The 121896-nt window shown below is 37.9% G+C and overlaps 3 protein-coding genes across 5 annotated transcripts in view; 1 reads left to right on the top strand and 2 right to left on the bottom strand.

Annotated features, from left to right (window-relative positions):
• The first annotated feature begins 1297 nt into the window (after positions 1-1297).
• Positions 1298-33836, top strand: EZH2 (enhancer of zeste 2 polycomb repressive complex 2 subunit). Of its 2 annotated transcripts, none has more exons than XM_072412259.1 (20): positions 1298-1541; positions 12759-12882; positions 14085-14213; positions 14930-15046; positions 15943-16063; positions 18572-18718; positions 19364-19466; positions 22325-22488; positions 22686-22777; positions 24167-24407; positions 24509-24675; positions 25622-25716; positions 26413-26453; positions 26990-27115; positions 27239-27417; positions 29678-29773; positions 30932-31013; positions 31350-31430; positions 31779-31863; positions 33510-33836. In XM_072412259.1, the coding sequence occupies exons 2-20, from the start codon at positions 12766-12768 to the stop codon at positions 33568-33570; spliced, it is 2244 nt and encodes a 747-aa protein (XP_072268360.1). In that variant the 5' UTR covers positions 1298-1541; positions 12759-12765; the 3' UTR covers positions 33571-33836. The 2 variants fall into 2 exon arrangements, with proteins under 2 accessions (XP_072268360.1, XP_072268358.1); XM_072412257.1 differs by lacking the exon at positions 1298-1541 and adding an exon at positions 1710-1922.
• A 3998-nt stretch (positions 33837-37834) lies between these two features.
• Positions 37835-82190, bottom strand: CUL1 (cullin 1). 2 transcript variants are annotated; one of them, XM_072412255.1, is made up of 22 exons: positions 81985-82190; positions 55826-56135; positions 53380-53554; positions 52701-52868; positions 52220-52270; positions 51529-51619; positions 50104-50267; positions 48717-48879; positions 48305-48435; positions 47230-47337; positions 47031-47137; positions 46859-46907; positions 46485-46616; positions 44839-44956; positions 43678-43754; positions 42476-42607; positions 41261-41353; positions 41091-41138; positions 40727-40809; positions 40021-40126; positions 39448-39561; positions 37835-38415 (listed from the first exon to the last, which is right to left on the bottom strand). In XM_072412255.1, exons 2-22 carry the CDS (start codon positions 55963-55965, stop codon positions 38335-38337), a joined length of 2331 nt encoding a protein of 776 aa, XP_072268356.1. In that variant the 5' UTR covers positions 55966-56135; positions 81985-82190; the 3' UTR covers positions 37835-38334. The 2 variants fall into 2 exon arrangements, with proteins under 2 accessions (XP_072268356.1, XP_072268357.1); XM_072412256.1 differs by lacking the exon at positions 81985-82190 and adding an exon at positions 66667-66818.
• Positions 82191-102840: 20650 nt separating this feature from the next.
• The window catches only part of CNTNAP2 (contactin associated protein 2), a 902024-nt gene continuing 882968 nt past the window's right edge, over positions 102841-121896 (bottom strand). The window contains exons 22-24 of the mRNA XM_072412254.1: positions 112979-113206; positions 104655-104726; positions 102841-103883 (exon numbers count right to left, since the gene is read on the bottom strand). Of these exons, the coding sequence (XP_072268355.1) occupies positions 103684-103883; positions 104655-104726; positions 112979-113206 (500 nt within the window). The 3' untranslated portion in view covers positions 102841-103683. The remainder of the gene's footprint in view (positions 103884-104654; positions 104727-112978; positions 113207-121896) is intronic.

Below are 121896 nucleotides of genomic sequence, written 5' to 3'. Positions count from 1 at the left end.
TTTTACACATACAGTAAGTTAAGATTGTGGTTTTTCAACACAAAAAGAGCTTGTCTCCAGATATTTTACAGGAGTTTGATAGACTTTACATCCCAGGAGGTAATTAAAGGACTTAATTCATGTGTATTTTTTTTAAGAGGAATAAATCACTGGAGAGCTTTGTGGCTCCAACCAAAGTGTTTTTCTCAAATATATCTCTGTACTAGTTTGACAAAAATCAGGATAAATGTGTCAAAAAATACTCTGCCTTTTAATGTCTTGTTTGCTTTCAAAAATATTGAACCGGTAAACTGGTGAGTGCTGGCAAGTAGTCAAATGAGAAGGAAAATAAAATTCTGAATGACCTACTTACCATGGCAATAACAAGAACGTTGACTGGCAGTTCTAAAAAAAGTTCCAACCAATTTTCTAAAGTACAGGAAATTTGAAGAGAAAAGGTGCATGGAACACTTTGTCAAATTCTTATTATAAGGCCAGGAATATTCTTCAGAGGCAAAAATGTTCAAAAAAACCTTTCAAACATAAAACTAGTTGTTTGTTTACTTGTCTTTGTGCATTTAAATATGTGTATATATTTTATATCTATTATCTGTTTATACTACAGGTCACATTGTCTTGGGAAAGGTGCTGGTGGTTTGACTTATTTAAAAAAGAATGCATTTATGTATAGCCCGGCAGCCATGGGAGTCTAATACCGGTAGCACTTTTTTGGTTTTGCGTGTTTAGAATCTCTGTTGGCTTTTAATTGCTGTCTGGGTATCTTTTAGAAAGATTTCTTTTTTTTATCGTCTCCCAATTAAAAATTAAGGAAAACTCTGTGCAGTAGGATTGGGGGTGACAGGGGTCACATGGGGTAATAGAGGATTGGGGTGATAAAGGATTGGGTGACAGGGATCACATGGGGTAATAGAGGATTGGGGTGATAAAGGATTGGGTGATAGGGGTCACATAGGGTGATAGAGGATTGGGGTGAGAGCTGGAACAAACATGGGGAGACTGTGGGGAACTTAGGGTGATAGAGGATTGGGGTGACAGGGGTCACATGGGATGAGAGGGGAACACGTGGTGACAGGGGGATCACTTCCCACGAGGACACCTCTGCTCTGTAGGACTTGTGAATGAAGCCGCACACACCAGCAGGAGTCCCCCCGCCTACTCCATTGGCCGGCAGAAGCGAGGACACGTCACAGCGGCGTGCAGGGTCATGTGACCGGGCACAAGCCCGCCCACCTTACTACACATACCGACCGTTAACGCGGCCATCGTCCAGTTACAACTAAATTCAAAATAAAACCGCCCATTCCTCTCCTCCCGCCATAATACGGGGCCGCGCCAAACAGCGTCCACACAGCTGGCATTGACGTTACAGACAACACTTCTAAGACAATATTAGGCGCTCGGAGCTTCAGACCCGGTTACCGGCCGTTCACCTCAGCTTACTGATTCCTATCGTTAACTTTAGAGTTCGGTCCCACAGCTCCGTTCCTAATACTTGGCAGTGCCACGTGAAGCACAATTAGTTACTCATCCTTTTCAGACAGGTAAGACAAGTGAATGGCAGAGAATGCCGGGCGGAGAGGAGGCAATGCGCGCTCCCGACGCACCCGAGACAGGAAAAGCAGAACAAAGAAGCCGGAGTGCGCGGCTACATGAGGGGGGAACTCTGGCGCCGGCTTCATTTCCCTCTCTGCTTTCCTATTGGGTGCCGAGTCTTCGGGCGCTGCGGGAACCACCAATGAAATGGCAGAGCCGAGGCGCCGGTGTGGGCGTGGCTGTAGCCTGGGAGAGGAGGATCAGGGAGGTTAGTTTGGCGCCCGGGACCGGTGTTAGTGAGAGAGCTCGGCCGGCTTATACACACGCTGGGCGGAAGGTGGCGAGCCGGGGGAAGCGGAGCACCGGAGGAGGCGGGGACTGTACATACGGTAATTATGGACTGTCCCTCTGTGTTGTAGTTGGTGCTGTGCGGGCCCTGGGTGAGTGCAGGCGAGGACAAAGGGCCGCCCCCAGCCAGGGAGAGGGAGGGGCTCCGGCACGGTACAGGGGGCTAGAGGGTCAGCCTGGGGACAGGTGCCGCACTCACACCCGCCGCTCCGTGCAAACTTTACCACTATACTATACCACTATCTATACCGGCACCGACCTATAGGAGGGGGGCGAATGTTGAGAAGTTTCGCTGCTAATAATCCCTTCATATATGGGTGTGCGGGAGGCTGCGGGTCCTCTGTGTCACCGATCACACTTTACCCTCAGGGGCTGCACAGGCAGGACAACTTTCACACTTCATTCACCAAACTTACCAAGCATATGGCAGGATCTGAGGGAATGACCTTCATTGTCACTACAATGATCCCAACATCCAGACATCACCCTGATCCCTATATCTGTATAGTCACCATCCCCCAAATATCAGGGGGCCAAATCATCAATATCATTGTCTGTGTGCCTATTGTATTCCGGTGACAACGCTGTGCTTGGCTCACAATGTGGCCCCTGTGTTGTCACACAGACTTCTTTATTTTTTAATTAGGTGCTGGGTTGATGAAGCTTTTATTTATTATTATTAAACAGGATTTATATAGCGCCAACATATTATGCAGCGCTGTACATTAAATAGGGGTTGCAAATGACAGACTAATACAGACAGTGACACAGGAGGAGAGAACCCTGCCCCGAAGAACTTACGATCTAGGAGGTGGGGGATTGAAATCTTGTCCTTCTTCCTATCAGAGATCACCTGCTGGTCACATAGGTGATGTTAGATTGATAGAAGACGAAGTTCAGACACTTTCAGGTGAACTTGAGTTTAAAAAAAAAACAGAAGTGTGAAAAGTTAGGAAACTCTGTACTTTAGTCCAGTTGCATCATTGTGAAATGCAGTTCTGTTCTATCAGATTGTTTTGTGTGTTTATACACAAAATTTAATAGACTTTTTTATCTTGCAAATGTTTCATTTGCTTTGTGATTGTCTAATGATAATCTTAAAGTGGACACAAACACCCATTGGTGGGGTTGAGCTTTTGCCATAAACTGTGCTGCATAATATGTTGGTGTTATATAAATACTGTTTAATAAAGTGTCCTGAAGCAATATTAGGTCCAGGAATCGGTCATGGCTGTGTCCTTGAATCTGCTATCTTTACTGCTGACTTGACTAGTCCACCATGATCCTCTATGGCTATATTCCTGGGCATGCAACCCTACTGGGAGTGCCAAGAATAAAGCCAGGCTCTACCCTTCAATATGTTAAACAGTGTTCTCCCCAGCCCCTTTTATCTGGGTGCACCACCTGGCACTTTTTGGTGACCACCCAGCTATCTTTGGATGGTTACTGAAGAGTTGGGTCACAATACAGGGACTGCCACCACCTACAATGTTTTCACACCCAGCCTAAAAAGAAAATCTGAGGTGTACACTGGGGAAATGGGCCAATAAGTGTGAGCAAAAAGCCACCAGGAGCCAGGGGAAAAGTATTTGTTGTTGAGACTTGGCATATCTATGCTATCTAAAAATCTCCACTTCCCAGTGGCTTTCTGTATATTTGAGTTTAGTTCCACTGTAGGTACAATTTTGTGCACATTAATAGATGTGTAATCATGAGTTGGTGATGAGTGGGATTAGGTGGTCATTTTGAAGGTTTGATTTGTATCTTATGAATAATTGTATATTTGTGTAGCTTTACCTGAAAGAAACTCATATCTTCACTTTTCATGTTTGTATAAAACCTATTTTTAATTTAGGATAACACTAGGTAGCACACATTGTAAACTGTACAAAGAGTGGAGATTTCTCTTTGGGACACACACACACTCGGGTGATTTTTAATCACAAAGTAGGTCACCTTCTCTTTCAGCACCAATTATGATGAAAAAACACTAAAACTCTAATGAAAAATTAAGGTAGCTTAAGAAGGATTGTAGTTTTTCCTCGGATAAGTTCTGAAATTCCTCCAAATGATTTACCTAAGTTAGGTGAGGACAGTTTGTTTGTAAAGAGTAAACTGCAGTGTCAGATCCATGCATATCAACATGAACATAGTGGTCTGGGTAGTGAGTGCGTTCAGGATTTGGAAAGGACCATTCTGGACAATTTTATCTCCCAGTAAACAGAACAATCCTGTGACCATTATCAAAGCCAAGTATTTTATTGTGTTCCATGAGCTTAAGTTTGTAAATGTTTGTCTATCCTATATTATTCAATGTAATGGTATTATAAAGATATTGAATGGAAGGAAAGTAGGCTTAATTGATACGGGCTTTCTACACTTCACACTGCCTTAGCAGTCAGTCATTTAATTTATATTCATTATTATTTTTTAGCAGTTTCTGAGGCTTGGTAGGTACTGTAGATGCAAGATTAGCTTTAAGTGTATCTAAATCCTGAAGCCTCACGCGGACATGGCTGGAAACCTCTGTTGCTTTGTATCTGATATCCACCTATTGAGGCTTATTTTTGTAGAACTACTCTCAAGAGTCAGCCCACTGCTCATGTGAGGATTTTTTATAGTGTCCCAATATCTACAGGAAGAGATGTGCAGAATCCTGGCTGGTCCCTCTTTAATCCATGATCCTTCTGTATCCATGCTGTTTCTAGACAGGGAAGACAAATACAAGAAAACTTCATGTTTATATATACGTGTGTGTGTATGTATACGTGTGTATATATGTGTGTGTGTGTGTGTATATATATATATATATATATATATATATATATATATATATATATATGTATGTATGTATAAATTAGTTATGTGCAGTTTACAATGAGAAAGCCTTTTTAGTCATTGTATGTTAAGGTACTGCTTTTCAGAGCAGATCAAAAGGTAATTTTGTACTTTTTTAAAAAAAGAAGCTACCACATCTAAGAGCTGGTAAGGTGTGATATTACATTTTTGTTCCTGGCTTGGGTTATGCTTTGAATTAATTATATCTTCAGGTTGTATGTGACCTGATGTATATGTACAATTCCTTTGTTTTTTTTTTCTAGCTAACATTTTTTGGCTTTAACAGTCTGGCCAGGCCAGGTCCATGAACCTGCCGTGAGATAGAAGTGTTGTAGCACTAAGCAGGAAGTGCTGCAAATATGGCAGCTCCCATGTACAAACTTCACCAAAACAAGGTTTATATAAACTATCGTTTATTAGTAGTCTTTTTTTTTTTTTTTTTTTTTTTTTTACTTTTAACTGTAAATTTTGTGAGTTTATTTTCTTTTGGGTAGAGCGGTTGACAGGATAAGAACTTTGTGAGGTTCTCTTGTGACCTGTATCTACTGGGGACACTTACCCCTCCCTGGAGACAAATGCCACCAGATCAGATGTTCCCATCTACTCTTGTTTTGTTCTACTTGTGAATTTTAGGTAACTTCTTCCTTTCTGTCACAGTGACAAGGGGATACCAGAATAGATATGGAGAAACAATTGTTCAAGTGACATGGTTTAGAAGGAACAGACAATGAAACTACCTTTCTGTTTTAAAATGTGCCACACGGTTCCCTGGCTGGTGACTTTAGGTGTGTTCTGTATCTGCTCCCCCTTGGTTCTTCTGATGCCCTGCATAACCTCTACTCATGACAGACTTGCAAGGAAGAACAACATGCAAGGGGGGAGAGGACAGGTGTTCTGCATACCCAGGAGTGTGCAATATCAATTCAGCCAGGGAATATTCAAAGCAGTGCATTTTCAACACTGAGGCCATTGGAAAGGTATTTATATTACCTTTTAAAATGGTTTTCCTTCTTTACCAGTGACTTTGTATATAGACAGGTTCACTGGGACTGGCTGACCAATTTACTTTGTGTTAGAGTGGGACTAAGATAGTTGTATCACACATGTGGTTGCTATGAAATGTTAACTTTTTTCCTGTTCCCAATTCACTAACTCATAAACTTCATATTCATAAACTTTCACAAATTCATAAACTTTCAGCAGAAGGTTTCAAAAGCTGAAAAGTAATTTGCAACCTTTCATGTGTATAATATCATAAGAAAAATAGCTTTTTAAATTGGTGTCCAATACAATAGGTTTGTTTTTTGACTATCCATACTAATGGAGCCGTAAATATATGTTCGATGAACATTAAAGTCCAAGATTAGAAGCTTGTTTTAGCAAAAATGCAACCATAATGGGTCTTGCCTACACTTTAACCCACACTCAATTTCTATAACCTGTGCCCTATATTTCATCCCCTTAATTTCTGTTTCCTTCCATGGGACAGTCCCTTTATCATTGTCTGGAAACTGAGTTTTTTTTTCTTTTACCGTATAGTTCTTCAGATCTGCAATAGCATGAAGTATAGTATTGTAACCTTTACCACAACCTTTGCACATTCATTAGAATTGCTTTTATCTGCAGTACATAATTCTCAAGTGTAAATGTGTTGCTAAGCAGTAGTACTATTGTGTGCAGTTATTACTGATTTCTAAATTCAGTTGTATTTTAGTCTTTTACTAGTTTTGCTATTTTGTTCAAAACTGATATTAAATAGGAGAGAAAGCACTACTTTGTAATATTCAATATTGCATTTCCCTTTACATTTGTTTCTAGCTATAGTTTTCCAAATCAGATAGAAGATTAATATTTCTCAACAAGATAACCCCTCTTTTAGTTTGTAGCTTGAAATTACATTGTATACTCCCAAGTCACATCCTGTGAAACATAATTTTCTTTAAAAGCTGAGACTTGCTTGAAAATGTTGCCCGTCTACATTTTTCATCCCCGTTGAGAGGTGACATTTTTATTGTCTTGTATTCCCTTGGGGCCCCTTCAGACACTTGCCTTTTTGTGGTTCCACTCCACTTAGAGATAAACATGCGCACACACACTTTTTACCATTTACCCCACATATCCAGGACTGTTTTGCTTTTATGTCTTTGTATTTGCCTTCCTATTATAAGTATTGATTAGTGTGTGTCTGGAGTTGTTGGTAATGTTTTTGTTCTTCGTATGTTCAACCCTACTGGATTTTTAGCTCCCCATATCCTGAATTTGTGGTTGTGGAAGTGCTATTCCATTGTTGCATAATAAATGTCTTCTAGAGGAAAGTGGCTGAGCTATATGTCATGCGATTACCATCCTCCTCTCAATTACCATTGTTACTTCGGGGGATACAAACTGCTGACAAAAGCAAAATCTCATCAAATGTTTGGTCTTTGCTCTTGGCAGACGGAAAGAGAGGAGAGCATTCTTGTCACTAAATAATGTTATATGCTTGATTATCTATTTACTCAGTGTAATACCTCATATGCAATACATGCCATAGACTTGTAGCTGCTTCATTGTTATACATGATCTGGCCAAAGCTGCTTTTGATAGACTTTTTAATTTTGTTATAAAAACTGGTTCCACATCCACTTACAATTTACCAGAGAAAGAAAAAGACAAAAAATAATGGATTTGTTGCATGCCTATAGGCAGCAGAGGGGGCTTTTTCCTGAATTACACTTTTATTATCGGTAGGTGTGGTCTTTGGATTTATATATATATATATATATATATATATATATATATATATATATATATATATAACAATTCTCCAAACCAGTTTGTTACCATGACAAGGAAGTGTCTGCAAAAGTGATCCCAGCATAAGAGATCCTTGGAGTGCCAAATGTTGTGTGATTGAAATTCAAATAGAAATAGAAATTCAACCCTAAACATGTTTACATTGTGTAACTTGTATGAAGCAAATTAAACACAATATTTCTGTTTTGGAACTGTAGCTCAGATGAATTTATTTTTAATATTAAAAAAAGACCTGGTTTGGTACAAATGTACACGGTCCCTCTGGCTTCTTCTAATGAATTGCTCTATTGGTTTGGACAGTCACCTATGTGCTGTCACATGGGGCAGCCTAGTTTGGGAAGCTGTGGTAGGTAGATTGGCGAGTGGGGCTTGCTGTACTGCCTACTGTACCTATTAGCTTTGGTTTAAAATTGATACAGGAAAATAACATGGTTGAATACTATTAAGGTTTGATAACTCGACCATTTAAGATGGAATGGTTTTTTTTTTTTTTTGCCCTCAGGTTCTGGTCCCTGCTGCCTAAGCAAAACCAATTTTTAGGTTTTCTTGCATATATATTTTAAATCTTCACAAATATATCCCTGTCTCTAGAGAGGCTGTAGAGTGAAGTACCAATTCTATAGTGAATACTAAATGGGAGGCAGGTGATTGTTACAGGGGCTTTGGGTAGATACACATACATGCACCACTAATTGGTCTGCTGTTGGACCCATACCCCCGAGGAATGATTACAAAAATATCTCCACTAGACAGTGCTGCTTATATGCTTTTAAGATGTTAATACTTGCTGTAAACATATTTGTTGTAGTTTGATGTGCAAAAATTGTAAAAATTATTTGTATTACTTCTAATTGTTGGCAACTGATTTTTTTTTTTTTTGGTTTTATTTGCTTTTTGTATTTCAGTCTGGCTTTTTTTTTCCCTTTAGGTTTTGAACTTAAAACCTTCAATTCTTTGATAGTCATACCTGCACTTTGTTCAGCAATTAGATTTTGCTAGATGTTTATCTAATTAAGGGGTATATTTACTCCTGTTGTGCTTATTGAATTGAATCCCTATTAGTTATTTTTTCTTGTGTCATAGACTTCACAGATGTTATATAATATAACTAAAGACAGAGCTTTTGTTAGAGTGGTAAAGGTTAAAATAGATTTTCCTTCCCATCTTTTCCAGTGTACCATAAACCCTTCTTAGAAATTGTTCCCTTTGGAAGGTAGGTTGATCTCCTTCATCCTCTTTAGGCAAAGATAGTTCTTAACCCTTGTAGTAGGCAGGGAAACCCACTGCAAGGGTAAGTTTATTTCCCTCTGGAGTTCAGCTTTATTAAAAATGACATAAAAAACAAAGCACAGGGTGTTCTACTGCAAATGTACACATAATACATGTGAAAGGACATTGAGATAATAAAAAAGGAAAATACATTATCATGGAATTTCAAGGCTGATGGTGTGGGAAAAGAGAAAAGATGTATTGTTATTGTAAGCATTACCTTGATTTTATCTGCAAAGCTCTTGGTAGTGGTTTGGAGCAGATATCCGAATATACATGTTTATAGCTAGAGCTCGCCCCTGCATACACTTCTATTTTTGAATTTCAGTTTGTGTGAATGGTGAACTGTTTGATGCACAAATACTTTATTTTACAAATTTCTTGTTCAGTAACTGTGCCATTTACTTAAATAATGTAGTGAATTAATTGATTTTTATTTAGAAATGCATTGAAATACTCCCTTCTGTTTCTCTCACTTGTATTGCCAGGGAATACAGGGATTTCCAATTTGGTCTGGTTACAGGGCAGTGAATTCAGACCTTTTTTGCTTATTGTTATAAACCTTTTTATTTTTGTACCCTGCACTTTTTGAAATGGGAGAAAAAAAGTTCTTAAAAACGCTGATATAATATTTCCATGACTTCTGTTTAGCTTGAAGGTGTACATAAACTGGGGGAAACGACAAGATCCCAGGATTCATATAAGTCTCCAGAGGCTTGTCCTCATTGACCTTCTGTATCTTGTTCTTTACTGTCTCACTGTGTGCAGGTGGCCATCTTGATGCAGGACTTTGCTTCCTAAATTTAGACCTGTCCTCTTGATGACTGTGTTTTGAGACCCTTTCAGTGCCCGTTTACTGGTATAGCTTCCTCTCCTGTAACAATTCAGTGCTGTAGCTCCAGGCAAGCTTGTGAGAATAGCTTAGGGCACATAGAATGCACTGCATGTGTTAACAAAAACTAAAAATGGATTAGCCTTTTAGAGAACTGCTCTCACACAATTAACATTTCTTTAATTCCATATTCAAATGTTTTCGTTTTTCACTTTTAAAAGTAAAGGGTAATCTGAAATATCCCTGGTAAATGCTTCTAAAATAGAACATCAAGAACCTAAAATTATCGTAATGCCAGGGAATGTGTGCAGGGACAGAATTCCAAAAATATCAGTGACACGCTTCTTGAGTGAGAAAACAAGACCTATTTGTACACTGTCTTATTGATTAAAGTAAGATTTATGAAATGTTGAAAGTTATACATGTTCTTGTTTTCTTACCTGGTAATTCATAATTTAAGTACAGCTTAACCCCTTGGTGATGGCAATTTGCCTTCTGTCCATATTTTAAACTCTCCTTGATATGAGACTATTCATTCTCCTTGTGGACTAGGGGGCCAATATCTGAAGAACTAGTTGTAGTTTTTTTGTCAAGAGATCTGATACATTTATGTTGCTGAACCTGGTGTGGGGGCCTAATCACTTCATTTCAAATAGTATTTTTAAAGTGATAATTCTGGTTGGAGTGTCGTTCTGTCTGGGAGATGAACCAGGTGAAGATGTAAATTGCTTTTCCATGCCTAAAACTTGTTACTGCATGTTTGGGTGTTACAGCGCTAAGACAAATGTAAATTTCAGTGTACACTTCCATGCCCTAGAAGTATTATCTGATACTATCTATACCACCTTTTCTCATGCTAAAAATGGAAGTTTTTATGTAATATTCCTCCAATGCTGTCACTAAAACCAGAAATGTAATGTATATGTAAACTATAAATATACCAGTTTATAGTTGTGGTATTTGCATTGACTACAAATTTCCAAGCTTTTTCCTTTTATTTTTACTTGGTTATTCAGCGACTAACACACTTCCTATCTTTGGATGAGTATATTCTTTCCTCTGTCTTTATGAAGTAACCTTGGTTGTTACTAGGCTGCTCGTCTGATGGTTTGATTGCTAACCTCCTGCTCATTTAAGCTGCGTACACACCTGCAATTTTTCTCGTTGGAAAGGATCTTTCACGATCCTTTCCAACGAGAAAAGACTGCACGATGCATGAACGATGCTGTACATACAGCACCGTTCATGCTCTATGGAGAGGGGAGGGGGAGAGCGACGGAGCGGCACCCTGCTGCGCGCTCTCCCCTTCCCTTTCATTAGGATCGGTCGTCGTCCATGGATCCGCCAGGACGGTCGTCGGACGATGGACGACGACCGACTGTACACACGGCAGATTTTCGCCCGATAATTGGCCGATACCGATTATCGGGCGAGAAAAATTTGCCGTGTGTACGCAGCTTTACTCTGTTTCATAGGGAGGCCTTCTTAGTAGGTAGCAGAAAGAACAGATACTTTTTACTTTTTTTTTTTTTTTTTTATACCAGTTCCGTGCTCATGAACTTAAATTTATAAAAATTTCAATTTTCCATACTATGTGGATATGTAATGGGGGTTTAAATAAAAGCTTCATGTGGGCACCACATCTAAGATCTAGATGTTTGTAATCAAGAATTAGGATGGTACACCCGTGCCTTTGATAATGGCTTAAAATTGATAGCAGAATATTACCCCAATGTCCATAACATGGCACCACCCTGCTTCTGGTAACCTGGGACAATTATTTGATGTAAGGATGGACCATCACATATATTTTAAAAGGGTACAAACCTTTACCACAGTGTATTTTTTATAGTGAATGGTCTGACTATATTTGCAAAAATAGTGGTCTTTATTTCTCTTTAATGATAGATAACATGTAATTATGTAGCAGTTGGGAAAAAAAAGTACACTTCACAGTTGCTTGACAACAGCAAATCTTCCTGGTAGCTGACCTAGAGTGTTCCTTGTCTGAACATGATTTTTTTCATTCTCATTTACTGTGTGAAACATTGTAGTGATTTTTGCTGAAGGTCACATGCATTAAGTTTTTGACTTTTCTCTGCACATAATTTAATAAAAGAAACTGCAGAAAGAAGCAATGTCAAAAATGAATTATATTGCAAAGACTTATTCTAAGCAGTTTTGCTGCTCTTTTTACTGGGTTGATACTTTTCTCATCTTGGAGGTCAGTCAATCTTAAAGCAAAACTCAAAAATGATGTAACGAATAAAGTATAACTCTTAATTTACATTTTCACCTAGAGTGTGTGTGCCGTGTGCGCATGTATCAAACCAACGAAGCCACCTTGTGTTAAAGCGGCCTTAAATAATATTCTGTTTAGGTGCCACACTTTGAGCCTTCCTTTCTACCTCCAATTCTCAGTTCCTTTCCCCCTTCAAGTCGCACTTTCTCATGCACGCTCTCACAGTTAATCATCCTCACCTCCTTCTTGGTGCATAGCATTTGAGTGCCTGAGAGCAGTTAAGCACATATTTGCCAACCAACCTTTTAGCCTTTAGCCTTTGAATTTAGCCTTACTTCCTGGGATGCAAAATAGTGATAGGAAATCTGCAAGTAAGTACCGTAGTTTGTAGTTGGCCCTCAACAAAGTGTTACTGTTAGAATTTTTCCACTCACCTGTTCTGGAAACCACTCTAAAATTCTGAACTTACATTATTTACGAATCATGAACACCAGTACGAATAGAGGGATGTTCCTCCCCAATGTGGACCCAAGCTAATCCTTACCCTCCATATCCAAAACTTTAGGTAATAGTTTGTACCCAAGAATGTAATCTCTCTGTTGATTGAGGCTGCAGCTGTCCACTCCAAATGATGTTACAATCTAGCAAAGTGATTCTGCAGTTTGGGCCTAGACTACTGGATTTCCTCTTCATATGGTTTTATGGATAAGATGCTCTAAATCACAAGTACATCTGATATTGCTACTAATGTTACATGGTCAGCATGTGTAGTTTACTATTCTTATGTAACAATTAAATTTATAACATTGGAAATCTGATGTCCTAAATGTGTTGTCTTAGGTGTTTAACCTAACAAACTATATGTAAGTCAAGAATGTTTTCCTTTTTTTTAATCTGTAGGATAATCATGGGCCAGACGGGTAAGAAATCTGAGAAAGGACCAGTATGCTGGAGAAAGCGGGTGAAGTCAGAGTACATGCGCTTGCGGCAGCTCAAGCGGTTCAGACGTGCTGATGAAGTAAAGGTACATAGATAAACGTGTATAAATAGATGCAATACCGAGAGACTGTATAAAGTTACACTGGGACATATGTTACAGTAACTAGGTCAAAAAACACTATTTCAGATTGGTAATTTTGCACAGCTCATTAATGATGTAGACTAAATGTGAACAATCAATATAGTTACATAAGAATATGAGCTGGTTTATACTTTTAAGCGCCAGTAGGTTAAATTCCCATCAGGCTTTGCCTGTGTATTAGATCTACTTCAAAATGTATAAAAAACCTGTTCTCCCTTGTGGGTATCTTCTGTTCCTTTTCTGGCTCCGGGATCTTTGGCCATCTTAATATGATTGCATGTGTGCACGAGTTCATTTCCCAGCAGCTGGCCATGCCAAGTATGCTGGGTACATACTTTGAGCTGTATACAATATAGAAAGAAGTTCTGAAAAGGCAGTTTTATTTTAGTGCAGAAGGTGCATAGTCTGTCCCTTCTGTGATAAACAACCTGCTCACAATTTTGTATTATTCTGTAAAGTTCCCTTTATATGTAGTCTTCTCGGATGTACTTTCAGACCAATAAAAGCACCAAAACGGCTATTTTATTTCCCTCTTTTGTGTTTTATCTTTGATATTTTAACATGTAAAACCCTTAACTTTGAATGACATTGAGAACGTTTATTGATGGTGGTAAAGTGAATTTACATACTGTTGGCATGCATCTAAACGTAAACCTTTTGGAAGGGTTTCTTTTGACTTTTAAAAAAGTATCAAATTAAAAGCGCACATATGTGAATATCCATCCTAAGGTTGAGTTTAGAATGCATGATGTGTTCTGTTCTGTGATAGGTGTTTTTAATACAACTGTATGTGCCTTTTAATAAAAGAGAACACAGAGCTTGAACTAATGTTACAGATAGCACCTACAATAGGAGCTGAGTTTTCAGCGGATATCCTCAAAACCTATTGCACATGTAAACGAAAGTTAGGCCTGCTGCCTTATTTATTAAGATACTGTAGAATCCTCAATTTTTTTTTTTCCCAGAGACTTTTTCTGGAAAACTGGTCACTCTTTCACACTTGCTCTTCACCTTGGTTCTGTTCATTGTTAAAAAAAAAAAAAAGTAAAGATTTTTTTTTTTCTGTCTGTAATCCTCACAAAATAGGAACGATGATCTTTACTAATTATTTTACACTGCATATTTATTTTTAATCACCTTTGCAGAGTATGTTTAATTCAAATCGGCAGAAAATTCTGGAGCGAACTGAAATCTTAAACCAAGAATGGAAGCAAAGAAGAATTCAACCTGTGCACATTATGACCTCAGTCAGCTCTCTTCGAGGAACAAGAGAGGTTTGTGTTTAGATCTCCTAGTAGCATTTTTTATTTGTGATAATGGTGGTTTTGACGTTTTTAAGTAATTTGTGGCATGTACCAACCTGTCACAATAGGGGTGATTGTTGTGAAGGAGAATGTTGGGTGCTGAATGATTTACTGTTAACATGGAATCAAGAGTTTTACTATGCAGTTTCTAACAATATAAATGTATCGCAAAAATCTGATACCAGATTCAGGTGTGATAATGGCAGCTTTTTATCAGTTGTTGCCTGCCCCTAAAATTTGACTGCTTTTTGTACATTCCAAATAAAATGTCCTTTGACCCTTTTGCACAATCTTACTGTAAAACCCTTTTTCTTGGAGTCCTATATCTCTGTTTTTACTTTTGGCAGTGCTTCCTATATACTGAGATATGCTGTGGCAGTAGGAGGGTTTTACTTGAGCTGGCCTACAAGTTTTTTGCAGTGTCCAACTTTCCTTGTAGTCAACAGTATAACTTGGACTCCAATTTGATACTTAGTTTGATAATAAGATTACAAAAATATCCTTTTATTGCATTTCGTTTTCATCTTCAAGGCATACTGGAATTGAGGAAACATTGATTTTAGGGGTCACTGCATTAAATGTTAGGGTACTAATCCTTACCAGCATTATCCAAAACTAAGTAGAAAGGTTGTGTCTTGACTTGAATAACATTCTCATGGTCATATTATTTTCTCTCTTCATTTTAGTGCTCTGTAACTAGTGATTTTGATTTCCCTAAACAAGTTATTCCACTGAAAACCCTCAACGCTGTAGCCTCTGTGCCTATTATGTACTCCTGGTCTCCCCTTCAACAGAATTTTATGGTAAGTAATTCTGGATTGCCAACAATCCCAAATATATATTTATCGGGTATAAGTATACCAGCAAATATAAATGTTCGGCAGTAGCTGAATTTGAGCGACGCTGTACTTGAATAAACAGTTCATTAAACAAACATTGTTTAGACAAATGTTTTTTTTCCAAGTCTTTGGAAATAGTATGGGAATGTGAAATATGTTTATAAGCAACTCCAAAACTTATTGTTCGACATGCATTAGACGTGCTGCTTGCTCATTTGCAGCCAGGTATTTTATGATAATTTTATGAGTTCTAAAAAAACAACTATTGATGTATCTATCTTTAAATGAGCTGTCTTATGTACCTTGGTTACAGTATGCATGCTGGTAATCACCTTTTGACATATTTTAGACTTTTTGCAAAAAATTGAAATAGTATTTGCCTTTTCATAAGTTTTTTTTTTTTTCTTTTTTTTTTATAAAACTGGCAAAAAACCATAAGGACATCAAGTTAGTTTTTTTTTTTTTTTTTTCTGTCCTGATTTCCCTCCTTACTTTAGTTAGATTCTAATGCTTTTCTACTGCCATATGTCGGTAGTGGATTAGAGTAGAAAATGAAAGAGCAGCCTTTTGGTGGTTTGGAATTTTGTCACAAGTCCAGCACATTTCCTTACACTTTCCTTGCACTCTAGGTACAATAAAGAAATTTCCCTTACTCCGAATGTATAAACATATTCTCTCTTAAAACACAATATTGCATGATTATTGCGCTTTGACACGCACACTGTCAGACCAGTTTAGCATTGACTGGTTCTTAGCCCTGAGGCATTCTGTGAACTTCCTTCAAATCTGAGATTGAGAGTTAATTGTTTGTGTAGTGTTCAGTTGTATGTTTTTTTTTTTTTTTTTTTTTTCTATTCTAGGTAGAGGATGAGACTGTACTGCATAACATTCCTTACATGGGAGATGAGGTGCTGGACCAAGATGGGACTTTTATAGAAGAACTGATCAAAAACTATGATGGAAAGGTCCATGGAGACAGGGGTATGATGCGTCACTCATTGATTTTATTTGACCACCCTTACTTACTTTCTATTTAAGGGTGCATTGCTGGTATCATTTTCCCTGTCTACACACATGCAAGAATTGTTGCTGGAAAGGATCTTTCACAATCCTTTTCAACGACAAACAACTGCACGATACATGAATGAATGCTGTACATACATCACCGTTCTGCTTTATGAAGAGGGGAGGTTGAGAAGGACGGTGCAGCACCCTGCTGCGCTCTCTTCCCCTTCACTTCCATTACGATTCTTCGAGGTTCATCGTCCGTGGAATCCACCAGGCTGGTCGTTAAGACGATGGACGACATCAGCCCTGAGTCGATTATCAGACGAGGACCATTGCACGTGTGTACCCAGCCTTGGGTGTTTAGGCTTGGTGTATGACTTATTTGTATCTTTCCTAACAACCTTTTCAGCTTCTTTTATGCTTTAGCATTTATAATTTATTCTTTCTGTGAATCTACCATTTCTGAAAATATTTATTTCCAGCTGCTTTTGTAACGGTTTTATTTTTTTGCTGCTATTTTAGTTCATAGCTAATCAGGTCTGAACTAGGAGAAATGACTTCTATTTGAAAATAAAGGTTTACCCTAATCTGTATTTACTGTATGAGTGCCTACTAGTTTTGGTCTATAACAGTAAGTGTTCTAACTTTTGCAGTCAGCAATGAATGGTAGCCTATAGCGCACAAATGGTCAATTTTTTTAGTCCATATTTTTCTTAATATGTATGAGTAAACAATACATGACAATAGATTGTCAGAACAATATATATCTATACCCAGTGGAAGTGCAGTTGTACAACAGTAACAACCTTTCTTGCCTTAACTTTGCCTTCCCATTCTCTCAGGAATGCCACAGGACATAACCTTTAAAAAAATCCTTCTTTCTTTGCATCCTGTTCTCAGGTGGCGACACTTTCTCCTTATCCCTGAATTGATATTTTGTATCTATCTATCATTTTGAGTCTTGCTAATAACCTAGTCACATCCTATCAAAAAGAACTCGCCTTTACCTCCACTTTCTCTAAGCTGAGTGTATTATGGAAGAATGCATTTCTTTGAATGTTCATTCTTTTATTCCTGTATGTTGAGGAGTAGTTTGTTTTCTTACATAGAAAACTGAAAGGTGTCAGAAGTGCTTTCCCTCACATAGGTCTTCACACAGGTCTACCATACCCTTTAGATGCCAAAACACTTACTCTGAACAATCCTGAGCAGTTGTGTATTTAGATCTAATTTTTTAGACCTCTAGACCTTTGGCTGTAAAGATTGCCTACTGGAAACTATGTTAATAGGAGACACCAGCTTCACCTGCTGGCTGTATAGATGACGGTAGTTGAATGTAAAACACACCATATGGCCAAAAGGATGTGTGGATACCTGGCCATTGCACATACATTGAGACCAAAAAGTTTTTTTTTTTGGAAAAAAGTTTATTTACAATCCAAGTCGCAAAAGTTTGGGAAAGGCCCTTTTTGAGCCTTAAACCTTGGCCTTATTGAACACCTTTGGGATGAGCTAATATCCCATTTTCATGCCATATTGTCTTATCCAATTTCATTTCCTAGACCTTAGAAGTGTTTGGACACGATCCAGCTCAAAAAAGGTACCAGCTCTGTATGTCCATGGTTTTGATAATGGGATGCCTAACACGCTTGTATAGGATTTATTGTTTGGTTTCCGGTTTCCTTGGACTTTTGCCACTAGTAAACATATTCTTTTTTTCAGTCCTGACCACAGGCAATGTAATGAATTGTTCCTAAATCATTTTCAGACTGATCATTAGTTCATTATGGACTCATGTAAAATTCTTTAACATGTTAAATGTCCCACCAAACTATTTTTTTTTTTTGGAACCGTTCTTGCATTCTTTGGTAAAGAGAGGGTAAATATTTTGTCTTACATGTTGGTGGCCTTGGTTGAAGCCTTTTTCTCTAGCTGGCTGATAATTGCAGCTGTTGGTTAATGTTTTTTTTTTTTTTTTTGTTTTTCCTCCAGCCAAATCTCTTGGCAGCTATGTAAAGCTCTTGTTCTATAACAATCATGGGTCAGGCTGCGCTGGTGGGAACACTAGCAATGTAAAATGCTGAAATTCCTCTGTTGTTTTTGTGAAATACACACATGGGTATGTTACAATTTCAGATGATCCTGGGAAAAGGAAAGATCCCAGCACATAATTTGTCTGTTCTGTTTTTGTTTTGTTTTTTTTTTGTTAATTCTTTAAACATGAGCTGTCTAAAGTTAAAATGCAGTGTAATTTTTGGAACACGAGGGAGATAAAGCCTGTTACAAGAAACCAGCATTCAATATTAAACATATTTCTGTACAATGTACTGCTTTTGACTTTAAAAGTACTGACATAATCATACCTCCAGGGAGGTGTAGGCTTCCTATGCTTGGCCTAATAAACATGGCTTTTAATGTATTCTGTACTTGTGCTGGGTAACTCTGTAATGCAAGTGATACGCTTTTTTTTTTTTGTTTTAGAGTGCGGTTTTATTAACGACGAGATATTTGTGGAGCTTGTTAATGCCCTAAGCCAGTACAGTGATTATGAAGATGATGAGGATGGGGATGACAATCATGATGATGACATAGATGACAAAGAAAAGGATCAAGATGATGGCATGGATGGTGAGCAATCATAACTGTTTTTCTTTTCAACAAAAGAGCATGGCTTCTAAAAAAAAAAAAAAGTACAGCCTGAGGAAATGTAAAAAAGTTAGGAGACATTTTTGCAAATTTTATGTCCTCCTATTGTTCTCATTGTTCTCCTATTTGTACTTATGGTCAACAGTAGAAATGTACATGACTTGTCATTTTAAAGTCCTAATGGGTAACCTTTAATACTGTGGTGCAGTCAGGCTGTTTAGACCTTAATAAAATATCTTCTATTCTTTGCTGCATCAATAGTTTAAAAAAAAAAAAAAAAAACCTGTACTACTAGCAGACCCCAGTACCCTAGAATAAAATTTCTGGCACGGCCCGGTATTTGTACAGCTCTGCCATTCTCAGCAGCTCCTGTGTAAGCAGTGTGAAGAAAGCGTCCCGCGCTCCCGCTTGTTGCGCTCCTGCTGTCACTAGCTTTAGAGCAGTGTGAGGATACCCTTCTGCTCAGGGTAATTATACAATCAATTGTTAACAGGTACAGGGGGGCGTATCATCATTTTATGTATTCTTGTCTCCTCAAACAGAAAAGAGGTATGAGGAAATCTGTTCTCTTTATCCTGGTAATCTCTGAATGTGTGTAATAAAAACATACTTTACATTTCCTTCCAGACAAGGTGACCCAACTGCCACGGAAGTTTCCTTCTGATAAAATCTTTGAGGCAATATCTTCCATGTTTCCTGACAAAGGAACAACAGAAGAGCTGAAAGAGAAGTAAGACACGTTATGACCTTGTGTGTATGACTTTATAGTTGTCTGTGTACAGAGTGAATATTCCACCGTTTATTATAGATCAGTTTTGTATTATAAATAATAAATGTTCCCTTTTAGTTAGGTAAACCAATGCAGAGGTAAGTAAGTTGCTGTAGTAGTTTGGGCACATGCATGTTGAATTTAGAATCTTGTTAGGAAACTGGCAGTCCCTTTCTAAGGGCAAATAAAACTTGTGCTCCAAATGTAGAGCATTACACAAAAAAGTGGCTGTTTCCACATCTTGGTGACTCTCCGGCTTCTATGTTAATTGACAATTTCACGATCCATAAACATTGTCCCCGAGCACAGACAAATGGGTAAGCCTTTTGGTGCTGTTGACCTTGGTGATGGGTCTGACAAGTAGAAGAAACAAGCAATATGAGTAGTAGAGATTCAGACTCCTGACTAATCTTTGACTGGGATCTCATCATGATTGGTACCGTATGATGCCCTCATTTAGGTATGTAGTTGACTCATCATAATTCTTAGTTCCACCCAACTGCTAGGAGTCCTTGAGAAGACTGAGCCAGTCTGAAATCTGTTTAGATGGTTTTCTTGCTGATTTATTGTGATCTGGTCTGTTGACACTTCTTTGGAAAAGATGAGCCATGTTGACAACTCTTAAGGATTGTGTGTGCACTACTAATGATCATCCAATGTATTTATTCTGAAGATTGTACTGCATCATGCATTTTATTTATTCTTTATTGTGGACTTAACAAAATGACTAAAAAGGAAACCATGCAGTTTTAAAAATAGCATGTCTTCATCTTGCCAAGACTGCTGATATTGGCACAAAAATTATTTCACTGATCAGCAAATTCCAGTCCAATTGTACAGTAACTGACACACTTTAAACTTGCAGGTAGCTGTAATCTATTTACACCATTCAGACAACAATGGAGCCATAGAAAGCTGGTGCTGCACAAATAGTTTGCATGTGCCTTAAAAAAACCAGTACAGCCTGAGGAAATGTAAAAAAGTTAGGAGACATTTCTGCACCTGTTATGCCCTCTATTTGTCCTCCTATTTGTACTAGTGGTCCACAGTAGAAATGTACATGGCTTTTGTCATTTTAAAGTCCAAATGGATCACCTTTATTACTATATTGCAGTCTTGCTGTTTAATATATATGAAATATGCCTTCTATTGTTTGCTGCATTAATAGTTAAAAGAAAAACCTGTGCTAGTTGCATGTGGGAGCATGTCTAATGTAATGGCTTAGTATAGTGGTCACCAACCTTTCTGACTGCAGACACCAGTAACATAGAATGAAATGTTTGCCATGGCCTGGTATATGTACAGCTCTGAAATTCTCAGCAGCTCCTGTGTAAGCAGTGTGAGGAGAGCCTCCCGCTGGTTGCGCTCCTGCTGTCACTAGCTTTAGAGCAGTGTGAGGAGGGCCTCTGCCTCCTGCCATTTGTGGCCCCCGAACTGGCCACAGACTAAACCCACATTGCAACAACATTGGTCAGGTGGGAGAGCTATGTACCTCTGAACAATGCCCAGCAGGGAGTGCTGGACTGCACAGGACACAGGGTTGTTGTCCCTTGGTCCTACATGACTATGCTCCTTTTTTTTTTTTTTTTAATCTTTGATATACAATTTTGTATATTACTGTACTTTTAGTTTTATATGCCATCTAAACACCGTAATATTAAAAAAAAAAAATAAAAGCAACAAATTATGCAGCTCTGTACATTAAAAACTTAAGATGGCATACTCGACCTAGCCAAAAATTTGTTAAATGTCCTTTTGATAAAAGGGTAAATATACAATCAATTGTTAACAGGTACAGGGGGCGTATCATCATTTTATGTATTCTTGTCTCATCAAACAGAACAAGAGGTATGGGGAAATCTGTTCCAGTGACAGTTGTCTAAGAAGGAAATTCCCCTTGCTTTGGGAGATTTCCTCTCACTTGTATTCCTTCGTCTGGTAGTAAAGGAAAATCTCCTGCACTGTACATAGATAGCAAAGATGAACCTGTACAGTTTTAAGCTTCCACTATGATTTTCAGCTGCCCGAGGACAACAAACCCACCTAAGTAAAACATGCAAACTCTGTACTGTTTCCATGATGGAAATCTAACGTCTAATCGTTGCAGTAAGTCGACTGCTAACCCTTTCCAATATGCATTTCACATTTAATGGATTGTCATGTGTGTACCCTTTCCTAAATGTGCAACATATTTTTTTTTCTGTTTTTTAAAAACAAACAAAAAGTAATATATACTGCAGTTTACCAGTGCATTAATTTTCCTTTGTTCTTTATTTTTTTTTTGCAAGTACATACAAAAACCTGCACATCTTGTCAGAAATCTTGTGTCCTTTCTGTTCACGCTGTTCTGTTCACGTGCACAATAGATGCCTCTGTAGCAAATATACTTAAAACAACTCTCCCTGAAGTATGTAAATGCATACTTGTTTTACTGCCTGTGCTGCTAAATGCTACCATTGTAAAGAGAAATCCTCCCATTAAGTCCGTTTGGAAACAGACATTTCTGGGAGTTCCGATCCCCTGTGTGTCTCAATGTATTCAGTGGTTTTTCATACCAACCCCACATCACTATTGTGTCCTTAGGAGGTGCAGGGGTTTGAGGGATATCAACATTTTCAAAGTTGACTATTTTTAACAGTCTTTTAGGAAAGTTTTCTTTTCATTGCATCAACACCATAGGCAGCAGGAGACATAAGTATTTACAGCTGTCTTTCCAAGATAATCTTCTGTTGGGTGTCTTTGTGTTTTTTTTTTTTTTTTTTTTGTAGCATTCGATAAACATTCCTATTTTAGATTAACTATGCATCTACACTTTTCAGGTACAAGGAACTGACTGAGCAGCAACTACCTGGAGCTCTTCCTCCAGAATGCACCCCGAACATAGATGGACCAAATGCAAAATCTGTGCAAAGGGAGCAGAGTCTTCATTCATTCCACACTCTATTTTGTAGAAGATGTTTCAAGTATGATTGCTTCTTGCATCGTAAGTATACTCTTGATTTACATATATTTTAAAGAGCATGAAATTATATTAGCCCTTAGCTTTTGCTATCATGATTTACACTGTTGTACTGCAGTGCAGCAAGTCCAACACTGTTTATTTTAAGAAGGCCATTTGTTGCTTATGTGTATTTGTAAGACTACTTGAAGCAATTCATTGACAATAGTTTTGTTTTTCAGCTTTTCATGCTACTCCAAACACCTACAAAAGAAAAAATAATGAAGCTGCAAATGATGGAAAGCCATGTGGACCCAACTGTTACCAGCTTTTGGTAAGCTATGTGCAGTATGTTTTCTCCCAAAAAAAAAAAGGATGCAAAATATATGTCCTCCCTTAAACAGTGTGCATGCTGCTGGGCCTGCCACAATCATGGTATTGTATGCATTTTGCATTACACACTAGTGCTTTGCATGTTTTTCTCCATAGAGAAGAAATAATTGGCTGTTCACAAATATTGTTTTGTTGTGGAAAGTGCTTGTCCCCGTATGGCCCCGTTTTGTGGCAAGTGATGTTTGGCATGATTGCTTTGCTTGCTTTTAATAGGCTGTGAATGACTTTCATAACGTGTGCTGCTGCCATGTCATTCATCCTGGAAGGAATAGACATAGTTCCACAATGATGGATGAACAGAATCTGACAATAGCACACACATTATTTTTAATATACCATTCATTAATGACCTATAATTTCCATGTGTCCAGAATAAGGCTCTGTGCTGGCAGATTTTTGTTTTATTCAGGTTTTACATTTACATACGTAGTTTTGCTTTAAGGTGATAAAATGCAGTTCAAATGATAATTGGCTGCAGGTCAAATGCCACTGTTAATGATTCGTAGCATCTCAAGCTGATTCTGTCCATACAATCCTGCAGATACCATTCTTCCAGTCTGTGGGTGGCTAGGCTCTCTCCTCCGCTGTGTGTATGAAGGTAGTCATAGTTACTACCCAGGCTTGACTTCTAATGTCTATCGGGGGAAAGTAGGGAGGGGATTGGTAGTGTACAGAGAAAAGATGTGCTTGTCAATGCAGCTTCCATATATTGACAAGGACAATGCTTTTCTGGCAAGATCAACAGGTATTTTCAATGCTTGCTAAAAAATGTTCCTGGTCCAAAAAGTAAAAATAAATGCAGTCAATGCATCTAAAGACTGATAAGTTGCAGTATAAATAGCCTTTTGTTTCTTACCCTTGTTCGGGTTAAAAAGCAGCAGTGGTGAGGTACAGATGGAACTGGATACATTAAGGCAGTGTTCACAATTGATTTATAAAGAGGGTTACCTTTTTAGACTGCAATTTCTCATAAAGCATTAACTTGAGTGTGACTTAAAGCATTATCAAAGTAATAATTCTTTTTGCTTTTTTAATTGCAACACCCTAATAAAAAAGGGTGCAGCACCGTCCCCTAATTCTCGTTCACCTAGGTGATCGAGAATGAACGGGTGCCAGATCCTTCTGGGACACCAACATCGCGCATCCCGGAAGGCTCTTGGGTGCTCCTTCTGTGCATGCCCTGGCATCTCGGGCATGTGCAGGAGGAGTCTTCGTTAAAAGGGGGAAAAGTTGCTGATCTCACGCATGCGCAGATTGAGGGTTTTTCAATTTACTTCCTCTTCAATTTTTGTCAATTACCTACACCTCATAGCAGGCCTTTGTTTTCTAGGAAGGTGCAAAGGAATATGCTGCAGCACTAACTGCAGAGAGGATAAAGACCCCACCAAAGCGCCCAGGTGGCCGCCGACGAGGCAGACTTCCAAATAGCACTAGCAGACCTAGTACGCCAACTGTCAACGTGTCAGAAGCCAAAGACACCGATAGTGATAGAGAAGCCGGCACAGAGACTGGTGGCGAAAGCAATGATAAGGAAGAGGAGGAAAAGAAAGACGAAACTTCTAGTTCTTCTGGTAAGTTGACTGGTAATGAGCTGCTTGTTTTAGGCAACTTTAAACATCTGTTATTAAGTGTACATACTCACTTGTTCCCACAATGCATTATTTTTTTCTAGAAGCAAATTCTCGTTGCCAAACACCTGTCAAGATGAAGCCAAATGAGCTCCCGGAAAATGTTGACTGGAGTGGCGCAGAAGCATCTCTGTTTAGAGTCCTCATTGGCACCTATTATGACAATTTCTGTGCTATTGCCAGATTGATTGGCACAAAAACATGCCGACAGGTATTTTTTTGTTTTCTTCTATGTGTTGCCACTTTTGCTTCCCCATAAAGCCATAAGCAAAATGGCCTATTCCTAAAGAAGAAATAACAGATTACAATTCTTTCTTTATTTTCTCAAACATGATCCTTAAATATATTAAAAAGCGTTTAGATATTCTACAGCAATATATGGTTCTGGTATTGTAATTAACTCAATGTGGCCATCAGTGGGAAATAGGGGAGGTGGGGGGACGTGCCACTAAGCTCTATTGTTATGTATGTTGGTCAGTGATATCAATGTGGCAAATGGTATTTGGTGATCATGCTGGCTGGCACTAATAAAAGTGCTATTGCATTGGGGGGGGACATTAGTTTACAAACTTAATTATATTAAACCTCACTGGATCCAAAGCTTTTTAGATTAAAAATAAGTTTTGTGACTTAAACTCTATATATACTATATAAACTTCGGGCTTTTTCAGCAAAATAATTAAGGCTTGGTAGGTAAACTTGGTAGGAAAAATTAGGCCTAAATCCCCAAGTAATAAATTATAAATTCAAACTGAAATTTTATTTGCCTATGAAAAAAGAAACTTTTTTTATTCTTGATATGTATGCAAAGTAATAAATTACTATGCATTCCTTGCATAAGCTATACAGACATTTATCATTGGTTTATTAAAATGTGCTGTTATTAAGAATAACCTGTACATTACTTGTTTCTCATCATTTATTTTTGAGCCGCTTGGTAATAATTTTGTAATTTTAGTGACTGGTTAAACTAATTTCTGTTTTTCAGTCTGTAGTTAGGTTTCTTTTTTAGGAACTGCCAATTTTCCATGATGTGTTGTGATTTATGTTCATGTTTAATACTTAGGATGTTTAGAGAGGCGTTATAAAATTCTTGTGAATGTGTCAGTGCTTTACTTGTGGGTTTCTCCTCTAGTTACACATTTTAATGTTTACAGGTATATGAGTTTAGAGTAAAAGAGTCAAGTATCATCGCTCCAGTCCTTGCTGAGGATGTGGACACTCCACCAAGGAAGAAGAAGCGGAAACACAGGTACGTTTTTGCACAGAAATTGCTTCAAAGATGTGCCAACAAAAAAAAGTTGCAATCATCCTCATTTCTGCTCATTAAGCTTTTGACTAGAATGAAGTGTTAGGGCACTTCACCAGCCTCTCTTGTATTCCTAGTTGATAAAGTAAATTAAATTCTTTCACCATCAAAAACATCCCAGCATTGGCATCTTTCATTATCTTCTTTTAAAACTGGACCTTAAAATCTGCTGCTTTCCCCACCTGGGGTCAAATAGCAAAAATAAAACCTATGGGCCAAAAAAAAGAGAAAGCATGTTAGTTCATTAAATATAATTGAATAAGGTGGGATTGTTAATTGTAGTTGGGTGTGTTCGTGGATAGGGTGAAGAGAAAGAATAAAGACAGACAAGTATATCATTTATTGTTTGCTAGATGATTATATATCTGATCTAGGAATTAAATGTCCCAGCAACCAACGTTCACATTTTAAAAAAAAAAGAATAGTTAATAGAGTGCACTGTTTATAATTACTGCATAAGCCGTGGTGTTTATATATTTACATTTAATTTCAGTTTGCTCAAAATCATTGTTGTGATGTGGAGCAAACAAATCCACCCCCTATACAAATTCTTTCTCCCTATTTATCTGTAGTTTCTGTAGCTTTTGTAATTGGAGTCCTTAATAATCTAAACTGGTTGTTCTATTTTAAATTTAATAGATTGTGGGCTGCGCACTGCCGAAAAATACAACTGAAAAAAGGTATGTATACAGTACAACCTATGTTGGTGTAATCAATCCTACAAAATTCTGTAAAACTTGGCATTCGGTTGACTGAAAAGTTGATTTGAAACGGCTTAAACATCCTGAAATGAATTGTCTGCAAAGTTGCTGAGTGTGTGTTCATGAATTTCGGAGTCAACAAATAGTCGGCAATCAGTATATAAAAATGTATTGTGTATGTATGAGAGAACAATAGGGCTGCCATTTTCAGAAGTATTTAAGTTAAAAGTACAGCCAAAGAGCTACCTTAAAATAAAAGAAATGTGTTTGGCAATGTCAGCCTCATGATCCTGTCTCTTGAGGTAGCACTGTCTGATCTACCTCTTTACTTTCATAATATGATTCCACCATGTTGGAGCAGCAGTCATTCCAAACTGACTACAGCTTTCATGCATGCTCTTCTGCCTTATTTGGCAGAACATCACTTGATTGTGACATATAAAGTGATGTAGCTATGATTTATTACAGCTTATGTGCCCTTCAGATCTCTAAGGTCTGTTTTTATGTTTTTCCAGATGGCTCCTCAAACCATGTTTACAATTACCAGCCTTGTGATCACCCTCGCCAGCCTTGTGATGGTTCCTGTCCCTGTGTGATTGCACAGAATTTCTGTGAGAAATTCTGTCAGTGCAGCTCTGAATGTAAGTAACAAATAAAAGGATACTATTGAAGAAATGCAACAGTGATATATTTTTCTTAATATGGGTTGTAGTTTTGTATCTTTTTTTCACATTTAATCACACTAATATGCTTTATTCATAAAGGCCAAAACAGGTTCCCTGGATGTCGCTGTAAGGCCCAATGCAACACCAAACAGTGTCCATGTTACCTTGCTGTGCGGGAGTGTGACCCAGACTTGTGTCTCACCTGTGGGGCTGCTGATCACTGGGATAGCAAAAATGTTTCATGCAAGAACTGCAGCATTCAGCGGGGATCCAAAAAGGTCAGTAAAACAGACAAACAACCACATTAAACATTCCTCAGATTTCTCCAATGGTAGGCCACAAGACAGATCAGCTAGTACACACATCCAGTGTAATCTTCACTTTACCCCTCTTTAACTTTACCACTTTAGATACTGCTTAAAAGTATATTGCCTGTCCGTTCATACTCTAAAACCCCTTTAAATTTATATTTCAGCTAATTAAGCCATGTTTAGGTCTTTGTGATAATCATCCCTGGAAGCTCTACTAAATCTTCACTTTTTTGGCATGTTTGCGTTCTCTAGTCAATACCTGTCAGTCGCTTTTCATGCAGCCATCTGGGTGTACCAGGTCCTAGCTGACATCCGGTTTGCATATATTGGACTAATTTAAAGAGTATGCATTCACAGTAATGCACAGTTATTCTTTGCCCCTCACCTTTGCTTGGTTTACCTTTTTCTTGTTTGGGGTGTGCCATCAGGTTGGTACAACTACATAGCCCACTGTTCATCTTTCAGTGGAATCTCCTGAGCTAGAGTGTGAATACATACACCCTAGCTCAAAAGAAGACCATGCTTTTTATTCTGTGGGATCTGGTTCTACTTTTGAGTCAGAGTGATCTTGGTAGCACACCTCTTGAGTGTTTACATGGGAGCAGCAGGTATCCACTTTAAAGGTCCATGATGCAAAACTGCTGAGAGAAATCGGTAGGATTCCTTTTCTGTCGTCTTACTGAAAATGTTTGCCTGGCTGGGATGTTGATTCTGTAGATTTAGGAGTCATTGCTCCAGAAAAGGTATGCAGCTGGTGAAATCAGAACTCGTCAATATTTTATTACTACTACCATTAACTTCACTGCCAGGCAACTTACACTTTAAAAAGGTGTAATCAACAGTGTCTGCTCTTCTAAGAAATGTTTTTTATGAAACAATTACCATGCAATATTTACTATTTGGTGCAAATGCTACCAATTGTTACTGCATCCAAATATTTATCACCCCTCCTTTTTTTTTTTTACTAGACAATATGAAATACTGTAAGGTAATTAAAGTACCCATATTATGAGAAGCATGGGGGCTGCCACTGCTTTCTTCTGTAATTGGCAGTTGGCTGGTATGTGTTAAGATTCCTTTTCAGAAAGTAAGCATCAGGGTGCTGTGCAAATGAATGTAAGACAGGTAAAAATCTGATCTGTTCACAACTGAACCTTTTATAGATATTGGCACAATATTGCCTATGGTGTAAGATCTTCAGACATTAGTAGCTTGTTTGGCTATGACAGAGCAATATAACTGAGCAGATATTCGGCAAGTGCACATGTGGACGGATTCACATTGGTGCATTGCTGTTATTTTCATGTCAAAATGAAGAACAAATATAACAAATGCATCACACTGTGTTTGCTATGTTACCATACATTAGTTACAGGAGATACTGCAGCTCACTGGTGCAAATGGTCCCTAAAGAGAATCTGTCAGCATAGAAATTTGAGCCTCAGCTGCTTTGTTCTGGATTTAAATGGTTATTCTTGCCGCGCATTTCAGTAAAGTTTGCGTGGTCTGCAATCTTCTTTTTGGCCACCCATTTTCCAAACGATAAAGAATAAGGTGCACCTTTTAAAAATGTCTGGGGACAACTTGCACATTTCTGTCCTGACAGGTCCCCTTTTGCAGCTTATAGGAGTGGCTCCTGATTGTCCATGATTTGGTCATGTTGACTGTATAGAAGATTGATATTAATATTGCCTTTTTTGTGGGTTAGAGGCATGTAACCTATACCCTGTCTGTGTTTGCCTTCCCTCTTCCAATAACACATGGTCCTGCAGCCTGATTTCATCCATTTTTGGCAGAGGCCCATTGGTAGGTAAGGCCTCTTGAATTCTTGTAGTAGATGCACGTATTGGGCAGTACGGGCTGCACTGACATACAGAACATGCAGAAACTGAGCTGACCATTTCAGAACATTTTTTTTTTTTCCGTAGCAACCAATGGTAAACAGCCTTGTGAGAGCAAGTGTCATTAACTTTGTATTCATGTACTCCATTATTTTTGTGGCTTATAAAAATAAAAGTGCCATTGAATGTGTGCATTGCAACAGGTGCAGTTTTTTGTGGTTCTGTTGCTTACGCTTGCCATTTTCATATATTTGATTTCTGTCTTGTGAGCTTCTTTCCTTTATGGCAATGACATTGACATGTCTGTAATAGATCCCCCTATTCTGTGCATTCATGTACGGATATTTAAATGTAAACACCAACCTGTTTAATATCTGTTTTCTCAGCATCTACTACTGGCTCCTTCTGATGTAGCTGGCTGGGGAATCTTCATTAAAGACCCCGTACAGAAGAATGAGTTCATCTCTGAATACTGTGGAGAGGTAAGAATAGTCAGCAATATTGTATTTTCACACGTGGGGTTAAAGTGTAGGCTCCCTGGACTGACCTGATATAAAATCCTTTGTTTCCCTTAGCAGTCAATTGAATGTTTTTTTTCTGTTTTATAATCTACGCTGGAAAAACAACTGATTTGGCTGCTTTTAGCATCTAAAAGTTAAAATCAAGTAGCCTAATGCAAAACTGTAATTTTTATCACTTTTAGCAATAAATGTTTACAAATGTGTACACTGAACATTTTCATTACATGTATAAAATGTTCATCACACACATGTTAAAACCATGATATTGGGCATTGTGTTGCTCTGAATTCTCCTGTCATCTGACACAATAGGGCTAACAAGACTACATGCTGAGCTTTCTAATCATGAAAATGCTTATGGTTTTACCTTTTTTGTTGCCTCTTCAGTGCTGTATGACCAAGCAGGAAAATGTGTCTACCTCTGACCTTTTTCCGCTTTGGGTTTGTAAAAAGAGCAGAATGGCTCATCAAGTTATCTTTAGACGTGAATTTTCAGAAAATCTCCATAAACATGTTACATATACTGCAGCAACCTAGTGGTCTGTAAAAGGACAAGGAATATAATATGGGTTCAGGAACATGCTCACCTTAACATGGTGCTTATGCAATTTTATTCATATGACATTTTTGATCTATAGTAATGTGAAAAGAATGTACTGCTTAGAGTTCTTCCTTGGCAACCACTGGCATGTTTCCCAACGCTTTTTGCTACAGAAGGTGAAAGAGAGCTCAATGGTTGCTAGGAGGTAAAGCTACTTATTCTTGGGCCCCTATATAAATGCCATCACGCCTGTGCACTGCATTCACTAAGTAGACAAAGAGCAAAATGTAAAGCTAGCTGAGTAACATTGAATGGTTGTTGGTATGCAATACTTTGTATAGCATTATTAACATGACTTGAAAATAAAGCAAATATTAGGTAGAATACAGAGGGAAAAGTGTGGAAGGGATCGGTGATCTGGATGTGCAGGCTTTACTGATAATATATAAATCCCCCTAATATTTACTTTGTAAATTACTCTAAGATCTTGGTATAATCTTCCAGCAGGCAATAGATTAATGTCAATATATAGATGTGCTGCATATTTCAGTGTTCAGACCTATATGCTGTATTCAACAGATCATATCTCAGGATGAAGCAGACCGAAGAGGCAAAGTGTATGACAAATACATGTGTAGCTTTCTCTTCAACTTGAATAATGGTAAGCTTGTCTTCTAAATTGCCAGGGTATGAAACAATGCTTGCCATTTCAGATTTTTTTTTCTCTCTCTCCACATTCTAGGTTCTATTTCAGCTAGTTGTGACTGGAGTCCACAAAACATCCGTATAGAATTCTGTATATTTCTATGCTGTAATTATATTGAAATAATCTGCTTACACACTTTTTCTGGTTTTAACAACCCTACTGCAGATGCTGTATTATCTTGGCCAGTGGGTCACAAAGCAACCTCTGTTTTATGTCCTAATGCTATTTTAGAATCAAGACAAATGTCTGTAAATTTTCTGCATTCTTTCATATGTTTTATTTCTCTTTTAGATTTTGTAGTTGATGCAACCCGCAAAGGAAACAAAATTCGCTTTGCGAACCATTCTGTGAATCCGAACTGCTATGCAAAAGGTATGCGGTATAGTACGTTGCTCAGTGTGTAGATTTGTTTCCTTTACCAGTGACATTAAGGACATTATGACTCCAGCAAATCTTTGTACATATGCAGGAAATTTTGACAGCAGCCTTAAAGGGATTTTTTTTTAATGTTGATAAACATAATTTTTTTTTTTTTTATAGTAGTATTATATCCATATAATGAAATGCCACATTCAATTATTTTTAAGTAATACCTCAAAATTAGTGTGAATTTGTTGGGAATACACATGGACTCTTCAGTTCCACAGTGTGTTAATGAAATGTATGATAACTGTAGGTGATTTGTCTGATTTGAAATTTTTTTTTGTTTTCCTGTTTCAGTAATGATGGTTAATGGTGACCACAGGATAGGAATTTTTGCAAAAAGAGCCATCCAGACAGGTGAAGAACTCTTCTTTGACTATAGGTACGTATGGCATCAGACGATTAGTAAATACTGTTAATCCTTTTTTTTTTTTTTTTTTTTGCAAACAAGATGATCTGTTACTATTGATATTTTAATGTACAGTAAGGGCCTGTGTTCTTGGACTTAAACTACGTACACACTTGGTTCTCGCCTGATAATCTGGATATTCTCGGACGAGAATCTGAAGTGTGTACAGCACGCGTTTGTTCATCGCCCGAATGACCGTCCTGGCGGATCCACGGATGATGAACGACAAACAATTGTAATATGTAATACAATGTAAGTGAAAGGGGAGAGTGTGCAGCGGGGTGCTGCTCTGTCGCTCTCCCCCCTCCGCATTGCATAGAGCAGAACGGTGCTGTATATATAGTGTCGTTGGAAAGGATTGTGAAAGATCCTTTCCAATGACTATAATTGCAAGTGTGTATGTGGCTTTAGAAGCTTGTCAAACTGATGCAAGCCCTGAAATTATTCCAAATTCACTGATCGATAAATTGACTTCTCTGGACTGTTTAAAGAGGGTTTTGCATTCCCATAGTACTTATCTGTAAACAACAAAAGCCTGATAATACAGGCCCTAAATGGAATGAGTGGATGTTTTGCTAAGAAAAAACTCATCACCAAATGAATGTTCATTGTTAATCTGTCTTTATTGCCCTTTTTGAATTGAATGTGCAGGGCAACACAACCAGTTCACCTGAAAGCTGATCTTTCCAAATGTATATAGTTGCCTTTCCTTTGCTCCCCCATGCTGCATGGACCCATACACACCTGATGTTGCCAAACCCTTAAATTATTCACAGGTCTGGCCTAGCCAAGACCCACAGCTTGTCTCCTCTCATGAAAAGTGTGATCTCCTTAGACTACATTGTCTATATGCCTTTTGTGGTGCTCTATGCCAATAAAATAAAACTGAATAGTTACAGTCCCTATATATTCTAGGTCTCTTAACCTCCCTGGTGGTCTGAAGAATGAGTATTTTTAATGTGGTACATTTAAAAATACTCATTTTAAATTTCCTGCCTATGAGCCCCACGGTCCCTGCCCTCTAGCCTGAGGCTCGTTAGCAGATGCCTGGCTGGCATCTGCGTCTCTGGCGTGTGTACATTAGGTGGGCGCCGCTGGAATGTGGGAACCAGGTAGGACTTTAAAACTCCCTGGCAATTCCACCCCGAGTGTGGCTGTACTTCTTTTGGCACTGACAATTAACACCGAGCCACACTTGGCAATACCGCCAGGGAGGTTAAGTATTAGTTCTATTGGAAACATTTACTCAGCTTTTATTTGATAACTAAATACTGAAGTACAAAGATTTCAATGATAAATAGGTTTGTTTAGATGTTTTAACACTCAACATTAGTTAATTTAGGAGCTGCATGCCGGTAGTTCTGGGAAATATATAAATGATTTCCGTACTAGCCATTCCCTGAGTAATCTTGAACTCTGTAGCGTTCTTGTCTCTGTGGGAGAAATTCCTTGAATTACCTGAAACATGCAACATTCTTGGCTCTGTGATGGGGATTTTGTAGCATTCTTGGCTCTGAAGTGGGGACTCCCTAAATTACTTTGTAGGTTTCATTCACAAAGTTATATTACGCCTGTTTGTTAGGCTTTTACATACAATTTGCATTTTATTTTTGTTTCAGATATAGCCAAGCGGATGCTCTGAAATATGTGGGTATTGAGAGAGAAATGGAAATCCCTTGATTCACCAGCTACCTCCTCTTACAACCCATGCCTTACCTTCTTCAGGAATTTCTAATACTGGCTCAGATTTAGCTACAAGAAAAATAAGTTGAAGTTCTGAATTTACTGAGTACTGTACAAGTAATTTATAGTGATGTCAAAAGAAGATTTGTTATGCTTTTACTTTTTTTTGCCAACTACAAAATGTTTTTGTACTGATGAACTTTTGGCAATAAGGTATTGTGGTACATCTCCCACCTCAAATAAAATATACTTGAACTTCTTTACCTTCTGTGTGCCTAAATTTATCTGTTTGGTGAAATGTATTCATTTTCTGATTTTTTTTTTTTTTTTTTTTTTTTTTTTTTTTAAATGTTTCCTGTTTTTCTTCTTTAAAAACATTTTGTACAAGGAGCACTCCTTCCACACATGGAATGAAATAAATCTGCATTTAGTGATCACTGTATTCAAGTAACTTTATGTTGTACTTGGTGAATCATCTCACTTGAACTGATTTGAGGGATTTGTGTAAAGCTCGTCCTAGCCAAAACTGTCAGGGTTAGCTCTGTCAATATAAAGTTCTTGTACAGAAGTTATTAAAACTAAAACCTTTAATTAGTGACTCTCTGTCCTTTTTCTGGGTCAGTGGGATAGTATTTAATGCTGATACGGCTAGGAAACTAGCATTTTTTTTTTTTTTTTTTTTTTTTTTTAGAAGGCTGTCAGGGAAAGTAGATGGTCCAAGTGAGACCAAGAGGATGGAATTTGTCTATACTGCATCAGAATGCTGGCTGCCCTACATATGCTGCTTGATGGTTGATTGCCATATAACATTGTGATAACAGGTTTTTGTTACAGGAAATTAATACAGGTCTCAGGCTAAGTAAAAGCAAATACTCAGAGTTCATCACAGGAGGCAGGCCCATCATTTACAATGATTTGGTATAATTTCTTGTATTGGTTTTGACTGTTTTTATTCCCATGGAACTGCTGGTGCTATTTTGATATCAGTTGTTGACTTTGTGGGCTTTTTTGTTACTATTATCTTTTAATAAAATTTTAACTGAATTACATTGCCACAGGTCTCCCTACTTTGGCCTTAAGTTGGCCAATCTTGAAATAGCATATGGCACGCCATGCACTCTTGGCAATACAGAAATACAGTTTTTCAGTCTTCTCCACTCTTACCATAACCAGGCCTATTGAAAACCAAACCTTTTTTTCCCCCTGGAAATCCTCTTTCATAATGAACAGTGACAAATGATCAAGCGCTGTACACACACAATGCTGCTCTCTTCTTTAGGGAGGATGGTAGTGAATAGTGGTTGTTTATTTATTCAGTGGGTGATATTCATTTATCGGCCAGAATTGATCATTGAATGACATCAGGAAACCACTGTTCAACTCCAATCCTCAAACAAGACCAGCATACCCATTCCTCTTTGGAGACAATGATTTGATTAAGGACCCCTGTGTGTTATCAAAACACAAGCTGTGGCTGTGTTTGTACATGTATTTGGATGTCATACAATGTTATATCCTACAGTTGTGGGTAAAACAAACCAACTAAACAATGCATAACCTGTGTGGGATGAAGGTTCTGGATACATTACAGACTAGGTGATTATAATCTACACAATTCATGATTATCACTTTATTTCTGTTGAGGGTAAATAGTTCTGAATATTAATAAAATGTTACGGTCTTACAAATTCACCATTCTGTACTCTGCAGCCAAGGAATGGGAACAACTACTAATTCCTATATTATCAGGCTAACAATATTAACTTTACTAGGGAGTAGGCAGAAGACCCAGGCAACTGAATAGTTGGTAAAATGACTATGATTAAATAATTTAGGAAACTACTCCAAAAAAAAAAAAATGCTAAATATTGCATTTTGGTTGTCAGAACTTAAACTTTTTTTTTTTTTTTTTGTATTTAATGTAACTTTGTGAGAACAAAATGATGGAAATCAATAGGGCTTGGCAATCAATGATGCCAAGACCTGCCTGAGGGGAGGGATGAATAACAGTGTTAGGAATATTTGGAATTTGAAATCCTCACTCTCATTGTCTGCTTTTTCTCTTTGGCAGAATGGGTATAGGCAGTTCCTGGATGGTGAGGGCATTGACGGTGCAGTCCAATCCACAGTGCCCAAGAATACAGGATGCCTTGATCCAGGTCTGGGAGGAAATCCCTAAGGCAGCATCCCCCATGATTTCATCACACACATGCCCAGTTCTGGTCAGGAGTGCAGTTATATAGGGACTACACTACCGAGTTATTACATTATGAGTTGCTGTGATGAAGTTCACCCTAGTTTAATCCTGCTGCAATTTCATGTTCACTTAGATTTTCAGTGTAATTAAAATCTACTCTCTGGATCCCAGTTTTTTTTTTAATCAAATTAGATCAAAGAATTGGATCTTACATAGAAGGTGTTTCTTAGTGGTTATGAACCTCTAAAACTTAGCGTAGACTCATTTGTTGTGGTCTTTAAATATGAATTAATTTACAATACAAGCAGCTAGAAAGAGGCCATACAATGTACACCTTTCCTAGCTCACCCAAACTGATTTACCTAACCCATCTCCCCCTCTACGGATCGGAAGAAGACTTACAGTGGAAAACTTATAGAACGTGGAACCACAGCTCAGCAAGTAAGCTACTTTTAAAGGGCAATATTGGGCAAAGTACACACATGTGCAATGTGGGAAATAGCAATGTCAGCTTCCATGGCCCCCTCAGTTCTCTTTTTATGCTTCTCGGTGGTCACGTTATTGATTTTTAAAAGTTGAAGCTGGTAACGATGTTACAAGGCCCACACAAAGGGTTCTCAATGCACATATGGGAAAATATGAAGGTGGTCATTGCTAGCTTTATTTTCTAAATTGCCAATACACTGATCTGCATACCTGTCCAAGGTTAGTGAATAAGAATGTGATACACAGTATATTAGCTAGGCAACAAGTATCGGTTATGGCATACTTTGTCATATGTACTGTACATATCACCAGTATGGCACTTTGAGCCACACCCCATGCGTCTGGTACACTCGTTTCATAATTATCTCCAGTAGGTGGCGTCATTGCACTGAAAAGAAGAGAAATCAACTAGTAACATCTCTTAACACAGACATCATATAATATAAGGAGAAGTTTGTGAATCACCTTCCCAATTATTCAAGTGAAAATTTGCCAGCAGGCAGGTTGTTTATTGCAGAAGGCACAGCGTACCTGATTTTTCTGAAATGCATATGCACAACTGTGTGTGCTAGGCATCTCTCAGCATACACCTGGACTCTGGGAATGAATTAACTCTTGTGCAAATGCATGAGCATTTCATCATTATGGTTAGTCAAGATGGCCTAAGACCCAAATCTGAAGGAAGACCAGGTGAAGACTACAGTGTGTACTAAAAGTCCTTCTGCAATAGGCAACCTACCTAGTCAAATTTTTTTTTTTATGTTTAATTCAGCTTTAAGGCATTTCTATTGAAATGGACTGTTAACATTACAGCACAATTGTGTTAACTTTATTCAGTTTTTTGGGAAAGCCCAAACCCCATGCTGCAAGATGACATGGTGTAGGGCAGAAGTCAGCAAACTTTTTTGGCTACTAGGCCATTTTAGGCGGTCAAGAAAGCACACTAGGACAGACTTGCTCTCTGGAGTCCCGTGCTGATGGCTCCAGCCCCCACCAGGAATGCCCCTAAAGAGAAACCCCTCTCCTCCGCAATGTGCACGGAGGAGAGGGAAGGCCCCTAAAAAGGAAATCCCTCTCCTCCGCAATGCATATGGAGGAGAGGGCTATATCTGTCCTAAGGGCTAGAGTTTGCCGACCCCTGCTGTAGAGGGATCTGCACATATCTGTCATAATCCATTGGGTACAAATTGGAAAGCTGACTGTGTGCCAGGTTGTCTTGTCCAACATCAGTATCTGACCTCACAAATGCTTTACTTGAATGAATGGGCACACATTTCCACAGACAAAATCTTGTGGAAAGCTATTTACAGACTAGGCTGCTATAGCCACAGAAGGAAAAGTTCCCCATATCGATACCCACAGTTGTGGAATGGGATGTCCAACATGCTGCAAGGCCACAACATTCGGGTATAAAGTACATCTCCTCCCATTGTAGAACTCACACCTGGGTTCAAACATCCCACTATCGGCCAATGTAACAACTTAATTTTTTCCTTACCAAAAAGAGCTTTGTACAATAAATTTTCTCAAATCACATTTCAGAGGGGTTAACACCTGAACACAATTTGTACAGAAATGTTTGATTTTTTTCAGTTTTATTTTCACACATTAAAAAAAATGAAACACACTATACAAATGGGATTTCAGAGCAGATTACATTAGGTCCATTTCATACTCTATGTCATTGTGCTGCCAATATAATTATGAACTAGCTTCATTGACATCTGGTGCCCATACAGCAAAAATCGCACTGATTTTAAAGGAGGGAGGTGGTGGCATGCAAACATCAGTTTGGGTACAGGCTCCCCTCAGTTCTTAAATTAAAAGGGCTTAGGTGTCCATATATCCATATTTACATGCTTGAATGGTGGCAGTCCCCGGGCTGGCGATTGGGAGTCCTGTTTCTTTCTGGGTTGTTAAAAAGAGTCAGACCAAGTGGCAGCAATTCAGCTCCTATAAAGTTCCTTTGGGTCACCATTCTTTCCATCATATCACTTTCACTATCTGCTGAGTCACACAAATGACATTTATCCAATCAGGCAATTTCTAAATATGTATAAAATTTTCTTGTTTCTTATTCAAGCCAGATAACTGTACGTGTCCTTTTCTCCATCCACACGCTCCAGATACTCTTTTTCTATAAGGATGTCGATACATTTCTGGGGGGAAATGAAAAATTAAGAGGTTATTTCACAACAAAACAATTCTAAATTTATTTTCTAGGGCAATATAAAGGGGTAACAGTATGCAAAGTATAAATAGATTAAATTACAACTTAAATGAACCTGTCACATGAAATACTTCCACCCTATTAAACCATAACCAATTAAAGAATCTGCTGTGTCCACTCTTCACATTCACAGCATTGTGTATACTATTGAACCTCACAGGGGGAATAAAGTGACACTGCAGCACTGTTAAACAACCAGCAGATGGCACCATTGTAATTGATGAAAATAGTAACATACTCTGATAAAAAGCTTGTCAGTCTGGTATATTTTGGACTACTTGCTGGAAAGAAATATTTTCAGTTACATTCCTACTACTTAGTTACCATTCTTTCTCAAAGTGTTGTGTAACCGTCACATATATATGAACACCTTACACATTTATCCCACTTAAAAAAAAAAAAAAATTGACATGCAAAGCCTATGTAGAAATGGTTTATTGCATTTTACAGACAGTGTCCTAAATATTGTTTCTAAGAAAACTCCAGGGAAACTGATGACAGATGAAATACATATATGGAAAGCATTTTAACCTGCCAAAGAAATTGTAATTGCAGAGCTATGTATGGGTACAGACAAGCCCTGTCTGACAAAGGGAGTCCTTGTCAATGCTACAAGTAACAGAACGTGTCCTATTCCCCACCTTTTGACAGGAAAATAAAAGCCGTAAAACTAAAAAAATTCAACTTTCTGCTCTTACCTATTAGCAGGGTGCTTGTTAGCACATGAGCACAACAGAACCAAGAAATTCAGGGACTTACACTGAGTGCATATATTTGATAATGAATAGAAAGCCCATGTGTATTATAAGTGAGGCATCAGCAGTGTTCTCCCCAGCCCCTTTAAGCGAAGAGTTGGGTCACAATACAGGGAACTCCCATCTTAAAAATATTTCTGGGTTGAACACTAACAAGTACATGGTATGAGTAGGTAACATGACATTCCACTAAAATCTGTACAAACCTTAATAACGGGAACACGTGGCTTGAATCTTGATGATAGCTGGGTTAAGACTTCTCCAAGAAGTTGCTGGTGTTTCAAGACCTTTCTCATTTTCATGATTCTTACAATGGCAGCCTAAACCACAACAAAATACATCTAATGTTAATCTTATACTTCAACAATGCCCAACAATAACCATAAACCTAGAAAAATAAGTACAAAGCCATTTACTCATCATGTAATCACTTTTAACACAAAGTTAAGAGATTTCTCTCTGCCAGATATTACAATAAGTCTGAATAGGAAGCAGGTAGCGTTACAATATCCAAGATGTCTCTTGACTGCAGGGGTACTGCTCTGATCAATACCAAAATGGCGAAATGTCTCAAATAAGGGCCAGCAGACTTTAAAATTTACATTAATTCCTACCTGCACCCGATCCTCTGGCCACTTACAGAATCCTATACTTTGCGTATGTATTCCGCATTTACTTTACAGGGTCTTGATGTAAAGGCAGAGAGGTGACTGTCCCAGCAAGGCTCTAAATTTTGCAGTTACAAAGATTTATCCTAGACTCGACAGTCAGGTGATTACCTGAATGAGAAGTTTTCGATCTTCCTCTATGTTTTTGTGCGTCGTCTCCTGTTCTTGTTTCTGCTCCGTTTTCATGGGAACATTAATGTTCACTCTAAGCTTCTTGCTGCAAAAACAAAGATAGAATGACCTTAATATGGAGCCATTGTTCATTCTGTCCAAACTTCACCCCAGGTGCACCACTGTAAAACTGCATTTTACTCTTTTCACACTATTTTCTTTACACTCACAATTCTTGTCCATCAATTTGCTCATACTAACCAATTAGGAACTTTATCCCCTTATTCAGGGATAAAACCTGTCACTAGAATCTACAAATCTGTACATAAAAACAAAAGAAGTGAAACAAAGAACATCAACAATATTCACAAAAAGTATATTAGCTGACCATGGATTGTAGTTTCCCTGCAAAAAAATATGGGAGTTGACACTACTTCTCTTGAAATATTTAGGTTCTGGTACAGTCATGCTGATCCCTTGCTGGAACATCTAATACCTATCCCTAGTTACAATCACAGTTAAGATCAGCATGACAGCCCTTGAGCTTACATCTTTTAAAACAAGTTAACAATGGCAGGTTCCTCATGTCAGTAATCAAAGAACCTATTTACAGGATAGCTATATCATAAAATCACACACTACAGAAAAGCACCAACATAGAAATGATCAAATAATTCAAATCTGTAAAGAATTTACATGAACATACTTTTTATAGCCCAAATACAGCTTTATTAGGATATCCGGCCTAAGCTCAACTTCATCCACATTAGCATTTTCATCTTCTAATACCTGTAGAAAAGAAAAAAAGTAAAAGACAAACTGTATTATTCAGTATTAATGCCTGAAGCATAACATTTTAGAGAAAATATATCTCAAATTTTCAATTATATATATAACTAAACTCGTGGATGACAGGGCTGTGTAAATCCCAGGACTAGATGGTGGGACATGCAAATTTATTTAGTATTTATTTATTCCATATATATCTGTATTTCAACTGCGTATGTACCTTTTCACCTGGTAATCAGTTTTTATCATAATAAAAACTCAAAAGATGCCAAAACACTCACCAATAACTTTGATTTCAGCAAAATTTGTAGAACTTGCACCAGGATATCCTGTAAGAAAAAAAATACATACAATTATTGCCTTGTTTGTCAGTACTACAGTATATGTCGTATACATTTATAAGAGAACACTTTATGGACTTTGCCGTCTGTGACATAATAGAACCATGTACCATTTTAATCTGTGTACTATCTGTCAGTTGCTGTACTGTGTAAGCATCTTCTGTGTTGTACTGGAGCAGGATTGCCATCTGGAATGTGGACGCCTAAAAGACAAATTGTGAGACTTTTTGTAAAATTAGCACTTCTGCAATATATGAACAGAAAACACTAAATTATATACCAATTGTTCTCCCAAACCCAACAAAACCTGTGTGTCCCTACACAATCTCATGCTTATTAGTTCAGCAGAGGCTAAATCTAGCAATGTGTTCTTGACTAAAGAAAGAATGAAGCACCTATGTAAATCCCAAACACACACAGGGATCGTGCACAAGGTATAAATAATCTGTGAAGGTAAAAGATCCTGGGATCCTAGCTAATGCAAGCGTGTAATGTAACCACCGAGTCAATGTGCTGCCGAACTCCTCCCTACCCATCATATCAATTATCTGCAATGATGACACTGATTCGTCTGGGCTGAATTTAAACAGAAGAAAAATAAAATCAAACAGACCACTGAATAAAACATATAGGAAAGATAATGGAATCAGAAAGCTTTAGACCTAAAATCTATTCTCCCTATTCTGGGGCGCTACAACAGAAACTCAAGATCATTCCTATTGTAATGGGGGGGTCAAACAAGCAACCTCAAGAAGAAAGGATTAAAACTAAAATGAGACAAGGAAAGGATTCCAGACAGAACCCAAAGTCAGCATGGGATACCAAGTGATCAACTGAAGACAACACTGCCTGAAGAAGTCCGATCTTAATGGCCTGGTAAAACCAGCAGCCGGAACATCTTGGCAGCTAATAAGCTGCCCCACCACTGCTCAAGTTTGAACATTTTAGAGTGGGCATTAATAAGGAATACAAATAATTCTAACCTCCTCCTTTTTAGGTGCCTTTTACCCTTACTTCTAGGAGGAGATGGGAAAAGGAGCTCACAGGTCTTATATTTTAGTCAAAGTCCAATCAATAGCAAACCGTTAACTTACCCATACCCTGCCATTATCCTAACACACTGCAATGGAAGGGTGAGAAATGACCCAAAAATACTTTTTGCTTCTTCTCTGAAGCCACTGAATAGATAAATGCAACTGAACAATCAACTCCCCAAGAAAGCCTATTAACAGCAAATAAATTCTCCTATTTTTATTCACTACTAGCTCAAAGCTCAAGTTTTAAAATTAACAAATCCTTCAGCACAAGCTTCCAATGTTACTTACCTGCAAGGTATATCTGTTTTTAAAGCAATTAGTAACCAATTCTCCTTTAGAGAGCTGATATAACCAAGTTAACTTTCTTCCACTGTGGCGACTGGCATAAAAAGCTGTAAATCTCTGGTAACTGCGCTCCAACTGCAAGGGGAAAGAAAAAGAAAGAGGCCTCAAAATTAATATAGTGAGAATGACAAAAAACAACTTTACTTCCTGTAATAGGCAGCCTAACCTAAATACTGTAACTGGAAGGAAAAAATAAGTCCATGCCATCCTGCTCCCGATGTGGTTTTAAAAGTATAACATAGTAAAATGTGCTTTTACTAAGAATCATACATTTTTGTGTGTCCCTGCTGTAAATAGGATACCCGATACCACTACTGGTGGATGCCCGATTTATCTTCAGGAAATAAATGTTTATTGTATACCCCAAGTGCAGATATACTTCAACCTGACAGACAACAATCAGCAAACAGAAAATTCAGTTACAGCCAATCACAAAGCACTAAGAATGTTTAAATCTGAACCATACCTTTTTCTGCCTGTGCCTATACTAGGGAGAGTAACTCATTATTTGTCAGCTTGGACTTTTGGGCAATCCAAAATTCAATTATCAGAAGAAAAATAAAAGGCTAAGGTACCGAAAGGGGAAACCTTTTGTAGTGACAACTGTTAAGTGCTTCTTGAACATTGGAGATTTTTTTTCTTTTCTTTTATGGTCTAGGGCAAGAATGGGAGGGAAAGACAAAGGGAGACAGGGGTTTTAACACTTCCCTACTCTATCCAAAAGCGTTTTGTTAGTTAGGTCACTTTCTACTTGCTACCCACCAAACCTAAATCTTTCAGGTTTTTCGTGATTTAAAGTAAGAAATTATTACCTATTGAATAAAAGCTTGACATAAAATCAGCCCCAGAATTGTATTACAAAAACTTGAAAGTGGTTTGGTATGCAAGAAAATTGATATTTTGTGGTCTTCGTGTCCAAAAATGACTCCATAGTACTGAATGCCATTCATTCCACTTTAAAACATACATATACTACAAGTATAAAATAACTCCTACCTTTATACTTTCACATCTGTCAGACAATACATTTAGCAGATCATCTGCCAAACATATGGAAACTTATCTACCAAATATTGAAAAAGGAAAAGCAAAGCTCTCCAAAGGCTAGGATCTGTACAGAAAATGAGCAAGGCCATATATCATACCTCAGAGGGTAATGCAAACGTGCAGAATTGTTGGAAAGGCCAGGATCCAGAGCTGAGGACTTGTATGCTAAAATCCACTGCAGGATAAAAATATCAGAAATTTGAAATATTTGTTAAATATAAAACAAAATGTGATTATTTAGTAGCAGTAAACACTCAGAAATGACAATATGGTGTGATAAACTGTAGCTCCTTCCAAAAAGAAAATCTGTACCAAGATGAGAAGATCACAAATTCCTAGTATTATCCTATGAGCCACCAAAGGTAAAAGAATCTGGGAACTCATGGAACATAGTACAAGGAGAGAATTAGTAGTTTGAAAACAAACAAACAAAAACAACTGCTCTACAAATGTGGCTCCTATTTCATTTATGGAAGTTTGACATATTTATGATAATGATATCAAGTAGCAGGAGGAGATCTCTCTGTGCTTTCTGCTAAAAGTGAAAGTCATGTTATGTCTAAGTAGCACCATCATTGACAAGTTGAGCAGGGGAAGTGGCCATATACAGCATTTCTCTAAATTTTAGTCACATCTATATGACTATTAGAGGTTTGGGGGCCACATTAACAGAAATAAATTAAAGGATTAGCAGACAGAAATAAATTAAAGGATTAGTAGAGTTCTACTTTAAAGACAAAGGAAAGTTCCTTCAATTAGCTAGCATGTTAGAAATTAATATAATTGTAACCAGAATAAGGACACAAAGTCCCCCATCTAGATATATGATGAACAGAGAAATGCTATTTATATTATTGTGAATGCTTTGTAAACATGGATTGATTGGAAAAGTGTTGGAACTGTTTGGTCTACAAGTACATCCTAACTGACATGTCATGATAACTGCCAAGCAGAAATGAATAAAATACTAAATAAATCAACTGTCACCTAAACAGCCAATAAGCACACTTCTTTCATTACAAGAGATTTCCATGGTCGTTCAATGGGAAGTCGGACTTGGAAAAAGTTCAAATGAACTATCAGGTCTTACTTTCTAAGACTAAAAGACATTTTTGCTCAAAGTTTGGCATTAGCACATTGACATTTCTACAATGTTAACAAATTTCTTTTACCCTTAACCATGCTGAAGCTTAGATTTAAAAAAAAAAAAAAAAAAAGAAAAAAAAAGTGTTAACTAAATCTTAGTATTAGGTACTCACAGTCAAGAGGTTCTGAATTGGTTAGGTGCTTTTTAAATTGCTCATTTAAGTCTTTGCTGACACCAATGTCTTGGAACATCCTTTGCAGCTTTGAGGTATATTCAAAACCACAGGCTTGCTGTAAAGAAAAAAAGTGCAATTAGCTCTCCATTTACCTCCTAATACCAAGAGTACATGTAAATATGACATTTTGTTATGAGTCAGTAAAAAGGTATATAAAGCATATACTGTTTTCTGTAAACTAGTTTCAATAAAACTTGCTATACCTATTCCATACACAACCAAGATTCTTCAGTAAAAGCGCTCCAGTAGCTCTTATGTGTCAGGTCAGGGGCCAACACAACTAAACTCAGGAGCTGGAGCATAGGACACATGAATAAAATCTAACACTATAGTAGTATAAAAAAATATCAGCAACCTTTTGCTACAATTTTTAGATGCTTAGGACACCCAGACCAAATGCAGCCAATATGCATCAAATAACCTTAAAATACAGATTATTTTTTATTTTATTTTTTGACAGCGTTCCCGAGAACTAGGAACAGTGGTTGCACATTTCTGAGCTAAGCTTACCCTATTTACTGCTCCCACAAAAGCTGCTCCTCTCCTTCGAAGTCAATAGTCTCATGCAGCCATGGCAGAAGCCCTGCTGTCCTGCCCTTCTGACCTCATCCCCTTCAGTGCAAATTTTTAAGCCTTCCACTATATAGAATCATGTTAGGGCCTAGCTCACAATACAGTTGCAAGAATGAGGCAAATCTTTCTGAAAGCATTATCACCAAGACAAAATAAGCAATTAATGTTCTTTACTGGCATTTTGGTTTTTAACCGATAGGGGGCTCCAATTATAAAAGTTTCTACCTTAGACTCACAGATTTTTCAGACTGCATTCAGTGGAAAAAATGTGTGACAATGCAGTCTGCAAAATCTGTGGGATTTTCTAATAAAAACTTTAGAGTTGTACTGTAATCACAAAAAAAGAAAGAAAAAGTAACATTGAAAAAAGTAACAGAAAGAAAGAGCATTATTTTTTTACAAGTGTCTGTAAAAAGATCATTCTGTATTAAAAACAGGAAACCAATCACATTTTTGAAAGGTATGCACAACAGGAACAAATATTGATCTTTTACTGGACAAAACATACTTAAATATGATAGGACCACGCTACTTAAATATATGATAGGAGTGTTCTCCCCCAGCCCCTTTTAGTCAAGCACACCACCTGGCACTTTTTAGTAACCACCCGGCTGTTTTTGGGTGGTCACTGATAAGTTGGGTCACAATACAGGGGCTTCCACAGCTTCTTCCCAGCCAACTTAAAAAAATATTCCAGGCAAAACCCTGATGTTCATTTATTACAATTAGAAACAAGACTGAAAATTCGGCCAAAAAGTTTAAAAACCCGACTGTACAGCAAAGATAACATCTAAAAAGTTATTTTAGATTTTTGTCAGCAAGAACATGTAGATGTGAATTAACTTAATAGCATTAAACATACCATACCGCCAATATACTACAGAGTGAAGAATCTTCCATGAAATAAAATATATACTCATATCACACGACTATTGACTTTGTACAGCGCTGCGTAATATGATGGCGCTATATAAATACTGTGTAATAATAATAATAATAATATCACTAACCTTAAGTTTGGATATCATACTCGCTTCTGCATCATCACTGGCACTGTTCTGGTGCACTAAACGTTTTGCAAGCATTTTTGCATAGAATTTCTGAAATACATCCTTATCTTCTATGTATTTAAACACTACCATCTGCAGAAGAACATTGTCAAAGTTAGTAACAACACTTTTGCCTTCACAAATTGAAAGCGTTTTAAAAAAATAAACACAAACTGCCATCCAAAACTGAGCAATAGCTGTCAGTTCTGGTATTAAGTGGTACAAGTGTTTTTTTTTTTGCCAGATGAGCTACATACAGCAATGTTCTAAATGCAGTATTAACTTGTAATAGATCTTTTTAACACAAACAAATGATAAAAGTTCTTGACTCTTACAACTTGATTGAGTGTATCTTCCAATTCTGCCTCTTCTGGATTTTTAGAGCTATGAATAAATAGAACAGAGTATAAATATTTAGAGTATACAGGCCAAAAACACATTTACATATATCCACAGATGGAGGAAGGGTGGGAGTGTACATTGGTTCTTATAATAAAAGATGACTACCTCTTTTTCAGTAAAGAATCACAATAGCGGGCAAGCAGTTCTGGAGATTTGCTGGAAGACTGGGCCATTTTTGTCACCGCATTGTTATTTATAAATCGACCACAAGCCTGAAATAGGAAAAAGAGACTTGTATGTGGAAATTGTTCTGAATTAGTGGGTAGAATAAAGATTAGAAAAAGCAAAATGAATATACACATACCTTGTCTAAAGCAGCCACAAACCCGGCATCGTTGTTGAATGCCGACATAACTAGTGCATTATATTTCTTGTGAACATCCAAGACTGTCTGTACATACATTTTGGGATCCTGGGAAAGAATCAACACACTTTGCTTAGCCATATATCATATACACCAGTGGTAGGCAAACTTTTTGACTCAGGGGCCACAATGGGTTCTTAAATTTGACAGAGGGGCCAGACCTGATTTTGACCCTTAACATGTAGCAAAACATGAATGAATATATATATATATGTGTGTGTGTGTGTGTATTATATATCACACACACGAGTATGATATAATTCTTAGGCATAACTTGCTGAAATGTCCAATATTTAATAAATGTAATAAACTTAAAAAAAAAAAATACTTAAAACAAGCCTGCATAAAAATACTAAAACCTGTGATATAAATGTACAGTAGAAAAAAAAAATATATATATATTACAAAGAATACAAAGAAATCTTGTATTGGACTATATTCCACTGTTTTAGTGAATAAGGCTCATTTCCTGCTGCCAGCTCCATACACAAGTATAATCCTCAAGTGCTGCAATCTGTATTGATGAGGGACCTCTACTCACATACACTGTTTTCTGTGTAAAAAAAAAATTAACTTTGGCTGCAGCTTCATTAGCAATTCTCAGCCTCCTAATTAGAAAATTGTTTTGTCCTGTCATTTTCTGACATCATTTACCTTTATTAATCATTTGGAAATTAATAATGTTTTAATAAAAAAATATATATAATTATTAGTAATATTATTAATAGTTCAGCTGTAAATTTGTCTCCCCACCACTGAATATTGTAAATGCGTTATGAATATAGAGCTAAAGAAACAAAAGAAGCTTAATCACCATCAGCAGGTTAACTGATACAACCATAAATTGCATTAATGTGTTTTAAAACATAATACCCCTATACTTAGGTGTGAAGCCTGCCTAAATGTCTACCCAAATTACAAGCCAAAAAAAAGGAAGTTCATGTTGTAGCCAAGGCTTCTTAGCCACATGTATAAGCATTAGCTAAAATGCTAAGCAGCGGAAAGGAAAACTTACATTTTGTGCTGCTTCTCCACATTTTTCTATAGCAGCAAGTCCCTGGTTGTGGATATGAGTTTCTAAAAGTTTTTTCAGCTCTCCCAGACCATCCTGTATTCGTGATACTAGATTGTACATTCGTCCTAAATCTGAAAAAAAAAACACAAACACAATCAGTGAGCAGAGTTTCTCTACACCACTAGTGTATAGCAATACTTGGACAGAACTAGAGCCTAGATATGTTACTAGCAGATGTGTCCCCCAGGCATACACATATAAGCTGTATATAAGCATATAAGCACAGAAAAATAGGTTTTTAAACATGAAAAAAACAAATAAAAAACAATAAGAGGAGAGAAACATTTTAGATAACATTTCCTAAATGATTAAATGCCAATAAACACATTAAAACCAAGAACTACAAATGCACCTTCATTCTTGTCTGCATCAAGTAAATTCTGGAACTCTGTATGGAAAATCTCCAAGTGCTTTTCAATGAGGACCTGCTCGCATTTCCTTGCTAGCTCATCCTGAGTGCTCTCATGAAGGTATACCTGTACTCGTCTCTGTTCTTCCAAAAGGCGAGCCTCAGCCTAAAAAGGAACAAAAAAAACACTTATACAATGAATGTAATATAACAAAATCACCTAAAGCTTTATTTAGGAAGAAAACATGGTTGGACTAATAGTTTGTTTATCCAAAGGCATCCAAGGTCAAGAATCAGTACATCATTCTCTGAATGTTTGAAATGTGAACTTCTTTTTTTTATCCCAATTGCAGGGGAGGCATTTTCAGATCCAACCAGGTTAATGGTCGGACTGTTGCCATTTATACCCTAAGGATCAAGAATCACTGCCCAGCATTTTTTTCTCCTTTAAGAATCCTATTGTGACTTGAGAAACATCATGTAAAAACTATTTTGTGTACTCAGTAAGGCTGTAACATTGCAGTTAAAACCATTTATGGAATGCTTCATTTCAATGTTTAGTTATCATTTGTTTCTTGAAGTTGATAACACTTAGCTCTAAGACATCTCATACATACATTAAAATCAATATTTTCCAATCCAGCACCCTGCCAACTTGGACTGCATTGCATCTCTAACATACTTCTAAAGCCTGATTCAGAGCGCGTTTGTTTTCATCAGAACCGCTTCTCTCCCTACACAGTTCAAAGGAGATGTAAAAGAAGCAGCTCAAGAGGTCAAAAGCAGGAAAGGAGGAAGGTCTACTACAAGCTAAATTCACTTGGAAATACAATTGCCATTATATACATTTATTATTGGCATTATTTAAGAAGCATAATAACCTATTTCTTGAGGAATGCACCTAAAATAAAGCTAATTTATTCAACACAAGCCGTAGCACATCTAAGCAGGCCATAAGTCTTTACATATGAAAGATATAGCATGGCACTATTACCATATTTATTAGACATATCTGCCAGATAGGGGAGCCTGGAAATACCGGTCAAAAAATAAAATAAATAATCACTCACAGGCCTTAAGAACATACACTAGATGCCTACATCTACATAGAGGCTCCTACAGAACAGAACCATAACAGCAAACTCCTGCACAGATCTTATACATAATGCCCACTTAAAAAATATAGAATAGGAGAATTTGTTTGATATTAGGTAGATGGAAATCTTTTGCTTTAACATACACTAAAGCCTCAAATACAAACAATTGTTCCATAAAGCAAAACTACAATTTTCCCCCAGCTATATGTAGTAATTCAGAAGATTTTGCTTCAAATTTAAACTTTACATATGAAAAAAAAAGACAAGGCTTCATTGGCAAGCACTGAAATCACCTTCTTCATGTATTCTGTGACAGGGTTCTGCTGTAAAAACTCTGTGCTCTCTCTTGTGTAGAACCTCTCTGTGTCAGCCAAAAACTGGGATTCAAAAGATTCTTTGTACACGGTCAACGTGGGGCCTTTGGCAAATGCATCATCTTCATTCAAGCCCAGCTCGACTGCAGACAGAAAAGAACACGGTCAGGCTAGGGTTTTAAGAGAGCATTGTTAGCAATCTTCAGATCCAATGTTCCCATTCTCCAATGACTGTAAATAGTGCACACATGTCAAATTTCATTTTTACATTATGCTGATTTGGTTTAAATGATGTTTTCTTTTAATTATCAGAAAGCCCTGATTACATAAGTCTGAGAATCAGTGGCAATTCAAGTTCTTACATTTTCTTAGTAACTTTTGCAAAATAAGATATATATGTGTCCAAGCTACCAGGGAGTAAAAAAAACAGCAACTATTCTATGAGTGAAGATTAATGCTAGGCACATAAATAGATGTGCATCGGACTGTAAACAGTTACGCTCTTACCTGAACCAAAAGAAAGTTCAGCAATACTATAATTTATACCTTGACTTAGAAACATTTCACATCAACCACCAACCAATCTACCTATGCAACCTAGTTACTGCTTTCTCCTCATAACAAGAGCATGCACTTTAGGCAACCAAAAGTAGGGCTATTTTATTATATTAGTAATGTAAAAAAGGAAATCTGGCTGCTAAAGGGTTTAAAAATTTCGATGGCCTCTTTCTTGAAGCTCCACTACTAAGCCGCTCCTAGGTTGATCCAAGTATTTTACACTTTCGGATGTGTGAATTCCTGATACTTTTATATCACTGTACATCACTACAGGAAAGAAAGAAAACTCAATTTAATCAAATGGTCAAATAATTGTGGTGCAAGGTAAGCAGCTCCGTGGCAGCGTTATAATACAACATGGGCTGTCAAAAAGGTAAGACTATATCTCTTCTTTCTGCAGGAAATGCCTTTTTCTGTTTTTGCCTTTTTGTGACAAGGGTCACTTTAAAAAGAGACCACCATCAGTATTTTTTTTTTTTTAAAGTAATAAACTAGAGAGAGACAGAGAATAAAATTAACTGAATGACAGCTAAGGGCTTGATGTCACACCCAAGAAGGTGGCCATCCAGCAGAAGACATGAGGATGTTAGGTGTCTACATATGGGAAGTTTTTACAGGCAAAAAACAAAAATATGTCTATATGCGCTTAGCATAAGAACAGCCACAAACCACTAAGAATAGCAACAAACACTTTCACTACAGTTGTGGTGTAAATAAACCCAATTTTAATATCTTATTTAAAACGGCACCATCTAGTAAAATATATACACATACTATGTGTAGGAGTAGTAATATAATACATAGGCTCCTTTGAAATTAAGCGTCAATATGACAATGAGATCTTACCATAAGACTGCACAACTCCACTGATGAGCCTTGTGTTTATGGTTTCTCCATTTCGCTCCTTTTCAATCAGTTTAAGTACTGCATTTGTCACCTAAGAAAGGGGACACATATGAATGTTCATGTTTTATTTCTGTCTGGAGAACTGACCAATATATGAAAAAGAACTTCACAAAGACCAATCATTTTGACTGTACTTAGGCAATGAAGTGGAACAGGAACACTTGCAGCATTACAAACCTCTGGATACATTTCTTCAGTAATGACATTTAAGCACCTTATGACTTCAAGAGAAAAAGACCTTGTATATATACATCAAGTTTTGCTAAAACAGTTACTATAGTGCTTACTGATGGGGGGAACTCAAAGAATCATTTATATATTTATTCATGTTTTTAGCATGCATGGTGATCAGTAAATAAAAAGCATATAATATCAAATAGCATTTTAAGTAGGACTAAAGTCCTACCTTAAATAATATTTGGGGATGAATGAATGAACTCAAATATTGTTTCTGTAAATATACAAATGTAATTTTGGGGGTTTTCAGATGCAGATTCTGACATTCATTCTCAATGCCATATTTCAAACCAAATACATATATGACTGTTCTCATCAGGACAATACATTGCTGATTCTCACAGAATAGGTTTTATATTAGCAGAAAATAATACACTATGCTTGCAGCTTTTACCTGTTTGTTTAGAGGCCGAAAAAGGCAATCCCTCCAAGTGACTAAGGCTAGCTGTATAAGAAAAAACAAAAAAAAAAATCAAAAAACACAGCAATGATTACCGGGCATCCTTTTGCCAGGAGCACATTGAATAAGAATACCAAACAAAGCCCAGACTCAATTCAGTACAGGAAGCTTAATATCCCATATGGAGAAAAAAAAAAAAAACACTCTTAAAAGAAAAAAAAAAAAAAATCTATAATTGTTTCACATAGATATTAGCTACTAATGTTGGTCTCCTAAGACCACAGATCCTTGGTCCCCAGTGACTTCAGAATCTTCTAGCTGGGCAAGATGTCATGCAAGTATTAGCTAGCTCACAATAGCTGCCCTCCCCCAAATGTGCTTGAAATTAAGTTATATTCACCCATTCACCCGCAATTATTAAGGTTTTTCTATACTTTCCTATACATAAACAGGTTGAAGAATAAAGAAGGCCTACCGAGTAAATTTCATATATTCCTTTGCGCCCTTCATCACATTCACGTCGAACCCAGTGGCGGTTGAGATATGCGCAGATGCCATTTAGTACTTTACTTGAAAACCGATAGTCTTCCCACTGCTGTGTGTAAAATTTTAGTACACTTTCATCCATAAGATCTTCTCCATCCTGCATAGTACATAAAAGGAAATCATACAAAGATCACACAGTCTTGTTTTTGGAATATCTATGTTTAGCAAAATTTTAAGGCAGAAATTTATTCTATTTTACTTATCTTCCTGTCAAACATTGTGAAGGAATAAAAAAAGAAAATAAAAAGTGGATTGATCATTAAAATTTACACAAATAAGCAAGGCAAATCACATCATTGCTCGAGTAAATAGAAAAGTACCTTTTTTGCCATGAATAAAAAAATGCAGCTCCCGAGCTCCCTCATGTGACTCAGGGCCTAGATCACATGGTTTCATGGCCAATAGGAGCACGGAGGGTGGTTTACATCATTAGAAACGGCAATAAGACTATCAACAGACAGAAGTGAGATAAAAGGGAGCAAGGTACAACTATTATATAGTAGAACGATGCAGTAAGCAGGCCTGAATTAAATTGGTCAAATGACAAAACTTTAGACCTGTAATAACTTTATTGCGCGGGTGGGGAGGGGGGGGGTGGGGGTACTTACCTTTAGCAGGTTTGTCAAATAACTTTTCAAGAATTCCTTTAATCTTTTATAAAGTTCAAGCCCAACAAACTGAGCCCCACCAGGGGTCTGGCCTTTTTTGGATTTTGATGGCGGCACTCCAGCGCCTCGTGCTTGGTTAGACTGATGTACACTAGTACAGTAGTTATAAACATGACTTAGAGCATAAATTAAGGAAAAACATTACCAGAATATGGAAAAAAAATTAAAATAAAACAACACACAAAACAGTTCATTATAACAAAGACATCAGCAACAACACAAAACTTTAAAACTAATATATATATATATCCTTTCCCTTACATGACAGACTGCTGAGCCAGTCAAACAAATACAGAGCTGAAGAATTCAGGATCTGTCTTAGCTGCCAAAATATTTGACATTCTGTTCTGTCACTTTTCGGAGTAACAGAAGCAATGTTGTCACTACCAGGCTTCAGCAATCTTCAGCTCCAAGATATCAGTGCCATTACTTTTCAGCAGAGTCTGAGTCGGTAGCTTTTCTTGAATATCTGAACTCAAAGTCAGCAAAAAAAAATAAAAATAAAATAAAAACATTGAAACGGAGTCTTCAAGATATTTTTAGATGGGATGGTGATCAGGCAGGTAAGAAAACTTACTGCAAGAGGGATATGGCCTGTCCCTTTCTGCAATTGAGTCCTGCCAAATGCCACAACTTTACAAACAAAACGAGAAAGGTAGAGCCTATTAATATTTTGAAGTTTAGGGATATAAATAGTAGCCCAATTCATGTTGCCAGTACCTGGCAAATATGGTTGAACAACTGGTGCTTCTCTTTCTAGTCAAGAGAGTTTCGTTTGTTCCCAGGTTGTCATTCCAAGGACTTAAAGAAAAAAAAATGGTACTCCCTTCCTTATACACCAACCTTGCAGAGTTTGCTCCATTATGTCCATTTCATGGGAGGTAATGAAAATGTTATTGTCTGAGGAAGTTATGTAATTACCGCCTCACAGGAAGTTCTCTGAAAAAAATGTTTATACTGCTCCTGGAAAACCAACAACCTTAACATTTTAAAGTCCCTTTGGTGTGGAAGTCCTTTATAATCACTTTATGATTTGTGGCACATTTTTGTTTTTCTCCAGTGCTCTATGTTGGCATAGCTAAGTAACGGTTACACCCCTCTGCCTTATACCTGACCAGACCCCTGATGATATAATTTTAAATGTCATGATACAAAACACTCTGTAAATACAGTGACTCAACGTAGTAAAACTGACACATAGCTCTTAAAGCCCAATCATCAATAATGAATACAGTCCTGTCCAACAGATTATTACCATTAAAAAAAAAAAAAAAAAAAATACTATGCCTAGTAACACCCGTCCTACATGGTCTGGACCTCAATAACTAGTGCGGCCAGAATAAAGACAAGAGTCAAAATGTCAACAGCCTTACAATGGCTGCTACTGGTTTTTAAAACTGCACAGATTTCCTTAAAAATGAATGCAGCAGTTAGTGATGTGTGGCTGCTGAGCTGCATGCCACAAAGGTCTGAGATTGGCCCTCCCTTCCAAACCATTAGCCCACTACAGGGTGCTTTATTCTTAGTTTAGCTATGATCACAGGGGAGAAGTCAACCTGGCACCGCACTTTATGTGCCAGGTATGCAGGATGTTATTTTTTTTTTTCTTGGTACATATGCATTGCAGCATCAGCCCTTGTATTTCATTGGCCATGGCAGCCCCGATCATACTTTGGGTTCTATTTTTGTGAATATGGGGAATAATCTTTTAGGGGCTTTCAAAGTCTTATCAGGGAATAAGAAGGGTTTAAATTCAGAAGGGCAAGTGTCGCAAGAACGAATGGTTAAAAATTATCAGGGATTTTTTTTTGCCTCCTGCGTAGCATTAGGGGGAGATTTACAGCTAGTTCCTGACCCATAAATATATATATTTATATGTAAAAACTCCTTTACAAACACGTTTAAGGCAGTTTTACTTAAAGAAGGCATCTGGCACCAAGAGAATTTATTTTTAGAATGGTGTTACTAAGCAAAGAACACAGTGGTTTTTGCTTCTACATTTTGCCAAGAATGATTGCTGCCATCTTTTAGCACTACAAAAATTTTCTTGTACAAAGAAAAAAAATAAATAAAAAAGGAGGATCCATTGGTTAGAACACAAAAAGTAACCAATTCCAAAAGATCTAAAGAATTTCCCTTGAACTACCAGAAGTCTAAGTTCCAGAAACAAATTCCCTTGTATTTAAACCATTATTTGTTAAATTCTCAAACTACCAACATGAGATTTGTGAACCACATAGCCATTTTTGGCAACATTCCTTAAAGTGATTTTACAAAGCAACATCCAGAAGAACGGGGGTTTTCAGAGTTTCACGATTTCACGTTCCAGAAATCCCTCAAGATTTACCAGCGAGTAACAATGCTCTGAAAGCAGATGTAAGGATACGTATAGAGTTCCATGTATCTGGACTTTGCCATGCTCTGTCTGGTGTAAACCTGTTGGATGCCAGCCCGCAGGTCATCCCAAATCTGGTCCAAGCCAATCTGTTTAAGTCCATGAGGATTTTGACCCCTGTTTGATGACATTTTTTTTTTGCTTTCTGCTCCGATTTCCTTGTGCTTGTTATAAGTCCTTCTGTGCAGAATCTCCCTAAAACAGCACTAATTAATTCTCCATAAGATGGCACATTCCAAGCTGTGGTTAGGCTTGAGAATATTTAGAAGGGGTGGGGTTAACAAAGCGGTCTTCAGAAAACCTGAAAGACAAAGATTGCAGGCGTTACAGAAGTAATACAAAGGAATCTAAGACATCTTATACTAAAGGTTCACTTCACTCAGCTAACACATCAGTACAAAAGGGACAGTTTTCAAACATGTCTCAGGTTCCCCGGGACATGGAAAATATTTCAAGGGTTCCTCCATGTGTAAAAAAAAAATAAATAAAACCATTAGCATTGTAGCAACTGAATGGATCAGTGCCTTTGTCATCCTATCAATATCTTGGAAGTTCCCAACAAAGTTAAGTTCTGAAAAACCACCTCCAAAATAGCATGCTGCAACAAGGTTAATACAATTTCACATGTTGAAGACACACAAACATAAGTGTGTTTTTATAGAAACCTATTCTAGTATAACAGTGAAGCACCAGATGATGATCAAATGCAAATAGTTGTCTGGCTGTCGCTGGTTTTACCCTATATCAGAACTGGATTGTTAAATTTCTTTGCTGAAACCAAATGGTCAGCATGGCAGGCAACCAATCAACATTTTGTAACATCAACTTTGACAATGTGCAGTCTCTTGAAAAGTTTCTTTTAAATATCCTTGATTGAGACATAATCCTGCCCCTGTACAAAGCAGAAGTTTTGGGCACCAGTTCACAAAAAGGATATTGTGGAATCGGAGAATGGAGGAGCTCAGCTATGAGGAGAGATTAGCTGAACTTACTCTATTCTCCCTTGAGAAGATACGTTTAAGGGGGTTATGATCACCCTGCATAAATGGTACATATAGAAAATTTGGTTCAAAATGATTCAGTTTAGGACTACAACTAAAGGGGGCACTTTGTGTCTGGAGGAAAATAGGTTTAATCGTCACATTAGGAAAGAATTCTTCATTGTAAGGTCTGTAAAAATGTGGAATAAACTCCCTCAGGAAGTAGTTTTGACAATATCTATAAACTGCATCTAGAAAAGCACAGATTTCTGGATCAACTACACATATGGATACAGAATCTATGCACTTATCTGGATTATGAAGGTTTTTTAGTATGTTTAGGTATTTACTTTACTTATAGGTTAAACTTAGACTTTTTTTTAATGTGATTACTTAGTAATCGATCAAAAAAACCACCAAGCCTTTTGGGATTTTTTTTTTTTTTTTTTTTTTTTTTTTTTTTAACACTTAGCAAAGTGAATGCATGCTGTGTAACAAAAACCCTACACATAAAAATTAGAAGGCGTTTGCAATACTTTGCTCTGTTTTAGATCTTGACGGTACTTTTGGCAGACATTGGCAACCTGCAAACACCTTAATTAAAGTTATTACCAGCACTCCCTAAATGCACATTAGATTAGACCTATCTATGAAGTCAAAAAAAAAAAAAAAAAAAAAAAAACCACAAAAAGGGTTACATTTTTTATTTTCTGTTTGCCCCAATCAATAAGCTGATTATAGGACAGTAGGGTGCTATTCCTGGCCCCCTAAAAACATCCCAGCTCCCTGCCGCTGTGCTACTCTCACGAGCCCTCAGCCCAGAGTGGGCCGGTTGCTAGTAGGAGTTACACAAATATCAAAATACACGGAGAGGTGTAGCTCAGTCTGGAGAAGTTGGTATTCCTATACAATATTAAAAAAAATGCATACATGAAAAACTTTGTGCCCAATATTACACAGGTCATAAAATCATAAAAGCAGAAGCCTTGTATTGTAGGGGGGAGCGGTTTGATCTCCAAAGCCCACTATCTTTCTAGTGATTTTGACCACCATAAAGAAAAAGAAAAATGAGCATCAGGCCGTGTTCTGACCCATGGTTAATTTATATTACAGGAAGCGGGTTCCTCATTATCATAGGAATTCTGATTATTAAAAGTAAATATTGCACAAAATGTTAATAAATACACTGATGCTTTCATGCTTTTCTATGGTGATTACTTTATGAATACCAAATGCTTTGGTTCTTCAAAATTAACCACATCTTTTTTCTTGATGAATACATATATTTTAATTATCTATTTTTTTTTCTTCTTCAAAACCATATGACGGTTCATCATGAAACCAGATATAAGTCATAGGAAGAGGAAGAGAAAGCCTACATACCAAGATGAAAAACCTTCAAGAGAAACAGTAAAGCTTAGCTTAAGGCCTTTTATGATCCCATTCATCCCCCAATACCTGAGCTCTCTATAGTGGGATAACAAGTCGTGCTGCAGTAAGAAGCCTAAACCAAGCCTGAAACATAGGGAGGCAGACCCAAGGTTTGGAAAATTACACATAAGAAAAACAAATATTAAATCAGAGCTAACTTAAGCTGGGTACACACGTCCAAAGCCTCAGAGCCGATATCGGACGAGAATATGGCATGTGTACAGCGGCCGTCATTCATTGTCCAAATGACTGTCCTAGCGGATCCACGGACGATGAACGATCCTAATGCAATAACGTTCTCCCCCTCCCCTCTCCATAGAGCAGAACGGTGCTGTGTGTACAACGCTCGTTCATGCATCGTGCAGTCCTTAGTCGTTGGAAAGGTTTGTGAAAGATTCTTTCCAATGACAATAATTGCACGTGTGTATGTAGCTTTACAGATAAAGCTGATGCCCACAACACAATGTTTGCTGTCATCCAAGCTGAACTAGAACATAGGGCAGAAAAATTAGGAAATAAATTTTTATGTCAAGCCCCTTGTTATAAGCTCTTACATTGGGACAACTATTGCTGATCTTAAAGAGAAAGCATAATGTTTTATGAGTAAGCAGATCTCCTAAGCTACTAGCCTTGCACTGTAAATGTCAGTTATTGTAATGATTTTGTGCTGAGTGCAGTTTCTGTCTCTTTACAACTGTTGAGAAAAGATAGAAGCCACACAGGGAGTGCATTGTTTTCAGCATTCTTGTATTGTGATAAGAAGCAATAAAGCACAACCCTTGTAACAGTACTGCAAAGCAAGAACAAATGGCTGTGACAACGTACATGTACTTTACCAGTACACTGGCACAATGATAACAGTTACAGGGGTCAAAGAAAACACTAAATTACCAAACAATCCCAAAATTATCATATTAGTTGCCTTCTATTTGTAAAATATTAAAAGCAGAGAATCCAGAATAAAAAGACACTATTAAAGATTAAATTTAGGGAAAAACCCTTGCAGTGGGGATAATCCAAGCTGCAAGAATATAATGCTTTTTTGGGTCGGGGGAAGGGGGGGGGGGGGGTCGAAAAATGTGCAGGCCACAGCGACTGATCCACAAGGCACAGTACATTAGCCTGGTGGTCAGTAGGGAAAAATGTCATCCATTCAGACTCTCCTATCAACTGGAGAGTCACAAATTGCTCATTGCGCAAGGAACCCCTAGCAACCTCTGGAGGAACCCTAGGGTTTGATAAAACCCTGATTAAGAAACGCTGCTCTTCAGACTTTTTTCCTGTGCGGCAGTCTCTGGCAGTGACATCATTCGTACAATGTAGGACAAGGAAACTTGCATTGAAGGTAATGTCCTACCTACTACCTGGAGCATCTGATAGAACTGTGTCAGATAATAGTAAAGAACTACCTATATAAAGTACTATCAATGTTCCCCCTAGACCTAAAGAAGAATTCCAAAGGTAGTTTTTTTTTACCTCTCAAGTTCTTTAGAAGTATTGTAAATGCTGTGAAATTGACCAAAAAAAAGTATCAAACTACAAAAAAAAGTGCTGGAGTATGCAAATCAAACTACATGTCTGGAATTTTATTTTTCTGTACACACATTGTTTATTTGACTCACATTTGCCCACTCACAAATACTAGTGAAGGAAAGTTTGTCTGAGTGTATCAGAAAAGGGAACCCATGGAAGAGAAAATGTAAAAAGGCAATCATTGTCAGAGAAAAAAAGGAAAGCTGAGCCACACCTCCCTGTAAAAGGCTAACATGATACTATCACAGCTCTGTAAGCGTAGTTGCTCACACACGCCTACAAAAGAATGGAATTTTCAAGAGAAATAAAAGCAACGTCACAGAAGTTGTCACTGCTACCGAGTTCAGAAGACAACATCAAAGTAGCTGTGACGATACTTTGTTCTATGAATCATTACACAGAAAGTGCAATTAACCCTGAGCACAAATCACAGAAAACCTGTTTTTTTTAATGTGAGTTACCTTATCAAAGTTATTAATATAAAAAGAGCCTTTGCTATATTAGTTAATAGTGGTGCCCCAGATATTTGGGGGGCTGCGTCTTTACCAAGTGTGCCCAAACACAAAGTGTTGTCTCTAAGACTTAGATTTTCAGCATCCAAGCCAATTTTGCCTACCTTGCAGATAAAGGTTAAATTATAGAGCAATATGAAGGTCAATCAATTCTGGATAATCTTAGAAGTGTCTCAAATGAAAACCATCAAGACAAGCTCTTCAAAATGGGACCCAAATAACCCTTTCCTTTGCTCATGAAGGATTAAAGTTAAGGGTGTCTAAACCACCACCATCTTTCTACCCTTCTCCCATTGAAACTCAGCACATGCTGTCCGGGGAAAGGACGTAGATGAGTGAACCTAAGGTGTTTAATAAAAGATTCCTAGCTCTACTTCTAGCATGCAATGTAAACTTAGAGCAATTAGAATGAGCTTGCGCCCCCCCCCCCCCCCCCCCCCATTTAGTTGTTGATGGTTGGAGGACCTAGTAACATTTCCTCAGTCAATTCGTGTGTTACGCAGAACTAGGAGCATGTTTTTACCAGATGCTGCGGTCCTGCATCCAACTTGGAGCTTCAGAGGGGAGAATCATGCCACTCGTAGACACAATGGGCAAGTGGGGACTCTGCACAACCAAATAAATAATCTAATAACTTTTATATTTTAAAAAAATCACATATAATTAAGACAATACAGTAAAACAAGGTAATCAAAAAATATAAACATACAAAACACAAGAAAAACTAACAGTGATAGAATCATTGCACACCATCAAAAAAAAAAAATGTATAAAGAACAAAGTGATTCATATAAACCAGGAGCTGTACCAGTCCATGTAAGGAAAAAACACTTTTGATACTTAGATATAAAAGTTATAAGGTGACAGAATTATAATCACAAGTGCTAGAGACTTGTCACTAATAACTTAGTCATCTGATTGATGAAGCAACAGATGTAGCTTTATATATCTTGCATCATCTCATATCAGCGATCGTTTATGACCATGGAAAGCTCAGACAACATAACACCCTTTAACAAAGATGATGAATATGTTCACCACAGCTATAAACTACATTACCTGTTGTTACCGAATGAAAAGATGGCAGAGCATTTTTGTTTCAGTATTTTTTTAAATCCAAAAAGTTTGGGTGCAAGTCTAGGTCACCTAAAAAGTAGGAAGTCTATACCATCAGAAAAATGCATAGTAGTGCGGGGCTGTCTGTATTTCATGCTTTCATGAGTCACTGACATGCATGGAAAGTTACAGAAAGAGCTCCTATCCATTATACTTTAGTCAACATGGCCTAAAACTTTCTAGGATAACAGTTCTGAGGAGCAGATTTGTTACGTTGTCTTCATGTACCCATACTATTCTTCAGATAGACATCTGTTTTCCTGGAGAGTCATGTCATGAAAATAGTTATAAAGTGCTATAACGTTATAAATGTTATAAAGATTTGTAATTTGGTTTTAATATACATTAAATGACAAGATCACTGTCTATGTAAAAAAAAAAAAAAAATTAAAAAAAATCCTCCTAGATGCTACACTTTCCAAACCTAGGAAGCAACTTCTAGCAAACCTAAATGAACCCTCTTTTTGCCATTGGAGTAAGATCCTGTTTGAGTCCTAGAGAGGTTCCTGAACAGGCAGCAAGGTGAAATGATTCCCACATGGAGGCGGTAAACATTACAGGAAGTTACTACCATCAGAAAGAGGTGATTTTGCTTCAGGGTGGAGAGTCTAGCTAAAAATAGGTTGGGGGATAGAAAAGAGGGACGGAAGATTTTTTTGTTTCTTTTGTAGTAAATGTGAACCGACATTTAATTTATAAAGCAGATGCAAACTTCCCCTTTATTTTTTTTGTGCTAGGTCCCAGGTTCAAATTTCAGCCATGGAGTTTGCAGGTTCTCCCCGTGTCTGCTTGGGTTTTCTCAGGGTACTCCAGTTTCTGCCCACATCTCAAAAACATGCCGTTAGATTAATTAGCTTCCCCCCCAAAAATTGACCCTGGACTGTATTAAAGACATATGACTATGGTAGGGACATTACATTGTGAGCCCCTTTGAGGGACAGCTAGTGACAGGTCTATGGACTTTGTACAGCGCTGCCTAATATGAAGGCGCTATATAAAACCTGTGTAATAATAATAACCTCACTGCCTCTGGGGCCCAAATTTCTCCCTGTAGCATTCACTCGAGCCATTGATGCATATTCATTTTCAGGACGAGTAATTTGTCAGTGGCAACAATCGACCATAAGGTGCATTAAAATTCTCAAATTTAGTTCCTATTGACAGGTTTACAATGCAAAAGAACTATTTAGAAACCGGGCCAAGTTTTAGCCACCTTTAACAGGAATCATCCAAACTAACACAGGATAAAATAAAATAAAGTACATGCCTGCAGGTTCTCATTTATCCAGCTTATGGCATTAGCTACTAGTAGAAAGTCAACTGGACTTGCACCGTTATGTTGAAGGCATTGGACCAAACATCAAAGCAGTTTCTTCATTTTATGAGGGTGAAGAACTCTGCAGTCTTCATACATCTTTAAGTTTATAAAAGCCAACAATGAACCTCATTTGCATGTCTGCTTTTGGCGTGTGTGTTTGTATATACACACACATACACATAAATGAAAAAGCTTTCTGTTAAAAAAAAAAACATACTTAAAGGAACTTCCATAAATTGGGCATTTGGTCCACATATTGTACTTTCGTGCAAAGTGTGGTCCATATTTGGAATACTACATGAATACCAAAACATCTTCAACAGTAAAGAACAAGTTCACATATCCATGACTAACTGCTACAAGGCATGCCATGACCTGGAATAATGAGAATCTTGAGAAATGTTTCATGTATTCACCTTTAACAAAATAAAACATGAATTGGAGAAGTAACATGTAACAACGTTATAGTTTCAGATATTTCACAGGAAAAAAAAATAAACAGTAAAATATCAGTTAATAATAAATAAGTTTGACTGCAAAACTGTTGTGACTTGTCTGCAACTACAAAGATGACAGATCAAAGCTCTCCCTCAGCATTCCATTCACCCCTGCCATCTTCTGCACCGGGTCTCTTAGGTCCCGGGTCATTTGCATTCAAAAGTTGCATCATCACCATCACCCAGCATCTTAGGCTAGGTACACACGTGCAATAATGATCGTTGGAAAATGAAAAATTAACGACCAGTCAACGATTATTTTAAACGATTGTATAGTGCATGATTCTTTACATGCTGTAATGATACGATCATTAAAAATTAATCCACCAATAATGTACACACAGGAGATGCAATTGTTTGAACAATGCAGGAAGTGACGTGTACAGGAGAAAGTGTACCACAGAAGAATCCACGATCACTGAACGACCCTACACACAATAGATAGTGAATGATCGTTGCCCAATCAGATTTGCCGGGACGATAATTTTTTTCCAGCGACATTCCTCGTTCGTCATCGTTGGCCAGTCAGTGTTGGACTTTTTTTGTTAACGATTATGGGATGATCGGTGGTTAATCGTTCATTTCCAACGATCATTATTGCACGTGTGTGTACATAGCCTTACAGATGCTGAGGAAGAGGGGGTGAAAAATGAACTGTGGTAGTTAAACTGGCTAGAAAAACATTTCTAGATGTTAATAAAGGCTCTGCTATTATCATCACCATCACTGATCTTTAAATAAACCACTGAAGTTCCAAAAACTGCGACCTAACAGATTCCAACTCCCATTATCCAGCAATCACTTTCCAGTCCAACTGTCACTCTGGCTGGGGACGGCTTGGTTGTTCATATGGAGAGGCCAACTGTAAGGCTGATTTGTGTAAAGGTTTAGAAGTCACTGAGTTCATATACTGTGCTAAACAAAACTTAAAAATATATTGCTAAAAGAAACAAAAAAGTATAACTGATTAAAAGTATCTATAGTCAATAGACCAGGTAAGAAGAAATAAAAGGTCCTTGCTGTCTATATACCATTAGGGAAACCTCCTTCTGCTTTCAGTCTTAGATACACACTACAAAAAAGTGAAGGAAATTCATTCTTATGATTACTTTCAATAGAACAAATGTCCCTACTAGAAGATTTCCCCTACACCTTGTATTTCCTCATACTTTAGCTGACAATAATAACAGAATAGTGAAATCTTCCCAAAAGGGACACCGATAGCAACAAAAATTTGATTAACGATCTAACCCTCAATCATATCAAATCATAGCCTAGAAATACTTTCCTTTAATGAAATTACACGGGTCAGTTCACATTAAGGGTAAATATTTTTAGGATTTGTAACACAGAGGTTGTATTTTAAAAGGATCTTAAAGTGAACCTAGATAACCCTTTTATGTAAGGTAAAAATTCATTTTTTAATGCAACTAAAAAAACAAAAAAAAAAGGGTGCAGCACTGCCCCCTAATTCTTGATCGCCTAGGCGATCAAGAATGAATGGAGCACAAAGCCTCCGAGGATGCCTACATCATGCATCCCAGGAGGCTCTTGGGTGCTCCTTCTGCGCATGCCCGAAAGCCTGTTAAAAAAAAAAAAAAAAAAACATTGCTGATATCATGCATGCGCAGTGAGATTGGCAAGTTTTTCCTTTAACTTCTTGAAACAGAAAGAGGAGGAGAAGATGGCAGTGCTTGGAGCGCCGGCTCCAGGACAACACGGGACCAGATGGAAAACACCCCCGGATAGATCGGACTGCTCTGTGGGGTTGAAGGTGTGTTTTTTTTCCCCATTTTTCAGTTTAGTTACTATTTAAATCACAACTTTTGGAAAACCCAATATTTGGGATAAATATTTTTAAGTGTGGGTGGTGATAGCGAGAGCAAAGAAATCAGCTTTAAAGGACAATTACTTCCACCATCAACACATTTTTTCTAATAGTACAAGGCATTATTACTTCCACTGGTACTCCATCCCCATCCAAAGCAACACAGCCCCTGCCAGCATTCATATAAAGCAGGGGTTCTTAACTGGGGATTCCATACCACTTGGGGGTATGGGAACTAAATGCTGGGGGTATGGGACTCGATCTCCGGTACTGGTATTTATTTATTGTAATAATTTATACTTGGGTTGAACATGAATGGAACATGATAGAATCTTTGAGAACATTCGATGCTTATGATTTTATTTCATGTTCTCTTCCTAGCTATCCATATTTAAAGTACAGTAAATTCAAGCTGTTGACATATTTGGAAGTCATACTGGCAACAAATATAAGGAATGGTGATGATAATTTTGACATTCAAGTAAAGGGGGTATGGGACCATATTGGACAATCCATTGGGGGTCTGGAGTCATCAAAAGGTTAAGAACCTGTGATATAAAGGAAGAGGCAAAGTTTATCCCTGGAGAACAGAGTTATTTTTGCTGTAAATCTGAAATCTTTCACTGAAGCACCGTCCCCCCTTGACCAATCACAGAGCACCTTGTATTCTGTAAAAGGCTGGTGATTGGCCAAGGAGAGAAAAGAACAGTACAAACAGGGTGATTTTGTGACTCCATGCTCACTGTTGCAGCACTGGAAGTATCTCATTAAACCACAATGAGATCATTTAAAATTTTGGTGTCATTACAAAGGTGTTGATGGGGGTTGTAGTTATGTTTTGAATTAAGCAATTGAAAACATAAACCAGAAGGTTTCTTTTCCTTGTATTGCCACTTCTAAAGGATTTTTATCTCCCTCCTAAGATACGAAATTCTGAAATACTGCCATTTGCTGGGTTGACCAAACTCATTCCATCAACATCCTACCAAGCCCCATCAGGAGAGGTGAGGATCCTGAACTTGGATGAGGCCGGTACCAGCGCTCAGGGATGTCACCTAGAATGGAGTATTGTTGTACTTTAACGTGGAGGTAACATGGAAACAATGCTTCCATACAGGAAGTGTGCACCTGTATTGTGTGTGATCACATGTACCAGAGGAATACAAAGTCTCCTAAATATAGAAAAGCTGGAAGTGACAACATGAAGAACTTTCCCCAGGCCCCCTGGTGTCCCCAGACCCAGCACAGCCCCTAATACAACCCCAGGCCTCATTGCAGTCCCCATACAGCAATATGATCCAAGAGCACCTGTCATGGCCCCATCACCCGGAACTCCATCCCATACAATGTACCCAATATTATCCCATACACGAGTAATCCTGATACATCATATACATGGGAGTAGTACATAGGACCGCCAATGTTTTATGAGGGGGATGGTCGCTGTAACATTTACCATGATGAACACTGAGCAGACACTGACTCTAGGGCCGGTACCGGAATAGCATACAGTAAACATCCCGCTTTTTTTTTTTCTTTTTACATATCCACCGAGTAGCTTCTAACCCCCCGCTCACCCACACCCAGCTCACGTGACCACCTTCCCTGTCCCCTCACCTGAGTCTCGGCGGTAGCGCAGGAGACAGAAACCCCTGGGAGAGCCGGGCACCGTCAACCGGAAATCCCTCCTTTCTCCCAAGCTCCTCCACCAGTCAGCGCGGAGAGTATAGCAGCCAGGACTTCCGGTCAAAGACACGCCTCTTCCTTAGTTGCTGACTAATGAGAGCACGCAGCACTCATCACCATTCCGAAACCGGGTGACACGGGGCGTGGTTATGCAAATAGACGCAGATGACGTTTAGGGTACTAAAGACCGAGACTTGGTGGCCAATAGGAGAACGCGGACCATCAGGATCCATGGAAACAGCACGCAGCGAGCGGCAGGCTATAGGACATTGTAGTTGTGTATGTGCATGTGCATGCCAAGCTGAATTACAGTGCAGGTGTGGGACGTGATAAGTCAGTAATGGCCCCGCTGCTATATAGGTGCAATGTATGGAACAGCTGAGACTAATACAATACATATCACTGTCTATACAGGGGCTTCTATGTTAGGGGACCTCCTATTAAGAGGTGAAAGGTCAGCATACACTATGCCCCCTCCCCCAACCACCCATTACCAGAAATTGTACATAACACTGAACATGCTTTACCGGCATCTTCACCATACTGTGCCTAGGCAGCCATGACTGCAAGATCCCTGCCATGGCATTACTTCCCACATTGTTACTAGTAATGGGTCACATGATATTGTCCTGGTTTCTAAATCCATTGTTGGCGGTGTTGGGAATAGAGCCGGGTTTAGGCCTTCATTCCTAAAAGCATTGCTGGGCACTGTACTGCAACCTACTGCTATCTGTATGGCTGCCCATTGCGCTGCTGATCGCATGAAAATAGAAATGCAGCAATGCATTGACACCACACATAAGTGGTAATATCCAACATGGCTCATGTATCGCACACACGTGTAGCAAAGTGTACAGCGCTGCACCACACATGGGAAGAATGGGGCCTGACAATGCATGACATATGTGCCAAGTAGTGGGAGCAAAACAACAACAAGACACCACAAACAGGAAAAAGGAGAGACTAAACATATCATCTACTAAAAATCTCTACCCTATGGTGACTTTTTGTATTGTGACTTCAGAGGCAGCCTTGTGTAGCTTCAAAAGTCTCACCTGGAGCTTAAATCACAACTACAACCTAACATAAATAACATTGTGACCAGGCGGCTTGTTAATTGCAGAACAGACGGGATGTTCCTTCTGTAATAAAATAACTTTACCTGCCTGATTGCAGTGTTTTAGCTTCACTCTCTTGTCTCTCTTGTCCCTACTCCATTGATGGTAACGCCTCTATGTTCCTGATCATGGGCTATCTTGATTGGCCAGATTGGGGTGATGTAATGTGTATTCAGTCCCAGCAGCCCTGATATTAATCATTGGATAATAAAGTTTTATTGCAGAAGGGAGATCGCCTGTCCATTCTGTAACAAAAATCCTGCCTGATCACTATTGTTCTCCTTTTAATAGCGCCGAGTATGTTTTCTTGCTGCCTTTACCACCTCATACCCTTTGAGCTATAGCCCTGAAACACAGTGGAGGTGTCAGATCTCTGCTTAGAGACCACTGCTGCCACATAGCACAGAAAGCAAGGGTTCTTCAATGCAGCATTTTGATGGGTAACAGGCTTTTTATTGCCCATTCACATCACATGCTTAAGGTGGCATTGCTGAACAAAGTTCTAACCAACCTGTCTTTTAAAACCCTCACTACTTAGCACCATTCCATATCCCTGCTCCCCCATTGTGTGATTCCTCCCCCACCTCCTAGATTGTAAGCTCTTCAGGGTCTGTGTCACTGTCTGTATCTGTCATATGCAAAACCTATTTAATGTACAGCGCTGCGTAATATGTTGAAACTAAATATATCCTGTTTATTAATAATAATAATAATAACCTGCTGTGTTGGTTTTCCCTTGGCTAAATAAAACCATGGTGCAACACATTATACTTATTAATAAACAGGATTTATATAGCGCCAACATCTTATGCAGCGCTATACATTAAAGGAAAAAATATTTTTGCTACTGCTTGGCATAACAAAACTGCACCTCAACACAAAGCATTGACAATCATGTCAGCACACCAAATCAAAAGTACATTTGCATGCACTTAAATACCATTTAAACATGTTTTGTCCCAAATATATTTATTAAAAGTAATATTACCACTGTCTATGTTTTAATATTACAATTATAAACCATCCAGTGGTTCCATGTGTCCTGTGTTTGGGGTGCAGTCCTCTGGTGTAATTATAATGTTATTATGCTTCTATAAAATAGAAATAAAGTATGCAAAGGTTCTTTCTAGGCCTTCATATATGTGAAGCTCTGTACATTGCACATTGTATGTTGATTTCTAATAAACATAATCCTGGCAATATCTCACTAGTCACTAAGATTATGTGGGTGCTATACAGAGCCATGTATGACTGTAGACCCAGAAATCATGACTTCAAGCCTGTGAATGATAATCACGAACCTCCCCCACCCATCGTTCTGCTATTAGATGAGCAAGCAGATAATTGTAATGTGTGCTAAATACTTACATAGTTAGTAACTCAGTACAAAAAAAAAAGCATCTAGGCCTATCAGTTTCACAGCTATAAAAGCATAGACTATTGGTAGGTTGTTCTTTCTATATGCAATATAAAAAATTGCAATATATTGCCAAATACCTATTTCTATAAACATTTTAAAATCCTCATTTACCACTGACATAAATTACAATGACTTTTTCTTTTAAATTTCAATATATGTGCACAGAATTATCCAAAATTTCAACGTGTACTAATGCCTCTCTAGCCCCACACCCCATGCCGCATCTGCATCATTTACTTTTAACATTTTTGCTGCCTAGTAAATATCTGTAGAAATGTGTCTCTTTAGACATTGTAAAACTATTTGTTACAATATATTTATTTTATGTAAAATTAGTTAATAAATAATCATATCCATGATGGTTTTTAATCTATGAATTAAAAACTTTGGCGTTCATTTATAAAGCACTGAATCTGACTTTAACTGAAACATTCCCTGCTGGAGAATTAAGTACTGCAATTGAAACACATGAACCTGGAAGATTCTACACCAGGGGATGTTTCAGTAATTTCTTTATAAATAGACCTATTTGTGTATGGCTTCCCCAATCCTTCCAACTGCATTACATTGTTAGGGTTCACACAGGTTCTGATCATTCATTTTCCCCCTATTGTGACCAGGTTGGGGACCACTTTTTAATTCTCAAATGAGCATTCATGTTTTTGGTGCTATGGTGGCTAGCTGCTCACAATATTAGGAATACCTGCCCAAGCCTAAAGATCTTCTTCTCATCAAGGTTTTCTATCAGTAAAATAACAACCCTTTTTTCCCAGCACAGGCAAGCCGGTAACCTGATATTTCTCTTCTGCAATTAAACAACACAACTAGGTCATCCCTGCCCCAAGCCTCTGATTGGACAGCGAAAAAACTAAACAACTCATGAGCTCATCCTTCTGCTCCTTCCAGCTGTCACTATATTTTCATGTTCCTAATGAAGACTGCCTATTTCCTAAACTTAGTTTTACCGTACAGAAAAGACAAGGGTAAAGAATACAAAGCCTTAATTTTTTTTTGTGTGTTTTTTATCTGGAGGTTCGTTTAACTTTACCCAAAGCCCGTAAGGGAAAAAAGAAGACATCAATCCTCATTTCACTTTGACCTAAAATTGTAAATTTACAAACAAACTGAATAGGAAATTATCTGACCCTAGTGAATCAAGTCAATAATGCAGCCAACTTAATTAAAACATTTAAACGCTGCAGCAAAAATTATGGCCCAATATCTTACTAATTAACTAACTGGATCACTATAGCAATTCAAAACAGTATAATAGTATAATAAAAAAATGTCATAAAACACCATGTACAACATGCAGTGCAGCATATGTCCTTGTTACATGTGGCTATACCAGCTGTCTGATTAAAGGAGAACCAGGCTAACACTAAACATATAAAGCCTTTTTAATGTACAGTACTGCGTAATATGTTGGCGCTATAAAAAATTCTGTTTATTATTATTAATAATAATGTAAACATAAACTAACAATAATTAGGGCAAGCACAACATACCGTACCTAAGATAACATTTGGCCTTGTGACATCCTGGGTCTGTATATGTATATATATATATATATTTACACACTCAATATCAGTTTTTTAATAAATAAATATTATAGATAGCAAGTCTCTTAAAGCTAAACTCCAGGAAAAATAAAAAAATTCCCAATGGTGCTATGCCCACTGAGAAAGGGCTATGCTATGCTCAATTATGCCTAAGGGAAGTATAGATCAGAAGAAGAGATCACAGCACACCTCTTACTGGTTCTGAAGAACACTCCCGCCCAAAGCAGGTGGAATCTGTGGGACTTAATATTCTCTGTATTGTGCTATCCCAAGACAAGAGTCCAGCAAGTGCATGTCCAGTAAAACAGACATTGGGCAAGGGTGAGAACTTCTGCTAAGTTGTTACTGATATTTGAAGTTCAGCTTGGATGATTTCCTCTTCCTCTTTGCCCAACCAAACACATTTTACCAAGCTGGAAGTAAACATTGCAACACAAACAAAAATGATTTTGGTTAGTAGAAAAGGGATAGTCAAATTATTATTTTCATCTGTTTCACGTTTTTAATTACCTCCTATCTGGTAAAATGTTAGTTTAAAAGGAAGTAAGGGGAAATCTTCCTAGTGAAGCTTCAGATAGCACAAAAACCTGAACAGTTTCAATCCAAAACAGAAAAATAGAAAAAGTTGGCTATGTTGTATGTTGTTGGCTATGTAAAGTTGGCTATGCATACAAACATATTGGAAACAGCTACCTGTTCATTTGCATTGGGAATTGGTTGTGCTATGAGGATTTCATGGAAGGCACCCTTAGCCTATTAGTTTTTTTTTTTACAATAGTTTTAGATTAATTTGCCTCATTTAGTTAAATGTTTACTTTTGAAATTAGAGTCAACCTATTTTTTAGTAGAAAACAAATCTTCTATTACTATCCTAGGATCAGTGATCATTAGCCCAAGATGTGAGAAGCCACAGACAGCAGTACAACTTGAAAATACTCCTAATCCCCCAGTAACAATATCTAACATTGGTAAGTAGGAATCCAAATACTAAAATATTCTTTTTTAACCTTTTAAATTTGTGGCATCCTGATGGACAACTCACCCTGACAGAATTCCTGACCTAATCTATGAGCAACAAAACCATAATGGTTTAGATTTTACTATTTTGTTAACTTTTAACATCAGTTTGAGATGCTTTTGAGAACATTGATACTTCAATAACAGTTACATTTGACCTACTGCTGATCTTCTCATCGTATTTATTCTTATTTAGGTTCCTACTGCATTCCGATAGGAGATAGTATATGGCAAAATAGGGAAAGGTAAGCAGCACTGGCCCCCACACCTTCAATTAATAAGGATTGCAATAGGCACATAAGAAGCCTTCCAATTTTCATTGTCCATCCTGGAATGTTCCCAGGAGACAGAGTTATTTCTCTGGTATACTGAAGGTTGTAACTGGATTCTCTAAATATCCACTAGGCCCTAGGCTCCTGTCTAATGTTGCTTTGCGGATGATCATGCTTGGAGGCCCATAGATCTTTATGGGGGAAAAAAAGCAGTTCTAATGTGAGCAAGTAACTGAATCACCAACACAAGCCCATACTAAAGACCAGATCCATTACAGCCACCACATATCTATACCAGATGCCTGAGATATTTAGGAAACTTTAAGGTAATTAGAGATCAGCATCCAACTAAAACATTATACAGGTATTATTCTATTAAAATAATGTGTTTTAGAGGCAGTTTGAGCATGTTTGCCAATTATACAGTAAATAGATTTTTTGCATTGACTTCAATTATAGCAAAGATACCTCAAGTATGTAGTAATGGCTTCTATGGCCCATGCACATCCTATAATTTCAGCAGCCAATGCTTCAGTCACTCCAGATCAGCCTCAGCCCACCCCGTCTCCACTATATAATATGGCTTTCCTAGTCCTTAGATCACCTTTGTGAATTCATCACTCCCTTGTTTTTTTAACAGTCCGTGGTTTGGTGTAAGTCCTTTCAGAGCATTCATTTATGTATAAACATTTCCTAACCTTTAGACAGGAATAGTTTTTCAATTTATGTACCAGAAAAGAGGGCGCACTTATGACTTTACATTTAAACATATAGCATGCACATACAGTAGCATAATATGTGTAACAGACTCGCTGTCTTTTGTAAACAACTGTGGTTGGCTGAAATAATGAATTGAAATAGAATGGCTGTTTTGTAGAACATTAGTCATCTGGCTAACCCAGAGAAAATGTATACTTTACTAAATTGTCAGACAGTGATTGTACACTATATGCATGTCACAAAGAGCGCTTACAAAGAAACTGGGGGTTGCTATCCCTACAATGTCTGTTTAGCTTGAGGAAAAATGTTAATTATGTTTTTGCTTTGTGTGCTTACCCTAGGTCAGGGTACGTCGAAGCTACTTAGTCTTGTATTGATTCTGTGCTTGTCAACAGCTTCCTGTAGACCGATGTTTCTTAATCTTTTAAACATGGGGGAGTGCTTAAAAATAATTTTCAGGTCTCAAAGAACCCCTACTATATTCACTGTATCCACAGCATTAGTGTGGTGGTCAGTGGGAAGAATGCCTCTTACAATGCTGGCCAGTTTGCTCTCACTAGATAAGTGAAAGCAATGTCCACCATCTCTTATCACACTCAAAGTGTAAATGTTATATGTGTATTATCAAAAATAGAGTTGTAGCTGGGGAGGATTCTGGCACAGTGGTGGTAACACGAATGTGGCAGACACAATGATGGCAAGGGCTGGAGGGGAGCCTACTGCATGGGTGGCAAGGGGTAGCTTCACAGAGGTTTCACTCAAATTGAGGGCTGCCATTGTAGCGGGTGTGAAACGGTGACAGAGGGAGTGGCATATTGGTAGTAGGAATTGGGGGTGCAGTTGACAGAATGGGGGTTGGCATGGTGGTGGTGAGAGTGGTGTGTGGCTGGCAAGATAGTGGTGTTGTGAAGGAAGGTAGTTGGCACTACGGGGTGAGACGTACCACTCCCACTTTCTGCTTCTGTAGAAGGAAACCAGAATTGTTTTGTGCATGAGCTACGTGGGTGCTAAATAAAGCAGTCTGTACATGTGTGCATTGGCCAGAAGTGGAGCAGTTTTGGTGGAAATAGGGGAAGGGATAAGAGATCAAGCAGTATGGTGAGTGATCAAGGTCTGGCATGTTGTTGTGGTCACAGAAGGCTGGTAAGGAGATCATGCACTTATGGAGAGGGTGTAATTCTAATTATTTTATTGGCCAACAAAGCAGAAGAGACAGGGGTTAAAAAATGAGGAATGAAGAGAATTCTCTACAGAAACAGTATCCCCATGGGGCAAGGCAAAACTCTGAAAAGCCATTATCTCCAACGGAAAGAAAACATGTACTGTAAAAACTTTAACTAAACTTTTATACCATTTATAATATAGTTAAAAAAGATATAAAACATTAATTTAAAAACCCATAAACTTTACCTTGGAAATAAAATTGACTTACAATTATTAGTGCATTGTTTTAACTGTAGGCAGTATAGATCTTTGTTAATGAGGCCTATGTAGATGTCATGGCAGGAATCCAGCCGTTAGGTAATAAAACCATGAATGCGCTCGCCTCATCTAAAGTCCTAGAAGCTTTACAAAGACTGCATGCAGGGACATAAAGCTTGTTTATTAAGAAATAATCTTTCCTATGCCCAGAGCAGATATCCTTGTATGTTCTGTACAATTCGTGCAAAGCAGTAAAGATTTAGAAAGATCCAAAACATCTTATGGTGTCCTAAGGTTACCTTTTACAGTTACAGCACCCCATACCTTGCTGAGTTATTAGGTCACTTAGTAAAAATCCCAAATACAGGACAAGAAAGATTCATTTTCGGTGGGTAACATAACAGCTGCAGGAAGCCTTTCATGACATTTGGCCTCAAAAAAAAAAAAAAAAAAAAAAAAGAAGACGACAAACTTTTCTTTTTACATAATATATCTGCTGTATTTGGAACATAAAGGACTAGTTAACAAATTAAAAGTTCTACTCCAACAAAAACATTTTCTAGTTTTGGATAGAGTAAGGAATGCTAATGTTTCCATAATGTATCCATAGAGCAGATTTCCCCTTTCTGTTTTTGTATGGTACGTGAAATAAAGGGAAATCTCTGATCTTTGTGTAAATGTTTTTAATAAGGCTGCTGGATTATTAATCTATGACATATTTGTGGATTCTCCATCTAGAAACTGTGTGCATTTTTTTATTTTTGAGGGCAACATTAAGGATGTCACCATGTACTCACCTTGCCATTATACTGCAGCTCTTTTTTTTTTTGTTACAACTGGCATCAAAATCCACAGTTGTATCCGAAACTAAAGTTAAAGGTTTTAGCAATTGGCTGCTAGGGCCTGAATAGTGTCACATAGGAAGAGGTAACCAGATACCCTGATAACCAGAAGCATCAGGTATTATCACAAGCTGCAACGGAGGACGAAATGGATGGCAATACTGGGAAGGTGTGTATATTTGGGTTGGGGATGGCTCTTAGCAAAGATAGTATCAATATAATAGGACCAGGCAAGGTGACAGTGCCTCTTTACAAAGATTCTGTTATCAACTCCATCTTCTGAAAAAAATACCCACCTAAGACTTTAAAAGCCTACGTTTTTACCTAAACGTTTGGTTGTTCCGACTTAGAGTGTGTCTGTTTTTCCTGCCTTCTGCACATTCCAAGTGGTAACCCACCATACTAATAGGCTAAAAGAAAGAAGTTAGAGGTAGTGTCAAGCTCTGATATTACCAATAGTGTCAGACTTTCGCTATGACAATTTGCTGGGTTTGTCCATAACAGTGAAGTCCTAGGCTATGTACATACATGCAATAATTATCCCTGGAACCATGCTTAGTGATCATTTCCAGCAACAGTGGAATGAAAGAGCACTAAACATAGAGCACTATTCTGTCCTGTTGAGCAGGAAGGAGAAGCAGGAGTCACCCCGTTGCATCCTTCCCATTAGGAAACAACAGTGTTCATTCTTGATGGTCATTTAGTGAACCAATAGGATGGATCACCAAAATATGTCAGGGGATGGCTGTACTAGATTTTGGCCAGAAATCATTACAAACCTTGGGCAATGAAAATCTAGTGGGTGTCCAAAGCTTTAGCTGCAAGTATACACAAGGTTTCTTTTGGTGTCTGTATGTTACACCATATAAAGATGGCTGCTGATTGACCTTTCCCTTTCTCCCATACAGAATAACATGTCAAGCAAGAATAAAGGGGGAGGGGGGCTCATCTATAAGACAGGACGTTCTGAATCACTGACTTAAAACCAGGATATTGATTAGGAAAGCCAGTCCTTATTTTCTAATTCTTCCCGAATCACTGACTAAAACCATTAATGAAGAAAGCCATCATTACAGCCATACAGCTAGAATTGTCTTAGCAGTTTCCAAGCCTCTCTTATGACTGAGTTACTTTAAAACAATATGGTAAATCATCAAGAAGTGCAGGTGGATAGTGAGTAAGATAATTAAAAAATTCTCTTTAATGGATGTTCTTGTTGTGCTGCCATTTACTGCGTGTGGTGGGAACCCTAGCAGGTGATGTCAAATGCATGTGATGAGGAAACATCATATCTTACAACACAGCTTGTAGCATGTGATCTATGCAGATCCTAATTTATTTGTGTCTCTTCCTCGTTGATTCCTCAGCTGTTCTTGTATGTTTACATTTCAAAGTAGCCAACGCTTAACTGGCTGCTATGGTATGTTTCTCAAAAATGTTGTCGCACTGGATTATGTGAATGCTATGGCCATCTTTGTAGTCCAGTCTACTGGTTTAACAGCTTGAGAGACTCTGCGTCCAACTGACATCTATCATATTTATCACGTATTATTAGCACCGACATATTACAAAGAGCTTTACACTCCATAATCATCTCAAAAACTGTCCTTCAAAGGAACTCACAATCTAATGTTCCTATTGTCCCTATAACAATCTAAAGCAATGTACAGAAGCTCTAGTTTTGTCCGCAGAGGTGAACATTTGCGATCATCTCAAATAGAGATCTGGCATTAGTACAGGTGTCTTCTGAATTGCTTAGTGATCTGCCATCACCGATTTTGTTTTCTTTTGGGGAGGACGTAGCAGGACTCATCCTCCCCCATCCAAAAAACAGAATGGTGTTAGTTCTTTTGTCATTGAAAATCCTTACTAATGGCTGTTTCAAATCAACAAATATTGAGCTTAAGGTCATATGGGGGGGGGGGGGGGGGGGGTAGTCTATGAGCATGTTTTTTTTTAGAATGTGGGAAGAAATCAGACTTCCCAGGGGAAATCTTGCAAACACAGGGAAAACCTACAAACTCGATTCAAATAGTGAGCTGAGAATAAAATCCTAGTGCTACAAGGTAAAATACTAGCCACTGAGCAATAGTAATAAAGGCAAAAGCGTACTTTTGCAGTTCATCACCATCACTTATTATACGGTCCATGCAACTCCTGTTAATGCACTACCATGCGTTGTGGTGCACTGCATGTCCTTGTCTTCATGCATTCTTGTGCATTAGAAACACATATACTAAGTATATTTAAAAACAGAGAAACCAAGCACATAACTGGCTGATTCTGACTTCTCTGTTCCTATGTTTCATTAACAAGTTGTTGCACGCTGTGCTGTGTTTTAAGGTAAACAATTTATTTTAAATGAGTTGTCATTAATCAATACCAGACAAATAAACAGGCATGCATTTTGTCCAGAGCAGGACACCATGTATGTCAGAGCTGTGTTCCCTATTGTATTAGATTGCCAAATACAATGCAGCAAATGCACGCTACCACAATGCACCGTTATTTTTGTTTTTGTTATGTTTTGCTAATTCAAGTTTGTGATATTTATTTTTTTACATAGATTCAATAAATAGATTGCATTACATCTGTCAGCCTGTACATACTTTGTGATGAGTATTTGGAAACCCCAAATTACAGTCCTCCAATAGGAAATATAGTAGCAACATTTCCTAGTAGCAATACTGGGATAAGTTGCTGTAATGTCCTAAGAAGTAGAAAGAAAGGTATTAAAGATGGAAGGGGTCCCTACATTACTGGATTTATAAGCTGCTGGGATGTTGCTCATTTCTCAAGTCATTTGCTTTATTTTAAGGTTATATTTATAAACAATTTCCACACTGATTCATTTAACAAAAGTGTAAAATGAGATGGGTCAATCAACTTGCGTTGCATTAGTTTTCATATACTAACTAAACTAATACAGGATCACCTATTGAACAAACTGAATGACACCTGCTATTAAACAAATATATGTTTGCCAAAGTCTACCTTTCAAGTACACTAAAGTATGTTTTCCCAATTCAGTTTACACAGAACGATATAACAAGCACTTTTGTTAAATGTATCATTATGTTAATAGTTTAAAAAAAATTGGAGATTAGGTGTTTTTCTCTGGTTCCTTTGGGCAACAGAGAGATCCCTTTTTAATTTGTTTCAATGAATCCTATCATCTACTATTTTGCCTCTAAACTGGACTATCCTGTGTTACTGAGAAACCTTCAGGCATCATCTGTATCCTATTCACACGTGATCTATTAGGAAGTAGCATTTACCATTCAGTTGGGTATCCTACCACAGACAGGTGTGCAAATGTTTGGTTATTTCTGTCTGCTGAAAGAAGGAATAAGTACAAGGATGTAGGTGTGCACTATCCATAGGACACAAAAAGTTTCCCGTCCTTTCATTTTTTCTTATCATTTTGGTTGCAATTCCTTTGAGAGGACAGAACTGTTCCAGATGACACTTTTCAGCTTGCGATATTCATTGTGACACCAATATTGGTATTTTGAGCTCCGCCTATAGGTCAGTTTATTCCTTCTCTTTGCTGGGTTTTCAGTTTTTCCACTAAAATCCTTGCATTGGCTAATGCAGAATTCATGAACTTACCGGGAGACAAGAGTCTGATTTTTAATGACTAAAATGCAGTGTCAGAAAGTCCCTTCTGACATTACCAGGAGCCTAATACATCATTGTTTATGTTCAGATCTGCAGATTGCAATACCAGGAACTGTCACTGGATATGTAATAGTAGATGTGAGAGAACAGGAAATTCATGGTAACAAAAATAAGTTTACTCTTGAAAACGCTGCTGATGTTTAAATCATCAAAGAAAACTTACTGCTTAACATTTGCATTAAAAGGCTGCATGGAACTGGGCAGTGAAGATTCCCGAAGTCTCATAATTTACTGGAAAAATGTTTCATAAATCAGGTATATGATGTATGAATTGTTTATAGGATGATAATTAGCTTCATATTGGATTGATTCAGCTTTAATATATTTTATTATTTATTTTATAACGAATCAATTTCTTTTTAAGCTCAGCATACATCTATTCTGCAATGATAAAGAATGCATGCGTGTTGTTATGTTAACATTTAGGTTCAAACACCAAGGTGAGTGTCATATGAATGGCACTATAACACACTGCTGTTACTGTATAGATGTAAATAAGGCCTTTAAGGCAGTGGTCCCCAACCTTTTGCAGGTGGCAGACCACTAAACACACAGGCTCCAGACCGGGCATGTGCGGGGAGCCGTGTGTCACTCAAAGGGCAAGAAACCTGCCCCCAACATGACTTCAATGCCAGAACCTGTACACTCCAGAGGCACAAACCCGCTCACCTCCCTGAGCCTGCAATGTCTCTAGCTGGTGCGCCCCCCCAAGGGGGGTCTTCTCTTGACCCCACTGATGGGTGCACCAGCCAGAGCTGTGGCCCACCTGTCAGACGGCCGCAGCCCACTAGGGGACCCCTGCTTTAAGGATCCTGCAAGTACAGAAATATGGATCTCAATGGGAATACGCAGGCTGTAAGTGAAGTAAACTTTTGTAAACTGTAAACTAATTTCTGATCAGTCACTCATTACAGCAGTAATTCACAACCTTTTTACATGGAGGAATCCATGACAAAACTTTCAGGTCTTTAGGGAATCCCTACTATAATTACTACATCCACATCTTACAGTGCATTAGTGTAGTGGTCAGTGGGAAGAATGCCTTCTACATTGCTGGCTAGTGGGAAGAATGTCATCGCTACAGATAGCCAAAAAGATCATTGGTGTCACTTAAACTGACCTGAGAGGCACAAATTGCTCAAGGAACCCCTAGCAATCTTTGGAGGAACTCTGGTTGAGAAATCCTACATTTGATAGTGATTTCTGGCTGAGGATGGAACGGAGCCAACATCTTAACACACAAGTCAGCAGATGGTGAATAACCACATCACACTCACAGTGACACTGTAGGTGACCTGTAGACACATGGGCTTTATTCATTCACAGTACTACATAGATTCCACTTTGCAAAGTGAACGTTTACTTAGCTTAGACAATAAGCTGTGTTCACTGTAGTCCTCCAGAGTCACATTCATCTTCTTTACTAAGTTTGTAACCATTCACAACTCTTTTAGTATATCAGCCCCATTGCATGCTGGAGCAGAATCTGATCACCTTTCAGGTTCCTCACTAATAAAATACCTAGTATATTAGCTTTTATTGCTGGAACATTTTTCAATGAATGTATGTATCATACAAGTATTATGATTCACTGGGCCCGATTTCTTAAAGATCTTCAGGGCTTTTATTAGTGAAGCTGGGTGCTCCAGCAAACCTGGAATGGATCTCTTCAGAGTAATTTACTATAAGCTATTGTTTTGAATCCTGGGCCAGATCCATTCCAGGTTTGCTTGATCACCCAGCTTCACTGATGAAAGTGTAGCCTTGGAGAGTTTAACCTCATACCATCATATGAGTACAGTATACCCACCACTTTACATGCAATACAATTTATCAAACTGCCTTACAGGCAGATATAAAAGACTCAAAGGGATGCAATAGTACAATAATTACAAATGCAGAATAAGTGCATGTTTTCTTTTTACAAGAACAAGGAGCCAATTAACTGCACTATAGGGTATGCCACTAGAATTATCGATAAGAGTGACAAGGAGTCCATCAGTTTGCTGCTTTTTTTTCACTGTCTAGTGACAGATGAAGCAGAAGATTCATTAGCTGCTCCTACTGAACCTCAAAAAAAGAACACTGAGGTCCCTTCACCTGTCGGACAGTAAGGACAGTGTGGTGCTGCATGGCACATGAAGTTATGGATGGATAGATATATAAACCCTTTGCCATGCAAGGCAGCTTCCTAATGATGATCATATACTAGATGATATTTCCAATAGTACGGACATTATCTTTGATAATAACTCCAATTGGACCCTGAATCAATAATAAAAATGGGACATTCCCAAATAAGGTTTGATCAATATATCAATCAAACATTGACTGGGAATGCTGTTTTATTTTTTTTTTTTGCCCTTTTCTCTGATCACCAATAGTGTAGCTGAGCGGGAGGAGCTCTCCCAGCTATTGGCTGTCATATCAGAGGAGCAAAGCTGTTACCAGGTAAACAAGAAATAACCGGGACATACCAATCATTTACCAAGTTGTACACCCACCAACCAATGTATGGCCAGAGTTGGATTCATAGGAGTATGAAGAATTCAGTTTTTCATATATATATATATATATATATATATATATATATATATATATATAAAAATAAATAAAAACTATGTGATTTAATTAAGTTACACATTGAATATGTTGGAACACCAAACCTACAACCAGATTAAAATGGAATAAAAAAGCTACAGCATTTGGCGATGCCGCACGATTGCTTTGATACCCACATCATTTACTATACATATATTACTTGGCAGCAACCAACCTACACACGTGGATTTAAACTTCTGTGTTATAACTGTACATTTTGGCACACATAAAAGTATACTAAACATGGGATCATTATAAAGACCGCCAACTTAGGGATCAGAGTGCGTTCACCAGGTCACAAATGTGCTGCAATATTTATATATGTTTTCAAAACAAATAGATACATTGGCATACCAGATAATATTATTTACAATAACATTGTGCTGTTGTATGTCATTTATACCAATAAACAGGATGATATAAAATCTTAAAAATAACAAACATACAGAAATGGTATAAACATTGGGATCATTATTGTAAAAGGATAGATAGATGGATAGATAGATAGATAGATAGATAGATAGATAGATAGATAGATAGATAGATAGATAGATAGATAGAAAGATAGATAGATAGATAGATAGATCCCCTTACCAGCATTGTCTGTGGCTCTTGATGTCGCCTCCCTCCATATATTACATGGGTGACATATATTGGCAGATGTCAGCACACAGGATAGCCTCTTGTGGTCTGGCAGGAATTATAGAGACGCCAGAGGAAGGAATATGCAGTGAGTAAGGCCTCTGTGTACAAGGCCTGCCTGGAAGGCAGATGAGGCCTGTGATCTCATGGTCACAGCACTACTCCTCCCATCGGATTGTCATTAGATACTCCCACAATATTACCATAAGGCAAACCCACAGCTCACAAATGGCTCAGATGACAATCAGAGCTGTTCCCAGATCCTGACATCACCAAGCCCTATTTATAAATGGCTGTTCGTCTTGGTTTTGGTGTCCCAGCACAGCTCTGATCCCTCACATCATGATATTACACTAGCTGCATTGTGTTATTATGTTACCATCATCTCCCATTCAGGCACAGGCTTCATAACTTGTTTTCTGCATGTGTTGCACATATGCAATATTTTTAATAGTAGATCTGTATTTCATAGCATTCTCCTGAACAGTTAATATAGAATAGTGTATAGTTATATAACTCGGTCTGGACTACTTTTTGGGAGAAGAAATGAGGCAGCACAGAGTAATGATGATGTGAAAAGTTCAGAAATCGAATTAGCCAACAAAATAAGCTGAGATTCGATTAGATGCTATGGGTTAACATTTTTATGTACAGAGATTTAACAGTTTGTACTGCTGATAACATGAGCCTTGGAAGTACACATTTAAACGATAGGACAGTGGTTCGTAAGAAAATTTTGGTGGTCCGCAGCTCTGCCCGGTGCACCCACGTGAGAAGGACCCCCCTGGACACAACCCGCCCACGCTCCCATTGCAGGCCTAGATCCGCGATGGGAGAGTGGGCGGGGTTATGCCACAATGGCGTCACTTTGATTGACTCGTCTCCCCGTGCATGCGCGGTCAGGACCCAGTAATTTTAGTGGTCCGCGGGACCAAAAAGGTTGGCAGCCACTGTGATAGGAGATATCAGAGTTATGAAGAAGTTATCGCAATAGTGCAATATGTTGGTGATATATAAAGGAAGGATAAAATCGGGGAGAGCCACATTAAAGCCATGATTTCTCATGGCTGGTATACACAACAGTGCTCAACCCAGAAATGTTTTTTAAGCTAGGGTGACCACCCAAAAACAGCCGAGTGGTTGCTGAAAAGTGCCGGGTGTTGCGCCCAGCTAAAAGAGGCCGGGGAGAACACTGAACAATATGCCTCCATCACAATACCCACACTCCCCATCAGTATGTGCGTACCTTTTCGCGCTTTTTTTTTACCACTTCTGGCTGTCAGGAGAAAAATATTCTCTTTTGTTGATGATTTATATCCTGCTGATCAGCAGAATAACAACATTTCTTTATGACTGACATTTTTAAAGATGCCCAGGTCTCTTCTTTTAGTGCATTGTGCAAGGATCCTATTCAGCAATGCTCCTGCATTGCATTCCACTGACTGCTTTAAAAATAAGGTTTAGGTGTATCTTTTGTCACAGTTATTCTCTTCCTAACAAACATTATTGTGTGTGTGTGTGTGTGTTACTGTACCACCCTAATATAAAGCCAGTTCTATCACACTAAGGCATGTGGTTGGGTTGTTGTGCAGCTGTCTATATGGCTTAGCACCAGCTAGTTCCAGCTACCAGCCTGCACCTATATCTAGCTAGGGTTGTACATGTGAACGGCCACACTTTAACACAACTGCATGCTTCACTATGAGTGGACAGACTGTGAGATGTTCATGGAAACTGAAGAAGGAGACCTTTTTGACAAATCATCAAGCCAGTTGTCCCATATCTTAGTTCTGCCAGGACTGGGGCTATGTCCATAATCACTCTGAGAGTTGCAGTTTTTAAATCCAGCGGCATTTACCACAAACTAGAAATACTGTTCTCCTATTGCAAACGGCAGAATGATGCAGAGGAAAGATGTAAATAATAACATAGATATCTGTGATATTTGCTAAGGCCATAAATTCTTCTTCTTCTAGAGATTCCACAACTGAATCAACAAACCTAATTTGGAACTATCAAAAGTGGGACAAAGGCTTTACACACCTTGAAGACCAAGATGGGAGCCCATATTTGGGTATCCTGAACTGGTTTAAATAAAATTAGTAGTGTCTCTGGAAAGGCACGAGGGTATAATGCAGGGGTGCCCACACTTTTTTGGCTTACGAGCTACTTATAAAATGACGAAGTCAAAATGATCTACCAACATTGCACAGACACTGCACTACAAGACTATAGTGACAGGAAGGCTACAGTTCACCTGTCATAGGAGAATGACGTGCTGCTCAAGAAAAAGAACTTCTAATCTGTACAAAGGTATCTCAGTAATTGAACCCTGACACCGAGCCTGAACTGACTCTCTGCCTCCCTCCCCACTTCCCACTGTTACACAGACCCTATAGACGTACAGCAGGGCTGCTGGTGCACAGCAGGGAGGGGGAGGGCAGGGCTCTGCGATCAAACTCAGGTTGCCTTTGCGATCTACCAATAGATTGGTATATAGGTATATACTGGTATATAGGCTCTGTGCCATATTAGCCATAATATTCCACTGGAGGATCCACATTATGTCCTCTTTTATTGAAATTAATAAGAACAAGATGTAAAGAGAATCATCCCAATGGTGTTGCAGTTAGCACTTTTTGGACTGGACTATAGAAGACCTACAGTATTGGTCAAATGTTTTTGCAGTGTCACAGAAGTTGTGTTTCTGTGGTGTTTTTGATGGCAGATCACATTGTTTTTAGATTATCGTGCAGAGAGATCAAAAGGGATTTGAAGAATTAACTGCAAAGAGCTTTATTAGCATAAAAAGTTACTGTTATCACTAAAACACATTTTATTGTATTATGGTTCTGGCACAAAAAAATCACTGGATCAATCGGACTGAATTATAAAAGCAGACGTAGGTACCCCACACTCCATTACAAGGGTTATTTACTTGTTTATTCATTCCAGGTTTGCTGAATCACCCAGCTTCACTAATAAAAGTGCATCCTCTCCAGCCTTGGAGAGCTTTAATGAATTAGGCTCATAGTCTTTAACTGATATGTACATTAACAGGTAAACAGACTAGGCAGAGAGGCCTAAAATGGTTGCAGGTAACTGGTCTCATAAAGTATGTTTTTCTCCTTTTTTATCATCCTTTAGACAAAACGATTGACTCTTGCCGCGAGGAAGAGGACCTACTACAAGTGTGCAACATACTTTTGCCTGAAGTTCCACTTCCTTATACTTTCTATTCGGTTTAACACACATCAAATAGACAAGAGAATAGAGAAATCTTCCAAATAAAAACCCAGATAGCAATAAAAAGTTCCAATCATCCACAATCCATCTGTTGCATGAAACACTATAAAATAATATTATTATTAAAGAGGATTTATATAGCACCAACATGTTACGCAGCGTTGTAAAATGACAGACAGTGACAAAGGAGGAGAGCACCCTGCCCCAAAAAGTGTACAATCTAGGAGGTGGGAGAAGTAATAAATATATTTTACTTTTATATTGGTGTTCTCATGATGCTTTACACAAATATTGCAACACTAATGGAGATTAGGTAGGACGGTATAACACTTCTTTTCCCTGCCGTCAAAAAATTTCACTTAACAATTAACTTTGATATGCTAGAGTGTGTATGCTTAACACTTTTTTTTTGTGTTTTTTAACAACTTTTTACATTTTTCTGGGAGGTCTTCCATCCCCTTCCATCTTTACAGCTACTGCAGTAAAGATTGTAAGGGAAACCTGCAGCCTTCTGGGGTACTCTCACCAGGAGGTTTTGGGATGCTCCCTCTGCATCATCAGGGGATTTCCCATAAGGTAAAAAAAACAAAAAACATGCTCAAACATTTGCAAAAAGACAGATCACACAAATTAATTTCTTCTGCAGGAAAAATGAAGAATTTCCATAGTCTCCTGACCCCAGGCGAACTGACTGCAAAACTTTACATTTGTATTATGTGAAAGGCTGCAGTAGGTGGCTGCTCTTTGCCAGACAAGAGTAAGAACTACACGGGCATTAGGAATTACATGATTGTATTCTCTCATATTCTCAGAAAGTAGACAATGCTTGTTTTTAGGAAATAGTTAAGCTATGTAGAGACTGGTGGTGAGGTTTTGGTGCAGTTACTGCTTCCTCATGATACTGAACTGCTCCTTGGGTGGGATGGTACATGTAGTGTCTAACACACCGCAGCCCAGTAAAGTTTGAATGGGTTCAGCAGTGAGCCGCTTGGTATACTTAACAATACATAAAAACATAAAAATGTATATACTTATATTCAAGATACAAACAATATACCTTCTCTATAAGAACAGCTGACAGGACAGAAAATCTTCTCTGAGAACATCAGGCTAATTAATATAGAAATCTTTCAATCAGCACAAATCTACAAACTGCTGAATTACCAGTGGAATAATTTTTCTGTAATGGACTTTTTTGCTGAATTAAGTTATTTTTACCTCAACCACAAAGCTATCACTCCAATCTTTTGTAATATACTGTCTTGGGAGTGTGCCTATTTTGTGGTCTTAAGGAAATTATTAATTCATGTTTTCAAAGATTACATTTGGAAGCCATGTTTCACTCTGATGTCCCAATATCTATATATTGGTGATTCATATATATATATATATATATATATATATATATATACATTTGAGCTGTCTTTTATAGGAGTTCATTCAGTCCCATCAAGCACAGGGGAAGCCAGGACTTCCAGGTATCACAGAGTTCCAGGGAGTGATCAGGCAGGTAACATGAATTATTGCTGAAGGGGCTTTGCCTGTCATTTTTAAAAGTGGAACTTAAGTTTAACTTTATTTCACCAAAAATATTTCCATACCATTTTATGTTCATTGAACATTAAACATTCCCAGATGAGGGTAAGGCTATGACAGAGCATGGAGAGGGCTTTCCCTGAGAATTTGCCCTTCTGGATTAGTCAGTTTTTGAAGCAGATTGAGAGGCACAAATTAGAGTGAATAAAAATAATCTATTGTAAGAAAAAGTGCAGGTAAGCATTTAAACTACTTTTTTTTCTGTGCCTTTACCTGCATCTGTCTATAGTTTGTGACAAGGTCTTTTAAAAGTAATAATACTGCTACAACCAGTAATGATTTTCTTTATGTGAACACTATTTCATAGAATTAATGGGTAATTTTCTGCAAAGAGGCAATAAAAGAACTAGATGATGAACATGATCAAAAGAATAGGAAGTGAAATGAAAACAGTAAAAAGTATTTCTTCAAGATAAGAGATCACAGGGGAAAGGTGGGATCTGTGTCCACTCTAGACAAAATGGTTTCTCCGTACTGTCTCCATGTAGTTTACTGTCAGGTACTCTAGAACAGTGGTCGCCAACCTTTTGGTCATGTGGACCACAAAAATTACCAGCTTCTGACCGCGGGGAGCCGTGTGTTACTCAAAGGGGGGTAACCTCCCCCATAGTGATGTAATGATGGCATAACCCCGCCCACTTCCCCAATCGCAGATCTGAGCCTGCAATGGGAGAGTGGGCGGGTTGTGTCCAGGGACACTGCTGGCCCACTTCCCTCTGGTCGGTGCGCCCCTCCAGTGGGGTCATTCTTCTGACCCCACTCAGGGGTGCACCGGCCAGAGCCGCAGATCACCAGTTGGCGACCGCTGCTCTAGAACTCTCTCCACATCTCTTGTGCCACTTACCTTTCTGACCTGGTAGAAAAATACAACACTAGCCACTCTCATTCCTTCCTGCCCATTGACTTCCCCACTCATAATCCTCCTCACATGCATGGCTCCAAGGCTTTTCAAGAGCTGTCTTGACTCTCTGAAGTGGTCTTCTTTGAGCAATTTAGCTTGCTCCTACTTTCTGCTCATTTAAAAAAGCACTAAAAACCCATCTTTTCAAACTTGCCTACCCGTCTTCTTCTGTCTCCTTACCTCTTGGGCAGTTCATTTCTGTCTGGATTTATATATCCAAAAGCGGTACATTGTCTTTCATGAGAATGTATTTTACAGTATATTAAAATAGTATGAGCATAATAAAGTTTGAAACACAAAATCATGTCAAAATAATAAATTAAATACATTTAATAATACATTTATTAATAAACTTTGACATGATTTTGTGTTTCAAACTTTATTATACACATACTATTATAATATACTGTAAAATTAATTTTCATGAAAGACAATGTACCGCTTTTAGACATATAAATTCAGTGTATTGCATTCAATACTGGTATTTTGTATTGGATGCAATACAAAATAATTTGAAATTCCCGCCGTGCTCCTAGCAACGGCTGTATACATCTTCACCGGGAACTCCCGGGGAAGGTCAGCGCACTCGCCAGGGGACAGATCAAAGCAGAGGACGCGACCAGAGGATGACAGGAGCCTAGAAGGATGCCGATGGGACCAGGTAGGTGTTTATTTTTTTCTTTTTTAACTACCCCGAGTGTGACTCAGGGTTACCGCTTTCAGCTTGTTTTTTTTACCTGGAGTCACACTCGGGCTTACGGCTGACAAAGTTAAAACCCTCACTTTTTACTCGTCAATCCATATCCCCCTCCTATTGTGTGACACTTCTCCACCTCTTAGATAGTAAGCTCTTCTGGGCAGGGTCCTCTCCTTCTCCTGTGTCACTGTCTGTATCTCTCTGTCATTTGCAACCCCAATGTACACCTCTGCATAAAATGTTGGTGCTATATAAATACTGTTTAATATATTAGTAATAATATTTTTTCAAAGCAGGAGTTGTTGGAAAAACTTATCTCTCTGACAGGGCTGGCATCCCCACCATCGGAGTTAGTTACTAGACTGAAGTCCATGACAAATTTGCTCATTGTAGGTGTGGTTGGTATTTGCTGCTGGAGAGCTGATGTCCCTACAGCTGCTGACAGTAACAAAAACAAAAGCCTACATAATGTTGATGGTCTGAGCAAATGAGCAAAATCAGAGTTCCTTTCTGGTGAGACCTGGCCAGGGGTGTAGTGGGGCGGGCACAGGTGGGAACGCTGTGCCCTCACTTTTTCCAGAAATGGGCACGTGTGCCCACTCCTATTTTGCAAAGAATCTCTTGGTAGTCCGCGGCTCTGGCCAGTCTGCCCCTGGGGGTTCAGGAGAAGGAGTCCCGGTCCGTGTCTCCCATATGGAATTGCAGGCTCAGGGTGGTGGGCGGGTTGTCTCTCTGAACACAACCTGCCCACAAGTCTGAGCCTGTGATGGGGGAGTGGGCAGGTTCTGGCATCATGACATCACTCTGGAGGAAGTTTCTTCTTCCACCTTTGAGTGACACATAGGCAGGGGTGTAGTGGGGTGGGCACGTTTACATAACAATGATAGTACCATGCCTCTTCTTTTTTTTTCACCCCTGCACCTGGGACAAGACAATTACTCCACCACCAGGCTCTGAAATCCCCAAAACCCTACCATTATCTAAACCTCCACAGAGATTACTGTTAGGGTCTGCAGTGCCCTGGGAGACCCTTTTCTGAGACTGGTATTAGTATTTATTGTTATCTAGAGGTTGCCTGGTGCCTCTACATCTGGATTTAAAACCATCACTGTGGTCAAAAATGTTTAAAACCTCTGGTTTTACAGCAACACTGAGGGACAGTTGAGATGTCTGCTTATCTCTGCATTTGTTTTATGCCATGGCTTGTGCCCCATGCTGTCTTTCAAAGTTCCTTTAAGTAGGTACATATGGTTAGTAAAGTTCTTGCTCTTCCAAGAGTTCCTACCGGCCTCACTTTTACTTGATTAGCTGTAATGTGTTAACATTATATACTCAGGCCACTAACATGTCATCTCCCAAGCCTATAGGCTGGTTTAGATCTGAAGAGCAATAGGGATGAACGGGCGAGATTTTAAAATTCGATTTTGTGGCAAACTGGGCCATTCTCGCTTACCGAACATGTAAGCGAGAATGGCCTATGTAAATTCAGCTGCCCAGAAAGAATTTTTTGGGACCTGCAAGAGCAATCAGCTGTCAGCCCTGCTCCCTTGATTGCTCTTGCAGCCCTGTATGTCTTCTTGGATAGAGATTCTCTAACCAAGAACACAGGAGTACCGTGGCTGTGTTCATCATGAATGAATGCAGCCGTGGGAGCCGTGCCCGGGGATCGCACACAGGAGGAGTACCACAGCTGCATTTATTAATGCAGACGTGGGAATCATCCTGTAATGATTTCCTTGATCTTCCAATTGGTCCACAAAATTGGTTTACCGAAATTTCTCGGACCCATCGGAAGTTCGAGGAAATTTTTGCGATAATGTCAGAGGCACTCTGACATTCTCGCTCATCCCTAAATAGCAATAATAAGTGATATTAAGACATGAGCTTCTGCAGAAACACTCCATGGATATTGTACAGTGTATTGTGAAACTGGATATTCATGATGTCTAACACAACACAACTGTACTTTCTAAAACGTAATGTGGATTCCTTATTGTGACTGTTCATTGGGTGCTTTTTTTAGGAATCTTAATTCTGATGAACCCTCTAATTAGTCCTTGGAGTTGGCCAATCCCAAGATTGCCTATCCACCTCTGAGGAAGGTAATTGTACAAATATCTCCTAATAACAGGTAGCTGAGGCCAGGAACAAGACTGAGGATGAGAAACTTGTCCATTTGTTTCAATGGCAGAAATTGATTACCACCAGTGAACGTTTGAAGGAATGTCAGCATGTGTTTTATAACTAGAGCTCTTTACTTGTATCCAAAATGTTGTGTCTTATATACTAAGCTTTATTACCATGGCACAAAGAGATAATTGAAACCTAGAAGTATGCTTATTGTTTAAAAAATGTGCTCCTGATGAACTCTCATTTTAGCTGTAGACCAGAAATTATTTCTAACCAAAGTTTATTGCTGTAAGGAGCTTTAGCATATGTTTGTGGCCACATGGTTTGCCTGGTGTCTTTTTATGAAGCCATTGTTATATTTATTCTACTGCCAGCTCACATCCTGTGTTCATACCACTGCCAATTTCAGGTGTAGTTTTATAGCCCAACTCATTTTGTAAAAAGATAAACTGATCCAATGTGCTCTAGTTTCCTTCTCCTTTTATGAATGAGTCACTTACTCTTTCATGTGATTTGTTCTTTGCAAATAACAGTTGGTGCCAAAAGAAACGTACCTTTACTACTATGATATTCAAAGTGGACCATTAATAACCATACCAGTCTGCATGAATACATTTCTATCACAGTATACATCAGCAATATCATTTTTTAAGTTTAATTACCAAAAACCATTTTAGAGCCCCAGTCAAGTGATTGTTCTGTGATTGCTCTGAAATCATGTAATCAGTCTGTAGCAGAGTAACTGTAATTATAATTTTGATATTATTTTATAATTCGCTCTTTGCTAATCAGTGTCTTAATTTTTATAGTACATAACTTGCTTTAGCAATTTTATGCAATTGCTTTTCAAAAAAATTTCTACAGTATAATTTACTTTTGTTTTATAACTAGTAATATTTATAGTATGATAAAAAGAATCATATTTACCATGATAATAATTTACTTTGCTATTTGAATCTTGCAATTAAAATGTGAATATAATTATTACAAGACAAAGTATACCGCATTTAGAGAGACTTTTGTCGAGGAGTATTTTATTTTTAAAAATCCGGCAACCTCCGACCTGAGGAGTGCCGGACTTTCGAAAATACCGGATTTTTTACGGTTATTTATGCTGTATATATTTACCAGAAAATACCTGTACAGTTCAATAAATGGTGGCTGAACCCATAATGGAGCTTTATAGCCGCAAATAAGTGAGAAGAAATGAGCAGGAAAGCATATGCAAGCAAGACCCAACAGCTGATTCTGGAGTACAGCTCCATCAAAACATAAACGGCGCCTACAGAAAACAGTGTAAATTTGAGAATAAGCTCAGAAAACCATGCTGGAAATCTGAAGGAACCAGATTATCGATGGCCGGATTTTTGAATGTCAACCTGTATGTAAACCATCACATCATATTTTTTTAAACCCATGCTTGCCAATGGTACAAAATCTAGTGGTAGTATAGTGCCACCTGCTGGAAATAAATGCATACTACATGATTCAATTTAGAAGCTTTTTTTATAGAACAATTGGCAGTGAGCTTTCCATGTAACTATCTATAAGCCCAAAATATTAAGAAAAATGCTGCAAAAGAAGCTTTCAAACAGTTTATGTTTATATGACACATTGTTTACAAGATTAAAGCTTTAGTTATAAATTATTTTTTCGACTGGATTTAACAAAAGCACAATGGGGGCCATGGATGATCTTTATGGGTGAATTTTAAAAAAATTGCTTCAGTTCTTTAAGGGTCTGTTTATACAGCTGTGATTCTGACATTTAGCTGACATTTTTAATGGAGATCTTACCAGGTCCATTTGTTTCAATGGCAGTGATTGATTCTTTATCAGGAAATGTTTGGATTATGTTAGATTTACTGCTCACTTCTTTGGGTCACTGACCAAGAGCAAGTATATAAATAAGGGCCTGTGGCCCCAAATCTCTGTCCGGACTTCCCTTGTCAGGAAACACATTTTCTCACTAATATCCAGACTGCTTTCTGGGATGTTGTAGCTGCAGATGCCCCAAGTCTCAGTATCTGATTCCTCTGGTGAGGACACCCTTGCTCTTGGCACCCCATATTTCACTGTCTCTGGAATGCAGCTCTCTAGCCTGGCCCTAATCTTAGATGAAGCAAATCCAAGTGCAGATAGTCCCCAGGTTACATACGAGATAGGAACTGTAGGTTTGTTCCTGTTGAATTTGTATGTAAGTCGGAACAGGTACATTATTTTAAAAAAAATGCAATTAGGACAGATGTATGTCTCAGCATATTATGTGTCAATATATTAGGTGTCATTTACTGTATAAAATTCCCACTGTGAGCTAATCACAAACAAAGCAAAAAAAAAAAAAAATTATGCTGCCTAGACATTCAATAACTTCTTGAGCAAGCTGTGCTTTGATATGCAAAAAGAAACAACTGCAATGTTTGTCTTGGTCATTAAAGAGTTACAAGATGTTACAAAACAGCAAAACACTTCTTCTGCAAGTCATGCAAACTGCCAACAATCCCCCCCCCCCCCATCTCAACCCCATCAAGCCTCTGTCCTGCACACAAACGAGCAGGGAAGCCCCGTTCGTATCTAGGAGTCGTCTATATGTCACATGTCCTTAACTCAGGGACTCAGGCCCTAACTAGGGGCAGTTGTCTCAGTAATTGGTGAGGCTGACAAACACCCCTCATATAGGAATGGTTCCCTTCACTTGGATACTGGGAATCCTCCCAGCAAAAGGGAAAAAAACAACTGCAAAATTAGGAGACACAACTTGTGGAAGCAGAAAATGAATCACAGCTCTGGCTGATGTACAGCACTCACACCAGATAAAATACTGGATCAGGATTAGGATCTGGAGAAGTCCTTATATCAGTATAATTGTTCTGGGTCACTGAATCAGAAAGTGTTGGCATCAGGGCATTGGCATACCAACCGGTAAGTCCTGCTTCTCATATGACAGCCACACCTTGAAAGTAACCACATACCAATGTAATTGTACATCATATACATACTCTGATTCCTGTTAAGGCTCTTTTTTTGCAGGGCTTTCACATTTAATTGCTGGGGATTGCAGATGCAGGGTTAGCCATACGTGCAAACCCAATCCGTATTTATCATAATGCCTCTTGTGGGCCAGTTACTGTGGCAAAACTGTTAAGGAACGCATCAAACATTTTCCTTTATTCCTTTTTTCATTTAACCTCTTCTTTAACTTTTTTTTAACCTTCAGCTTCTAACCTTTTGTGTAGAGAATTAGGTTTCAGGGAGAGAAGTTGGAAGACTCCTTATTGCTAAGTAAGTCCTTACTTTTATATTAACCAGGACAGCTGAAATGTTGTCTGGATGTAAAGAAGGTTTTACTAAAATAGTCAGGACACAAGTGGTGGAGCTTGTATGAAGGGACTAAATACTGTACACCCCTGCAGAAAAAGGAAGTCAGGCACTAGTGTCTGTTATAAACCTGAAGTTTAAACCTTGTCCTCTGGACTATAATTTACCTTGGGGGTTGGCAAAGTTTTATGGCCACTAGGCCATTTATGAGGTGGGCGGTAGCACACTAGGCTGGATCCGCCCTAATGGATCCACCCACCACCAGGGAACGCCCCCTGAAGTGAAATCATTCTCCTCTGTATGCATTGAGGAGGAGAGGGATTCCCGTCAGGGAGCTTTCCCTATTTATTTTAAGTATCAATGGGTTGCCGGCCAGCATTAGGGGGGCCTAAAAGCCGGAGTTTGCCATCCCCTGATTTAACTTTTTAACTCTTTTTTCTGTTTTCAAAAAGTGTATTAGGAAAAAAATAGAGGCTGTCATTACTAAATTTCTTTTTAGGAAACTCCTATGCTGGCTACCTGTCTTCAGTACTCTGATTTACTGACTTGCAATAACTATAATTAGCTGAAAATTAAAAACATATTAAAACTTGTTAGTGACTAAAGGTAATAAAGTTGAGTGTTAGTATAACAACCAGAACTAGCTTTTTTAAAATGGAGTTTGTAATGAAAGCTTCCATGTTTTCTCCAGTAATGGTATCTTTAATGATCAATTTCCAAGAGATTTACAATGAAACAGTATAATCATTTAGGTCAGTATTTGCAATTATGCAAAAATACTATTCTAATAAATTCTTATATTCTGAATGACAATTTCACCTTTATATTAAAATAAATTCACAAACTGTACTAGAGATAAAAAAACAAGGGAGGCGCAGCGTGACGTCAGTGTAGTGTTAAGTTGTAAAAGGCAACTGTTGCCTAGCCATACGCTTCAGTATTGTTTCCACCATTACAACAATAACCCCGCTCCGCGAATACCGATTCTCATCCAATTGTTTTATTTTATTTGTTTATTTCTCAGATACTCTTTAAGGTTAGTATGACCTTAACTTTGTATTTTTAACTGTTATATTTAATGGCATCAAATAGTTTGACTTTGATAAATATCATTTCTTGTTTGGTCTTAGATTCAAATTAAATAAACCAATAATGAGTGAGGAAAAGCAAACAAATATTTTGCATTTATTTAGTAATACCAAAGATAACGCAAACAAATGATAATAGTAACAATAGTAATACTTGACTTAACCGTGAGGTGATCAATAATTCAGAGCCTCCACAGTCCTTGTCAGGCACCATTAGGACAATCATTATTTTACAAATGTATTCATCTTTTTAAAAAAAATTAATATTAATATTAATTAAAATTAATATTAAAATTGAATGAATGAATTTAGTGGTCCGTGAGGTCCGAAAGGTTAGCGACCGCTGATTTATGTTAAACTGGAAAAAGACTAAAATAATTAAAAAGCCCTATAATCAAATGAGTACGTAGCCTAGTAAGGCCTTCTAAGAATGGAATATATTCACATGTCTCGTTTCATCACAAATCCCAAAAATAAGAGGATTATTTATTTTTTTAGGACATTGGGTGGAGCCATTCAAATCATTCATTTATGATTTATCATCCAGATTCATTTATTCACATGCATTAAGCTGTTTTACGATTTTGGGTCATCTGTGTTTTAAGAAGGCTTTAGTGTGCTGCTGCAAGAAACATACAGAAATCTACAGCCAGAGCTTATGTTTATCTCATTGACCTCTGAATGTGGAATTTGCCTCCAAGACTTTTCTTTTTTTTAAATTTTAATAGAGTAAAGTTTGACCAGTAAAGTCTCTGAAAAGTTCAGCTATATTTGCTAATAAAGTTAAATAACAATTTTCTATTTAGAGGCAGACATGAATCTTTGGGTTACATGTACTGGTATACGTGAATCTTTGCTGTGCCTAAAGTGTTCAGACATGAAGCAATATTGTTTAACATTTCTGATAAAAGTATTGGCTGGTATAGTGGCAGATCAGGTATGGGAAGGGTGCCTGATAAGTCATGGTTAAGATGGTTTATGTAGTGTCCAGCTCAAGGCAACCCACTAGGAATTAATGAGATGGTTTTCTACTGACTTTACATCCTAACACCATAAATCTTCATTCATATTGGACAACCATAGTGGTTGGGGCTGCTGGACAGCTGGCATGTTGCCAGATCCGAGCAGTCTACTTGAACTAAGCCTGTGCCACCATGGGCCTAATCTATTAAAGCTTTCCAAAACTGAAGAAGATAGATTATCATGAAAGAACCTGGAACATAATATTTATAAATCACTTGCTAATATTTTGCAGATATTTTCAATCAATTCCAGCTTTTCTGGATTGCCCATGTTCTCCCATAGTTGTCTATCTTCTCTAGCTTTGGAAAGTTTTAATAAATCCAGCCCCATGTCTTGAAGTGCATGTCCAGGCCCATCTGGCCAAAATAGACAAGCCTTCAAACCAAATATACATTGGAACAGCCAGGTTTATAGGAGGGAGCCAGAGTGGTCAAATAGCCACAAGGCTGGTAAACATTATTATGTGTATCAAATTAACAAGTTGCCTTCAAAAGGAACTTTCAGTTATCTTGGTTTTGAGATAAATAGTAGTTGACTTTGGAAGTTTAGTTGGAATTACTCATTTGACAAGTCCTTTGAGTTATAATTGCTTATCTGACTTCTGATATCTTTAATGGCCTTTAGTTTTTGGGGGCACACAAGTGTTTGGGTCCCCATCATACTTGCATTCTTTTGCAGAAGGAGTACAGGTCCAGACTTGAATGCTGTTTAGGTCTTTATTCAAACATGGTAGGACTAAAAATGTGGAATACCCCAAATTCGAAGGGAGCTTATTATGTAGCAGTCACTAGATGAGTTTCTGCATCCAGAAGCATCACACATCATCAACAGGACGTCAGCAGCCACAAAATAGAAGACTTGGTAAGTTTAAACAAAAGAGTAATGCCATGAACAGCAGAGACACACACGTAGATAAGGAGATAGTCCATATTTGTATATATTTTTTTATTATTTTATTATTTTATTTTTTTAAATGGTATTTTTTAGTGAAGGACACAAAATGGAACAATTAATGCATTTTTCAGCACTTTATTGGCCACTAAGAATGTAGAGATGCATATGTCTATGTAGGGTGTATAGTTGCATTTATGATTATTACAGCACACAAAAAAATCTAGTAAAAAAAAAAAGGAATCTAGGCAAACACAAATCTAGTATCTCAAAGCCTACCAAGTTCCCAGTAAAACCAGGATCAATACAATCCATAAGGAAAATGACTAAGGGATCAAACCATCTGGACCACAGCAAAGAGTGCAACCATCTGCCTGATATGCATAGAGACAGAAAGATTCTCCACAATCTCTTCAGTTGCTCAATTCCTGACATGGTCTCAATCAACCTCCTCCAAGGGGGTACTGATATCCAAAATCACCCGAAGCACGCCAAATCTTCACTTGTATCTAAACTACTAGGTTAAAATCTCTTCTTGGACCTTTTCTTTAAATTTGTGTATCTTTTCTCTAGAGACTACATTTCTTGTTCCCTAGATGTCACAAAACAGAAGGTTCTTTTGTAACACTCTTTCAGTGATGACTCCAAACAGCTTTTACACACATAAAATAAATTACTCTTTAGGCTTAGGCTCTAACTCTCAAGTCTAAATCCAGGGGTTCAACCTGCTCCCACTCAGCTCCCAGCCTCAGAGAGGAAAGCCAACAAAGGTGCCCTTTCTGTTTTGTGAAAAAAACATAAATATTTATTGTTGTTACCACTCCGCCCACAGATCATCTATCCACCAGCCTACAGCATCCTCAGCCTCCCATAGCTGTGCAGAGAGAGAGGTGCCTTTTTAGCATCCCCTGCACTTTCTCTGAGGCTGTGCTCAACTGAAAGGTATTTTAGGAAAAGTGAAGCAGCCAATGAGCGGAGAAGTTCCCGGTTCCAACCTTGTCCTGCTATTTGCTGCTAGCCTTATTTTTACTTCCCTGATTCCAGGCCATGGTTGGTGGTTTCCCAGCTTTGTTACCTGAGAGTTGCTCAGACACACGCTACCATGTCATGCCCTTTTGGACTCCAATGCTTGTACCTGGACTACGCTTGTCTCTCGCCTGCCCTGACCATCAGTCTGCCTGGACCATATCTCCTGCTGTCATCCGAGTACCTGATCTGCATTGTCCTGACACTAGAGCCCTTTGTCCCGCTCGCCCCTGGTGGGGAGAGCCTGGGGGCCTGACACATTATCACTTACGGGATGCTCTAGTGAAGACTGGGAGACACTTAGACTCCATGCCCCAGGTCATCCTGCGTCACCTGCCAAGGGGCGCAGCCCTAACAGTTGTCAGCACAGACTTGGAGTGTCCCAATTGAGGGCCGGAGGAATCTTCAGTTGGCCCCTATGTACAGTGCAGATTGTTGAACAGCTTGACCACTGAACCAGAGGTTCCCTCAGCCTGCTTCTTTGCACCTGGGTGTCCCACCCACAGGCAGTAAAATCATGTCATGTGTGTGTTCAATGTGTCTAAACAATGGTATAAATTGACCAGTGTGGTTTAGATGTCTGCCCACAGCCTGTCACAATGGGGAAACCAGTGATACAATGTAAAGCATACTGTTGAGGCAAGTGATTCAATATAGGCCTTATTACAGTGACCGATGATGCAATGGGTCTGATTTATTGAAGCTTTCCAAGACTGGAGAAGATAGACTATCACCGGAAAACCTGGGTGATCCAGCACACCCAGAATACATCCAGTCCAGGGTTGAAAATATTTGCCAACTGATTCGCAAGGGATGGAGGGAAGGCGAAGGAAACCCCCCACATTGGTTGACTGGCTTGAGGACATCTGGCTTTGTATATGCTCCTGTCACACCAAGCTGCTGGTAATAATGCATTAACTTTTGTGTGAATTCCCAAAGATCTTGAATTCACAAGAGGACAAACTGATGATGTCAATGCCTGTAATGGAGGGACATTGACTGTCTCTTCTCTGATAAAGAACCTGCCTGCTTGCAATTCTTTGTTTTAACAGTTTAGCTCTGCTTGAAGTAGTGCTAGAAACTATTCCAATACCAACTTTAGTTTTCACAGTGTAAGCTGGAATTTGATAGAAAACATAATTGCAATACCATATGTGCGCCTTTGCCGTACTATTTGTAAAGAAGCTCCACAATTTGTGTATCTTCTGGGATTTCTCCCACAATGCAATTGCTGAAGTATGGGAACTTTTTAGTTGAACATATATAAACTTCTATTGTTGCATTGTTTCCCTAAAATATAACTGTTAGTGTTATCTATGAATATTATACAGTATGATAAAAACACCACCAGGTATTCCCAATATATGTACAGTTTATTACATGTCTCACTTGCATATTCTTAAAGGGAAGAAATCTAAATCTAAATTATTTTCTTGATAAAAAGAACAAATTGACTATAACAATAAATGTTACAGAGAGGTAAAATTGATTTATGCATACAAAAACACTGATAAATGTTTGGATATATATTTGTATTGTGTGTTAAAATATACAGCAATATAATTTTTAACAGATTTAAAGTTTAATAATTATTTTTTTTTATTCTTGTAATAAATAGGTTTTCATTTTCTTAGGAAAAAAGAAATTTTGATTCTGCAGAAGAAAAAATAGTGTGAGTGTGTGCATGAGTGGTTCGATCTTCAGCTGATAAATGAAACCTTGGATAGTTTGCCAGTGAGAGAGAGACAGTGATGTATTATATTTTGGCCATACACTTCCATATATTCTCTAGTGATAACATTAGATCAAGCTGTTTGTTTTTAGGGTAGAAGGCATCTCTTCTTTTCTTTTCATTTCATCCATTCTGACCTTGGAGGCATAACACATTTTAAGAGATTAATACTTGGAAATTTTGAATCCCTATTTACTTCCTAAACAGTTTATATTTCACCTTGATGTATATATAAAATCCATGTTTTAGAGACAAACAATTATACAGGTGCCAAGGGGTGTATTTTTTACCCCTGCAGTCATGGAAGAGGTGGCCTGGTTTGGAGTCTGGGAGTAGAGGCCCTGCTGTGTTTTCTGTTTGCAAGTTATCTTTACTGCCCACCGTGAGAAAAATCAGAAATGCCATCAGCCATTGAGTCAGGCTGTGACTGTCATACTAGAAGGAGCAATCCTAATCTGCTATGATAGGTTCCCCTTCTACATTACAACCATGTAATGTCCCATGCAGGGTGTCTGGTCTTACTTATCTCTTATCTTAATCAATATACTGTTAAAACATTGATAGTTAAGTGCTCAAATACCTCCTGGTGTCTAAGTTTAACCCCTTCCTGGCTAGTGCCTAACTTAATATGGTGTGCCTAGTACCTAACCTAAAGCACAAGCCATCCTACTCAGGTTAAAACTACTTAATGGTCATATTCATTTCAATTTAGCTATACTCTAATGTCCATGTAGAGGGCATCCAATGCTTTGCTGAAAGGCCCACTGATTTCTTGTTATGCTCTTGCACATTGCTTCCACACTGCTGGATGTAAAGAGATTTGTAGAAAAATGGCACAACCAAAGTCGTTTGACATGCCAGGCTCCCTCTCTTTGATTTAAGCTTCAGCATGCATGTTTAGCGACGGGCAACAAGGGTAAAGAACCTTCTGACTTATTTAGTTGTGTGTAAAGCCTGAGCGTTTCAGCTTTTTTTAAAAAAAAAATCTCAGCAAAGCAGAAAAGGATAGCCTGGAAAATATGAGACCTAGAAGCCTAGAACACCTCCTGCTAGCTGTGTTAGAGAAAATAACTTTACCAATATTTTAAAATGACCAAATTAAAAAAAAATATTTTTATAACTGTTTTTTTAGTCCTGACTGAATAATAAATAAAAAATGATTTGGAAAACCACTATACAATCCCTAAGTCTACATGGACTGTTTCCCTAGCGTTTAAACTCCAATGTTTGAAATTCCCACTCATTACCAAGGGCCAGACCACACCAGGGGGATTGTAGGAGGCATGTTTTTGAAAGTTAAAGAGAATGCTCCTTGCTGCATGTAAAATGTATTAACTGCTTGTAAATGCTTCTAAAGTCTATAAAGGCCTATAAACACTTATAAAAATTTCCATTGCAATCAATGGGTGCATTTTTAAGTGTTAAGAGCATTATTAAACACTTCCAATAACCCATCATTTTTAGATTTGGCTTTTAAACATCTGCTTAATTAAAAAGGGTAAAAGCTGATTAAAATGCATATAAACGTAGCTTCGATACAGAGCTGGAAAGGTCAAGCAATGTCAAAGAGCAGTCTAAATGATTACGACCTAATATATGTTTTGGTAGCAGTAAATTAGGCGCAAAGACCCTTGGCCTCCTGTCCAGGTTTGCTTCACTCACTTTGAGCATTATACTAGTATTTACTGAGGTTTGCAGACAGAGGTGGAATTAAAATGCATGTGTATTTCACAGCATGGTGCAGTTTGCCAACAATTGTTGGTGAAGCAGCCCTGGTCACCTGTTTAATGAATGAGTGCTACTTGTTTAACCACATAAGCGTACAGTAATCTCACCATCACCACTCACCATCAGTCTGAACATAGCATCATCTTGTTCTCCGTTGTGAATGTCAGGATCTTACCTTTATGCAGATTGTTTAGACAAGCCAAGCAACAGTGTTGTTGGAGCTACTAAGGTTGAGTACACACGTGCAATAACTGCCATTGGAAAAGATCTTTCATGATCCTTTCCAATGACAAAAGACTGCACGATGCATGAACGAGCGCAGTACTCACAGCGCCATTATGGTCTATTGAGAGGGGCGAGAAGAACGACGGAGCGGCACCCTGCTGCACAGTCTCTCCTTCACTCTCATTATGATCATTCGACGTCTGTGGATCTGCCGGGACAGTTGTCGGAACGATGGACCATGAACGATGTACACACGCCAGATTCTCGTCCAATATCACCCCTGTACGTAGCCTAGGGGACCAAAGACGGGAATGAGACAAGCTTAACAATGAAGGAGGCTTAAACCATCCCCATTTAGCTACATTTTTCCATTTACTTACTTTAGACTTCATATAAATTCAAGTAAAGAAACAAAGTCCAGCAAACTCTTTTTCAGTAGTATTAGCAACATTTTTGTTTTTCTTTTGACATAAATCTTTTATCTAAATAAGAGCTAACCATTAAAAGCACACATGTCTGTGGGAAATAGTTTGTCTCAGCCCACTAACTATTAATTTTGCTAAACAGCTTGGAATGGTAAATTGGAACTTATGTTTCACAATTAAAAACTGCAATCAGGCACGATTTCTATTGCAGAAGAAAATGGCAATGTCTCTGCACTAAAACAAACCTGCCTGTTCTTATCTATTTTTTTTTTATCCTGGCATCTCATGGGGCTGCCAAGAATGAGTTAACATGTTAGCTTCGTCATTCCCACCAATTAGAATGACCAAAGATCCAACACTTGGCAGAAAACCAGGTGAAGATAGCAGTACCTGCAACAAATTGAGGACAAGCAAGTGTAATTTAAAAAATTGCAATCAGGCAGGTATGTTTATTTTGTTGGAGAAAGGACATTACCTGACCTAGCTGCACCTTAAAGAAAGTTGAACAATAACAAACTTATTGGAAGGATCAACTATGTTATAGAGGGGATACACAAATAATAAGTGCTGTGTTAGTACTACTAACAAGTGGCATCAAATATGTTATTTTTAATTTTGTCTTACACTTTAATTATCCAATTATATTCATGTAAATTAAAAAATAGAAGCTTCTGCTCATCGGTGGCTGTTTAAAATCAACACCGATTCACTCCACATCACTTTTGAAAATACCTTAAGATTTTTTTTTTTTTACAAAGACAAAAAAAGAAGATGCACGAGCCATTGTACCAGAAAAAGGTGCAATATATTTCATAATATTGTTTTTTCTTTTGCAATGTGTACCATTCAAACATTTTGATTTTACTACACCAAGAATACCTTAGTGCATAGTCCCCATTTTTAGGGTTAGGCAACTTATGGCTGACCTCTAGTTCCAACTATGGTCAGTACACTAGTGGCACAGGTTGTCTATCCCTAAATATATTAGAATATAGCAACAACTTCTAAAAAATGGCAAATACATTCTTTATTGGCATGGAAATGCTCCAACCTAAACCATTCTGATTTACCGCAGTGCCTATGCATGCAATGAAAATATTTCTGATATATAAAGGACAAAGGAAGTCGATGAATTTTCAGATAATTACATGGTTTGTGTGTGAGATTATATATAAACACTTACACAGGTTTATATATAACAGGTTGTGTATATAATATATGTTGGCAATTTTAAGGTAATATTTCAAGGGCTTATAAAACTTTATAAAACTGACCCTTTTCCTTTGTTTAGCATTTAGATTGATTCTAAACACACACAAAAAATATACAGATAAAACTGACAGATCCAAACCAAGGCTGAAACGCTAAAAGCCGATATTTCATTATTTTGTCTTGGACAAGGGAATAGAGAAGGAGCAAAACCAAACGTAAACATAACCAAAAAAATATGTAAATGCTTTCATCAAAGTTTATGAATTTCCAATATTTGTCGGCGTGGTGTTGTGCCCTTCCGGGGCCCCCTGGCTGTGCTGATCTTGTGAGGAGTAGTCTGGAGCCGAGCACTGGCAAGACTTAGTCCCTCCCAACACACCGGAACCCATTCCTTTGCCACCAGTGTGACCACGGTTAGATTAGCCATTCTTTTTTGCTCTCGTCGATGGTTTCGGTAAAGTTGGGGTCATTGTTTATGATTGCAGCATCAGCATTGTCTGCAGATTCGGCTCCCTTAGCTTCATTGGTATGGTAGGTCCCTTTGTGACGGAACATGTAGCGTATCAGGAACACCAGGGTGCACAGTATGGTGAAGATCACCACAGCAATGATACCTGTAGGGAATTAAACAAATTAACTCAAAACGAAATCGCCATAATTTTTATGTATTTTAAATGCAAGTAAGTTTCTGAACTTTACCAAACATCCTTTTGTAGTACCCTATACAGTAGAACTCTGGAAGAGGGAGGAGAAGCACAAGAATCTGCAGTGATCATGTGTTACAAAAGCACATAATGCTAGGAAACAACAGCAAAGTGACAGGGAGATGCGCCTATCAGTCTATGGCTTGGCTGTCCAGTCATAGCCTAGGGCAGAAACTAAATTTAAAAAAAAAAGGGTGCAGCACTGCTCCCTAATTGGATGGGAGCGCAAAGTCTCCCGGTGTACCTACATCACACATCCTGGGAGACTCTTGGGTAATCCTTCTGCGCAAGCCTGAGCATCTCGGGCATGCGCAGAAGGAGCCTTTTCGCGCAAAGGGAACAATTTGACGATCTCAGGCATGTGCAGTGAGATTGGCAAGTTTTTTTCCATCCTACGTCACCTGATCTCAAGCCTGGGTCGGGTGATGTAAGATGTAGAACCTGGAAGAAGAGGAGAAGATGACGGCACCCGAAGCGCCGGCTCCGGGACAGATCCTGGGACAGCGCGGGACCCGATGCAAGACACCCCTGGATGGATCTGACTGCCCTCCAGGTTTGAAGGTAAGTGTTTTTTTTGGGGCACTTTTCAGTTTAGTTCCTCTTTAAGATATTACTACTGAGCCTAAAGTGATGTCATTGCTGTTTTAATATGGCATAGTAGTTATAATTTCCATCATTTACCTCCAATAATTGCAGAGTTTCTGTTCACGCCATCTTTAAGAGCTTGCCCTTCATTGTTCGGGAAGTTGGTCTCTGTTTCAAATAGAATTGAAAACAAAGATTTAATAAAGTGTTTAAAATCAGACTAATATCTGTTAGAATAATACATCCTGGTAATAAACATTAGTCAAGAGGTCAGAGAATCAAATGACATAATAAGGCATCACTTTAGGTTTGTGTGATCCCCCTTTGCAAGAATCAGTACTTTAGCCCCTGTAGCTATGGTTGGTACCTGGAAATCACAAGAATTAAAAGCTAATTTGCAGTTCACTCCTATTTGTTCTTTCTTTCTGTAATAAGACAAACTTATCTGCTTGTTTACAATATTCTGCTGAATGTACACTGAGATGCGCATGTGCATCTCAGTATACCATCCTGGCATACCCCGATACCTGGAATAAATGAACCCCTGCACAGAAGTTACATAATTCAGGTCTAGCTGATTCAAGACCAAAGACCTGAACTTGGAAGAAGACCAGGTGAAGAAGTCGGTACCAGGATCAAGTCCTGCTATAAGGTGGCTGTGGTACGTTTGGTGTTTTCTAGTGTATCTCTGTGCAGGAATAAGACTGCCTTTGTTAAAGCATCATCACAAAATATAAACTAAAATCATAATTTACCGTCACATAAATTTGCTGATGGAATAGTGAGGATGAACTATGGAAAAGCAAAGAAAGGTCGGAGATAATATCCTAAAATGTTTTTAAAGAATACATCCTATCGGAGAAGTAGGTGTACTTATGCAGAGTATTAAACAGCATACTGATGACAAAATCACCCTAAGGGATGATTTAGATACTCCTGGGACAATTCATCTTCTGTATCTAAGTAACTAAATGCTTAAACACATTCATGCTTTGGACATAAAAAAAAACATGCCGTCAGTTGTGCTTTATAGAGCACGAATGCAAGAGAGACAACACTTTGCTTACTTGTATAATGATATATATTATCATATATATATATATATATATATATATATATATATATATATATATATATATATATATAGGGGGGACCTGAATGAGTGACCAGAGGGTGGTGTCCAGCCTGCATGTAACAGTTACAGCAGCATGTACAATCCTAAAATGTCTTCTTAGGCAGATCTATAAGTCTGCTTTAATACATTTTTGAACTTGGCCCTGATACCTAAAAAATCTTCCACTGAAGACCACATTAACACCGACTTTTCTACTCAATTTTCTGGGTCCTCTGAAGCTCCTAATGGAGACCCAGGAGATTGACGGTGTGGAAAGACATTTGACAGGGGAAGTTAAGAATATACTGTGTTAATTTACAAGCATACTTTCATTTTAAATTGTTAATTAAAATTGAGTTAGTCATGTCAAATGTATAGAACTATAATGTATCGAATATATAGGAAATCCCTACTGCATCACTCTTACAGCTGAAACCAGCAAACACAAACTGATGCATCAAACAACTATGAAGATGCTGTTATATAAAAGAAATAGATTGCTTTGTATCAGTTTAATGGCAAATGTTACTATGTAAGAGGATTAGGACAAATTGCATATGCTTTCATTTGAAATAAATAAAGATTTCTGATATCCAAGAGGGAAATGTCAGTATTTGGCAGGATATGATTTTACATTTTATATATTGTGGGCAAGAACACCTAAAAGGCTCTAAAATTGTAGTTACTGTATTCAGTACTGCAATTTCAGTGTTTGTTTATATGCTGGACAATGAAATCACCAGGTTTAGATGTTGGAGAATGAAACCACAGGGTTTGGATGTTGGAGAAATTACCCACTTGGGTTCATATGTTGGAGAAATTACCCACTTGGGTTCAGATGCTGTAGAATTAAACTACAAGGGAGGTTTTTTCTGTTTAGTTCTTTTGGTAAGATCTCTACACAGGGTTCCTGGATCTGTTCGCCTGCTGTGGCCATTATAAGAACTTTCCTCTTTCTTTGTTAGATATTGTATTTATTTTATATTGTGTGGAATGCAGGAAGAGATTCTAGAAAACTAGAAAACATACAAAATTGAGTGGGAAGACCCAAAGCTCTTCAGTGGACAATAACAGAGTCGGGGTTATGGCAGGGAATTGTCACTGTTGGGTTGATATTGATATAAAAGAACCATTGATTTCCTATATTGATAACCAAACTGTAGGTTGCTATTAACTTTTAAACAGTCTCATAAGAGTAAGGTCTGGTTATTGTTTGTATTATATTACAGGTAACATAAGCTACCTTTCTTATAAGATTCACAGCTTTTGTGTATTTTTTTAAATAATGTATAGCAAAGCTGTCTTTGAAGAAAATATGTTCATTATTAATTTGTTCATTCATTCGTTCATGCATTGAAACATTACATAAAAGTGCTTACAATGCACATGATTGAAACAGTTAACTTAAACAGAAAACTGCTTGTATTGAAATGAGTCTCAAATCCGGTTAATATTGTATACAACAGCCTTACTGGAAAGATAAGCTCCTTAAATGGTCAGCGACCCTACCTCTCACTCACATTTAATCACTTGTTATCTACCACCACCAAGTCAATGGTGATCCTTTTGTGTTACACGCCTTGTTAGAGAAAATTGAGTAAAGCTACGTACACACGTCAGATTTTTATCGCCTGATAATCGGCATCGGCCAATTATCGGGCGAAAATCTGCCGTGTGTACAGTCGGTGTCGTCCATCGTCCGGACGACCGACCTGCCGGATCCACGGACGATGGACGACAGCCGATCGTAATGAAAGGGAAGGGGAGAGCGCGCAGCAGGGTGCCGCTCCGTCGCTCTCCCCCTCCCCTCTCCATAGAGCATGAACGGTGCTGTATGTACAGCACCGTTCATGCATCGTGCACTCCCTTGTCGTTGGAAAGGATCGTGAAAGATCCTTTCCAACGACAAAAATTGGAAGTGTGTACGCAGCTTAAATGAGTGGAGAAGTTACCACCCACCACGCTACCATGTAATAAGTGCCACTTATACCATAGACCAAGCCCTCAGGAGATTTGTCTTAGTTCACAGTGCCAGTGACCAGCTTACTAAAGAATCCAAGTAGGTGGATCTTGGGTTGGAGTCACTGGGCCTGATCTATCCAAGGCTGGAGAGCATACACTTTGATTAGTGAAGCCGATTCCTCATTTTGAATCCTGGACCAGATCAATTCCAGGTTTGCTGGATCACCCAGGTTCACTGATGAAATTGTATCCTCTCCAGCCTTGGAGAGCTTTAATAAATCAGACCCATTATGTTGACTAATAATAGGACTGATATCAGAATTTACCCTGTAACCTGTGATGTACAAGGTGGCCATACTAATCACTAAGCAAATTTTCTAGGTCGAATACCCTGGCCATTTTGTTTGGATAAAGTATCAGAAAGGTAAAACTGCCTAGTGATTTTTGCTGTCTATGTCCCAATCACAACTGTAATTGTAAGTGATGTAAATGTAAAGTGATAGGGATTCCTTACAGGCAGATGACACAGGTAAAGGTGTCATTTTTCAAGGATTCCCCCTAACCTCCTGTTCTAGTGACAACTGGATTTGACATCACTTTCTGTCTTGAGAACAACAGCCATCAAAACAATTGGAGAAAGTGAATAAAGCCAGTCGGGAAACAGAAATAGTTACAAAGCAGAGTAGTTTTCACTAGTTTATTAATTCACAGCCAAGTTGTTTTGTGATATTGAGATGCTAATCAGTTTTTCATATCATCCTTATTTCAAGAGTGTGAAATCCCTGTAGGCTGTGCAGCAAAAAGCATATCATGGTAGGTGTTGAATGAGCAGTCAAGATTTAGCAAGTGAAAAAGTGAAAAATATGTGGTAAAAAGTGAGTGAGCAGTGAGCACAAAGTGATAATGCTTGTTTACTGCAACAATGAGTCTCAATATTATTTTGCTCTATCTTGGAATGTAGTGTAGTAATAAAAACAATTCTGTAATTTAAATGTATTCTACTTATTTTTACGGTATGTTTGCCTAAAGCTATTAAATATAAGGCAGGTATTTTCATACTTTTGGCAATTCCCATCAGAGTTTTGTTCAACTGTTTTATTTATACAAATATTTTCTAAAGTAAGAAAATCAAATGTTATTACAATAAATATCCCCATTAACACTAACACAGGTCATATGTGTGTTTGATTTGATATTTTTTTAGCATTGGTAGAGTGGGGAGAATTTGTAGTTTTTGAGAAGTTTTTTGTAGTATTTGAGAAGTTGTATATTGCTGCAAAATCCTCCATGTGCATAATGCCTTCTTAGCACATTTTAAATGTATTGGAATGCAAGGTGGGTTTTGTGTGTATTTTACATGCATTTTCTTAATGAGGGCACATGGAACATATGTAAATGTGACTTGATTGATGTACTTATTAAAATGCAAATTAATTGCATTTTAAGTGAACTTTCCATGTATTGTAATCTACTGTGATGTAACATTCATTTTAAGGAAAAAAGTTAAAAGAAAAATAAAAAAAGAGGAGTTTTCTAAAAATGAAGTGCACTGTCCGATGCATAGAATATAATGACAACTATGTTCCATGTGCTTTTAGTGTTCAGCGATCCTGGGTTGTAGTGCACATAAAGGGCCTGATTTATTAAAGCTCTTCAAGGCTGGAGAGGATACACTTTCATCAGTGAAGATAAGTGATCCAGCAAACCCGGATTGGATCTGGTCCGGGATTCAGAACATTTGCTAGTAAATGACCTTGAAGAAATCCATTCTGGGTTTGCTAGATCACCCAGCTTCACAGATGAAAGTGTATCCTCTCCAGCCTTGAAGAGTTTTAATAAATCAGGCCCAAAATGATAAGGTGTTAAAAGGCCCTACCTGCTCTCAATTTATTTCCCCTTTAATTCCAGTCAACTCTTTCCATTGGAGTTACACATAAAAATAAAAACCCAATAGAGTGGGACAGTGGTCCCACTCTATAGTGCCAACATTTTACACAGCACTGTACAACTGTGTATATTTATCTCCTTTCATCTCTACATATAATTTACAAGGCTAGCTGTCATCTAAATTTTCTGTGTATCCTTAATTGTTGTTTATGTCTGTGCTATGTATTGTCTGTTCTACAGCGCCACAGACAATGGTGGCTCTGTTTAAATCAATAATAATAATAATAAGTTTAAAATATCTGATGGATTGGATTATGAAGACACACTATTCCTACACATTTGAGAAATGAAAAAGTTCACTTAAAAGCATGACATTTAGGGGATTCCAGTAATGCCAATCACAAAATGTATTTAGCTCTAGTTATACTAGCCATAGATCTCTTTATATGAATTGATTACATGTAACTTTATGAGTCCCTGTAGAGAAGAATTTGGATGAATTTAGGATGCAAGCAGTGAGTCTCTCTCAAACCAGGACGTTTCATACCAATGCTGCGTCATGTAAACCCTTGACGTAGACAGATGACGCAGGCAATATTTCCTGGGGATAGTATTCCTGTGGAGTCAGCAGGGCTATTGAAAAGCTTTTCCTTCTGTCTTTATGTAATGCTCAGCCAGGGGCCAATTACATACTGGGTAAAGATCGCGGCACAACTGTTCTTTGTACAGATTACCACAAATTGTTTGATTTCTTTTAATGCTATCTATGTTACCAATTCTGCCAAGAGATAAAAGTATTTACAGTTCTCCAAGTAATGCAAACCCTTTAAATAATTTTTATTAGAGTTAAATGTCCTAACTACACTGAGGCCAGTTATATACAAACTAATATAGAAAAAAAAGAATCATGTTTGGGAATTGTTGGTAACAAACTGGAATGACTTTTGACAAATATGCATTGTAGGAGTTAAATGATTATAAGCACTAATAAATGTAACTTGCAACACATTTACCAGCACATTGTAATATATCTGTAGAAAAAACATTCTCTCTTATAGCCCCTACTGTTTGTAAATTACAACTGTAAATCAGAAAGAGGGATTATTACCCTCCCTAGAGGTAACCCCGAGTGTGACTCGGGGTAGAAAAAAGTTGCTAAAAGTGGTAACCCCGAGTCACACTCGGGGTATATAAACCTGTGGGAAGGTTAGTAAATAGAGCGCTTACCTGATCCGCCGGCGTCCCACGCTGTCCAGCGCTGCGATCACCGCCTTCTTTCTTCTTCCTGCTTCTGCATCCGATCCAGGAAGTTCCCGGTGAAGTCGGTGCGTGTGCACGTTGCCGGGGGGCGGGAAATTCAAAATCCATTTGTATTGCATTCAATACAAAATAACTGTATTGAATGCAATACATTGGATTTTTATGTATAAAAGCAGTACATTGTTTTCAAGAACATTTATTTTACAGTATGTATAATAGTATGAGGATAATGTGTATTTTTTTTTTTTTTAATTTAAAAAAATTAAAAAAATATTTTTTTTTTTAAATATATAGATTTTTTTAATTCATTCAATTTATTGTTTTTACATGATTTTGTGTTTCAAACTTTATTATAGTCATACTATTATATTATACTGTAAAATAAATTTTCATGAAAAACAATGTACCGCTTTTAGACATATAAAACCGGAAAGAAATGAACCGCTAGGGAGGTTAATAGATGAAGCATATGCCAGAGATTGCAGGGTGAACCCTTCAAGGACTGATGCTTTTCTAATTAAGCAGCCATATATATAGTGATATACAACATCTCCAGTATAGTTCCATCCCGTATTAGATCAGATAGCCAAGATACGCTATGGACACCAAGGACTTGTTCCCATCTAGCTGACTCGCTGCAGTGTGCTGGGAAAGTGAGCTTGGGGTGCCATTAAGAATTAAAAGAAATGCACTGCATCAGTGCATGTAATGCACTAGTAGGAAGGGGCCCTACATTCTTTTTACTTAAATTTAGTTTACACATTTATGATTTATAATGAATATGGCTACACTGCATGTTTCAATTAGAATGTTTTGAATCAGGCCCACTAGACAAATTGGTGTGGGGGCACTTCAGTGTGGATTGCTTTTAAAGCATACCAATACATGGAGAGATCAAGTAATATAAAATAGTGAGCTTTACTTTTCTATTTATGGCCTAATGGCACATAACTGTATATAAGGAACACTTTTGTAGGAGGAAGTCATTCTGTAACACTTCTCACTACCCGGTCAATCACTGTTGCAGGATATAAAAATGTAATCACGATGAGTTAATTTACTGTGCCTAATTAACAAAAAGAAATGGCTCTGTTGGCAGCATGCCAAAATAGAAACATCTTGAGTGCTGCTGCAAGGCACTATAAAGGGAAATTGTTTTTTCTTTATGAAGATATTAACTGTTATAAATTATATGTCGAGGCAAAGTGTGGAATATTTAACTGTTGAAATCATTTTACAGCCTGAATATAAGACACGCAATGTAGGTCAGTATCTTTATTATACACTGGCAGTAAATTAATTTATTAGGGTAATGTAGAGGTATTAGGGATTGTGCTTTTTGTTTCCATTAATGGTAAAATACATATCGAACATGGATGACTTTGTTCATGTGTCCTCCCATCAGAAGTCTCCCTTTTCCACCCAAATCCGATTTCTTCCACAACTGTCCCTCTTTTAGATTTGATTTAAACTTGTTAAAGTAAGTTAAAAAAAACGATATATATTTATATGTAAAGAACAGATAAAATATACTGTCCAGAAATGTCTTGAAATGCCTCCTGGCATCATCTTTTATTCCTGGACAAAGTGTGCAGTTCCACTCACAATGGAGAACATTCCCCACTAACATAACTCAGACCATAGAAATAATAATTGCTTTGTACATTGGCAAGAGGGCTCAGATTTGCTAGGTTGTTAATGCATACAGCAAAGAGTGTTTCTATTGGCTAATAATCAATATTTAAAAATTATATAAAAAATTATTTAAAATAAATCAATATACATTTTGACCCCAGAATATCTGTTTATTATTTGAAAGTAAGGAGGGTTTGCAGACAGGAGTGATATAGTACAGGAAATAGATGTCCATGTCACGTCATTGCTTCTGTACTTAAGTGCTTTGATTTATTTCATTTGCATAGCATCTTGTGCTAACTGTTTATGCCTTTGTAAATTTCCAGGATCTCCCTTCACAGAATTCAGCTAATACTTTTTGCTGTGCCAGTCTTAGGGGCTGAACAAATGCATTTAAAAAGCAATTAATTTTTATATTATTACATATATTTTCAACTTCAAAGAATTTTATTTACTAGCGTGCAAGTTAGTTTTATTTATCAAATTGGAAAATGTTTTTACATTAAAAAATGTTTTCAAATCATGTTTTCACAAAGAAATGAAATAATCAGTTTGTAGTTACCTGGGTTTATGTGCCAGGGATTATTAACGGATTCCATTTGCGGGATAGTAAGCGGGGATGCACCACAATTCGATTCCACTAGTTCTCCCACGACTTGCACTTGGGAATTGTTCTTCGATCTTAAGGCTAACTTCAGTGGGGCAATAAGATTGAACTGAACTCTAGAAAGGCATCCGCTGAAGCCTGGGGTATTGTATGATTGGATCTCCTGGTCTATCGCACCAGTCTCTGAAAACATAAAAAAACAAAACTGTTGTGTCAGCAAAGCATTGCATTTAGAAGATGTACAGTAAAGCCGACTCACAAGTGGTCAGTCTTGTCTGGCAAAGGAGCGCATTCAGCTATATTATCTGCACTGCAGTGCTGATCAATATCTGCTCTTCAAGAACAGGGTTCAGACAAAGGTATAATTGGCAGGCAGCTAAATAACATCAACCATGTATCACAACTGTCAGCACCTGTTGTACAAAACCTTTGCTTGCCAGATGAAAAAATGCTCACTTGGCAAATGCACATCTTGTTCTTTGAAAATCTTATCAAGCATGGAGATTCCGGTATATAAACGAGTATGAATAATTAATTTATATTTGTTTTAATCAGCTGTATACACAGTGGGGCCTAAAGTCTGAGCATAAAAAGCACAGTAATACATGACTGAATTTTTCAAACCAAGTAGAATAGTCAGAATTAGTCTGGTACCACTACTAACTATGAAATAACTTAAATTGTAAATTTCTTGTGGTCAAGTGCATATATAATCTAATATGTGATGATTTGGCAAGTTTTGGCAAAACAGGATCTATAGGTTCCAGAACTACCCAATGTAACAAAAGTTCCTTGGGGCATTATTCTTCTTGCCCATGTTAATGACGGGGTATTTTTCCAACTGACACCACTATAGGGCCCTACCTCTCACATCTGACATACCTCACAGCTTCCTGAGATAGGAATAGGGGCACATAATAGCACAAAGAATGTAGGTAAGAGACACACCTATCCCAGGGCCCATCTTTATACCTTTATGGTTCAACTTTTGATTTCATTCATCTGTTACTTTCCTCTTTGGTTTTCAAAGTAGCATTTGAAAACAGAGAAATTGGTGAATTGACAATAAGCACTAAATCACTTTTGAAAGTTTATTATCAACACTTCTTTAAAAAAGACTATATAAAAGATCAAAAGGAGGGACAACTGAGCAGGAAAAGGGGGCACAGTTGAGTTCAGTCCTTCCAAATAATACCAAAAATTATGGAGCCCTATACCTCTTACTGAAACTAATGATAGAAGTGTTCCCCCCATAGTTGGTACCAGTGGAAGGAACAGTGGTCCATTATTGACACAGACAATTGGGCACTCTTCCTTCCACTGATGATAAGGCATTGTTTAGCTACTTACTTCTACTTCAGCTACTTCTACTCCACCATTCCGGCATTTTTATAGTCCTGGGTCCATAGTATGACCCTCCTAACATTTGGACAACAGTAAACAGGTCATTTTCATAGAAGGTTTAAGGGCCCTTGTTATATTGTGTTTTTTGTGTGTAGGAAGGATTTATCTTTTTATTGAGGAATGATTAATCTAAGCTGAAAATTACATTTACCTATGTGTTCTATCAATTTATGAGAATGCAGTGATAGCCCTAAGGGACAAGGCCTTTTAGTTTAGGTTCATTTCTTGCAATGTCTAAGTAACTGTCAGGAACATTACATATCAGTGATAGAATTCTTCCTTTTCCCCATGAGTCTAGCAAAAGAATGTTGTACTATGTAAGTCACTAATAAAAGTAGAATAACTAAACAAAGTAATAACATTCAGTCAATTCTGTCCAACAGAGAGCTGTGGACTGCATAGAGTGGTAGAGATAGAGCACTAGAGCATGGACTTTAGAACAGTGGCAAGTGAACGCTTCAGAATTACAAATAATTTTTGAAAGTTTTCTAATACTTTTTATTTTGTTTGAATACCATCATATCACAAAGTATGGATTTGGCAACTAATAAGATCAAGTACGAAATTCAAAGTGAACACTGTGAGTTACAAATACGGGAATATATTTCTTACTTACAAAAATAATATGAGTAAAAAAAAACACATAAACAATATTTTAGTCTGAAAGAGATCCTGTCACCAACTTAAAAATATGCAGGTACTGAGACTGTATAAATTCTTTCTATATTGACCTAGCATAACCTTACCTGTTTTTACCTTTCTATATAACCTTTTGTGTAGATATAACCTTTTATGTAGATTTGGGGGAAGCAGAAGAGGGGAATACTATTATTATTATTATTATACTGAAAATTATTCATTTTTTTAACTTTTTTTTTCTTGTATAAACTGTTTAAAAGTACTTGAACATTTGAAATATTTTTTAAGTAACACCATTTCACGTCTATGGGAGTCTAACAAAGGATAATCAACTGACTATTTGCAAGCAGCAAACCCCCAAAAACCACTAGTCTGAAAGGCTGCATAGTTACATATTGCTACAGTCTAATAAAAAATGTTGCAGAGATATTATGCTGATGTCATGGTAACTGATGCAGTAGAGATTGGCAAGGTGATTTTGTCTGCTTTAATGCAGGCCTCTTGCATGTAATTGTGGAGAGTAATCTCGGCAGAATTAAACAGATCAAAGGCATTTGAAAGTGAAAGGCTGAAGCCGGGGTCGATAACTGGGTCTGGCTCCTCTGAAGCATGATGCTTTCTGACATTTGCTGAAATCAGTGGTGTACCGCAGACAGGAACCATAATATCAGCCCAAAACACCTCTTCCCTAGTTAGACCTAAATAATTCAGAATAATTTATCAATGTCATTTTATTCTGTACTTTACAGCAACGTCAAATGGTAAGGACACGTGAGCCACTTATATTTATAGGTAGCAAAAATAGTAATGAATATTGAGTGGTAGCGACGGCTAAACACAGACACATACTTCTGAATGGTTAATGATGTCATTCAATATCCGTGTCTTTCAAGGAGAGTACTTAACATCAGCATTTTGCATACATCATGGGACCTGAATACCAAATAACCATTGAGGTTTTTCTAATAGAATATGTCTAAATTAAAACACTTAACATGTATACATAGAAACAACATATCTTTTCATTCTTGGATGGTAAAAATAGAAGATGCAACAGAAAGTGATGGAAAATTTTCATAAAGTGGAGGGGATACCTCTTAGGTGTCACAAGAAATGTTTTGTTCTAGGAAGATTTTCTCTCATTTTTTCTCTGGGGACAACCATACAGTTTTGGGTTTACCATCATTTTCTGTCTTGTGACACCAAGTAGTATGATCAGTAGTATGTGCCAATCTCCCCAGAAAAATAAAACCTTTGCTAATGTCAAAAACAAAAATGTTTACCTATACATACACTTTTAAACATTTTAAACATTTTTTTAAATGGGGTAGAGAATAATTCAATAGCATCAGCTTTTTTTGCCTTCATGTAAAAAAGACTGGTAATCAATAAAAACTAGTTTACCAGAGCACCACATATAGCCAGAGTGCCCCAGTCACGGAACCAACTGCTCCTGATCAGTTGAATGGGAACAGTTGAAGCCATTTTGTACATAAGGTTGCGATTGCATCACAGTTCCTGGACGTGGCCCGCTGCTTTTGGTTGCATGGTTGCTTTTGGTTGCAGCGCATATAAAGATCTTAAAAAGTCAGGAGTTGAATCCAGTGGGAACTTCTACCCACTAAAGTTCAAAGTGGACCACATATGAAAAACCTGCTATGTCTATTGTACTTCAGATTGATTCAAGCTTTTTGGTTCCTTTTAGCCCACACCATTATAACCTCTCTGGGAATACCCAACCAGTAATGGTGAGAAAAAAAACCTTGCAGGATCTGTTTAATAGGTATAACATGTAAGTGTATAATTATGGCAATAGGACCAGGAACTTTGAGAGATCCTGCTGTTGGGAGGATTCTGAAACTTTTTAGGGGAATCACCCTTTTAACCTAAAAGTGTAACTGAATGTCAGAAGCACTTTCAAAAAGAAACTGCAAATCTCACAACAGAATTGGACACCTCAGCTATGGTCCTGAATTCCATTAAAATATGTGCGGACAGCTCTCCGCTTACACAAAATGAATTTATAGGTCCAACACCTCTTCAACTGCAGATAGGGGAGCCATTAGCTAGCATTTTATGTAAATCCCTCAATCTCACATTTCAAAAGCTTATCCAGGTGCTCTTAGTAAATTTGATTAGAAATTCAGCTGGTGTTCATAATATGATGGGAATTTCAGTACCGTTAGGACATCTCTCTTACAATGGCCAATAGACGTAGTGCAGAATATATAGGATTAGCAACAATAGACCTCTATGGAAATGTAGCTATTAAGCAGCAGTAACCACATTGTTTGTAATATGGTATTGTACAGCAGTTATACAGCAGTGCTGGAAATCCTACTTTAAATTATTAGAAGTTATGACCTTGACATTGGCCAAGGTGGATCTACATTTAAGAAGAAAATGCAGTGGAGTTGATCTTGTGGTTTGACCTGTATTACATCCATTCATATATGTAACAATCTGAATATGAAACAATGGAATAGATCTTGTATCAACTTACATGGCTTAAATATTCGTTTTTTTAGGAAACAAAGCATATATATACATCTGTATGAATTAAGAATAATTATTCTACGATGCAAATATACATAATCAGTATCTGTATATAACAATAAAGGTTTGAAAACCTGCTTTACAATTTTTAGTAACCTAGAATATTTTTCTGTTAACGCTTATTTTAAGCAGCCTGCATAACACTAGTGCTAATATTGAGTAAAACGTAGACAAGCCAGAAATAGTGCTGTTACTGTGGAAGATGTTTGACTCACAATTCCCCTCTGTACTGTATATGTGTGAGCAGAGGAAGAGCAGATGGAAAAAAACATGATCCAAATTAATTTCCTAAAGTTAGAATGGTACAGCTAAAAATACTGGTGTTCTGCTGCCACCAATGCAAAAAGTTAAATAAATCTTGGAAACTGAAGTCTAATAAAGCAAAGTGCAGTAGTTAAACTACATTAGAACCCAACAATCAATTAACAATCACTATTACTCATTTTGCTGATTGATACATTTAGTTGACAGTTTATCTGCATAGCTTTATAAAGAACTAATCACTTTTATCTCTGGTGGAATAGATCTTTTCGCTTAGACCTATACTCAATTTGCTTTTATGTCACTTTCTGACAAATCAGTATATAAGTACTAAAAATGATATGTACCTTAAATGGATTGACTTGGCTCCACCCCCATCCACTTCCGTGCCAGTGCTATAAATGCCCATAACCATTCTTCAGGGAATTGCACAGGATTGTGTTTATTATTAATGGGTCACAATAGTTGCTAATGAACAGTTGGGATAATTTCCAATGACTAATGGCTGTTAGGCATGTTAGATTTTTGTCGTTGGAGGAGATTTTTGTCTCCTCCCTTCCTTTTCATTGGCATCGTTCGTGGATCTGTCAGGTTGGATCCATGAACGACATTGGACGGCCTCTGTACACGTCAGATTTAGGGCTCTTCTCGGACGAGAATAATCGTAGCCTTAGGGGTAGGAATGCTCCACAATATGCAACCCCTGATGAGCTGGGCATAAAGTGGGTGGAAGTACCAAAGCCAAGTCTTGGTGGTGGCAAGGAAGAGAGGTAAAAAGAATCACTCAGAATTTAAGATATCACTGGTCATATGGAAACTATGTGTTTTTATAGAGAATAATTTCTCTTTAGGCTATGTTCAGACTTTCAGTGACATTGCAGTGTGGTTGCAGTGTGGAAAAACAGGGTATGTACAAAGGAATACATTTCACCATGGCTTCATTTCATTCTTCTGGCTTCTCCCATGTGATGAAATGCTAAACATGGTTGTTTCTATCATTTACTACACTTTACTATTTAAAATTTCACCACACTATTAGTTTCCTATTTCTGAAGCTACAAAGAAATATTAAGTCCCAAGTGTCAGTGTCAGTACTGTTTTATGATTGTTTATTAAACAGTGAATTTGACTTTCAATAAAATTCTCTTGCGGTGAATCAATCAAACAAGTCCTGTTGGTGAAACTAAAATAAATGGATGTCAATGACTTTACAAGTAGAAAATGGTACGATTTTACAATATGTTAGTCTGTGTGATTAATGTAGGCTACAGAAAGAAGCAGAAAAACAATACCTCATACAGCTGCTTAGTCAGCAATGGTAATTTTTCATTGTTGTAGGGGTAAAACAGCTCTGGTGAGAACTGTACAAAATGTAAAGGCTTCACATTTTTTTCATATTGGGAAATGGACATAGTAGGTACACTCTGTGCCATGAGTTTGGTCAAAAACTGCAGGAGACAGGTGTCACACTACAAGGAATTTACAAAATTGAGCTGACAGTGCAAAGGCTACATTACTGCCCAAGAGAAGTTAACTTCAACAAAAAATTAACTAAACGGATAAATAGCTTTCACAAATATATCATCAACCAAAACACAACAAAAGTGGATTGTTTAGGCAGGAAAAGTAGAGAAAATATATGTTTATAAGAAAAGTTTCAATTTTATTCAACCAAGTTCTGGCTAACAGTCAACATTTCATTCTGATACAATGGCCCTGATTTATGAAAGCTCTCCAGGCTGGGGATAATACACTTTCAGAAGTGAAGCTGGGTGATCCACCAAACCTGGAATGGATCTGGTCCAGGATTCAAAACATTTGCTAGCAAATAGCAAATAATTTTGAAAAATCCAGTCCATGTTTTGTGGATCACCCAGCTTCACTTCTGAAAGTGTATTATCCCCAGCCTGGAGAGCTTTCATAAATCAGGGCCAATGGCTTTAATAGGGGTAACCATCAGTGCTCCTTGAGTTCCCCAACACCAAACTCAACAAATCATGTCTTTATGGACCTGGATCCATAGAGGCACAGGGTAACTGGAGCCAATAAGATTTTCCCTAAACATAGAAACACACAATTATTTAAAATGTATTTATATGATTTAGCATTAAATCATATAAATACATTTTGGTCAGATGTCCACAAATGTTTGCCCGAATAGCATATAAATAAGAGCAGGTGAGTTATTATAGTTGTTTATATGACATACCTTTGATTCCTGTTGCTACATTCTGCCAGTGACATGATATTGTGTGTCCTTACAATTTCTTTTTATGTATTTTTATTTAAAATGTTATCGTGTCAGTGGTTTCTACCATTCTCTAATGTAAAAGGTTTCAAAAAGAAAATGGAGTGGAAGCAGATGATCAGTGACGGAATTTGAAATCTGTGACTTCCTTTCTCCAGCTACATTCTTATAAATTATGAATTCAGTTCAATGCATTTCACAAACTTTAGACAAACTCCAAAGTGTTTTTTAGTCTGTAGAGCTATTTCCTCTGAAATTTTGCAGACCTTGCTAAAGAAAAGGATTACTAGACACAGAGATGTGAAATCTACATATATTTAGCCTTGTATTGGGTCTTTATCTTTATCAATTTAACCTGAACTATAACTGACTAAAACCATATAAAAATGACAATAGGTGTAGAATTGACCATATGTTCCCTAAAGTTACATTTATGGGCACCTTTACTGAAATCCTTAAGGTACTAAACTAGCAAACCATTTAGTAAATACTAATATATTTATTAGACTGGTTTGCTGGTCAGATAAGCATTATGTCAGGGTCGGCCAATTCCTCAAGTTCATTGACTGCTGCTGCATAACTCTCCGCAGCCTGTTTCATGCAAGCTTTATTTGTTTATGATGCACTCTTGGGTCCATTAGGGTTTTATGGTAAAGCTAACAATATCCACAAAGACCAAGGTCAATGTCTGAAATGCAGATAAAATATGGTCAAGGGTTAGGCCATCTGGTTGATTCCAGGGTCAAAGCTAAAAGAAAAAGTAGTTGGTCTGAGCCAATGCTCAGAACCAAGCAATCCTCCAGGTAACTATAAAAAATAGATAATAAGAATTAAAATGTGGTTCCTAGAAGAGAGAAGTCACTGAGATCCAGGATCAGCAAAAAACCCAACCAAATTGGGCTACAATAACCAGACTTGGGAGTCTAGTGTCCTTTGATAATACATAAACCAATCACTGAGTATTCTGTGTGTTTCATTAGGTAACACACCGAACATGAACAGCTCTCCCAGGGGCATCAACAAAGGCACATAAGAAACAACAAGGCAGTGTGAAAAGGGCAGCAAAACTCAGGGGTAGACACAGCATATGCGTGTCCCACTCAAGCAGGAAGTAGCAAGCAAGTAAGTAGCCAGTGAAAGCACACAGCACTGCAGCAAGGCATGTGCCAGAGGGCCATAGAAAAAACACCAATATTCCACATCTGGACAGACAAGTGCACTTACTATGTGTATCACTAAGTATAATTTCAGTTTTGGTCACAATGCATCTTTATCATGCTGCCAATGCCATCGGCCACATAAGCATCCTACTAACAGTTGGTTTCCCTTTTAATAATTTATTACAATAATGAATCCAGCATAAAGACTGCAACAACATTAGTTAGTTTAAAACATAAACACAATTATTATGTGGCTCCGAAGTTATTATTTCCCTAAATGCATTTTTAACAGATGACATTTAACCCTGTAAATTAAAGTAGCAAATCGGTAAGCTCATAAAACCTATACCGAAATGATTTACTGTGATTTACATTTGATATTAGATTTTTTTATTGTTAATATATATATATATATATATATATATATATATATATATATATATATATATAGTGTATTGGGCTAGAGATCTGCACATAAGACTCTTGCAGGAAAGAACATGGTTAAACTGGGTGCCTGTCACCATGTGCTTTTTGTGACTAAAACAACAGAGATGCTAATTAACATTTGTTTCTCCTGATTCAGTGCTCTGGGTAAATTTAATTAC

Source organism: Pyxicephalus adspersus, chromosome 5, assembly GCF_032062135.1.
Source record: "Pyxicephalus adspersus chromosome 5, UCB_Pads_2.0, whole genome shotgun sequence".
Lineage (NCBI taxonomy): Eukaryota > Metazoa > Chordata > Amphibia > Anura > Pyxicephalidae > Pyxicephalus > Pyxicephalus adspersus.
This window is presented reverse-complemented; position numbering and strand designations above follow the sequence as displayed.

Coding starts and splice junctions, on each gene's coding strand:
- EZH2 (XM_072412259.1), top strand. CDS start 12,766: ATGGGCCAGACGGGTAAGAAATCTGAGAAAGGACCAGTATGCTGGAGA. Junction 25,717..26,412: donor AAGAAGAAGCGGAAACACAG/GTACGTTTTTGC, acceptor TAAATTTAATAG/ATTGTGGGCTGCGCACTGCC. Junction 31,864..33,509: donor GAACTCTTCTTTGACTATAG/GTACGTATGGCA, acceptor TTTTTGTTTCAG/ATATAGCCAAGCGGATGCTC.
- CUL1 (XM_072412255.1), bottom strand. CDS start 55,965: ATGTCATCAAACAGGGGTCAAAATCCTCATGGACTTAAACAGATTGGC. Junction 47,138..47,229: donor TTGTGGCTGCTTTAGACAAG/GTATGTGTATAT, acceptor TTCCTATTTCAG/GCTTGTGGTCGATTTATAAA. Junction 42,608..43,677: donor CGTTTGCATTACCCTCTGAG/GTATGATATATG, acceptor TTCCCCTTGCAG/TTGGAGCGCAGTTACCAGAG.